The sequence below is a fragment of the Dromaius novaehollandiae genome, chromosome 5, assembly GCF_036370855.1.
Source record: "Dromaius novaehollandiae isolate bDroNov1 chromosome 5, bDroNov1.hap1, whole genome shotgun sequence".
NCBI lineage: Eukaryota > Metazoa > Chordata > Aves > Casuariiformes > Dromaiidae > Dromaius > Dromaius novaehollandiae.
In genome coordinates this window covers 6,920,253-7,042,148 of record NC_088102.1, presented here as the reverse complement: position 1 = coordinate 7,042,148, position 121,896 = coordinate 6,920,253, and the positions used below count along the sequence as shown (strand labels likewise).

Here is a 121,896-nt window from a genome sequence, read left to right as displayed (position 1 = left end):
TATAAAATTTAACATTTTGACTGCCCCACAGTTGGAAAAGCCCTGTAGCTGTCAGAAAACAGTAGGAACTTGCCAGAAGGAAGCAGATTTTCTGCTAGGGACAGCTCTACAAGTGCAAAGTCCAGAAAGTGCCACCAGATGGTGATGCTGCTTTTTCCAAGGTTCCCCGTGTCGGGCAAGCGCCTTCCTCTCCGGCTCACGCGCACACACCTGCATCAGAGCCCGCTTAAGGCTAAAATGTATAAAGCACCCAAAGGGGTCGGGTGGGAGTGGTGGCACCTCCGATTCGCATGGAGGAATGGCCTTTTCCCGCACGCGTGTTGCCGTGCCCCGCGGCGGGGAGGCCTGCAGCCTTCGGGGCAGGCGAGGGAAGGGGCCGGGGGTCCTTCGGCAGCACCCGCTCTTTGCACCCTGGGTGTGATTTATCGGGGAGATACAGCAATGCCAAGCTGGCCCCGGCGGTGGGACACCGAAGCCCTGAGTGTTGCATTTTCTGCAATAAAGGGGCAGCAAGAGCCTAACTGAGAGCTGCATGCAGATGCCCCGACCAGCCCAGTGCCTTCCCCACTGCGCCTGGCCGCGCTGACTGCTGCAAAGGGCGTTTTTATGCAAAGAGCGCTGGAGAAAAGCTGACCAAAAGCCCTGGAGTCCCGATGCAAAGATGCATGGAAAAGGGGACATCGTGATGGGGTGGGAGAGTGTGGACAGGCCGAGAGGGTTTGTGCAGCCGCCAAGAAGATGCCGCGGGTGCGTCGAGAGGGACGCGCGAGGATCCACCAATGATGAGTTCAAGTGGCCCAGAAGCCCACAAGGAGCTCCAGCATGGTGGGAAGCCATCCCCATCCCCGGGAAGCCCCCAGCCCCCGGGAGCTGCAACAACCCCAAATCCCCGAGCCCCAGCCCCAAAATGAGTCTTCTTCAGCATCCACCTCCAAAAAAACAACAAAAAACCCCAAACATCCATTTTTCCCCCCCCGGTGCCACTCGGAGAGGCTGCTCCGCGTGCTGCCTTGGAAAATAAGCGTTGGGCTCGGCGACGTGCGCGCACTGCAATGCCGGTCCTTTATTGCATATTGCCGTCTTCGAAAATGTACAGTCGCATGACATTACACAGCATTTCCCGCCAGCTACCACTAACAACATTCTTGCACCTAACAGACTAACTCGGTCACTACGAAGCTAATAAGGTCCAAGACATATACTTCAGTTTACAAATTATTATGGATTTTTTTTTTCCTTTTTGGCATTATTAAAAAAAAGAAAAAAAAAAGAATCGTCCCGAAAATACACACCCAAGAGAAAAGAGTGGCTACTTACACCAGCACCGATCTAAAAGTAGTTTTCAACAATGGCACATGGAATTACCTGCACACAGCCTCTGCGTTTAGTTCTTTATATATATATACTTTTTTTTTCTTTTTTCTTTTTTTTTGGAAAGGAAACAGAGAAATGGCAAACTCGGCCCCGCGACGAGGCTGCTGCGAAACACAAAAAGGTCTGGAAGGGCACGAGGACGTTTGTCAGGGAAGGCCCCAACGTGGCACCGGCGTCTCGCGGCAGGGCCCGGGGGGGTCGGGGCCCCGCGCGCCGAAACGCGTGAGCAACCATTCCTTAAACCATCAGACGCCAGGCTTTTTTTTCTTTTTTTCCTTTTTTCCCTCTTTTTTTTTTTATTCCCCCCCAAAAGTCCGTTCCCTCAATCGTATCATCAGCCCCATTTTTCAGCATAAATAAAAAATATAAATAGAGGCACTTTAGTTAAGGAATAGTATTATCATTACCTTTTTGTCTTTATTTCCCTCTCCTCCTTAAAGCAAAGTGCTTAACTCCACCTTTGAAAATAATCTGCAGGTTTTGCAGCTGCTTTGACAGGAGGTGCTGGGCTCTTTTTTTGCGCTTACCTGCTGTATTTGTTACTGCTTTAAATGCTACTCGGAAAGTCTTTTTTTTTTTTTCTTTTCTTTTCTTTTTCTTTAATCTACAGTGCGTCAAAAGTTGCAATGAAGAAAAGAACAAAAATGGTAAAACCACAGCTCTTGACAACTCTGTTCAGAGTGATATTTCACAGCTTTCACACAGCACACAGACCCCACGGCCTTGCGGTGCTTAAAAACCATATTCTTTTTTTCTATACAAATTAAACAGCACTTTTGCTATACAGTACATATAGGAAACTGGCAACCCATACCCCACCAGCAATACCGATTTTCCGACCAAAAAAAAAAACCAAAAAACCTTATTTCAAATAGTGTCAATACCTAGTGCAACAGGGACAAACTCATCTCTCCACAGGAAAAAGAACAAACGAACGAAAAAAAGAAAAAAAAAAGATCACAAAAGTATTGATGGTATAAAAAGGTTTTGTTTTGTTTTCTTAAAAAAACACACCACAAATAAATAAAAGCAAAAAAGTAACAGTCCTCTATATATTCAGCATAATTTAAGAATAGAAATGTTAATATGTTAATGGCGTTTACTTTTTCTTCTCCAATTCTTAATTTTCTAAACCTTTAAATTATTACTCCCTGAGAGCTTTGAATTATTATTATTATTATTATTATTTCTTTTTTTTTGGACTAACATTTTACAGGTAGTTCTGCTCACAGATCCGCGACGACGACGAAGAGCAAACCATCCGGGAAAATAAAAAAAGGACGCTGCGAAGAGGCAGAAGTTTCTTGGCGGTGCTGCTCCTGTGTGTCTGCTAAAAAAAAAAAAGACAAAAAAGACCAAAAAAAAAAAAAGGGAAAAAAAAAGGCGGGCCGGGAATGAGCGGCCGGGAAGAGAGGGGATCGCCCAGCGCCCTCGGTGGGGTTTGCAGCAGCCCCTCGCGTGCCGAGCGCCCGTCGGAGGATGCTGCTGGTCCCCGCGCGCCCGGAGCGAGGAGCTCTTCCTTTAGCGGGATCATGGGTTGCGGTAAGGGGAAAAAACCCGAGCGTTTCCCAAAAAAAAACAGCTCAAAGAGAATTATCAAGAGAGTTTACGGTCCAAAACTCAGGAATCAGCACAACAAGCACAGATGGACAAGTTTTTGGAATAAAAACAGGAAAAAAAAAAAAAAAAAAACGGGTTGCGTTCACTCGATTTTTTCTTTTTTTTTGCCTCCACGGGAGCGGGCGGGAGGCGTTCGCCGGGCGAGGAAGGGGGCTCGGACGGGCTCCTTCCCCCGGCCCCGACGTTGTGCTTGTGCGTCGGAGTAACGCGCTTTCCGGATCGGGGCGAAGGGAAGGGGAGAAGCTTCCCACGCGTGTGCACACACGCACACACATACACACACACACACAACACACACACCGACGCCTGTCTCCAACCACGCAACCACCCCGGCTCTATATATACAGTACGTATGTACACACACACTCATCCACGCGGAGAAAGAGCGTGCCACTGTTTCAGTTCAAATTACAAGGCAGTATAATAATAATAATTAAAAAAAAAAAAAAACTAGCCACTTGGAAAAGACTGCTAATCGGGTTTTTTTTTAACTTTTTTTTGTTTTGTTTTTGCGTGTGTGCGCGCGTCCCCCCGGGAGGGCTCAGAAGTTGAGCTTGGTGACGGGTCTCTCGCGGCTGCCGTCCGCCAGCTGGTTGGCGATGCGCTTGCGGTTGCGCTTCAGCTTGGAGAGGTCCTTGTCGAAGACTTCGCCCGAGCGCAGCGCCGAGACGAGGTCGTCGAACTCGCCGCCCTCCTCGCCGCTCTCCTTCGCCTTCCTGGCCTTGCGCTCCCGCTCGCGCTGCTCCTTGAGCTGAGAGAGAGGAGAGCTCAGCGCCGGCCCTGCGCCGCGTTTTAAAGCCTTTTTGGGCCCTCCTCCCCTTCCCAAGCGGCTCTGAAGTACCAAAAAAATCTTAAAAAGAATCAAAAATGGGTTTCTTTGCTTAGAAGTAGGCGTTACGCCGTTCTGCAGACGCTCGCTCCAGCAGTGGTGGAGACAGCATGTCCTATGGCCACCACCCAAATCCCGACCCATGGCCTGGAGCAGCCCCGGGCTGGACGGCCGAGCTGCCCTGCGGCACTGCCTCCCGCGCCTCCCCGCTGGGAGCCCGGCCGAGACAGGCTCTGAGGTCCCCTGCCCTAAAACAAGGGTGCCAGCAGATGAGGCCAACCTCTGGCTTGGACATGGAGAAGACATGGTTGCTTCTGCACAGAAGTCCAAGACCGCAGAGCAACGCGTTTCCAGCTCTGTGCTCTCTCTCGCCCTTCCACACAAGACACCCGTGGAAGAAACACCTCGGGGCAGGGCACGGGGTAAGTGCTGTCACCCTGTCACAGCTGGGTGTAAGATGCCAAAGAGCCTCCTGAGGAGATCCATGGACATACCAAGGGAGCACTAGAAGCCTGATGAAGAGCTGGAAAAGGGGAACCCAGCTCTTCTTCAGCACAGTCCAGCATTTTAGCGACAAGATCACACCACCTCCCAAGCCATCAGTTCATTAAGCAAGCAATCCAAGAGGGAAAGGCAGTGGGTATATGGGCGCAGAAGCGCTTTGTCCAGCCTTCACCGCTCCCTGACCACCCAGGGCAACGGGAGCTATGGGGGACAGCAGGGCACAGTTGCCTTCTCCAGGCCTCCCCAGCCGGTCTCACCCATTGGGCACCCCCAGGACAGCCGGGCCAGGGGCCGTCTGAGACCACAACCTCACCGGTGTCCCGGTCCCTCTCACCTGTGCCTCCATGCGTGCCCGGCGCTCCTCCTCCTCCTTCCTCCTCCTCATGTTTTCGTTCTCCTGCTTGGCCTCCGTCACAGCTTGAAGGAACTGATCGAAGATGCCGAAGAACTCGTCCGGCTGCATTTTGTCTGTGTCTTCTCCAAAGTGCTTCACGGCCTTGGAAAACTGGGAGAGAACAGGTAGGAGTCTGTTAGTCTAAGGAGACATCCATGGTACCGGTAAAATCCTTCATGGAAAGCATTTGACCTCACAAAGAGAGAAACACTTCAAGTGATAAGGTGGGGAGCAGCATTAAAAACAGGGTATGATTAATCAAACCTTGACTTAAACTTGAAATAAAATCATCTCACATTTTACCTTCTGCACGTTAGACAGCTCCCCTGTCACAGCCTACCTGGAGAGCTCCCAGAACCCACTCTTTTAAAACATCCTCCTTCAAAATGACATGCAAAGCTTCACACCTCTGGTTCTGCTTAGTGTCCCATAGTCCCTAACTCAATTTTATTAACTAAGCGGTAGTAAAAACAAGGAAGCAAAATATTGTGGGACCGAAGACTGAAGACATAAAACTAATAGTAAACACCGCAGGGGAAGGGAAACTCGCACTTTTAACTTCTCTTTGAAGTATTTTTGGGGTATTATTTATCATTGCCACATGCTCTGATATTGAAACCAAATGTGTTGGTGAAACTTCTAAAAGACGTTTCTGCCCGGGCGCAGAAACTGGGTAGGGAAGTAGGAAGCTTTCCGGCCTTCCATGCTGTTTGCAAACTATTAACGTAAGTGATTTGAATAAAGCTGTAGCAAAGGTCAGGACAGGACATCTACTATCTGCCAATGCATCAATGTCCCCAAGGAGCCCACAAGTTGTCCTTTGGGCTTAAATCCTTTGATCTCATTTACAGCCTGAAGGATACTCTTTGTGCATAGAAAGTTTGTTAAAATTCTGAGGGCGTGTTCTTGAGATACACAAGCTTAAAAAAAAGGAAAAACAAAATCAAAGCACAAATTTATTAGTTGCTTTGATTTTGCTCTGTTGACTGAGGAGAACATTTTTAAAGCCTGCCTGTACGATTTAGCTTTATTTTCAGAGGTGTCTTAGGCTCTTTAAAAGACATTTAGGCCATTTTTTTCTTTGATTGTTTTAAGAGATTTAGCACTTCAAGATGCAGAGAGGAACTTGAAAGGTGACACAATATCAACCATAATCAATGAGGGTCATTCTCATTGATTTTCATTAAGATATTGACTTCTCTGCCATGTTTCTGGTGTGGGGAAAGGTTGAGAATTTTATTCTCACAAAATATAAAATTTACAAGATAACGATGTTTCTGTTTTCCTAAGAAATAACGATAAAGCCATTGGAAACCGGACCTGTTTTAAAAGCCAAGAGCAAATGACTCACATCCACAGCCCATCCTATCTGCTAACCACTGGAACAGCTGTGCATTTGCTTTAAAGTAGGCTTTGATGGGCTCTGGGGACCACAACCAGACCTCCTCCTCCAGATCTGCCAAGTCAGCCGAAGACGGTATGGTTTGCAGGCACTTGTCACCGTCTCCAGCAATCCTAACTCACTGCAGATCTGCCAGGTTGGCATCAACAGTTCAAAATGGTAGCCTGGTTTAGCCATGGCCTCAGGAGAGCAATGGTCACTTATAATGCTCAAAAACTGGAGGATGGTCAGAAGAACAGTGCTATTTGGACATTGATGCAGCTAGGGAGGAGGAGGGGCTACTACTTGGTAACTTCTGTCTTTGGAGAGGTGGATCATTCAGTGGCACAAGGACAGGACCTCTAAAAGGCCCTTCGTTAGACTATCTCCCTGCCATTTCATTCAAGAGTAAAAACTATGTTGGGGAGAAGATACTGGAGGACAGTTTGGAGGACATGGAAACCAGCTGTGTGAACGTTTGCTGAAGGAAGGGAAGCAAAGGGTACTTGAGAATCACAGGAGGTGTTAGCCAGCGGCCTCCCCTTGGCCAAGATTTAAGCCAACCTGTTGACGACAGAGAGGGAGACATGGCAAGAGTCCTCACACATGTTCCTTGGTGACTGCAAAGCCCTTGCCAAGGTGCAAGCCAACCCACAGCTCTGGGGAAGGTGAACCTTTTGAGTAGGTTTTCCTAGCAGGTCTGAAGTTGGCCTCAATTCATGTCACTAAGTTGCTCTCCTTCTCTAGAGAGAAGAGCCAGGTACGTCTCAGATGTGCTGGTTACGTGTCAGTTGCTATTTTGCTCTATAGAAGTGAGGTAGTTCAGGTGGCCCGGGTTGTCTCTCTTTGATGTAGACCTCTGTGTAACAACATGCCCTTCCTGAAGACCAAGGTGCATTTTTAGCTCCTCTTCCATGAACACTAGACAGGGCAGCCCGCTTTCTTGCCGCCTTCAGCCTTCGTTGGCTCAGATGCCCACCTACCGCATTTCTAACTCTAAAGCTATCAAAATTAGGATATTTCCATTTTACAATACAGAGGGCAAAGTCCACCCTCTAGTTTTGAGTGAAAGCTCTTCACCAAAACTCAGATCCTCATAAATTAGCTACTGTCTCCTCCCCTGACTAACACGACTCTCCCAAGGCTAGCCTAGCCCCTGCCTTGCAGTTCCTTACAGAGGATCTTGTGTCCCAGAAGCAGTTTGCTGGCCTTAACTGTGATCCCCTGGCATGCTGGACTGTGGAGCAGAAAAAAGCCCCTGGGTGCAGACAGGGCTGTACTGCCCATCCACCACCCACATGCTCAGAAGAAACCGTGAAGAGCATCCCAGAGCTTTTCTCTTGTCGGGGTCTCAGCAGGATGCCCACCATGCCTCACACACATGCGTGATCTCATGGGGGAGAGACATCTGAGATGTTAACACACAACACATGCTCTGTGAATGGCAGGACGGCTCCTTCCCTATCACTTGAAGGAAAGGCTGAAATGCTACCAGGATCTCAGTGGCACCAGTGACCTTACCAGCTCTTTTGCTTCCATCAGAAGATCTTCAACATCTGAGAAGCTGAAGCTGGCTAATGTGATGAACTGGCTGACGACAGACACAAACTTGTCTCCTGCTTGCTGAACCTGAGACTTCTGGAAGTCCAGCTCCTGCAGGAAAAAAAAATGTGCATCTGGTGAGGCTCTGGGACACAAACATGCAGAACCAGGAAAAACCCCTGAAGCTCTTCAGTTACAAACTAAGATTTTTTGATTATAAGGCACTATTCCCCAGTCACACCAAATGGCACGGTGAAACTCCAGGACTACGGGACTGTTGCTCTCTCCCCGTCATTTCTGTAGCATCCTCCCTGCAGCCTCCAGTTGTGTTCCTGTGTTAGTGCCATGGGTACTGGCTGCATCTTACCACTGCTCCCTCCTGACACACGAGACCATAGATTACCCCATTTCAGGTTATCATGGCTACACTATGCTTTTGAGGCCAAATCCTGAAGGAGAGATCAAGGAAGCAGGCACTACTTAGCCAAACAGGGAGGCCTTCAGGATACCTTCACCATTTCTTCAGCACTCCAGCCAAGCTCGAGAAGTGCTCCCCAGCCCCAGCACCCGGCAGCATGCAGGTTTGGAGTCAAAGAGGGACCTCGCTGCATTCAAAGGTCCTGCTGCACAGCACAATCACCAGGCTGAAGGATTGTGCCCTGCACGGCACAATCACCAGGCTTACTCAGCCTCCCCTGGTGAACCAGATACAAATCATGCACATGCCTAAGCAACTTCCATCCCAAAACAGCCCTAGGAGGACAGGCACACGTGCAGGGCAGGAAGGAAGGACAAAGAGAGCTCCAGGAAATGCGATAAAAGCAGCTTTGCTAGGAGCTCCCTGTCCTGCCTCCCTAAGGAGGGAGGCTACGGTGCTCAGAGTCCGAGTGGACTAGCAAAGGAGTAAATAATACTTACAGTCTCCACGGCTCTCAGCCCGCTCCGCAGAGTGTTTATTTCTTTCTCCAGCTCGGTCATGCTGTTAGAAATGGCAGGATATTAATTTTCAGCCTTTCCTAGCAAATTTTACAGCTCTCTAATCAATTTGACCATGTTCTTCCACTAAAAAGACCCAAGCGCTCCACACATTGCTTCCCGTTCACAGATTAGCGTCTCTCAAGCAGCAAATTGTGCTGACGGTCTCCGAGCTAGGACACCAGCTTATCAGATAGTGGTTACAGTTGCTTGTTTTAAAGCACTTTCCTTTATTTTTAATCCGAGGGACTGTGTTAAAAAAACCCAGACCAGATACTGAGCATGTAGCAAGGCACGCGCTGATGGGCCTGGGGAGAAGGGGTCCTCCTCATTTCTCCCCTTGGCAAACGGCAAGGCAGCAAGGGCAGCAGACCAAAGGCAGCTGCACGGCTGCAATCACAGGAACGGCGTGGGAACACGAAGGCTTCGTTGGCTCATCAGCCTCAAGACCTCTCCAAACAAAATGAGAGCTCAGGAGAAGGCTTTGCAGGGCACAGTTTTTCTTCCCCTCTCAAGTGCGGGCAGACGATAGGCTTTCTGCCCCATTGCACAGCAGACGATCTTTCAGGGACGCCGTATAAAGCATCCTTCCTACTCTACGGACTGCAGCAGCAGTCCCCAACAGCAGGGCTTTCGTAAAGGGAGACAAATCAAACACAGATAAATAAAAATAAATCGCAATGGCAGGCAATGACTTTCTCTACGTGGGGCCTCAGCCCCCAGCCAGCTCTGAGTGCAGGAGCTTTTGGGTCCTTGTCACTAGAACTGACAGGAGCTTTCTGACAAAGACTTGACGACAACGGGCTTGACGCGCTTCCAGGAGTATCTACCCTAGGGCTGGGGTCCCTGGAAACGGCGATGTCCGGTCATGGGGCAAGCGCTCCTGGCACGTCTAGCCTGGGAAAAGGAAGTGTTGGGAGCCTCTGCTCCAGCGCAGTGAGAGCTGCAGTTCATTACTAGCGGTGGGACTGAGACAAGGAGCAATCTCGCTTAACAGCTGCAGGGCTGGGACAATTTAAGGTTTTCCAGTGATTTAGAAACTTTTTGGTTTCGCCTTAGACTGGGCCAAGCCCAGCCATTACACACAGTGCCCAATTTAGAGGAAAATGACACAGTTTAGGAAAAAACCTCTACTCAGACATTTTGCCTTATGTGTATTTGCACGGCAGCTGCAGGTACACGTATAGAAGTGAGCAAGCGTGCACAGTTTCCTCAGTGGATGCCTAAGGACACAGTAGCCATACGTTCCTCCTTGCAGGCGAAGCTCTGTCCACATATTTTGTATAATTCCTGTGATACTAACACAAGCTGCAAATTACTCTACGCCTTAAACAACACGACATTTGCCACCCAAAATGCTTTGTATATTACAGGTCTTCAGCAGGGAATCTACCCTTTGGTACAAACAGACGTTGAAACGTGAAAGACCCACAAGCCATCATAAATTCCACGCATATTTGTTATCCCGTCTCTAAAAAGCTACAGTTTAAGGCCCTTTTCATGTTCACGGGTTGCACGAACACAAGCAGATATGCCCTCAGCCGCATGCCTACTGATTTCAGAAGCGGATAATCTTTGACTCACTGTCACATGCTCAGACCCCCAAAGCAACAAAGCACGTAAGCACATGCCGAACTTTCAAACCCAAATAGAGCCTCATTGATTTCAGAGGGACTTAAGCGCATACTTGAGGGCTTTGCAGAGCGACAGCAGATTCCTCGTGCACTTAAAGCTAAGCATGTGTTCAAGGGCTTTGCTGAACCAGGGCCTCAGCCTGCAAAGGGAGTGCATCAGCCCACTCTAGCAGGTTAGAGCGAAGCAGGCAGGATTTAATAAGAAACGGAGCAGGTTTTCACAGGGGAAACCAAGTGGTTCAGGTTGGTGGCTAAGCAAGTGCCAGGCAGGACACCCAGGTGAGTCACGGTGCCGGTGTCCCCGGGCTGCCCGCGCTCCTGAAAAGCTGCGGGCGCAGCAGGACAGAGCCTCCCCCTCGCACTCACAGATGCACAGCTGACCTGTTTCTGCAACCACGCCGCAACCACTTCCCACCAGATTACTTAACGTTTCATTAGAAATTAATTAAATGCTTTTGTGGTGAGACAGCAACAGGAAATGGCTGCTCCAGGCAGCTCTCCTCCCTCGCAGCTGGATGCTTACAACTCTGCTGCAACGGCTGAGATCTGAAGCCACCAGATGATGCTTGCTGCACCACCAACTTTTGGCTTCTGCCTGAACTGGTTTCTGGCCAGCGTGGCCTGCAGCTGGGCCGGCAGCACCCAATCCGGCTGGGCACCGCATCCTCCCGGATAGGAGTGCGAGCACGGGAGTGAAACGCAGGAAAGGAAGAGCGAAGCAAGGCGAGCTCCTTGCACACACGCGAGCTCTTTCTGTATAAACCCTTACTCACTTGACTTTGGCCGCTTGCGGGATGTCTCGCAGCTCTTCGTGAAGGCGGAGAACTTTGGGATATTTCTTTTCAACGATAGTGATGAGATAGTGCAAAAGAGTAATGTTCCTAGGAGAGAGGCGGGGTGAGGTTAGGACGGCAGGGTCACCGGCTCCCCAGCCCAGCGACAGCCCCAGTTCAGGGAGCTGGGAGTGAGTCGAGCCTCCTGGTTAAATCCCAGCACCGGTAAATAAGCACCCTCTGGGATTTCTGCAGGAGATATCTAGATAACCCTCCAGGCAGAGCTGCACATCCTCAGCCTTCTGGTAGCCCTCTCCCCCTCCGTGGGCTGCAAACCGAGACAGGGACCCAGGGAGGTGATCTGAACATCGCCGTCCCTTCCTCCATCATCTCTGCTGAGAGCTGAGGCCTTACCAGCTCCAGCTCAGCTGGTGGCTGTACACAGGGGTCCCCATGGAGAGGAGCCCCAGGAACCCTCCGGCAGCACAGCCCCTCTGCCAGCTCGTAGGTCACAGCACGAGGCTCTTTGCTCCTCAAAGAGGGACAATGCATCCGGAGCACGATTCTGGCCTGGCCTTGTGCTTGCCCCCGTGGTGTAGGTACCGGGAGACATGTTTAATAAATCAACCCAAAAATTCTACACTGCAAATTCAGACTTTACTCCAGGTGCACTTCCACAGCCCAAATCCTGCCAATGGCCTGGGCAGTCCATGAGGCAGGGAGCCAAGGCCAGCAAAACGGCTCCTGCCACTGCAGGACCAGCTGATGCCCCCCCTCTCAGCCGCTGCGAGCACGGGGGTGTTTCGTGTTCATCACAGCTGATGGGAAACACATTCTGCTTGCCCCAGCATCAAAATGTCCACAAGCCTCCCGAGGGGGTGCCGTGCTGTCCAAGCACCACCTCCACTAACCACTGAGGTCCCTCAGGCTCCAAACTTCCTTCCCCAACACTAACGGGAAACACGTGTTGAGTGTGCAGGGAGGGAGGCCCCAGAAGGGACAGTCCCACCTCGATCTCCCAAACACACTTCCCACCCCAACCTGAAACAGCCTTTGAGGGGGTACAAGTCTCGACTGCTATTTAGCAGGCCCGGAAAGGAAAGCCCCTAACAGTCCCCATGTTAATCTACAGCTCTGGTTCCTTTTAAATCTGTCCTGCTCCAAAAACATACGCTCGCTTAACCAGAAGTCCCAGACGGGACAGAGGGAGGGAGGGGAAGGCTCTCGCGTACCCACATCCCAAAGGCAGGGACTCCCCATCCTTCCCCCCAGTGAAAGCAGAACCTGCAGAAGCCTCAGGGAACGAGGGCAGGGGAGGGCTCACTTGTCGATGCTGGACTTGGTGTCCGCGATCTTGTTCAGGCTGGAGATTTTAAACCCGAAGGCGTTTCCCCTCTGCCCTTTGTTCATGTAGTTCCCGAAGGCCAGAACCACCTCCAGCAGCTGCTGCAGGCTGCTGCTCTGAAGCACTGCCCTGGAGCCGGCGCGGATCGCTGCGAGGACACAGAGGGACGTTACCACCCACGCACCACGAGCCCCGGCCCCAAGGGCGCATCGCTCCCTTTCCCTTGCGGCAACCCTCTCAGCGCCCGCACGGCCAAGGCTGGCTGCCAGCTCCCTCCCTCCTGGGAAGCCTTTGCCATTTCCACGCGGGCCAGGCTTGCCCGTGCATGGAGAGCGAGCACTGCTTACGAGCAACAGGAGGTTGCAGAACGCTTTCTGTGCTGGCACAAAGCCCCTTAGCAGGGGAAGAAAACCAGCAGGAGATCTGGTCACTTGCCTTCAACCTTGGGTTTGACTTCTGCAACTCTCTCTGCAAACTTCTTCTTGAAGTAGAGGGACTGCAGCCTTTGCTGGTAATGGTTTATCCTGCCAGGACAAAGAGAGGTGCAGGCTGAGCGTTGCTGGCTCCAGGCAGAGGGAAGTTGCTCTGCTGTTCACAGCTGTGCTTACAAAGGACACTTGAGCCACACTGATTCGAAAATAATGACCACCTTTCTCTCTGAGACTACGCTGGGGTGGAAAAAAACCCAACAACTTAAACCGCAACCTTTCAGGGGCTCATCCAGGTGGGCTCTTAAGCATATGCTTAAGTCTATCCTTAACTCAGAAGGTTTAAAAAGTGCATATTTATGCCCTACTGCAATCAACAAACAGTCCATTTAAGACCACTCCTGAGTAGAGATGCTGATCAGATCTGGGCTCCCAACGGTTTTACAATGGGCTATGGCTGGACGTAGACACACCAGCTCCCAGCATGGATGAAACTGGACCTTCAGATGCTCAGAATGATCACCTGCACCCACCTGAGTGGAAGAACCAGCAACACATCCCAGTCCAACCCTTTACTGGGCAAGTTAGGGACTGCTTTGTTCACACTGGTCATATTTAGGCTAAGCAAGATCTGTTACGAGCAAATGGCAGTCTGATGTGAGTTATTTGGACCAGGACCCACCGGAGACATGCTCACAGACAACAAGGCCACAGGCTGCACTCATGTTGTATTAATCAGAGATGACAAACACATCACACTCAGTTACAGGCCACAATTACAGGGCAGTTACAGGGCAAATTAAAAAGCTAGGCCTGAAATCAGGGGAAATATTTGCATCAGCATGTTGTGCTTTCCAAAAGATGAAGGCACAAGAGCAACATTTGGGCAAGAGACTGTAAAGAAGAAAGATGACCTGAAATAGGAAAGCTAATTCTGAACGCCTTCCAGCCCTGAGGGCTCAGGTATGAACTTCGCAGCTCCATCCTGCCTGCCTTTGACATTCAGCAACTACACCGTGCACATTATTGATCAGTGCGTTTCTCAGGGAGAACAGGAGCATTTCTATTTTTGACCTTCTGGAATGATCTTGGATTGTAAAACTCACTGACTTTACAACTAAGTAACTTGCTCAAAGTTCAGCTAAGAAACTCCTCAGAGCAAAATTCAGAGAGTTCAATATTCAGTTGGATTTAAATAAGAAGCTTCAAGATATTAAACCAGCACCTCTGGAGGATGTGCACGCAGAAGATAAGGCTAGCCATCCCTCAAGACCTCTAAGCCTTAAATGATTGCTACCAGGATCAGGAAGAAACAACATTTTCTTTCCATCTTGTATATTCGTGGGAGCCTTAGGGACAAGTCATTGCTGGAGGTGAGGAGTTGGAGTCTCACATGAGCCGGCTTACCTGCTCATTTCAAAGAGGAACCGGTCAGCCTTGGCCATGCGGTCCAGCTCGTGCTTATGCTCTTCCAGGAGGTCAATGTCACCTTTTTCAGGAACAAATTTCAGGAGCTATAACAAGGGAAAGCACATTTGTAGACATGAGATCCATGCACAGTTTCACAGTTCCTCATGAGCAAACCAGTGACCTAGCCACCTGAATGCGTTACCTTCTCAATATGTACAGAAAATGATTCCAAATCTCCTACCAAAAACAAGTGTGTTATCCTTGTCCCATCCCCCTTCCCCCATTTCCCCATCACATTAGTGTCTCTTGTTTCTGCCCTGCCCTGCCATCACTCCAGTTTTACAACAGATGTACTATGTCTACTCCAAGGAGGTTTCAACATCAACCCTGTTAAAGGAGATGAGAGGAACTCTCATTTGCTGCAACTCTACATATTTGCAGATGGCAGTTTTGTGCAATGCATCCTTCCGCTTTTCTGCTGAAACAAGCTGGAATGGCCTGCCTTAATTTTATGGACAGGCAAGTAAACAGGCAGATAAAATGCTCCTAAAGGGATTGAAGGGGCTCAAAAATCAGATTCCCCTCTTGAGGACTGCCCAAGCACTGAACAAGCTTTGAAAAATGCAATTAAAAAATAAAACCCCACCAAGCGTGAACTGCAAGCTTCAATCAGGAAACCCGTAACCAGCACAGCTGAACTGATGAGCCTCGAGGTCCCAGATCCAGCTGCTCTGCTGCTTCTCTAACCAGGCACCCAGGCGTGCTTTGGACTCTAAAGGGACTGCTCATCCCAAACCCCAGCGCTGCAGAGGCCACAGGGTTTTACGATCCGAGGGTTTGCGACTGGAGGTGGAAATGGGCTTTAGAGGTCATTTTGCGCCTTTGCCAGCAGGCTTGGCATGCTTTTGATCCCAAAGGCGTTGCAGGGTCTGTGGATGCAGCCACGGCTCTGCAAAACCCCAGTGCTTGGAGGAGCGGCACAAGCCGACGGGGCGTTCCCACCTCGCGTGGCGTGGCCGGATTTAAAAGGTGCTATGAAAACAAGGAGCAGAGTGGCAAAGCATCACCCACTTGTTCCAGCATGTCTTTTGGGAGGTCCTCCTGCTCATCCATCGTCAAAATCGCGCGTTTGATTTCCTCATTCGACAGCTTCAGCCTGGGAGGTGGAAGGAGAGAAGGAGAGTCATTTGCACATGAAGCCCAGCCCCAGCGATCATTTCCAGGACGGGAAATTTCCATTTCCCACGCTGTCGGCCTCACCGGTCCGGGAGAGCCACTTGCCAAAATCGCCCCGTGCCCCAGGCCCTGGCTGTCTGCTGAGCCTGCAAATCCCTCCTGCAGCCCGGAGCGTCCCTGGGAGCCTCGGGGAGATGCAGCCACCAGCTTGGGGGAACCGGTCCCCCGCCGCCCGCTCGCCCAAGGCAACTGCCCGTCTCACCCGCTGGGGATGGGCCCAAGCACTGCATAGACCACAGCTTAGTTTCACCCAAACAGCACCCAAGACCTCGGGCTCGCTTGTGCTTTGCACAGGGCTCAAACGGAGCCTGGGCGGGAGCAGCACGTCCTGCTCCTAAAGCCCCAGCAGATCTGGGCAGCAGGGAAACTAGTGTCTGACCTACCGAAATAAGACAAAGTGACAGATTTTTCTTTTGAAGCTAGCCCACGGCCATGACCTAAATCAGTTCTTCCATGGCTTTTGATGGGATTAATCTTCTTGGTAATGAAGCAGGCAACTAGAGTGAGAAGCCCGAAGACGGTTCGGTTCAGGAGCATTTGCTTAGCCAAGTACGGACGCAGCCAAGAGACAGAAACAGCTTAATTTCTGGTCAGCAGCAGAATCACAAATAGCAGTCACAAATAACAGCATAAAGCATGGTTTTGAGACACAAGTGTGAGAAATGTGGTCGGTCCCCTGCTCCTCCCAGCCGCGTTTGGCTGCAGTCTCCCTTTAGGAAGAACGAAACAAATCCAAAATTTGGGGGAGCGAATGTTTTTTAAGGGGGGAAACGTCAACGTGCTTCAAAGTGTGACAGGCTGGAAACCAGCCCCCCTCCACCTTTTTCTTCCTCCACTTCACGTAACAGAAATTGGAGACAGAGCCCAAAATTTGACATTTCTTAAAACGTAGGCCGCTGTATCACAGCAAGCAAAAATTTGCTATTTTTCTCCTGGTAGCTATTTGTCCAACAGCAGTCTACACCAGGATTAGGCAACGGATAGCTAGAGAGACGCCCTCGGCTCCTCCTGCGTTAGGGCAGCCATTAATTACAGGTTAATCAGTCCGCAGCACTTCCCCGTCACTGCTCCCCACAAGGACTTTTGATTGCAAAACCACAAACATTTTTCTTCGCGTTTTGCATCGCGGGCGATAGAGCAACGCAAGCGCAAAGGAGGCAGACACCCTTCTGCCCCTGGTCCTCCCCTGCGAGAGAAGCGGCACGCGGGGGAAGCGTCCCAGCCCTCGCCATCCGCCGAGGCTTCGCGCGCCTGCACGACAAAGCGACGCTTTCTGCAGCCCCACCAGAAATGATGACACCCCTGTGACTTCTTTTACCCATATACTGTCTCTCGCCCGGCTTGCTGGGATGCTTGAGGCCACCAGGACAGATGCAGCTGGAAAAAAAAAATCCCCTGTGCTTGCATACACGGAATATACATATATATACGTAGGAATACCCAGTGCTGCCTGCAGGCGGGCTCGGCAGGCAGGCCACGCTGCGCCCTGAGTGGATAAACACCACGTTCAGCCGCACGCGGAACGAGCTCCCGACCAGAGCAAGGCAGCGGTTAGCCGCACGACGGTTGCAGGAAATCGTTTGGGCAACGTAATCGTTTGGGTGTTCCTGAGCAGGGATAGCTATGCCTGCGTTTTCAGAAATAGCACTTGCTTTGGCCGAAGGGGCGGGGAAGAGAGAGAGATGGGAGCGGAGGGGGAAGAGGAGAAGTAAGAAAGAAATGCGGACACCCAGGATCCAAACCCCCTGCAACTGAAGTGAGGGCCAGCGTCAGCCAAGCCGCACAGGCCAGGAGAGCCGCTCGCGGCGGGTACCGTGACCACCTACGGCAGCAACGAGGGCTCGGAAGAGCCCCTCGGCCCCAGTTTCGGCGACTGACGTTGCCAAAGGAGGCTGAAGCACTGGCTGGGGCTCGAAGGGATGAGCTGAAACCGGGAACACGTCCTGCGGCGGGATGCGAGAACTTGGAGCTCGGCCCGTTTAGTTTGCCAAAAAGAAGATCCGGAGGTGACTTGATCGCTGCAAGTATCTAAACGACAAGGGTAGTTTTTATATTAGCTTCTGTTAGGATAACAGACTGAGACGTAACAGCTAGCTTTCGGAAAATGAAGCTAAAAGAGGAAGGGTGCTGGACTCAGAACAGCCTAGCGACGGATGCACAGGGGTGGGTTTAGCTGGAAATCTTTTGTTCAAGATTGGAGATGAAATACCGGCTTTATTGCGGTAGGTGGAAATCAGAGCGGGAACAGAAGCGGCAGGTGAGTATTTGTCCCACAGGAGCTCGTGTTTCTCATCTGTCACTCAGTTCTCCTCCACCTCCTCCTCCCCTATCTCATATTCGAGGGACAGTTTGTTAAAAGAGGAGCAAGGAAAAAACAGGCCCTGAACCAGGGAAGAAGTTGAGACTTCTCAGTGGCCAAGATGGACGCGATACTGCCGGGGACATGAAGAACACGGCCCGGCTTTTCGAAATGGCAACCCAGGCTTCTTGGGAGACCGTGAACCAATTCTCTGATGCAGGGGAAGCTGCAGAGATGCTGGTGGCTGGAGAGCTGAGCTGGTCCAGCCGGGACGGCTGGAGGTGCCCGTCCTTCACCGTGGTGCTGGCACGGCCACCTCCAGCGGCGACACGTGCGGGACGGGCGAGCCCCGCCGTGAGTGATCGCCCGCGACAAGCCCCGTCTCCTCTGAGGGACGCGGGGCGATGCTGCCGCGTTCGCTCAGCTCTAGCGGGATGACGGACACGGCTCGTGACAGGTACACGCGTCGCTGCAGGTAACGCGGTCACTGCTGGCAAGCTGCAGGAGGACTGGTTTTACACCCGGGCAGGGCTGAGCCACCAGCAAAGGTCACACCAGTCCCTACGCTGGGGAAAAGCAGACGTCTGCTGGGGCAGAGGTATGTTGGTGTCCTGGTGGGAGGCTGCTCCCATTTAGGGGATCCCTGGGAGGAAAAAAAGCTCCTGGAAGAACCAGGCTTGTCCGCAGTTTCGTCTCATCCAAAGCCTTACAGCAAATGAACATCTCACATACCCGCTTTCCACCACGATCACGTCTGGGTGGGTGGTGAGGGACAACGGTGACTTTTGTAAGCCCTGCTCATTAAAAGCAAAGTCAATAAATAATAAAAAAAAAGGCCAAAAAACCCTTTTCTCAGAAGTCATCAAAAACGAGTGCCAAGAACAAGAGCCTGCCTCGGTATCGGCAGAGAGCAATCGCAGGGCGCCAGAAGAAAACAGCTTCTCAGACAATTTGATGGGAAAGGGGCCAGTGAAAGCTAGAAGCTTATCTATAACCACAATAATTATCATTGTTGGCAGCAGCTGCCGAACGCGAGCCGTCTGAGAGGAACGGGGTCACAGTATTTGCTGTCACAGGGATTTAAACCCAGCAGCCTGGAGATGCAAAGTGACAGCTCGCCAGCCTGACAAGCGCAGGGGTATTCTGCGTGGCTTTTGTAGAGCCCGGCGAGGGCCATAATAAGTGTGAAGGGGAAAAACAAATTCCGCCGGGGAAGGGACGCGCCCTCTTGAAAAGGCACATTCATTCGAGAAAAATGCTCAACACGGCCTCACCGAAGAGAGAAATCAAATAAGCCTTTCACCTCCACCACACTTGGAGCGAGATGGACTACAGTCTTGATCTGCATCTTGCACAACGCAGCACAAGTCTCCCGCACTAAAAATACACACACACAGCAAAAGCAAGGGCATGGTGGTTTCATTGAGAAAGACTCTATATTGCATTGACATCGGCATACTTGGAGCATTCCTAAAAAAAAAGCGAATGTTAAAAATATTCTTGTGTTGCATTACTAGCTGAAGGAAAATCCAGTGATCTCACTACGCAGTAATTTCTCCCAAAGCAAGGGAAGCAGGCAAAAAAATAAATCTACAGAGAGAGATAAAGTATCTTGCTGGCCATAATCTTTCCACGCTGCAAGCCAGACAATGGCTGTTTAGCTTACAAATGTCTGGGCTAGAAAAGGGGCCAACCTCGCAGGTCCTTTCACATGTGAAAACGCGCTCTCCTTTCCCCAGCGCGTGCAGCGAGGCAGCGGCCCAGCTGCTCAGAGCAACCCTGGGAGACCACGGCAAGCCAAGCTCTCCCACGGCACCACGCAGAGGCCTCGGCAACGCCGGAGATAGCGACTTGCTGCTCTCCCCAGCGTAGGGATGTGCAGCTGAGGCAGGCAGGGATTAAAGGATCTGCCCAGCATCCCATGGAAGGTCTGCTGAAGAAGCAGCGCCCAAGCCGGAGTCTACAACAGCCCATGGGAGCATGCTGAAGGATGCCGAGGCAGGGACTTCATCCCAAGATTGTCCTGCCTTTACGCCATTTGGTGTTAAGAGTAAATCGGCAAACGGGATTTGGGGGAGAGAGACCTGACTGTGCTCTTGTGCAGAAATGATGAAGGGGCAGAACTGGATGCTGCTGCAATGCCAGAGAAATACCTTGGCTTGCTGGGTCCCTCAGCGAGGTGTCTCACCACGCTGACCGAAGTCCCGAGGAGCGCGAGGCTCAGCAGGCTCAGCCCTCGGAAAAGCAGCAAGGTGCAAATCCCAAAGCACCTCCGGAGGAGCAGGTAGCAGACGCCACTGCTCTGCCAGAGCCACTCATCCTCCCGGGGCACAACCCCGCGGGAGGTGCCGGGAAGCAGCCCGTCCTCCCCGCGCCTGGAGTTCACGCCAGGTCGCATTGCCCCTCTCCTCCAGCTACCCAGCATGGAGAGCACGAGGTGCACTCAGACTGCCGGGGATGGTCCAGGGAAAGCGCAAACAGCCCGTTTCAGCAAAGGGAGTCCATTTGGAAGTGCTGAGAGCCTGGGCTCACTCTTTTTTGGCTTTTTATGTATTTGGCTTAATATATTGTTGCTAAAGAACTCCCACAGACTTGGGGAGGAGAGACCTCAGGGCTTGTGTGCTACCACTTGGGAAATGTTTCCAGCCAAAGCAGCACACTAACCCTCCCGGGGGCTGAGGGCCTGGATGCTCTTACCCCCAACCTCGCGGGAGAGGAGAGCCACGCAGGGTGCTGCGGGCCTCGCCTGGACACCAGAGCAAAAACAGGATGAAAGCAGCCAGGGGACAACCTCACAACACAAGTCTGAGCCCTCCCCAAGCAAATGACCCAAAGAGAAGGGTGGAAAGGTCATGGCTTATGTCTCACCCTTTTTGCTAGTCCCCTTGGCTCAATATCAGCAAGCTGTTTCCAGCCATCGATTTACTGGATGAGAAAGATTGAGTACAGTAAGATGAAATGGAGACCTTTATTCAGCAAGGCACCTTTGAAGTTCAGCACACGAGTAGCTCCCGTTCACACCAAAGGTGTCTGTGTGCTTAACTTCCAGCTGCATCCTTAACCACTTTGCTGAAGTCCACCTGAACGCACTGATTGCACACGCTCTAAGTCCACCGGGGAGCAACACAACCAGTGCCCTGAACTGAGTTATTTTACTCTCAGGTGGCTGGCTGAGGTAAATATATTCAATTATATGGTGCTTCAAACTCCACTTACATCATCATCTTTATTTTTATTACTGTATTCTAGGAAGTAAGAAAACCTCCAGAAGCAACCTGGAGCAGAAGCAGCCATAACACAGCAACTGTGCCACTGAACCCTGCAACGCGCAGCTCACTGCACTCATCGTTAACATTGCCTGCAGGGCTTTGCACGACCTCCACGAGAGGAAAGCTATCTACACGGACGCTTTGCTTGCAGGTGTCAGCGTTGGTAGGTTTTCCACTGAAGAAAGCCCCCGGGTTCCTCACACGAGGCACCGGCCGCTCTGACCCGCAGTCATGCAAACGCAGACTGGGGCGACGCAGCTGCAAGCCCGGCTGACCAACTCCACGTGCTCATTCCAGGGCGGTTCTTGGTTGCACAAAAGCTTGTGCACTTCCAGGCAGCAGAGGGAATGCTTCTGAGTGAAGCAGTATTTTACTTCTGTTGGATTTGTTTTCTCAGGGAGAATCAGAAGCGGGTAGCACTTCTTGCTGTTTGTTTTCTCAAGTGCCTATACCGATCGTTCAATTGCCCACCGCAACCTGCCTTCAGCTTTCTCCAAAGTCGATCCTACTGGTTTGTTTTACCTTGTGAAAACCACTCCTTTTATCATCTTGGCAGAAATCAGATTTGGGATCAGACTGAATCGCTTGCCCAGGGCTGATCCTGCCTTCAAAGCTGGCCTGAGGCTCCATCAGGAGTGCCCAACGCATAGGCTGGCTACTTATACACTTCAAATACATAGTGTTTTCCCCAGTGTAACAGAGGGCCCCTTCAACGGTTGCCAAAAAGTAAACACAATCCAGTCTGAAGAAGATAAAAGATGAAATCAAACACCCTCCAAATCCCTCTGAGGATTCACTGGATAACGCAGCTCCTCTGAGGCTCTACAGGGATGCTGTGAATTGCCACGCATCCTCTTAAGTGTATTTCCCTGCCCCAAACCATGCAGCAATGAAAGGTGTAACTCTATAGCTGGGTTCAGGTGTCCCTGGCTCTCCTCCCAAGGCTCCTGTCATTAAAATCCCCCCCGGGAACGAAGAGCACATCTCCAGCTCAGGGCGCGCTGCTCCTCATCGGCTCTAAACTAACCAGCACCTGATACCATCGGAAAGAGCCACTGCCTACGCGAGCGGCAGGACAACGGCATCAGCTAACCGGTTCCCCCGAAGGGCAAAAAGATATTAACCATACCTTGAGAGAAGAATATTGCAGTTCTGAGCTCTCCGGCCGTCTATTACCGAAAGCTCCTTGACTTTATGCCTGGAACTCAACGTGTCATCGATAGCATCTTCCTTCTACAAAAAAGGCATGGAGAAAAGCCATGAAGAAGCGAAGACATTTAGTACTCTCAGCACATACCAGCGCTGTACACAGTGGGCCCCCATTAATCAGGAGTGTCACCAAGGGTTACAAGCAAAACCCATAGGCTGTAACTGAAATATAGTCAGTCATTTCATAAACCAGAACTGGCTTTGAAGCCACTGGTTAGAAATGTAAATATTTTCTCAGACAGGGGAAGATTTAAGAATCTGCAAACACACAGGCACTGCTCAATAAATAAAGCAGGGCTTTCTTTGCATACATATTTGTGATACTTCATTAAATCCTCGCTTGAAATATTTCATTATGGACTGCTGCACACACTCAGGATCACCCTTGTTCTTTACCACCACTCAAAACATCTGCAGTCGCCCTTCACGCATCAGTCCTCGATAGGAAGTTAACCAGTAACACCTACCACGCTTGCAAATACAACCTGCAGCATTTGCTGTTCATTCAGGGAAATGCTTCCAAAAACATTAAGGGGTGTGAAAGCACAAATCACTGCGACATGAGCACCTAAGTCTCCTAAGTAGCTTAAATATGTTCCTTCCAAATGCAATAGGCAAAACTACAGCTGCAAACGAATGGGCAGATCTCCTTAACAGCAAATCTAATGTATGTTTGCAGAGTTTTGCCCAGTGAGTTCATGTTGCCCCGGTTTTAATTTACCATATTGGTTGCTTTTACTAAGGTTAATAAATTAACACCCAGCTATTCAATCCTTCTGTAAGGAACGTAACCTGGAGAAGCAAGGTCCTGCATGCTACAGATATGCGCTAAATGCTGCAGAGCCCAGACAACCTGGCAGACCACCACTTTGTAAGTTTAGAGAGAACAAAGACAAGGTCCCATTTTTTAATTCTTTATCTCGTATTAAAAAGAAAACTGCGGCAAGGTGGGAAATTGCAAGGACAGGCGGGCGAGGGGGAGCCCCATCACGGGAGGTCCATGGTTGCCTTCGGCCAGCGGGTCTGCAGTACCTCTCCCCGTGCCTTGCCTGTCCCGACTATGGCAAAATAGAGAGAGCTGAAGCCAAAATGCTGCCCACCCTCTCTGCCAAGTCCCTCCCAAATTTATTTATTTCGATCCTTTGAAAAGCCCCATGTGCACGACAAGCTGGAAAGCACAGGGACGAGGAAAGCGGGCAGCTTCTTACTTACCGGGTCCCCTGACACTAACCCGCCAGCTGCTCCTCTTGGCGCGTGTCTGCACCATCCTGATTCGCACCCTATTTCACTGTGCAACACGCAGCAGCCCTGCACGTCCCCCGTGCCCACGCCTGTGCGCTCGCCCTGCCCTCGCAGCCCAAAGCCTCCCCGTTCGTTAAGACATGAGGCGTCTGCAGATGCGCACTTACCTGTCTGGAGTTATTGTTCACAAAGAAGTCCTACAGCCATAGCAGAAGCATGGAAAAAGGCAGTAAAAACACATGCAATTCAGTGATCACAGCAAAACCAAAAAGACTCAAAGCACAGTCAAGAAGAGAGTATAACACACAGGTCTCGGCAGCAAGAGGAAGCCCTCGGGGTCTACCGGCTCCGAAAAACGGAGGAGGCAAATGAAAATGCAATGGAGATGAAGGGATGCAAATGAAGAGGCGCAGGGCGGGGAAGGCGGGCAGGCGAGGGAGAGGCAGGGAGGCTGCTTTACGGAGGGACCGTGTCAAGGTGGCTCTGCGCTAGGCTGCTAGCAGGGCAACGCGGAGGCGAGCTGGAAGGATGCACGGGGAATCTCCTGCCAAGCTCTGCCATCGCTTTGAGCGAGAGTCAGCGAGCGCTGGCCCAAAGGAGCTCCGCTCAGCCTGCAAATGCCGGGGAAGAAAATTGCTAGTTTTTGTGAATCTGAGAGAATGAAATGTCAACACGACTGCCAGGAAAAACAGGGCTTTCAAGTGGAAATAACGAGATTCTCATCCCAGAGACAATTTTGCCGCAGCAAAACTTTACCATTTGCCATGGCAACACATTTCTCCTTGACTTCTCCTCCTACAGGGAAAATAACCCTTCTTCAGGGCTTGGCAGCCTGGAGAAACACTACCCCGATACCCAGCTTGCGTTTAGTCCTTCTGATGCTCTCGTTCATCTGCTGGATTCCCACACGCCCTACAGCATCAGTCGGCAGACTTGAAGCACGTGCAGCAAAGCCAATATCATGAAACCACACGCACACACACGCAAAAGAGTTTTCCCTCCTCATTTGCTGGGCTGTGACTTTTTTTTTGCTCGGCTCAAGAGACCATCGAACAGCTCTGTGATGGGGAGGGAGATACACAAGGTGCATAAATAGAGGTTTTTTTGGAAAAAAAGCAAAGGCACGCCATGTCTGCAGATGCTTCAGCGTTAGGCTCCAAATCCAGCTCACGTAGGGCCGCGCTGCCTCCCAGGCCCCTCCGTGAGGAGGTGACCGACAGCCCGCGTGTCCGGTTTGAGTGAGTCATCTCGAAACACGGTTCCATCATTGCGAGGGTTTTAAAGGAAACCTTGTTTACGCAGGTTTTCCCCTGACCGGCTGCCAAGGCTTTATCGGCTCCGGAATGGCGTGTGGGCTCGGCAGGGAGGAGGGGAAGCGGCTTTGCTAAACGACACGAAACATCCTGCGCTGGGCTGCGGACTCCTCGCGGGGGAGGCTGGACGCGGACCGCTCGACCCCGCAGCCGTCTCGCTCCCCATGGCTTTGGATGCGAACGGTTTCTCGTGTCAGCCAAGGCTAAAAACGAACGCAAAAAGCTTTCCCCGAGCGTCGAGAAATGCTGAGACCAAGCAGCAGAACAAAACGTGCCAGAAGACAACGAAATACCAGCCAAAGAAACAACGAACCAACCCTTTCCTGAGTGTCCCTGCACGCTCAGCTGATGGGCCAGGGCTTTCTTCTGCGGGGGAACACAACGAGGGTGCGTCTACGAGGTGCCGCGCGGACACCCGGCCGTCGCGCCACGCAGCGCAGCTCCACCGCCGCGGTCCCCCGGAGCAGCGACACGTCTACGCGGCTGCGAGCTGCCAAGACCCTCCCAAGCCTTCATCTCGGCAGCCCCGGAGCAGAGCTCCAACGCGCCGGCATCCTGCCGGCATCCTGCGCCTGCTGCCCCCGGGGACCAGACCTTTTATTTCCTGCCGCTCCCCAGTGCCTGGGGAGGGAGCCCGTTTTTGCAGACTGCAAACGAGCCGCAGCAAAAGCAATGCCTTGAGTTCCCCCGGGAGGGCAAGGAGCTAGATTTTTCCTCCCAGATGTGGCTTGCATTTCAGAGAAGGGGCTATGCTTGCACAAATAACTAGAGAGACCTGAGAGCTAAAGCTGCAAAGGTCTATCTTCATGTCCAGTGGCACTGTGAAATACCTGGCTGACAGGTGTAAATCTCGCCAAATTGGGGTCTTTGCAACAAAAGAGGACACTACAGGCCCCAAATGAAGAGACACGAGCTGCTATTGCTGTACTTTGGAGAGATTAGTTGAAAAATGCAACTGTGCAATTTAGCTGGACATGAGGCTGCTGCAAAGGCAGCATTTAACTCCTTGGATCAGTTAAGGTTTTAAAGGACCAGTGTCTCACAAAGCAGCCTCTTCTGAGCAGCTTCCTTCCCGAGACACACCAAGCAGATCCACGAGCAGGAAGAGGTATAATGTCGTTCGTCTAACTAATCCTTAATTAGGAAACCCTTCTTTCATCCAGATGCTTAGACCTACCGCCCTGGAGAGGAGAAGGATGTTGCTCTCCTTCTGCAATCTGGTATCTTCAGGAAATGGAGAACTCACAACACCCTTAAGGTATAGAAAAGACCCGACGTGAAAAAACTCACCCTCTGCCTCAAACAAGCCTCAGCTCTGCCCATTTCTTGCATTAACTGTGATCCAATCCCTACTGAATGGGAAGGATGGCAGTGAAAGAACAAGTGTTTTTTTTTAAATCTGCTATCGCTGTCCCCACAAACGTTACCAATCCTTACTGCCCGCTGGCTTGGGTGCAGGTCACCCTGCCTTACAGACAGGAGATGGAGGCTTTTCTTCTTGCATCCTTTTTTGGAAGATAAATTCTTTCCGAGCTCGCTGCTAAGTCCCTGATTCAACAACACACATATTTTTTCCACTTGGCCCCAGCTCTTTTACCACACTCACCACTGCTGGATCCGGGACCTCCCAGCACTGCACCCAGCCGCATCGCTACCACTTATCGGCATCGTTTCCAATCTTTTCCAGTTTGCAGGCGCTCAAAACATTTCCGATGGAGGAAGATGCAGAGCCCTGAGCAGCAGGTCTAAGCCCGGATGGCGCTAGATTTGCATTTCTCTGCCGCTGCATGCACGTCCAAGCCCTGAGCTGCCCCCAAGCCCTGCTGGGACCTCGCGCCACAGCCCAAACGACAGAGCTCCTGCGTGTTCCCCTACTACATCCAGCACGATTGCTAAGTGCTGCTGTCCCAGAAAGGAAGGTCCTCTCGGCTACAGAGTGGAACCGGGTAAAGTCAGTTCTTGGTTTCAATCCTCCATAGCCTTGGACCAGCCCTTGAGAAGGCTTCGCCCTATCAATTTCGGTGACTCCAGCCCAGTGATTAAAGTTAATTTCATTAAAATCGCAGTGATTTCAGTGATGGAAGCCAAGCAGAGGCTGTGCAGGATCAGAGCCCAGGTGCGTGCAGTACTGGTTCAGCTGGGCTGAACCATCTCCCTCACCAGCCATGGGAACATCAGCAGAGCTCTGGCATGGAGGACGGGGATGATATGGGTTCATGGACACCAGGAGCACCCAGACCTCTGAGGGATCTGCTTTCCTGAAAGCTTAGACATTGCTGCCCTGGGTTACATGTCACAGCGGTGTCTTGTGTGCCCAGGCTCCCGACAGGGAAGCAGCAGCTCAGGGCAAGAGACCATGTCTTGCCCAGCACGGCGTGGAGATGCTCCCAGACTGAGTCTCACAAATCCCTAGAGCGCTCCTGTCCTGGCTGCATGGAAAGGGCCTTTCCCTAGAGCTGCACAGTTCATTTTATAGCCTGCATTTACTACCTAGCTGGTGACTTGGGAAAAGCACTTAAAGAGATGCTTAAAATTAAGTACATAATTAATCTCAGGCCTGTGCATGACCTAGTCAGAGGTTCGCAGGTCCTATCATAACGCAAATAACCAAGTACCATCAATAACAGACCCACAACAGCCACTTCCAGAGGGGTTCGGAGATCTCTGCAGCACAAATCCTTTCTCAAGCTGCACCCTAACGCTGATCGGGTGCTGGGCACTGCGGTGCATTCACATGGCTGCGTGATTTCTGAGCACCGACCTGCTCAGAGCACAGGCAGAAAGGCAGCCACTGATGCCCAGGCCCTAGGGACATCGTGTCTCAGGATAACTCTAAGCCGTTTTCTGAAAAGGGCTGAGGATGGGCAACAAGGAGGAGAAATCCCTGCTCCTTCCCTATTTGCTCAGGAGAGGAACATATTTTCAAATGCCACCGCTAGGGAAACGCCACCGAGTCACTAGCGCTTGGCTGGTTTGTGATTTTGGGTGGGCTGGAGGCAGAACGTCGCACATCCACCCAGCCGAGCAGGACTCAGGGGAAGGCGACCACAGAGCAGGTTCAGAGAAAAGGAAGAGCTAGGAAACGCTGCGAGTTAATAAGACATTGGCTTATCGTCCTTCTCTGCAGAGACAGGCCGTTCACACGGAGCTCCCCCAGCCCTGTGCCCTCTCCCAGCTCGGTGCGAGGTGGCCTGCCGTGTGTGTGTGTTATTCCAAGGAGCACAGTCTAAACCCACGCGGTGCTGCGTGCACGGCAGTCATTTAAAGCGCTGCATTGCAGCAGCACCGCGGCACGCTGCCAAGCACCTCCTTCCCCACGCAGGGACCGCAGACAGGGGAGGTGGTCATGAGGGGGGTGCTTTTAGCTCCCTGTCACTTGGTTTGCTGGCAGGAATCTCCTCAACGCGACCGCCCAAGTCATGAAACAGGTCCAAAGCTTCCCTGCCCTCGGGCCAGGCTTGCCCTCAAAGTACCAAATCTCCCTTCCACACGCTATTGCAGCATCTTCTGCCAGTCCCATCCCAGCCTCTGGCTCCGCGGTGACAAATCCCAGCTTCATCCCAGGTTTTGCTGACACCAGGCCCTACCTGCTCTCCTAAGACCCCTTCCACATTTCACCCACTGTCTCGGTTAAGCTGAGCTACGACTCCACGAGGCACATTTCAACGCCAGGGACTTGGCAGCAATTGCCCTCCTGAAGGTCTACGGGATGCGGTTTGCTGCACCTGGGCCTCCTGCCATGCCCGAGGCATGTTTCTGCTCTTCAAAGCGCCTTTGCTCCATTGAGCTGCTCCACAACCCTCTTTGGGTGCTCTCCCCAGCCGAGGCGCAGGCGGGTGCCCCAGCTCTGCCTGCAGCGTGCAGGATCTGCCCCTTCTTGCTGGCCGTGCATCTAACCAGATGCTTCGCCCAGCAGGACCGAGGCCAAGCCGAATTATTTTTAAATTTAAATTTCTGCCTCGCAATAATCTAGTCTACCAGGCGATTAACTGACTCACGTTGACAAGCCAGACAGCAAAACCTCCAGCTAGCACACCAGCTTTCTATTTTTGCTTCATTTCCATCTCCTGCGCCTGCTAATCTATTCAGTAAGCATTAGTCAAGATCCAAAAATGCCGAGGGAAAGAGTCAGCACCTTAGTGACCTAATCCCAAAATACGCCCAGACAGCACACATTTCTGGTAGGTTACTTTTGATAGTTGCCCTCTTCTAATCCACTTTGATCTTTCCCTAGATTAGCCTCTGGAAGAGATTAAATTCTCAGGTCCTCTAAGGAGCTTATGTGGCAGGTCCCTGCCTTCCCCGTACCACCGCCCAACCTGTGAGGAGCAGGACAACCTGCCCTCCTCTCCCCCCGGCAGCGAGGCCGAGATGTGCCAGGTGAACACAACTTCTACAGCATCTCTCCTTGCTTTTTCTCTTACGTTCCTGAAAACCTCATGGCTTTTGCCCACTAATGATCCTGCCTGGGGTAAAACAAGTGTCTAATTTTCTTCATGTGCTTTGATGCTTTCCAAACTGGGGCCATGTTGCTCGAAAATGAGATTAAAAAGCAGAGACTTTTGTCTGTTGTGTCATTATTTTGGTTTGGGATTTGTTTTGTGTTCAAAGCTCACATTTTGCTCTGGGCTCACTACAAAAATAAAAGAAGAGATCCGCCCATGGTAGATGTGGGTAAAACTTAAGTCCTTTTTGGCCAGAGAGGGATATAAATTTTCCACCCAATACAGAGACACCAAGCAGTTGCTGTTAAGAGCGATCCAAAAATATTACCCAACTGTGGCCACATCTGGGGGCTATTTTCATACATTCCCTGTCATTTCTTTCGAGATTCATCTCCAAGACACGGGTGTGTTCACACTGCAACACATGCGGCCAGGTACGTGGGCAGGGGAGAAGTCGAACACGTCTAGCTGTTAACTGCCGTTTCAACGCAAGGGCACAGGCATGCAAACGAGGGTATAAACCAGACCGAGTCCATCTGGCAAACACAGCGTTAGAGCGAGGTAATGGCAGGAGATGGGCTTCAAGACCACACGTGGAGACCGAGCGCTTGCAGAACGGCTACGCGCTTCCCAAGCCGCCCGCGCGCCCCGGCCCCACCGCTACCTGCTGTCTTTGGTAGGCGGAGAAGGTTCTCTCCAGGTCTTCCAGGTCGAGGATTTTAAACACTTTCGCGTCATCGATCTCGGTCCACACGGTGCCTGCCAGCTTGTTCTGAAACACAGCGAGAGCGTGGCAGGCTGCGCGTCCCGGCATCGCGCCGGCGCAGCCGTCCCGGCGCCCACCCGTCCCCCGCGCCGCCGTGGGCACGGGGTGCGAACGGGCTGGCTCTCGGCAGCGACGGCCCCGCCGGGCGAAGCTCTGCGAGGGCGACGGGGGCACCCGCGGCTCCGCCTACCTCCGGCAGCTTGGACCAGTTGAAGGACTTGAGGGCGTTGGTCGGCTGCGGGATGGTCTTCCTCTTGAGGGCCAAGCCCAGCGGTGCCCCGGGGGGAGGCAGCACCCCGTCCAGGGGCGGGGGGCCGGGGGGCGGCGGGGGGCCGCCCGGAGGGGGTGGCGGTGGCGGCGGTGGGGGACACCCCCCCGGGGGCGGTGGTGGCGGCGGCGGCGGAGGCAGGAGGGATCCCGGAGCCGGGGAAGGCAGAGGCCCGCCGGGAGCTCCCGGGGGCAAGGGAGGCCCTCCAGGGACTGCAGCACAGGTGGCCCTCTGGGAGAGGAGGAGAGGAGGGACCGGTCACACGGAGGGGGACGCTCCACCGTCTGAACCCCCCAGACTACCCCGGTGCACCCCTGGGCAGCACACCCGTCTGGTGGCCACCGTCCCAACCCACAGCAGAGCCCGAAGCGGCCGCTTCCCCGAGAGGGGATGGCTTCAAGGGACAGGCTGGGACACACCGCGAGGATGGCAGGCTCTTATGGGGAAAAAAGCCGAATTTAACCTGCATGGGAGGCACTCAAAGGCTGGGCGCTCTCCACAGAGGCACAATGCACCTGGAGAGGCAGCGGCTTGGATGCCCTCCCAGCCAGAGCCTTTCTCAGCCCCCAGACAGCTCGGCCTCCAGAATCCACCCTTGGGCATTTGCAGTTTGCTGCGACAAGAGGCGATTCAGGATTTGACCATAAACGGGAAGGGGGCTGGGGCCCTCACCCGGCTCATCTCGTGGAGCTGCGCCGTGAGATCGGCCACCTGCTGCTTGACCTGCTTGTGCTCGGTGGATTCCTTCTCCAGCTTCTCTTTCATCTTGTTCAGCGTCTGCATCATTTCTTCCTTCTCCTGGGCCTTGGCATCGCACTCCCGCTCCTTCTTTTCCAGCTTCTGCTGAAGTTCACTGTGCTCTGAAACAGCCCCGCAAAACAGCCCCATGAAATCTCTTCTGGATTGCAAATACGCCCTTACTGCAAATAGCAGCGTGCAGGGGAATAAACCCTACACTGCCCCAGAGAAAAGGAGCACGGTTAAGAAAAGGGAGTGTGCATCGTGTACTCAATACCCTGGCCAGGGTTTTCCACTGCACTGCGGACTTTGAGACATGATGCTCAACAAGGGATCCAGCAAAAGTGTCTCCAAACCGCAGATGGAGAAGTCCTGACCCTGCTGGCAGCGCTGCTGAAACGTCCTGGGACGTCCGCAGTCATTACTTCACCCACTGCACCTTCGAGAGCTGCAGCGTTTCGAGAGGCAAGAAATCAGGTGTCTTGAGCCGCGGCGTACGCCCGACCCTGGGTATTTTGGGGCTACACACTGATCCTGGCTCTCTTACCTGACTTCAGTGCTTCCCTGAATCAAAGCCTGAGCAATGAAGGTCAAACAAGTTGTATGGAAAAGGAGGGACATCAGGACTTAAATCCGTGCTCAGAGGCTTTGTTAGATGAAGACAATTTCCCTGCCAAGCCCAGATACGTCATTCCTGACCTCCTCATTTATTCTAATAGATACAAATTAACCTAGAAAACAGCATTTGTCTTCTGATCATGAGAAAGGAGGATGAATGTAATTTTAAAAATCAAACCCTTGTTTTCTCATAGTTTCTGTTTTTTTAAAATCTAACAACAGCATATTTTTGTGGAAAAACAGATCTCCTTCTCCCCTAAAGACCCCAAGAAAGAATTAACCTCTACTTCAGCCATTTCCACTGTAAGCCCTATGGCATGGTATAATCTCAGCCAGTGAATAAAGTCTGCAGAGAGTCCATCCAGTTAAAGTGTGTATATACATTATCAGTTTAGCTTACTGTGCATGCTAAGTTTAAAGCTAATGCCTTATATCTTTTTTATCATTCACCTTTTCGCATTTTTTCTGCTTGCTCTTTCCACTGCTTAACTTCATTTTCATTGACTAACCTAAAAGACAAAAACAAGTAGTGTTATGAAACTACCTTAACACTGTGAGCACGCAAACATCAGCAGCAGCAAGCGGGACTGAGCGAGGCGGTAAAGTGAGATCTGTGGCTGTCTGTCCAGGTGCAGATCCCAAACTGGTATTTCTGACACCTCCCCTCTGCCCCCCACCATCCCCCCAGCCAGTCGAAGCCACGTCGGACCATCTCGACACCGCTCAGCAGCGGGCGACAGGGAGGGAGGACGAGCGCTTACATTCGGACGACGTTTTTAATGTTGAAGTTCTCCAGGGGGGTGGCGTCGGGGTCCTGCCCCTTGTCACTCTGTATGACGATCTGCTGCACAATCCTGTCGAGCAGCAGCCAGTACTGCACAGTGTTGCCGCTCCTTTTATCTAAACGGGAAGAGGGAGAGAGACGGAGAGCCTGAGCAGTCCCCCGGCACGTGCCACCCCGCGGTAGGTGCATAGAGAAAAAATCGACGTGGGAACAGAGAAGAGGGACAGAGAGGTCACAGCCTGCTCAGGTGCCCTTTGGGAAGGTCATGGGAGATTTGGGCTGCCCGTTGTCTGGACGGACTGGGAGAGCCCCCGGGAGGGACTGGCAGGACCATGCAGACCCATGAAGCCTGCAGAGATCCCGTCCAGTTGAAGCGCAGCCTCCCTCCAGCTCCCGGCGCGGAGGGCAGAGGACCTCCCCGTCGCCCTCGGGGAACGGATCCGGGCTACAAAGCCCCAGGCGGCCGCAGGTTTCTTCTGCCCACCCCGGCAGAGCGATGCGCCTCTACTCACAAGGCATTTGGAGGCAGTGGTGGAGGATAGACATAAAGTGCGGGTACGCTTCCGTGTGAGTCAGCCTCTTCCTCGTCAGCTCAAACATCTGAGTTGCACTTTTGGTGTCTATGTGAACCTGTGGAAAAGAGCGCGGAGAGGTCAAGCCACCAAAGCGATGGCTTCTGGGGGGTTTCAGCAGCCTCCCCAAACCAGGGCCATGAGCCCAAGGAAAACGAGTTGAGCCCAGTCCGGCTCAGAGCCAGAGCAAAACAGGGAACACGAGACATCGGCAGTAACAGGAACCTTTAGAGAAGGGTCTGCCCTGGGGCCTCCCTCTCTGGGCACTTTCTGCGTTGATGAGGACTCTCCTCTAGTGAAGCACCCCTGCGCAGCAAAGCGGTGTTGTCACAGCCTGTCCCCAGGACGAGGCAGCCAGGGCAGAGGGAGGACAGACACCTTGAACGTCTGCTCTAGCGTCCAAAGCGACGCAGACCCTGCCTAGACCATCCGTGGTGCGAGGAAGAAACACCAGGTTAGGAAGCTGTTACAGGCGCCAAAACCAGCTCTAGCTCCTTCCCTCTGCCGCCTGAACACGGCCGGGTCAGGCAGCCCTGCAGAGACAACCTGACGGCTCGTAGCCCTTCTACGGAGATGCCACAGTAGATCATCTGAATATGGTCCCTGAGTTTCTCAAGGCTCAACTCCAAATCCTGCGAGCCATCCCCTCCGCCTGAGAGCACCTTGCTGACAGGCAAATAACCCCAAACGCAATCAGGAGAGCTATACAGCCCGGAGAATAGCAAACAGCACTGATCCACAGCCAGGGGAAAAGAGGGATGAACTGCCTGGATGGCTGTTGGATGGTGGCTGGGACAGAGCAGGTGAACAGGAGACAGACTTCCAACTGCCAAATTTTATCCGAGCAACCGTACTTTGTCCCTGTCAACACGGGTGCTTCTAAAAGAAAACCTGACATCCTGTACCAGTATCTACATCAGTAACGTTCATACTCACTAGTTCAAATCTTTTGGCAAATTCCAGTTCATCTTCATTTCTAAGCATTTCAAAAAAATCTAAATGCCTGAGGAAAAAGAAAAAAGACTGTTTAAGCAGATAGGAATACTACAATGAATAAACTGCAGGCAGCCAATCTAGAGCAACTTCCAAAGCAGTCGGCTAGCAGACAACAGTCTAGAGAAAAACAGGACTTGAAACAGCAGCAGCATCTACAGTCTAGAGCTCCAGGAGCTCCACATGTTCATCTTCACCCTAGCAGGCTTGAGAAACCACCTCAGAAGCACGGACGGCATAGTAATTACAGCCTCTCCAAAGAGTCTTTTAGGAAAAGGATAGCACTAGGAGGAGGAGCGTTGACAAAAGTCTTCCGGGCCTGTGATGGACATCCTTCCTGGTCCAGCCATGCGTTAGACTGCAGTAAATGGAGCTGGTGGGTCAATGTGCACGCTGGCCCTTGGCAATGAGCAAGGTGCCCCCGGGATATCTAATAAGGGCAGGTGTCAAAGCAAGTCGATTGCTCCTTTTCCCATTGCGTTTGGTGGTGATTTGGCAGGTCTCTCCCCTCCCTCTTTGGCTACAGAAAGGAATCTCCTCAAGAGGGGCCAGATCTTCAGCCTAGACCCACCAAGTCCAAAAAACAGAAAGCAAGGACGTAAGGAAAGGGCAAGTAACCAGGGGGCTCTCGGTCACTACTCACCGGTCTAGGGTTGAATTTTCATGCTCTCTTAGTTTATCAATGACGGGCTGGATTCCCAGCATGAGAAACTCGTATCTCAGATGGAGTCTGAAATCCAGGCTTTCCTGGAAGGGATAGTTGTGGGGTCAACACAGCAAGATGCCTTTCCTCCAAAACCGTATTAAAAAAAAAGCAACAACAACCGGCAAAACAGCACCCTCTCCAAAGAGCCCCGCAGCTCACCACGCCTGCCCCTTGGCTCAGCACGGCGTTAATGAAGGACATGATTGCTGTCTTGAGGTTCACCTCGTCCCGATACCGCCCCGTGCTCTTGTCCAGGTCATTGATCAGCGTCTGCCAAATACATGACGTAAGTTAATAGGTTCAGACTCCCAGCACACACTCCCAACAACAGCCCCCCCACACTGCACAGACCACCAGCTTCCACGGACATTAACAGCTCCTCGTAGTGCCCCTGCAGCCCCCAGAGCAACCCACTTGTGAGGTTTTGTGGCTGGACAAACTGCGGCAAGCTGTAACACCGCCCACGTCAACACCTCCATCTGCTAACATCACGCCGCTACACAAGCCCATCCGGACGTACTGCAGCCTTGCAGACCTGCAGTCCTAGGGATCCTGCAAAACCGAGCCGTGCTTTGGGGATGGGGGGCTTAAGGAACTGTTTCCTTGTTTTTTTCTCAACCATGGCTCACATCAGATACGGTATCAGAGTATCAAAACTGCAAACGTCCGAAACGAGTCATTCACAAGCTGCATTTAAATATCTAGGGAGAGGAAGGCATAAAAATAGCAACTCGAGCTTTCCAGGGAGGCCCCAAGTGGAGGACCAGCCCCTCTCCACCCAGCCCGGGGGACAACTCGCCCAGAAGCAGAGCGAGGGGACAGTTGTGACCCACCTACCTGAAACCGAGTCCGCTCGCTGGCGTATTTCTGGTAGTGCAGCATAGCCTCCAGTACCTTTTTGTGACCCCCGGGAACCAGGCACACAGCGCCCATGATTTCCAGCACTGCCACCTTCGTCTTAATATTCTCTGTGCTCAGACTCTGAGCAATTACATTAATACTCTCCGAGTGGGCCAGGACGTGAGCCCGGCCCAGGGAGTTGTTCATTAGTGCTTTTATACATCCAATGAGCGAGGTATGTATTCGAGACTCTGCCGTCTCATAGTCCATGCTTTTGAGGAAGTTCAGAATACACGACAAGCCATCCAGGTCGATGAACCGGGTTACAAACCTGCCGGAAAGAGGGGTGCTTTAAAACCAAATGCGAAGGACCCTGCCACCCGCAAACGGGGCTGATGTAAATGTTCTGGCAGACCTAGAACTGTTTTATGTACTTTTTCCTGCCGTGGACTTTGGGTAGCAAGAAGCCTGCAGGGCTCCCAGGGCTCAGAGCACATGGACAGGAGAGTGGGAAAATCTACCTGTCATTCAGGGCCCGTTTCTGCAGCACAGGCATCCACGCACCATCTGCACACAGGCTGTCTAGAGCGAGGACACTTGCAAGAGATGCAGCTAACTCAGCTAACTCATCCCATCAGCAAAGCCGAGGATGGAGTTTGCCACGATGCAGCAACGCTGCTGCAAAACCTTCCCAGTCCCCAGCCTGAGTCTCAAATCACACTCATTCCGGACCAGTTCTGCATGAGACTGCCTGCTAGCCTTTCCGCCTCCCGTTCCCTTCCCCTGCCTCACCACCCACATCTTTCTTCTCTTCTGTTATGCACATCTTGCAGTTTTTAAGCAGGAATTTCAGATTTTTATGATGACTTATAATGCTGCTTAATAGAAAGCAGAGCGCCAGTGCATGACGGTGCCCATTGCAGATTCAACAGACCATGCAGGTGTAACGCACGCTCCTTCGCTGCATGCTGCTCATGCATTTCAGGATCTCCCTGCCTGACACCTCTCGAGCTGGGTGTGCTCTCTTCTAGCAAAAGGCACCGGCTCAGAAAGCCAAGGAGCCAAGAATATCCCAGCACTGGGATGATTTCAATTTGCAACAACCAGGGCTGATACAGCAACAGAAAGGGTAACTGCAGTCTTAGTAAAAACTGGTTTATGTAATTCTTAAAGGTTTTGCAGACAGGCACATGCAGACTCCAAAGAAACGCTAGGAAAAAATAAAGGCACTTAGAAAGAGTCCCACCCTTTCTTTGTCCTCCCCATCAAAACCTCCGAGCAATACTTTTTGCATTTCACAATAGCCTGAAGATTCATATGATTTTATTCCATTAAAAATGCAAAAGAAGTTGAAGTGAAAACAAAGGGTTTGGTTGACCAACAAAGACTGAATTTTTTGGAAAAATTCGATGTGGAAGGAATTTTTACATTTTGTTCCAATTAGAACAAAGGCAAATTTGGGGGGAAAAAAAAAAGTTGCCTGATTTCCCTGAACAGATGTGAAGCTCCTGATGGTTCTCATCTACTAAAAAGACAGAGGAAAAGGAAAAAAAAACAAGAAGAGACAATAGTTGAATCAAAGCGGCGAGTGCCGTTCCAGGGTCCTCGCCTCCTAACTTCCCTCCTCATCCTTAGTAGGCCTCATCCTCCTCATTCATATTTCTATTTTAAAAACCCCTCTGTCAGAGAGCACAAATCGAAAGCCTTGACAACAGCAATAAAGCAAGGAAATGGAAGAGAATTGCCTCATTGGTTTCGTCCTCAGTGCAGTCTTCAAACTTTCTATTGTTTTATTTCTCTCCTCCTCATCTTCTTTTTCCAAAGCAATCAACGATTTCCTCTGCAAATGGAGAAAGGCAAATTAGAGACAAGGTTTCCCTGCAAAGCAAATGCACAGATGGGAGAGGAAAGGCAACGCTGGGTTTGCTGCTGGGAAGCAAAGAGTATATTCAGTAGGTACCACCACAGGCAGGATGGGGCTGAGGCAAAAAAACACAGGAGGTTATTGGAAACTGAAAGAAAAACGCTATTTGCTGTGTGATGCATGAATGGGGATTTTGAGCTTCCCTCGGCAACTGGGACCTTAAACCAACTCTTAGAGATGGAAAGCTGAGATCTTTATTCAAATTGCAGGATGCCAGGAAATGGGGCACTAAGGAAAAACACCCAATCTGCACGGAGACCACCTGAACTGACAGCAGGGATGAATGCCCCAGTGTAACCAGGCACGCAGAACACCCCAGCACATGTGAAATTAAGCCTCTCCCTCTCTTTCACACATTACCGTCAGCTGCAAGCGTTAGGGACTTTATACGGCAGCGACAGCCGAGACCACATCAGCTCCGGGCTGCTTGTCCCTTCCCCAGACACCTAGATTTGGTTTCAAAACAGCAGGAAACGCACATCGGCGAGATCCCAAGCAGCAGCAAACAACAAAACCAGGTGGCGTGTCTTTTCTGCAGGTCCTGTCCATGATCATTACTGCTTCTGCCTAAGCAGCGTGCCGGCCGGCGATGCAGGCAGCGGCCGCTGCAGCGGCACTCTGCAGGATGCTGCCCTGCAGACACGTCTCACGAACGACATCCCTCCCTGCCTTCAAGCCACGCGCTGCAAAAATCACTCCAAATTTAGGAGAGGAGTGGGAAACGCATGGCTGGGGCGCTGGGCACACGCACCAGGGAAGACTTGCTGCAAGATTTCCTACTGCAGCTACAGGGGCCCAAATAGCTGGGGGTGCTGGGGACAGATTCCCCCTCAATTTCACCCGCAAAATGATGAATGTGCTAAATAACTGTGCAATACCAACCCAGCAGGGAATGCTTGTATCGCACACCGGGAGACAGAGCTCAAATCACTAGATGGAAATTTGAGCCTGGGCCGTGACCCTGCGATGCAGGAGCTTGTGCCAGTGGACTCGCGGACGCGCTCCAAGGGCGAACATGCCCATGCCACGTCCCCGCTGCATGATGGAAATGCTGGGGGCTTGAATGATAAAACAGGATGGACGGGGCAATGGATGCCACTGGTGTTTGCCAGTGGAGAAGGGATATGGCTTGCTCCCTTCTCCCCAGGAACAGGTGAGGCCAACTCATCACTTCAGCAAGCCCTGACAACCAGCAGTGGCTCCAAAAACAAACGCGAGAGCTGGATCACCACCTCGAGAGGACACACTTAGCATTGTCACGAAAGTGATTAGTAGGCTCCAGAGTTAACACCCCACAGGCAGGAATGGAGTCATCCCAGACTGCCGATCTGCAGCTCACCCGGAGAAGCCTGGGATGGAGGATGCTCACGACTATCCTCCCCCAGAGGGACGAGAGGGAAAGCCTGCAACGCAGCAGGGGAACGGCAGAGCTCGTGGGGGGCAGGACGCAAATCCTGGCACAGCCCCTAGAACCCGCAACGCTGCAGGAAACACGCTACGTAAGAAGAAGAGGTAAATAAACACATCGCAGTATCCCACAACAGGGATTCGTCGGCAGCACCTGGAGGTGGCCGGAGCAAGCCCCGCCGACACCAGCGCCCCGAGGGCAGCTCGCCGAGGGCAGAGGTGAAGCCAAAAAAGGGAAAAAAAGGCCAGGTCTGGCACTTCAGGGTCCCAGCGTATGCAAAGAGCTGCACTGACCCCGGCATTTAACTGCGCTGCTCTTTGGCAGCGTGTCAGGGCGGCCACGAGATCAAAGCCGACCTCCGGGCGCTCGACGAGCTTTGATCACGGCCTCCGCTGCGGCTCTCGGCTTCCTCCGTCCCGGCTTTCCAGGGACTCACTCGCAGCCCCCGTCTCCTCCTCCTCCTCGCCTCGATCCCAGGCTCCCGTCCCCTGCCTACGGCCGTCCCGGGCCCCGCGACAGCTCCTACCGACCTCGACCTCGTGGCCAAAAGGTATGACTCCAAAAAAGCCAAGCAACCCGCAGCTCAAAAAGCACCTGTGAAACCAAAGCAGCGGGCGACAAGAAAGGCCCACGTGTCTTCAAGCATTTTTTTTCCTTTCCCCAGCTGCATCTGTCGGCCTAATGCAAGATTATTAATTACCTCTCCCTACATTTCACCTCGCTTAAATCAGTGGTTGCTGAATTGCTGGGACAAACTGCGAAGCATTGCAGGCACCTTCAGTGCGGAAATCGTTTAGCGGGCCGCAAATTGGAAAGACTGCAAACGACTGAGTGACGCTATTGTGGCTGCAGCGTGACGGTTTTCACGAGTGCCATGCCGTGCTGGAAATACTTACAGCAGCCATTGAATTCAGCTGATCAATATAAAACTCTGGCCAGCTGGTGGCTCCTTTATTTTCTTCCTGGTCCTGGAGAGGGAGGAAAAAAAAGCAAAACAAAGACAGCAGATTAGAAGAAATAGCATTAACATCCCCTGCTGCTCACAAACAACCGCCTAGGAAGACCCCACTTGCTGTTGCATTTATATCAACGTAAGCTCGATTTTCTACATTCTGCACTTGCCACCGGCCACTCCAGATACGGGAACATGGTCTGATTTATTGAACTAATATATTTTATATACAATATACCTTCTACCATCTGCTTGCAGCTAAACTCTGTCCCAATTATTCTGCATCAGTCTTGTAGTTAGTGGTTTTGGAGAAACAACACTGACATTTTACATAGATTTTTCTTGCACTGACTTTGCAGTGCCCTGCAGTATTTGGCTGCACAGCCTTGAAGAATGTGCTTCGGGAGAAAAAATGTCTGCTACAAGCAAAGACGACTCAATAAACGTGACATGAACTAGGCTCTGCTCTTGGGGCAGGCCCATGACTTAACAACATCCGTAGAAAGTCCCTAGGCATAAGAGGCAAATCCTCTGGGGTTTTCATTAATATTATACTTAGCAGGAAGGAATATGCACATGGTAACATCCTGCATTAAAGGATGTCTCCCTTTGGGCTCATTCTCTATGGGACCAAAGGATGCAGAGCCTCATTTGGTCATCCTGGGTCTGCAATACTCTGCTGCTGGTGGGACCCACAACGGGTTTCAGGTTCTACCACATTCTTGCAGGACACGACCAAAGACCATTGAGGACCTTGAAAAGGAAGTAAGCTCCTGTCGGTGCCTTGCACTGGAAATGCGTGAGGAAGGATGCAAGAGCTGCACACACGTTTGGAAACACCGTCCTTGTACAACCTCCTTGTCACCTCTATTAGAGAAAACCTCAACCCATGGCTGAAAGCTCACTGGGCCTCTCCTCTGAGGACACGAACGAGGATACTCCTCAAAGGAAGGAAGGTCTCTCTGTCCTGGAAATGGGGAGGGTGCAGCTATTCCCTCCAAGCCCTGGTTTCAGCAGACGAGGTGCTGCCCCTGGGGCACCCTCCCCTCCTCGCTCGGGGCTGGGCTGCCAGACTGAGCCCCGCTCGGATAAATAACACTGCATGTCCCCACGGACTGCTTAGAGCAAGCGGGCAGATCTTGGGGGAATACAACTAACTTATTCACTCTCAAGCTCAAACCTATGTCTGTGCTTCAAGACCAACCCTTCTCCCCCACTGTATTTTCCCTCTCCGGCTGAGCTATTTATACCCAAGAGAGAAAATGGATTCACACTGGAAATGTCAACCCAAAGGTCTAGGCTGGAGAATCAGCTGATTTTACACAAAATAGGCATTGAATAGTAACGTTCATTTGGAGGGAGGCTTTTCAGAGGATCCAGGCTGCACCACGATTTTCCGGAGCAGGCATCTAGGCCCATATGGTGACAGTATAAATGGATTTGACTCTGCTGTCCAGAAGCCTGTGACCTAGGGGCAGCTGAAGTGGCCACAAGCTTTTTGTAGGAATAACTCATCTTCTCTCATCAACCATCTTCAAAATTCACAGCACAGTTTGCTGCACAGCACTGCCCTGATTCCCCGTAGCCTCAGGACAGGAGGCTTGGCACTTCCCAGACACTTATCTTGCCAGGCACAGATCTTAAGAGACCAGGAAAACCAGCAGCACGAGGGCAGCCTGGACTGCAGACTTTACTTAGATCTGGATGGAAGATCATCACCACTTCCACCCGAAAAAGGCTGAGCTCACTAGGTACAGAGGGACGTCAGGGTTTAGAGCAGAGATGCCAACCTCCCCTAGCCCTCCAAACCAGCACGGGGCTGGCAAAGAGAAAACAAATCTGGTTCAATTTGAACCACTAGAAGCAACACCTCCCTAGCTTTAAGGTAGAGCTTGAGATGTTTGAAAATGTTATTCTACTTTGCAATTGCCTGCACAGGCAGGAGATGGACAACGTACTCTTCTGCTCCCACATCCATATGTACGGACGACTACCAACAGTCCAGCTGACTCCAGCAATTCAAAGGACTAGAGCCCAAAACACTGGTTGTGGTTCAGGAGGAACAAATGGGACGCGTTCGTGCATCCAAACTCCATAGTCTACAGCTTACAGAGAAGAGAAAATGGAGCCAGTCATAACAGTAAATGCATTTTCCTCCCATCAATGTGCACAAACCTTTTAAGAGCAGCTAATCCTAGATGGCCAAACACCATTCTCCATCTCACAGCAATGGAAACGCCCTTCAGGCTATGCCTTCCGGAGCATCCCAGAACTCACTCCGGGTTTTTTTCTGTTTTTTTTTTTTTTTTTTTTTTTTTAGGTAATTTGGCTCTCATCATGCACAAAGCCCTTGGCTAGTGTTGCTTCTACCCCGCAGTGCTGAACTGCCACATCATCTTCTCTGCAAAGGCTTCCCGGGCAAATTTCTGTTAGGGTCATGCACTCTTCCAGCACCCCAACCTCTACAGGTTGGTGCTTATTAACCAACAGGCCAAACGCCATTGCCATATCACCCCCGCGCCACTGACGTGTGATATATTTGCTCTAGCTGCCTCTGCAAGACTGTAATGTCACCCCCTCCGAGGTTTTTCCGGTAGGACGCCTACACCATTTCCCCCGTGAGCAGCACAGCCCTTCCCCGCGGACCGAATCCTCCCCTCCGCGCGACTCTGGGATGAGGAGAAGGGAAGTTCACGAGGAGCAAGGGATCCGGCGCCCCGTCAGGCATCTCCTGCCCGTGCAATGGGCCAAGATAAGCTATCTGTCCATCCTCGCAGCTATCCGCAGCCACGCAGAGCCGCTTTCCGCTCTTCCTGACGGCTGTGATCTGGCCGGGCAGTAACTAGATCGCGCCAGGCGAGCTCTTCGTGCTGGTTGCACATGCTGGCGGTAAGGAAATTCTCCCCTCGGAAAGGCTGCCCACTGATAGACACACATCCGCAAGCCTCAGATTCTTCTTTTCTTTTTATCTTCCCTAAATCTGGTCAAGTTTAAAGCAAATGAAATAACTTTCCGGAGCAAGAACACTGTATTTAGACCTCCCTGCCCTCTGCTTTATTAGTTTGGGCTGTTCTCCCTTCCTTCTCCCGCCAAGAGCCAAAGTTTTGAATGAAACACTTGATTCACCTTCCCTCGACATTTTTTTACCCAAATGGGAATAAATAGAGCACGAGAATTTTTCGGAGATGTTAGAACAACAACAAAAAATGTGTCCTACCCATACTAGTGCCAAGCCTAATAAACCTCAAGGAGGTCCCACCGCCTGCCTCTGTACAGCTGGGAGAGCCGTTAATATTCATGCTCTACCAATAAGTTTATCCTGGCTCCAAAAGCCCAGAAATACCCCAAAACACGTGTTGCCAGTCACCACAGCTCACAGCTATTGACTCCTAGGGAGAGAAAGCAGCCGCGGTCTGCAGAAACCAGGGTAAAACCAGCACAGCGCAGCATCCTGCCCATCTCCGTGGAAGAGAGAACCGGCCTCACCTTGTCCAAACGCTGCTTAAAAAAGGAGAAACGCTCATCTGCCAGATGGGTTTGTAGCACCGCGTTTGAAGGGAAGAGAGAAGTATGCAGAGCACAGCTTTGGATGTGGTCTTGCAGAGCAGCGATGGTAGAGGACCCACTTTCTGGGAGATTATAAAGGCTGGAGGGACCACAGGGTGAGGAAGGGGTGTCACGGGGCACCAAAAACACTTGCAAGTCCACGGGGAGAGCTACTTGCCCAGCGACCAATGCCTCTGGAGTCCTGGTCCAACTACCATGTTGCCTCTGACCTTTTTCCAGGCAGGAAAAACAGGTTGCGCTGGCTTCCCTCCGCTTTCCCCTCTTCCAAAACTCCCCTCGAGTGAAGGCGAGAAGATGGAGGGGCAGAGGTGGGGACCCAAGACCTCTCGTGGGAGACAACCGGCCTTGGCAAACAGCCTCAATGAAGTAATCATCTCCAAATAATCTCCGGGTCCTTCAGGCGGCCAATCCCCGCCACATTTTTGGCCACGTTCGTGACTACGCAGCTAGGACGGTCATCTGCCAAAATCCAGTTTGGCTGCCTGAAATGATCTCCGCAGGAAAGCAGAGGTTCCCACAGCAGTCAGGGAAACCCAACACCTTTCAGGGCAGCCCGGGAGCTTTGCTCGTTGCCACGGGGTGCCGGGAACAGCCGTGCCGCCGCGGGGAGAGGGGCTGCCAGGCCCCACGGTGCAAGCACAGCAACCCACCAAGGAAAAGGTACAGCCTGCTACGAAACAAAATCACTGTGCAACCACTAAGAAAACACCTTGCAATCCCAGGGAGCCAGCGTTGGTCGCTCAGAGCTTCCCACCACGGGATTTTGCAGAGAAGCACCTGCTATGCCAGCAGTAATCCCGGTGATAAGCGTGTCCGCTCTCACACGCAGCCTGCAGAAAGACATGCAGGTTGTCGGAAAGACGCTGTAATCCTGCCTCACACCCCGCAGCTGCTCGGAGGCACAGAGAAAGTGTTTGGGGGCTGAGGAGCTCAAAAACCAGGGGTGTAATTTATATTTATGGGTCTAATGGAAAGGCACAAATTATAGAGCAACCACCCCCAGGGCTGCAGGAATGCCTCTCCGCTGGTCCTGAAAAAGCTAGGAAACGTGAACCGTAATATTTTGCAAATTATTTGTTATCCCGGGAAACACAAATGATTTCTGCAACTGTCACACCGAAGGGCACTTTGTGTGTGTTGCCCTGTGCCACCCCTCGCACGTGCCACCCCCCCGCCGTGCCGGGTGACCCCGCAGTGGCTCGCAGAGCCGCACGGCTCCTTGCGTACGCCCCGAATGACCGAGCCCTCAATGCCAAGTGTCCAGGCGGTGCAGCAGGACACTCAAACCCGGCAGCATGTGCAAAAGCAATTCAACTTACTATTCCAAAAGAGAGGCAAAATCTGGTGTAAGAACGCGGCTGCCAGGCTGTAGTGGGCCAAAATCCCCCCCCAGCTTAGCAGCCCTGACGCAGCTGCTACCAGATGCTGGGGGTGAGTGTGCACCCCCACCCCCGGCTGGTACGTATCACCAGATACCGCATACCATGTATATGCACCATAAACGCGAGATGGCACGGACGGACGGCAAAGGCAATTAAAAAGAAGGAAGTGGAGGCTGCAAGCCCCCAGGGTGCCATCTGCCAACCCACCCCGTCGGAGGGGTCCTGGGCTCTGCCACAACGCAGATTTCCAGCGTGGGAAAGCGCCGGAGAAAGCCTACAAAGGCTATGGACAAAGATTTTGAGAGTGCCATGAGACCCCCCAGCTGTGATCCCCTGCTAGAGGCCGCCCTATGCACGTGACCCTCACCTCGTGCCATGGTCCCGTTGTCCCGGGCCCCTGCCACCTCCCCCGTGCCCGTTCCGCGTTCACAGGTCCCCTCTGCCACCCGACGGCAGTGAGTCGTCACCCTCCGCTTGACCCATCTGGCAGCATCGCTGAGGAAATGGAAGGCATTAAAGAAGGGCAGTTCTTGGGGCCGGGAGCATCCAGCCTCCTTGGGCCGGGTAACCCCGTGGCAGTGCCCGGAGAGGCTCTCCTCGCCTGCTGGAGACATCACTGGAGGTCTTCCCACCACCCCGGTATCAGAACCACCCCTTACAGGGAGCGTCCTTCTCCAGCCAAGGCTCCCAGCAGTGATACCGGGTCCTGGGAAGGGTGGTGAGACCCCCCAGCTGCTCCCCACCACGGGGCTCAGCACCAAGAGGTGAGCGGCCACGACCAGCAGCGAACATCTCTGCATCCCTCCCCTGTCACCCGTTCCTGGCCCGAGACCTACAGCGGGCTCGTGAGAAATGGGGTGGAAATGAGGTCGGGCAGGGTGGTCACTACAGCCGGGACGGCTCGCCCCGCCGCACCTGGGGCCGGGCTCCCGCCGGGGCCGGAGCAGCGTCTGCCCCGCGTCGGAGAGCCTTCCGGTGCGGACACGCGGACACGAACACCTGCATCCCGGCGCGAGGTGGGGTGCTGCCGGGAGAGAGGGAACCGCTGTTTGTTTAGGCCTGAAAGGAAGCAGTGGAGCAAAAAAGATCTCCGGAGGCGGTGGGGCGGGGGGCGAGGCTGAACAACAAAATTGGCTAAACTGCTCATTTATAATTAACGTGCTGCATTATAAATATTTCCCTTTGCTCAGCTCCCTCGGGCTCTTGCATTTCCTCCCCCAACCCCCCCAATTTAAAGAGCAGCCTCAATTAAGCGCGGCAGAACCTCATTAATTCACACAAGCGGCCGGGCAGCCCCGCTGGAAAGCGACTTCCCACATGAAGGAGGGAGGCACAAAAAAGCAGCCAAAGATCAGGGCACCGGCTTCCTCGGTCCTTGGCCTCACTGGAGGTCGTTGCTTAGCAGTCATCACCGAGCCTAGCGCTCTACAGCACACTGAAGTGTCCTTCGGTGGGTTTGGTGGCAATAGAGAAGTCCTGTACAAAGAGCAGAGCCTGGAGGGAAGCGACTCAGGAGCCTCCTCCGTGGACCAGGATGAGGGAGGAACCTCTCCGTGCATCACTTAACGGCAGGGAGAGCCATCGGGAAGCCTTCCCGGTGCTCCCCGCAACCCGCTCCTGCCCTGGATCCTCCTCCCCAAGCAATCGAGGGGGGCTGGGTTCTCCACGAGCGCTTCGAAGAGGGATGGAGCAAGGAGGTTTGCAGGGCGCCCCGACTTCATCAGCAAAGAGAAAATGATGATTTTGGTCTTTGCTTTGTCTGGTCTTTTTTTCTTAAAAAACGCAGAAGCGAGGGCTGATCTGGACCCAAGACTGACAGCCCGATGTCATGCCGCGGTTTACTACGAGCTACTATTTTAGAGGCAGTCACTAGCAGTGGATTACTGTAATTATACGCTGCAAAGACCGATATCCCTTTTCATTTTGTAACATTTGCATCAAAATCACTCTCTGCGTTCCGGGAAACGGCCCCGATGAGCTGTCACACGCCGGCTTTGTTGCAAAAATCAGCAAACGCCAAAGCTACGCAGCCAACATATGATGATTTACGTCTTTAGGTCCCTTCTCATCCCCTTCGCCCCCTCCGTTGCCCACCCGCTCCCTCCACACCTGCTTTTTGCTTCCAGTGACCTGGCAAAAATAAAAATCGCATCAGCTCGGACCTGAGTGAGCCCCGGCGCCGCCGGGCCCTCCGTCCCCCCCTCGCACCCGCTGCCCTCCGGCTGTCCCCTCGCCGCGCGCGCGGTATTGATGGATGCTGCGGAGGTCACGGGGAAGCGCCGCGGCGGCACAAGCCTGATTAACAAGCTCAGTCCCCTCCGTCGGCGTTGGGTGCCTCGGGGAAAGCAGCGCCGAGGCAAGATGCCTCATTAACACCGGCTTTTTCAAGCGAAGGTCACCACTCCGCCAGCCCCGGCAGCTCCGCACCCCGGTTTGGTAGGCAGCTACGTAGCAGAGCAGACACAAATTGGAGCTATCGCTTTGCTGGAGCAATCCAGCCGTGACCCTGCCCTTCATGCCCATCACCACCCGGTAATTTGCTCATGTCTCCCCTAATCCACCCTTCGATACCCTAACAAACTCCGATCCCCTCGCAGCCGACGGAAGAGAAGGACAGTTCTCCAGTGAGTCCTGCAGAAGAGCTGCGCGTCCTTCCCGCGGGACATCCCTGGGCTGCTCCCCATCACTGCCATGCCTTGGTGACAAACCTGACACTTCTGCCTGCCTACCCATCTCGCGTGTCACCCACCGCGAAATCTGGGGGATTCTGGTTGACGCCGCCAGCACTGCTCCTGCCGTGGGTGCTCCCTCCCGCAGCTCTTCCCAGGGAGCCTCCTGCACGCACGGGATGGCTGCACACAAGAGGTGCCAGCTCAGCTAGCAGCAACACGAAAGCAATTTGCAGGCCAGCCTCAGCTGAGTTTACGTACAGTTAAGGTACCTGAACTAGCAACAGTTCATCTACATGAGCTCCAGCCTCGCTGATCACCAGAAATGCATCCAGAGGGAGCAATACACCCTCCTCCTCCCAGCAAGCTCCCACCACGGCGGGGAGAAAGATGTCCATTAAGTTCCTCTGTGTTTTGTTACAGCCACTTTGCTTCCAAATCAAACTCCTGGCAATGCTTTTCAGACACGCAGCCCCAACTTGACACAGAGCATTGCTTTCAGATGATGTCTCCGTCTGATCCAGCGACCTCCTTCTCGCAAGCGCAGCGCCTGCAGCCCGTGGTGGCGGTGATGGATCTGGAGTTGCTTTGGGATAATTGCGCCCTGGAGTACGGTTGGCCTGGTTACCCAAACATTTGATGTCTGAACAGACTGGGTTAAGTCCACAGAGGTCTCTTTTGCAGGGCGAAACCAAGTTAGAAGGCCAGAAAGAAAAGACTAGCTTGCAATAGCCAACTCCATGCAAACACATGAGAGCCATTAAGCGACAACGCCAGAGCTCTTAACTTTGATGATTTACCTTCCTCTTGGGACAACCTGCAAGGCTGATTTGGACCAGGAGAACTTCAAACCCAAAGCAAGAGAGTCATAACAAAGGTTTAAAAAGAAACTCTCTCGAGAGGAGGCAGGAACCAGACAGGCATCAGCACTTGCTGGGGTGTCTGGGATAACCAGGCCAGCCTTTGCTCTCCATAGAGAGCCACGCACGAGCTACACCTAACACCATTAAATCCTCTTTCTTCGAGAAACTGTACTCCTGCTGCAAAAATAGAAACCAAACCCAACAGGCACCCACCCCTGCACTCCTTCATGATGATATCCCAAAGCCTGGCAGCAACCGAGGCGAATTATCCTCCAAGGTTGCCCCGAAGCTCAAAGGGCCAACGGCAAGAGATGCCCCCAAGCACACAAACACAAGCAAACTGATGGGATTAAACAGTTCAAAGTCATCTTAATTTTCTTGCCACTGAGCTCCTAGCCTGGTTTTTTTTTTTTTTGGTGGCTTCCTGATCACATTTTAACGTTGCACAGTATTCCCCGCCTCTCCCTCTCGCTCTGCAAAAGCACAGCAAGGCAAAACCCACAGAACCTCGCAGTCCACTGCGTTTCGGCAAACTCGAAGCTCCCAAAGAGCGCTATTTTCTCCCACTCCCCCTGCCCCCAGGCTTTCAGGGATAACTGACTTGGATGTTGTTTATAAGGTTAAAAAACGCAGCAGACAGCAGCATGGATGATTTGTAAAACCGACAGCTTTGCAGTCTCCGCAGGAGGTTGAAGAGCAGCGCAGCTCCACGGGCACGGATGAGTTTTTGCCAGGTGAACGCTGGCAGAGATTGTGGCCCACCACAGCCCTTGAGATCTCGCTCTTCCCTGCAGCCACTCGGCTTGCAGAGGTATCCACAGAACAAAAAATAAATAATGCAAGCAACGACAGCTCCCTGCGCTCTGCCAAGCCCTTGTGAAGCGATCCTGCTAGCGCTACAGCTGCTGAGGAGGGCTGTAATTTAATAGGATTCTCCCTCAGTTGATAGTTCAGGGTCCAAACCATCCCCTTACAGCACAGACTAGTCCATTTTTTCTTATGCTCACACTTCCTATACCCTCGCCTCTACAAATACACACATGCACTCATACACTTTTCCCAGGGTTTAAAAATTATGCTAACAATAAGCAACTATAGCATGACCAGATGCCTTTCAGAGTCAGATGGCTCATTGTTTAAAAAGCTCCAGTTTAAAATCCAAAAAGATTGCGAACAGATGCAGTTTTTGGCTGGAGCCTGAGAAAAACCTCGCTGAAACAAAAGTGTGTTGTGATTGGAACTAAAAAGGGAATTACCTTTAAAGATAAAAACTAAAAACATTTCCTATCGAAAACTACCCCCAGCCATGTAAACAGCCTGTTTTCTTTCCTATTCAGTGAGAAGAGTAAAAATGTCAGCCAGAGAAAATTACATCTGACATGATATTTCAACCTGCTGTTGCAACAACTGCAGGTACATTTGGGATGCAAACGGGCCGTGAAACACTCCTCATTCAACCCAGATGACTGCAAAGGGCAAACTGCCAGACTGTTTTTCCCTCTTCCCCTTGTATGTCATCCTTGTCAGGTTTTGATCTTAGTTCTGGTACGGCAGCAAAAAAAAAAAAAAATGTTTTTAAGTGAAGGAAATAGATATCAACACAAGCCCCATGAACGAGCCACAGGACAAAGGTACGAGCAGAGCAGGGAGCTGGAAAGCAAAGATCTCTGGAGAGAGAGGGTGGAAGGCACAGTTAGACAGGAAAGAGGCCATCTGGCTGGGAAAAATAATATCATTTGAGAGTCATCACTCACTCCCCTATTTATCACTTTATTATTTTCTCCATTCGCCCTGCAAACACACCATTGCTGCCTTCTCATAACACAAAGGAGCCCTGATTTTATATCCCATGCCTGAGAAAATTTTAGACGGAAAGCTAAGTTTTGCTTGCGCCGGGATATAATACGGAAAAGAATTATGCACCCAGCATTAGCTATGCTAACAGGTTTCCAGCGTGATCTTAAAGAATACAACATCATCTGTCATCTCTGCAGGTCGTTTCTCATCCCTGCACCGCTTCTGCTCCGATTTTACAGATGTTCTATGCGAGCAGAGAGCTCGGCTTAATAAAAAAAGGCGGGGGGGAAGAGTCAGACTCTGTATTTGCTTAAGCTGATTTTAGCTACCGATTCATTCCTCAGGGTTATTTATGAGGAGCGTCTGCCTGAGCACCACTATATCCCCCTATATTTTGAGGATCGTAAAAATTATCCAGGGAATTCCATCTCTAACTTAAAGCTACGTACGTCAGCTGGCAAGGGCCAAACCTCCTGCAATTAGGAGGTGCTGCTGAATAAGCAGAACGTGTTATTTATTAACTCACTGTGGAACTTGGACTCAGAGAAAGGCCATCCTGAGTCACCCTCTTTTCCACGGAAGAAAGCCCATTCCCTCCAGCCTGACCTCCCAGCCAAGGAAACGTTAAACTGGGAATCCTCCTGCTTCCTCCCCGCACTTCATAGTAATATCCTTCCCTGAGGAGTGAGACCAGCAGAGAATAAAGTACTTTTGGATGAGGTATAAAACAAGTCATCATCCTTCTCATTTCCTTGTTTTATTACAGCCATAGAGGGGGCTGACAACTTCAAAGAAGGTCTCTCCAATAATCTTTAAATCTCTCCCCTGATCAGAGTGTTGCACAGCTGCTGTATTTAATGAGGACTTCAGTTCCTGCTTGGGTCACTGTCTACGGATGTGCAAGGCTCCATCGCAAGATGCGTTTTATGTTTCTGGCCCCCGCAGCATCACAAGATAATTGAGGTGGGAAGGGAGCGCAGGAGGTCCCCATCCAACCTCCTGCTCCAGGCAGGGTCAGCTCTGAGATCCCGCCACGTTGCTCAGGGCTTTGGCCAGCCAGGTCTTGAGAACTTCCATGGAGAGAGAGTCAAGGATAACATTTTCAGGATGGGAAAACTTCACCTAGCAGTTGCACAGTGTTTCTAAGTGCAACGCTGTTTCTGCAGGCCAGGATAAAAGCAGGCTCTCGCAGAGTAAAGAAACGAGGACGTGGGGCTGCAGGGCAAAGCAATGCCTTCCAGAAAAGGAAATACGCTTTCAGAATAGTTGGTTTTATGTTATTTCCTCTTGACAAGCATGATGGAGGCCAGGTGCTGCCAGGTCTGGCTGAGAACATGGTCCCTTGCCAGGACAACCCAGCATAACAATGACTCATTTTGGTAATCTCCTAGCAAATCTTGCCTCTCATGAAAATATACTTGGTAAAATATATAGCAGTTGGAATGCACTCTGTAAAGCAGACTCAAGAAAGTCTGGCAATGCCAGCGATGAAGGAGAAGTGCCAGACATGACACGCAGCAGCTGATGGGGGAGGACCACAGGAACAGGCATCTCCTCCCAAAGCAAGGCATCGATGCCAGCTCATGCCAGCACTTGGCAGGACTTCCTGCGACATCATGTCCGGTCTCCTCTGTCACAGACAGATGTGCCACACAATCCCTTTCAAAACCTGACAAGTTTTTTTAAATGGGAACAAGCAGGCTGCTCCCAGGACTAAATCTCCTCTTCACTTTAGGATGAAGGGGACAAAGGTTTCATAGAATGAGAGTGGAGAAAAAACGTTGGCATTAGGTCCTGGACTGCAGCCTTGCTGGTCTCCTAAAAGAAGGCAACTGCTGTTCACTCTAGGCCCCGGTGAGCACGTCCCCATCCTGCCAAACACGCCAGCCTCTCCAGGGCTCCAACATGCTCTGCTGTCAGCTGCAACACGGTTTAAAAAGATATTCAGGTGCTTTCTGTTTTGCATGCCTTTGCCTTTGATGAAGGCACCCCAAACCTCAGAACAGCAAAGGGAGAGGGTAGTCTCTGCTCGCGCCCAGAGAAAGGATCCCAAGGCCTGGAAATCCTGGGTCACGATGGTGACTAACAGGGAAACTGCTCCCCAGTACAACCAAGGAGATGGGGCGGGAGGACAGCGTTCAGAAGTGCTAGTTGGCCCCCAGCGGGGTGGTAAAACTTGGTTGAGGGCATTTAATTTGAAGTGTCCATGGAGGAAACACTGAGAACGATTAAATCTGTTAGAATAACTGCAAATCTGGGAATGCCACAAAACCCACCGCTATCAGGCATGGGATCCCTGGCTGTGCATGCTGTGGCAACAGCATTAGATATCCTGGAACCTGGCAAAGCCGGTTTTCTGGGAAGAAGGCCGGGCAGTGAGTGTGTGTGCAGAGCCGTGCTGCAGTCCTGCCTCTCACTGCTCTTGCAGGCAGCTCCCGGCCACGGGTCCCCCCGACTGCCACCGGGAGCACCTGGGGACACCGCAGCCAGCAGGACGAGAGGGAAAGGGGAAGATGGGAAAAAGCTAAACACTGGGAATGCCCCAAATTGGGACTTTCTGACTGCAAGTCAGAATGAAGTATTCCTACTTTAACAGCTTGTTTCCAGAGACAAAATTGGCAGCAGAGGAAAGAGCAAGAACTGCTCAGGGGACAATTCTGGACCACTGGCAAGCCACGCAACTGCCTGAAGCTGATGTCAGCCTTCTCCAACCCCCGGGGGACCCAGCAGGCTAAACTAGGCGTTAAGAGCTCACATACATTTCAAGCAACGACTTGCTTTAAATACAGACAGGCCAAAGTGTCTTGGTGTATCCTGAACTTATTGAATCACACAACAGCCACAGCCCCTCCGGTTGTAGCGGAGGCATCGAGGTAGGACCCCAACCTTATCTCCAGCTCTACTGCCATTGCCAAAAGTCAGCAATTACTCTCAGCTAGAGAAGTCCAGCCCCTCACTTTGGTGCCAAACGTTACAGGCTATACTGTGGGTGGTTTGTGCTCATTAAAACAAAGAGGTACACAAGCGAGATTTCCCAGAAGCTGCTGATAGCCTCACATGTTTCTTTTGTGTGCTGGTTCTTAAACCATGTTCATCACGTGGCAGCGTGACTGCCTAGAGCCTGCCCATATAGAGAAGCGTCTTCCAGTGCACATGACTTCTGGTTTCCTAGATACGCTACCTGCTAAAGCATCTGTTGATACGGTTTCACTCGATTTTAGCTGAAAAGCAGGACAAGAGCATTTGTCTCCCCTGCAAAACCCCTACCAGCAAACCTCCTTCAAAGCAGACTGCAGTGCAAAAGCTCTGCAGCTTGTGGAGATGGTTTCACAAGCAGGGCAGGAGGGGCTGAAAGCAACCAGAGTAACGAGGACCGTGGGGTAGGAAAGCAGTACCCAGGATTCGGCCTTGGATGCGCACGTGATCCAAATACTTCGGAGAACGACATGTGAGAGGAGCAGGGAGCTCCTGCAGCTCCTTCCTTTAAAAACACCAAAAATCATCCTGATTTTTAGAAAGAATTGCAATGCCTGTGTGAGTAAGTCCTGAAAAAGAGAAAAGTGGGAACACTGGTCCCATCTAAACTCTACCCCGGGAGATTAGATAGCACATAATCTCCATGCACAATAATAATTACATGGCTCTGCTTGATTTCAGTCTCTGTTGTCTCTGCTTGTCCAGACACACTGGAGTACGGCTACACTTATCCTAGAGGCAGTGACAAACCAGCATCTTCTGCCCATTTTCTTCTTGATTAAGAACAGTGTCTGTAATTTGTTAATGTCTCTTCTCCCCTCCAATTTAAATCTCGGGCATGCCAGGCCTCGGGATAACAATAATACATGGATTTCAGGGGTATTTATGAGAGGCTTAAAACTTAATCCTACATGAGCAAGGTAAGCCTGCTCTTGGCCTAAAACAAGGCTGGAAAATCTGGTGCCATTGCTACAGCAGAAAAAAACAGGGATTAATAACAGTGAATGCACTTTGAGCAGGGCCAGGCAACCACGAGCATTTTGGAGCCAATTTCTGCAGCGAGATTACAAGGTTACAGGCCACAGCAGTGAATTAGGGAACCGTGGGCATTTCCCCCCCTGCAGTGACCGAGAAGAAGCTCCCAGCTTCAGCTCCTGGTGCTCCCCAGCCCTCACACACCTTGGCTTGCTTTGATCCGCTTGCTAGGTTCAGCACTTTTCCCCCTCTCCCCCCGTTGCAGTAATTCCTGCAGGACCTCTGTGTTGCCCAACACGGGAGGGAAAATGAATCCCAGCACAGTTCGCAGTGGGTTAAAAGCAGCTCTGCAGCTCCCCAGGGCATGGACTCCTTGGCAAACACCCGGGGGGAAAAATCTTCACTCTCCTGAAAAATAAAGCTATTAGGGGTGGGCAAACACGAGCTAAATACAGACCTTGTTCTCCACTCCGCTAGCGACCTGCACTTGGAGATAAGAAGGTCTGAGCTTTGATTTCAGGACAAAGGAGAGTGAAGCTGCTGCTGAAAGGGCTGAGCAAGGGGCCCCGCGAGCGGCAGAGGGAGGTGATGCCTCTCCCGCACCCAGGGCTGCCGTTCTGGCGGCCGCCCGGCCGACGTCCTGTGCCCAAACCGAGGGAGGGGAGAGAGGAATTGCCTGCAAACCCTCGGCGATGAGTCCAGCGCTCCCGGGCTCAGCCCAGCCCGAGACGTGACCGCGCCGGCACCTTAACGAGCGAGCGCTGTGCACCCACGGACGTCGGAGGTGCCTGGGGACCGGGCTGGGAAGCGAGAGGGAGAGTCCACCACGTGCACTTGTGGGTCAGCGTGAGGAGCCAGTTCACGTGCTGGTTAAGTTCATGCTCCCAGAAGCAAAACCGCATGACCTGAGGCGGGGAGAAACAGGCGTTCGACCGCTCTTAGCTGACTGTAAAATTTTAGCAGGCTGCTCTGTGCAGTGAAAAACAACGGCTCGGGTTCGAGAGAAGCGCTTTCGGCTGATGGCACCGTCTTCTGATCACTGAACAGCCGGACTCCTCCTTCCCAGATGAACCGGCTACGAGACAGCGAGAGCCAGCACCAACGCTGCTGAGCACCGTAATGACAAACCCATCCAGAGCCACACAGACCTTGGGATATCGGTCACCTGGGCTTTTATCTACCAGCAGAAATACAAAGGTACCTCAATTCTCACTTTTTCTAAAGGGCAATGCAACCGTGCTCAGACATCAGTGTCCACACACAGTTTTAGGAAAGTGCCCATGTGTTTTTTCAGCTTGAGAAACGCAGCGAGTAAGGGCAATGTGACACCCATTCACCTGTTCCAGAAAGTACAGGTCAATAGCTTTACGAGCAGATCAGTGACTCACATCAACCTCGGTCTTTTATCAGTGTAATTTCAATTACGTCCGTGAACCTGGGAATCCTTCAGCACCGTAAGGGAGATACAATGCCATCCTAAAAGCAGCCCAGCTCACAATATAGGTTCAGGCTTGCTTGGTCCATGCTCTCCTATCTCGCCCTCTGCAACCTTTGCATCGCCGCGCTGCGGGAGCAGGTCCTGCTGGCTGGGCTGCAGACAGCACGCCTTCACCAGCCGTTTTTTCTTTTATGTCATGCTCAGAGAAAAGCAGACTGCAGCAGGGGAACAAAAAGGATGCCCAATTATATTTAAAAACAGCAAATTGGAAACCCGACCGAGAGCCACGCTTTCGCGCAGCCTGTAATTAGGCCGTGGAGCTCACTGCCACAGGACGCTGCTGCAGAGCAAGCGGCGTTGCTCACGCAGATAACAACGCGCGCCGAAGCAAAACAGCAACTGCAACAGGAATTTGGACGGGACGTCAAGCCTCTGGTTTCACTCAATCGCTAACTAATATAGAGTTGGACGGAGCCCAGCGCAGAAATGGATTGCTCTATCTCTCCCGAAAGAATTGGTGTTAACCACTGTTAACCATGGGGCTACGCAGCCCCTAGGAACCGCGACCGGACGAGCCCCGCGTTTTTGCAACGCTAACCTCAGCGTCGGGTTCAAGCCAGCGAGCTTTGTCACAAGACACAAAAGCTCTTTCAAGGGAGCCTGCCCTTGCGGAAGACCTGGACCGGGGCCCTGAACCACTCCCAGAGGTTTGGTAGAGCGACAGATCTCCATGCGGCCCCGCTCGCGCCAGCCAGGCCAGGCAGGCAGAGGACCGGGCGCGCGGCGCGTGCGTAACGCCATGGAAACGCCCAGGCCGACGGCGGTGCGGAGGCATCGCTGCCCGCTGCCGCCGGGCTGGAGGCTGGCCGCGACCGCAACGCGCCAGCGTGGCACTGGCGGTGGGAACAGCACGGACGTTGCTGACCAAGGGCGTCCACGCGCCTGGGGCACCCTGATAGCCCGATGCGGGCGTCTCCTGCAACTTAAAACCAAGGGGCTCAACAGGAATGGATCTGGGTTTTGTAGATGTGATTCTGAAGATGCGGGATGGGCAGGGAGATCTTCCTGATCACCCTCCTTTCCCCAAGACCTCCTGCACTCCAGGGAATCGATGCCCTTCTGTGAAGCCCCATGTATCATTTGACAAGCCCAACGGAAAGTCATGTCCCATCCTATTTCCTTCCTCTCCTCGATCTGGAAGGAACAAGCAAGGCAAACCCACGGCCTTCGAAACCAACACAGAGAAATCTCTTACTTTCTTCTTGCTGCAGTAGATCTGCCATTTCTTCTCTGCCGGCAGTGCAAACATAGCTTCTCTGTGCTTGTCTGTGAGGTCAAGTTCATCCTGAGGAGGGAAAAAAACACAACACATGAACCATGAGTGCAGCCAACAGCAGTTGTGCAGGCACACATCCCCACCCCTGATAAGTGATATAAATCAATGTGGGGCCCCAATAGAGCAAGATGACGGGCACAAAGCATCGCCTCTCACCCTATGGCTATTGATTTGTCCAGGTCAATAACACTAATTATCATCCTGTTATTAGTGACCTCTCTCTGACTCTTGGGCTACAGCTGGCTGCCAGGAGCAAACGGGCTGCAAACCCTTCTGCACAGTTCCTCCCAGAGAACGCCCTAATTACATTTAAAAAAGGCAAGTATTTTAAAAGGACACCCATGAAGTCAAGCTCCCCATACATTACAGCTACATTATGGAGAGAGTTAAGAGCTCCAGATGATATATCACATCGAAGATCAGTAAAGGGAAGAACAATTCAGTTAGGACCTATCTTTTTCAGCACCCTGAATAACTGCTCCATCACTGAGTACCCTGAGTAAACTGGGCCATTTCCATCACCGATGCTCTTGTCATCAAACCCCCCCGGGCACGGATGCGCACCCGCTGCTGCCGGAGCTGCACCTACCGCAGCGTGAATCAGCTCCGACCCCAAACCTCGGACCGAAGACACAAGGCAAGATCCCTGTTGTCTCTCAGACCCATTTTGCAGGCAGAGCAGGCAGCAGAGACACCAAGAGACCTGCCCAAGCTCGCACAGGAAGCCTATGGTAGACCTAAAACCTGAGCTCCTATTTCCTAAATCTCAGTCCACTGCTCCAGCAGAAGCCCTGGTGCAGCTGCAGTGAGGATGGGAGAAGCCACCGCCCTGGACTCCCTGTCCACCCCTGGGACAGAGCCACACCGGCACCTCCTCACCCTCTTTCCTCCCTCTGGCAGGCGGGTGGGTGACCGGAGTCAGGCTACCGCTGCTTTGCTCCTCGCCACCTCACCACGTAACTCATACCAGAATTCACCTAACCACAGCAAATTGTTTTGGGGTAGAGGAGCTTTTTGGCTTTTAGTTTGTTTTCCAATAGTTTAGAATACAAAGTGCTTTTCTTAATACCCGCAGTTCAAAAGGAGACATGCCCTCTCTGCTAAAACTGAACTACATGTTACCTGGCAGAGATAAAGCCGTTTCCTGATTAAGACCTTGATTGGTTTATGTGATTTCTCTCTAAAGGACACATCCATTTTTGACTTTCATGTCTCGGTTAGAAGCGTGCCCTCCGCTGGGATGCCCAGGTGTTATCAAAGCATCACTGCTTCCTGTTGCTGGATGTAGGTCAAAGCTTTTATATGGGAATGTACTAAATAAAACATTCAGGCAGGGCTGGGAGGCTTTTCAAAAACCAGCATTGATCCTGCACCCATGGATGTCTCTTAAAACAGCCACCATTGATGACAACCCTTCCGCTGGAGGGAGGTGTTGACACAGCAGTGGGAGCGCTGGAGAGACCTGCTGCGGCCTCCAGCCAACTCATCACACCCAGCCAGTGGATTTAATTAAGAGGATCCCCTTTAAAAATTACCCAATTAATTCCACCAACTAAAGAAAAAACCACACACACAGAGACCCATTACAGTTTTCTGGTGTGAATGACATCAGCTAAAGTGGTTATGGCTCTGCAAGCTGGTGGCCACCGGTACCCAGTCAAAGAGACGGGCCCCATCTGGCCAAGGCTGAGCGAGATGCCTATGGGAAAGACGGGTCCCTGCATCAGCAAGCCCACAGGCCGTGAAGAAATTCAGCTGCTCTAATTAAAGCTCATATTGCATCCAGTACAGATCAGTATCCAAGCAGAGGAGCCGTCAGCTGTCTTGTAAACCGCTCCAGCACAGCACACAGCAGCCAGGGGCTGCAGGGGCCTGAACATCTCGGGGAGGGAGCTGGCTGCAAGCTCCCCTGTACAGCCATTTCAAACACTGGCTTCATTTCCCAATGAAATTACCCCTCCAAAGAAAGGTGTCATGGAGCTTTTTCAATTACGCATGCTTCGAGGAGCTTTGCCTGTTTCTTGACATTTTTCCCCCGTACCGACTGACTTTTCACATTGATGTGCAAACAGACTTTCCATGCCCGCAGAATACAACTGACATTTGTGGAGCTCTGGAAGCAGACTTCCAGGGCAGCCACCACAACCGAAACACTTTTGCTGCCATAATACAGACTTAGAAAAAAGTGAGGCACGAGAAAGCTCATCCTTTCTCCCTTTGTGCCCGCTGCATCTGTTCAGGCGACGAGCTGCCCAGACACCCAAGCCCTCCTTCAGCCCTAACTTTGCATTTTCTGTGGGCCTAAAGCTACCCAACAAGAAGGTACCTTACACAGCACCTAGCTAAAATTTAGGCTGTTTAAACATGGCTCTTTGGAAAAGGGCATTCAGGCATGTGAGGGAGGATGAGGGTCCCATGCTAAATATTTACCACCGCAATAAGTGTTAGGCCAGTCTGGCCGAATGCAGGAAAATGCTGCCACTGTGACCCAACTTCCCTGGCACGCGAATCTTAGATCCAGACATGAAAGCAACAGTGACACACATCTGTAGTTAGACTCTTAGAAAAATATTTATTGAAGCTTTCAAAAAACCCACCCCTAAAAAACCTGAAGATTTATTAACCAAGGAGAAATATAAACTGAGTTGAAGCCTAAGTAGGAGTAAGAACGAATAAAGTAGAAGAACATGTTAGATGTGGGTATATGACAATGTGCAAATATATCCTAAAAGGGTGCAGAAATACTTTGCAGCCTCACACAGTGAGTTTCATTGTGCCCAAGTTTGAACATGTTCGGTCATCGCAGCCCTGCATTACTCAGAAACACCTACCTAATGATATCTTGCAGGATGCTTGGGAGAGGTGTTTAAATAAATACTGTGTGGCAACCAGTGAATATGAAAATCCTCATAATCAAACAGTGACTAACGACTGTTATTTCAAGCAGTAACAGCAGCTTAACTGCAAAGAATCAGGTTTTTGCTGTTACTTAGGCGCAAGGAAATTCCTGCACCCACCCACAGCCTTGCTAGGCTTGAGGAATCCCTTACAGTCACCGACGAGTACCTCAGCACGCAGCAGCCCCGAGCAGGCAGCTCGGACACTGTCCTTCAAACGTCAGAAGATCAGCAGAGGACAGGAAGATCAGCCGTTTTCCAGTCATTCGCACACAACAGTACAAACCCTGGCCTGCCAAAGCCTTTTGCAATCGCCCCGTGGAGTCACAACTCTGCGGAGAAGCTGTGCACAACCTCTAACCCATACGCGCCTCCAATTAATAATCACGAACTCAATTAGGTGATTCTAACTGGCAATTAATTTTATAGTCCATTTGCAAGCCAGGCACTCATGCTACAGCGCGCGGTGGCGGTGGCTGTCCAAGGGGAAGAGGGAGAAGATGACCACGCAGGTCGGGTTCCTCCCTCCCCGACGGGCACCCATGGCCCCCACGGCTCTGCCCTCTGCACCTGGCTGACTCCCACAGCAAGATCTGCCAACTCTGCCGTTTTATACGGCATTTTTGGAACCAGGTCAAAGGCACAGAAAATAACAGCTTCATTTTGCTACTAAAAGGAAGTCTCTGCCCAGAGTGTTTTTACTGGAAAGAGATATGCTACTCTTAAATATTTATCCCGTATAGTTAAACTATTAACCTTTAGATCAGGAAACATGTTTCCACACTAAATCTCCATTTGAATATGCTTTAAAAAACGCATAGTGGGGATCTCATTCTAACAGTTTACACGCTATTTCTAGGAGGTAAAATATATCCACGATTTGCTTTGCTGATGGCTCACAGCTCTCTACCCAAGCCAAGCAAACTTCCTCTTCCTTCCGAGCATAATACGAGCCTCTAGCGAATGCAATCACACATCGTTCTCCTAAAGCTACCTTAGAAACATGTGGTTTAGCTCAGCATGGTGTAAGTAAGATCCCAAGGGCCAAACCTGCTTTTCATCCTGCCCTACGCTTTTCCCTTGGAGGACACAGAATGGCTCTTCTGGCGGAGAGGTTCACGCTGTCCCTACCTCCCCCCGAGCCAGCAACCAGACCGGTCTGTGGAGCCCAAGCCGTGATGGCACGACTGCAGAGGCCGGGGTGACTCCTCCAGGGCAGGCTTGTGCAGGGCACCAGCACCTGGGGACACTGGCTCAGCACGGCCCGAAAGCTGGGATGTCACCCACAGCCGACCGGATTCCTCCAGGAATCCAGGGAGGGCGATTCAAAGCGCTGAACCCCATCCCTGGATGAGGCCAGGAGCCGCAGGCATTGCTCCTTCCCTTCCCGGATGGAGCAGCACCGCCTGTGACTTGTGTGAAGAAGCTTTGGAGACAGCACGGGAGGAGGATCACTAAGAGGAAACCAGGGCAAAGTCTGGCGAGTAAAAGCCATGTCAAGGAGCCCTGCTCTTCAGCGGCGCAGGGACAGGACTGCGGGACAGCTGAGCCCGAGCTGGAGAGCTCCTCCGAGCAGGTGGTTACTTGGACGCCGCGCTGAAGCGCGCTTGCCAAAAACATCAGATCGCAGCCCATTCCAGCAGTGACGGCATCGGCCAGGCACCAAGGCAGAACACAGCCCTGCATTGAGAGGAGCCTGGAAAGCAGGAGGCAGAAAGACGAGGGGGGAGAGGAACGGAGCCTGACCTCACCGCAAGGAGAACTGTAAAGTTTGCAGTCAACGCAGTCCGTAACAGCCTTTTAACGGCAAACCGGGATCAAACAGGAAAGTTAGGCTGCTGAGAGAAACGCTTGCCTCTCCCAGCAGAAAGGGCACGAAAGCGCAGCCCCGGCCGGCCGCGGACACGCGCTCCCAGCCCTGCGCTTTAAGCTGTCCACGGGCGTCAGGCACAGCGCGGTGGAGACTTTAATGAGCGTCTTCCGCGTGCTGAAAGCCACCAAACTTTAATCAGGGAAACGGCAGGAAGCTATGGAGTGGCTGGACTCTGCTAACTTGATAACGGCATTCAACCAGCACGGGGTCACTCGAAGGAAAGAGCTGTAGAGCGAAACCGCAGTAGGAGCAGGTCACTTTGGAGCAGAGACTGTAAAGATGCAGTTTGAATCCTAAGGTTATTCAGGACAATTCAGGTCCGCAATTGCTGACACAAGACAAGCAGAGCTGGAGACTAAAGTCCCCGAAACTCTCCCCTTTGCTATCTCCATCCGTGATGGGGTGGCAGAGCCAGGAGGGGACAAGCCAGCAGCCACCAGCATGACCACCACTGCCTTCTTCATGCTTTTGTCCAGGTCATTGGTTTTCCCACCGACAACCCACAGATCCCATGCTCCACAAAAAACTCTGCAAAAAGTAGCTAGGGACTAAACTTTAATGAAATGGTAATTCACTGTACAGGCGTCTGCACCCCCAGAATATTTTCAGAGGTTGATATGTAGGAAAAAAGACAAAAAAAACATCAGCCCAATGTACCTTCCTAGCTGATAACTTGAATAACCATAATACACGGAGGAGACAGAGAAGGGGGGGGAAATTAGGTCATTAATTTCCATAATTGAAATAAAACTTCATGAAAAGGTTGCTGGTTGGGTTTTGGGCTTATATTTAAATGTATAAATGTGCACTTTTTGGCAACATTTGGCATTAACCAGCATAGCATGGGAACTAACAAAAAAATTGCCTGCTGAAGTTTGTATCGACTTCCTTTCCAGGGGTCATATCGCTTTTTCACTCTCTTCCAGGCATTCTTCTCCAAGTTCATCAATTTGATTTATCCAAGAATGTTGCAGTGTCAAGGGAAACAGCAATCAGCGTTTTTCCCTCTGTACCTCATCTAATCTTCTTCCGCTAAGGGAACACGCTCCCTCGCACGGCCGCCTGGGAGGGCGGGTGGACTCACGCTGCCAGTCTCGGTTGGGATTTATACCAGCACACGACAAGGCTCAACTTAATAATCAATCGCATTTAACTTGTTATTTTCTTTTTAGGTTGTTTTCTTAAATAAGCGTACTTATTAATCAGTAACCAGTATTGCATGATTATATGCAAACAAATACGGCCTTCAGATGCAGTCTGCTAAACCATTTTGCAAAGCAGGAGGAGCTGCGCTATCTGTAATGTATATTTAGGTGACTGCAGTTCTCAAGATATGTAGATTTAGTTTTACCTTTTTTTTCAATAGGAAGCTAGTGAATCAAGTCTTTTATTTTTAGCACTAGTAATAAAAACACCTCCTCTCCAGCACACATCTTCTCATCCATAGTACGCAGGGAACAACAAAAAAACCCTGCAAACAAACCAACCCCAGCCAGTAGTATTATAGATTCTTTTTCTTCATTCACAACAACCTCCAGCTGGAATTATAGAGGATGAACAAAAATCAACTATTTATTAATGAATAGGCATACTGGATACATATGCTTTTATTAATTTTGCCTTTATCGATGAATGTTTTTTTCGCGTAAAGGAAACATTGCCTACAGCAAGGGAATGAGCTAACAGCAATGAGGAATTGTGACCTCAGACTGTTCAGAACTAGTAAATCTCTGCATCCCACATTTAATTTTTAGTCATTGATTGGAAGAGGAGAGACCCCCATCTATCCTGCTTTGCAGCTTTCAGCTATTGACCTGAACTCACTGCAGAGATGTAAATAAAATATGTATTCCTTTCTTCTCCTGCAGAAAAGATTACAGCCATCAATATCTGATTTACCTCTGCAATAAAGTCTCGCTCCAGCTGTTCAATGTTCCCATCAGTTCACACACCTAACTTCGGCAGACAGCGGGTACTGCTTTAAAATTACTTCATTGAATTAATTATTTCAATAGGCTAAAGTAAGTTTAGGTTTTAAAGGTGCTCATATTCCAATACTAATGTATTTTAAGAGAGAAATATCTACTTACGTTTTTCAGTCTTTTTGGTTGTAATATATATATCTATCACTGCACACATACACACTTCTTTCCTTTATTGAGCTTTGCCTTTTACGACCTTTTCATCAACATCATCTGGAAAACTGTTCTCTCATTTTAATTAAACACAGAGTACTTTTACAGCCTGTGTTATCATACAAAGCGCCCTAAAGCGAGAATTGTGTTGATCTAAGCTATTTTACCCACAAGCGCACTTGCAGACCTAGAAGCCCTGCAGGTGGGCTGCCAGAGCGGTTTTTGCACACAGTCATATGTAAAGCAATGACAAAAAGACCTATTGGCTGATTGTCTATCGCTGTGATCGCTAAAATGGATTAAATTGGAGCCAAGCTGGCCATGACCGCCCTTCAGCAGGTGCATCTCATACCACGATAAAGCACAGAGCTGCCAAATAAATACCAAAAAGGTTGCAGATGGGGATTTCACGTACATACATATATATATATATATATATACCCAAAGAAGCAGCTGCCTTTTCAATCAGTTTTTAGGTACCACTGCTGCTGAAATCAGTGAACGCTACTGAAGTCACAAATCAAGCCCCCGTGTAAAGTGTGGTTTTAAACATTCACTGCCCCATAGCGATGCCCAAGAAGTCTCGCGCTTATGAATACTGTGCTTTGCTGGTCTGGAGCAAAACCGCTCCAAGGCTTCCTGCGGCTCGAGGCAGGGCACCTCTAACGGCAACTAGAGGCAAAAAGCCCCACGCTGACTTGTTCCCACTATCAGGATGATTTCTATTTTAAGGACAGTTTTACTGGGTTTGGGCACTCCCAATATCTTAGGGTCATTTTTAAGAACTTGAGCAAGCGCAAAGCAGAGAGTCGCTGCAGGAGGGTGCAATTCCTGATCGAGATTTAGCTTCCAGCAAGATGCTGAACACGAGCAGGCACCAGATGGGGTTATAAACATACTAGTTTTTCTCTTGTTTAACCAAGATCTTTTGTAAGTTGAGCTCCAAGCCAAGCCCGGGATGCTTTTCATATGAAAGAAACGTAGCCACTCCGCTCCATATTGCTGATTTGCTTTTCATCCTCTCTGCAAAACTTTGCCTTTAAAGCAACCAGATAGGAAAATATCTGTTAAGGCCTCTTGGTTTGGGGTGTTGCCAGAGAAGAGAAGCTAATCCCCTTAAATAAGGTATTGATTCAAGCGCTCGAATCGATGAGAATTAGGACTGCGTGATGTTCGGGAAGGATACTGTGTGCACGGAGACGCAGCTGAGGAGAGCTGACCTTGGGCACGTTCACACGCCGTAGAGCGTACAGACTCCGCTTTTAACAGATACTAAAGCGGTACAAAAAGTTTTCAGATGAGTCTGCAACCAGACATGAGGCGGGCACAGCCCATTTCCAGCAAGAACGCTTCCTGCTGAGGTCAGCAGTAAAGCAAAACCCACACGCTGTTCCCCCTTGCCTGTGTCTCCAGCAACACCGTCCAACGATAAGGCAACCAGGAAAGAGTAAAACACTGCTAGGGCAGGTGCCCCATCCAATTAGACCAGGACCCTCGGCAGTGACTTGTACCAAAACCCTTGGTGCTGGCATAACGCTGAAGCCCAGCTGCCCCAGCTAACATCACTGGCACGTTACCAGACGAGCTACCCAGGCATCTCCCAGCGATGTGGCCTCCTCTTTTACGAAGTGCAAAGCGGAAAGCACTTAGCAGGTAGACCATCTAATTTTTCCACTTTAGCTATACTTTTCACTGAAACAAAGGGTTTTCTTATTTGCTGCCTTTGGCTGGGGCTCACATTGTGCCATAACACAGTTCCTTCATAAAATTACTAGTCGGGAACAGTAAGGCCTTTAAACCGAGGCAAGCCCACATGCTGGTTTGTAGTCGTAACAGATACTGCAATTACACGAGTGCTTCAGCTGGAATATACTGTTCCTCGGTGGGTTATATCATCCGAGCCCGCAGAACACGTGTGGGCAGAAAATTCCTATTTGCTTGCTGAGTAGGTGTGCGACTCTGCTATCAGCTGCTTACCGATCAAAACATATGTTTAAGAGATTATCCGCGAAGGTGTAAAAGCAGGAGGTGCCGAACACAAGCGCGGTGACTGACAGGCGAGAGGTGCGAGACAAGCGAGCGCACACCCCGCGCCTGCACATCTCTGCCCTGTGCAGACCCACAGCCCGGGCCGCGAGCCTCTAACGCGCAGAAACCCGCACCACGCTCAAAGTGTCCTCTGAGCGGCACAAGGTTCCCTATAGGGTGAATTAAAAAACAGACGTTGCTGAATCACTTCGTTTCCCTCATTAAAAATGATTCGTAAGGGAGGACGGTCTTGGGAGAAGGTGGTGGGACGGGGCTCAGAGCCTGGTGCTGCAAGAGTCCAGCCCTGGACAGGTCCCGTGGCAGAAATGGGGCACAAGGGCTATCAAAACTGTATTTTGTCTAGGTGCACACTTTTTTTCTATGGATACAGTAGAAGCTGGCTTAGGCCACTGTTCAGTAGTTTCCAAAATCATGAAGAAGTCCCTAATAGAGCAAAGACCAGCAAAAAAAAAAAAAAAAAAAAAAAAAGCTCCCCCAAAAAGGAGCTGACCTGTAAGCATAAAATGCAAAGCTTTGCTTTGCAGTTGATCCTTCAGCTGTTACATAAAAGCCGTGTTGTTTTGCAAGGCGAGAAGCCTCACGCTTTCTTCCCATTGGATCAGAAACCAACAGGGGGAAAAGAAAGCACATTACTTACGTTCCTGAGGAAAACTGGATACGGCCGGTAACGAATTCCCTGCTTGACACCGCTGTTAACGCAGAGCAGTGCTCACGCTAACCGCGCCGCCTCCTCCTAATTGCCACCTCACTTCTGCCGACCACCTTGAGCTCCCAACACAAGCCCGAGCGCTGGGAGAAGTTAAGCGACTGCTCCTACGACCTGCTCTTCACCACCAGCGTTAGCAGGCACCACCGCCCAACGGGCCTCAGCACCACCAGGATAAACCCCAAAGAGCTACGGAGACGAAAGCGGTCTGGAGCTCAGCCGCCGAGAGGAAAGGCTGTCATTCCCCAGGCCCCCGGGAGGAAACGCGTGAGTCAGGGATGCGGTCAAGTTCGGAGTATCGCTTCCAAGCAAAGGGCCAGGGTTGCTCTCCCGTCTTTCTTTGAGGCCACCCTCCCTGGGAACAGCGTGTGAAATAATAATAATTCAAGCACGCAAGCAGGGGTGGAGGCCAACGCTCCGCTCTTCTCGCCGGGTTCTCGTGCTGCCCTCGTTGCTTAGTCTCAAAATGTTTTGCAGCCGCGCGCTACGAGAGTCGAGATGTGCCAGATGAAATCTGTCCTCTCCCCACCGCTCCTGAAGAGTTATCTTCCCGGGCCGAACGGGAAGCCCGGGACCACGCATCTGCTTCCTGATGCCTTCAGAACAGATCAGTCCTACGAAGCGCTCGGAGGAGCTGTTACCCCCCCCCCCCAAAATTTCGTTTTGCAAAAGCACAGACTACAGGAAGGCCCCACACTATCTGCTTGCAAAGCATTTCACCTCCACGCTGTTACCGCTCAGAGGTGCTCACAGGCTCATATGGGTGCTGTCGTAAAGCTGTGTGAAAGCCCAGGTTCAGAGACATCGCACGCCTGATCCATAGAAAAGAAATAAAATTGCATTACGTCTTATCGCAGCACCCTACGTCATTTCAGCCATAGACACCCGACATGGATCATTTCAAAGCTAATGCAGAGTTAATCTTGGTGATTTGGGATGCGATCTCCTACAAATGGTCCTCATCCAAAGAGCAGCTCTCTTGCCTCTGATAAAATACCTTCGTTGCCACAGGGACAGCGAAAACAAATGCCTGAGTAATATAAACTACCAGTAACTTTTTTCTCCCCAGTCTCCCAAGGTCCAGCTACTTCATAAATCTGAACAGAGCGATGGAGCAGACTTCCATGTCATGGGAGGGGAAGGCATAAATCACCGCACTTGAGAGAACATGTGCGAGTATCTCCCCTCCAGCAGATCCCCACTTAATGCAGTCACAAATAATGTGCAACGTCAGCCGTTTGACATCCTCCGCACACGAGCGCCGGCGTTCCTCCGGAGCCCGTGGCGGCTGGGGACACTGCCAAACTGCCCTCCTCGCGGCTTCATCTCCGCAAATCTCCAAAAGCTGATGGCTACTAGGAACTGGGAGGAGAGACCGGAGGAAGATCATCTCTGTACTGCTCTGGCTTTATAGCCTGCTACTAAAAACCTGCTATGGTACATCACAGGCAGGATACGGGGCTAGATGCATGGCTGCACTCATTTCTTCTGCATTCCTCAAGAAAAGCAGGAGGTGAAAAGAGATACCCTGCTCTCACCAAAGCACTGAGAAGCCCCACAGGGACCAGCAAGTGGAATTTCCTACAAAGCCTAGGTATTTCAGATCACCTCCCAAACCGCTTCCGAGAGCACTCAGCTCTCATCAGCTGGAAAAAAAGGAGTCAGGGCCAGTCTGCGGTCCTCTACACTATCTGCCACCGGCTGCTCTCAGTAAGCGGTCACAGCAACATCTCCGGGGCGCTGGACACCCGGGTAGCATCTGGCACTTGGTTTCAACAACCAAGCAGTCATTTGTAAGGTCCTGCTTCACCTGAGGCTCCCAGGTGCAAGGGCGAAGGTAGGTGGGACCCTTCTCCTTCACACCTGCAAAGAGCTGAATTGAGCAGAGTAATGCCATCGCATCCTCCGTGTGAAGCAGGGACACATGGCCTCGTGTTCAATACCTGTAACTCGTTTCCCAAAACCAATTTCAAATCTGATTCAAATGACGGTGTTCAAAGAAGGCAGGAACGCAAAGGGAAACGGTCCCTAGCTCAGCTCGTAGCTGAATTCAGCTGTAACTGGGGGCTGTGACCGCAGTCGCTGCTGCAGCAGCTGCAGATCTCAGCTGGAGAAACCAGCAGGGACCAAAGCTCCAGCACACGCAGCGGTGGCCCATGCCTACTTAGGTGGATCAAGCCTGGAAGGGGTCAAGCAGACGCAGGCTGGGCTTGATACGCCAAGAAGCTGGTCGCGGTGGTCCTCCAAGTGCTCCCCCGAAGCACGGGGCCAATGCGGGTGCTAAGCACCAGGATTACAAACCTGTTCTGTCCATCTAACGGGAGAGATGGAAAACACGTGTACAAAGGTGCCCTGCTCTTCACCCTGCCTTCAACCAAACCCTAGGACTCCTGGGTCTGACCCAGGGAACGCCTAGACTCACTTTGACCTTTCCCGATCAGCCCATTTAATCCCTCTGTGCTTCCACCCCCCCATTAAGCGCACGTCCCGCAGGGCTGATACACACTGCCACACACAGAGCGTTTCATTAAAAACCTTAAAGTGACAAGGAGTGTTAAGCAGATATAAAGGACATCAGTCATTTACCCATCTGGTGGAAAGTCTAGTTGCTGGCAGAAAACAGGGAGGATTGTTCTGGCAAGATCTACCATATGGCCCCATTATGTGTCTCTTTGCAAGTGCTTTCTCTTAGCATGTGAGCAAGATCTTAGCCTTTGAAGAAACGCCGTATTGTTAGGCTGGATACGCAGGAACCTCTTGAAAGAAGCCGTAGCAGATGGCACAGCTTTGTTCTCCGTGTTTGGAGGCAGCTCTTGAAGAGGCGGATACCCCCCTCCTTCACGTAGGGGCTGAGCCGCCCCAGTGCTGCACGGGGCAGTCTCCGCTGTAGGGCTGGTGCCCGCGTAGCTCCGACGATGTAGTCCGGGCCCGTGCCATGGGTGTTTCCCTCAGCAGCAAGCCACAGCGAGCACAAATGCTCCTAACACATCCTGCGGGAACACCTGCGGCTCTTGGAGAAGGGGAACAGCTTCAATCCGAGCGACGTTGCCTGGCGGTGGCACAGCACTGGTGAGCCGAGGACAGCAAACGCGTCCCGGCCCGAGCCCGCGGGATGCGCCGGCAGCAGTGCCGGAGCGTTGCAGGGGAGGCACAGCCCAGCGCCGCGCTCCTGGGAAGGGCACTTGTCCCAGCAGCCTGAGCATTTCCCAGGGAGCTGCAAACGCGCCGTCACTAAACCCTGCCGAAAAACTGTGCTTTTGTGAGTGCCTCCCTGCGAGCACCTGCCCCTCCTTGGGTGGCTAGCGCTGGCCGGAGCCCTGATGGGACACGAGACAAAGAAAAGCCTTTCAAACGGGGCCAGCGCCCACTTGAGCGACATCCCAACAATGCTCAGACGAAAGAAAGCCCATTCAACCTCGGGGCGAAAGGACGGGAAGGGAAAAGGTTTCTCTGGGAGGAACCGGTGATCAGTCATTGACCAAGGCAACGAGATTTGCATGTTCTCTGAGGCAGGGAAAAGCTGCAGCCCGCTAGATATTCTTGGCTAGGACAGGATGTATTGTCCCTGCAACCCGGGCTGCAAGTTGGGCATTTCTTACTGACTAATCTGCTCATGTCTGGGACCAGACGAGAAACCAATCCCCTGTTTCCCCATTGTTCCTCCGCAGAAGCACTTGGACAGCAACAGAATAAAAACAAAACTATTTTACAGAAGCTGAAAGTCAAGTAGTTACAATCCAAAGTATCCACATAATACAGGGCAGGCCATATAATATAGGCCAGGAAAGTGAATTGAGCTTTTAGCTACCAGGCCTTGGAGAGACAAGCGCTGCTCTGAAACCATCCACACTCTCTCATCCTCTGCCCTTAGTCTACAGCAATCACTGATTACTTATGCTAAGGATGTTTTCAGACTCATATTAACAAGCACATTTCAAAACACCCCAAGCCCAGGGAATTTTTTGCAGGATGGATCCAAAAAAGAAAGAGACTTTGCTTTCTGGAGTGCCCAACAGCGTAAGAGGTGCAGAGCAGAGAGCTTGCTGCACTCAAGTCTATTGGTATCTGTGGGAGGACTGAGTCTCCACGCACTGACCGAATCCACTGCTGCCCTGTCCCAGCACAGCTCCGAGCGAGCACCGCCAGGCCCAGGACTGACGTCTCCAGCACGGGTCACTTGGGGTCCAGGGCTGAAGGGAAGGAGAGGAGCAAAAAAGTCACTGTGAGACTGTAACGTGGTGAATGGACAAAGGCTGAAATACATACGGTGTGCGTGGGTGTGTGCACCTGCGTGAGTGTGCGTGCATGTTTGTGTAAGCCCAGAAACCCCAAGGATCCCAAGGATCCCGGGAAAGCAGGCTGCCTTGTGGGTAAGGCACGGGACAGGAATTCAGGAGATCTGGATTTGCCAACTTTCTGCACGACTTTGGGTTCATCCTTTCACCTCCCTGCCTCAGCCCCCCCTCTGAGCAGGGCACACGCCATCACCCCATCTCGGGCCTGTTGTCTTGCGTAGTGAGGCTGCAAGGTCTCCGGAGGCAGGAGCTCTGCCTTAGCGCGTGGATAAGACTGCATCAGCCAAGCCAAAGACTGCACTGGGGAACAGGGATACGACGGCACTTTGAGGAGTCTGACAGCTCCCCCGGGCAAGTCTCACAGCTGGCCAACATTTTCATGCTGATTTCAAGGCACAAGAATATTTTCTAAGCTGAGAAGCACCGTCCTTCCTCTGCTGCTTTGGCACCACAGGCTGCACGCGCTATCTCGGGTTTTGCTACCTCGTCTAGGTCTAGCACTAGGTACAAAAAGCAGCCCGGAGGTGACCTTCTGTGTCACCTGCTGCAGTCTTTTGTTATTGTAATATATAATCATAAATTGCCAAGTTCCACTTCCAGTCCAGCGAGATGCTTTACCCCTTACAGTCCCTTCACACCCCCATTGCTGATGGGGGCCGTTCCCAAAGGTCGCTCCATCCGCAGCCCGTTTCTCTCCCCACGTCTGCAGCTCAGCGGGGCTCCAGACCTGGCCGAGGACCAACCTCAGCTGGCAAAGCCTGCGGACCCTCTCCAACTACTTTGACTTCCCTCAACCCAATTCACCGAGACAACTGGGGACTTTGAAGAGAGCTCTGATCCGACAAAGCGGGCACAAGCCGCTGCCGAGCGTGAAGGGCCTGGCAGCGTCAGGACTGCCGCGTTTTTAAGCGACATCTTTCAGCCCCTGGTCAGGCTCCAGCAGGCGTAAAAATCAGCCCAGCACCTCTGAGTGCGTCCTCTGTCTCTGATCCAAGCCTTACACAGTGGGTTTATACAGAAACAGCAGGACACTTTCCAAGCCATTTGACTAACGCTGAAATTTAACACCCGACACCAACAGGTTACTGAGAGCAAGAAGGAGCTAGCTATAATGAGGTGGGTCAGGGTATCTGCATCTTCATTCCCCATTCGGGGGAATCTGCCATCTCGCACGCTTGGGCAAGAGCTCAGCTTCTGTCTCCTTCCCACCCAGCGCTGCGTCAGGGGTGGGAGCCTGGGTGCAGATTTGCCCGCGGGGTTTTCCTGGGAGCCAGCGGGATGCAGCTGTTTACAGGGGAGCGTGGCGGGGACCTGCTCCCCTTTGCTCCTTGAGTGACTTCACCTGCCCTGGGGACCAAGCCGCGTTCACATTTGACTCCACTCCCCGGTGGAGCAGCTGCGCCGAAGGCTTAGTCTCACCACCAGCTGGGAGAAACAGGGAAAGCCTGGCAGCACGGAGCAAGGGGAAGGCAGCCCGAGAACCACACCGCAGCCTGCCCTGGACGAGCAGCACAAGCGCCTTTGGACACCCTCCTGCAGAGGCTGGTCCCTAAGCACCTTTGGACACCCTCCTGCAGAGGCTGGTCCCTAAGCACCTTTGGACACCCTCCTGCAGAGGCTGGTCCCTAAGCACCTTTGGACACCCTCCTGCAGAGGCTGGTCCCCACAGGTGCTGCCTCACTCCTGCCTTGCCGGACACATGGCTTTCCCCAGCAGTATATTCTTTGCTTAAGGTATACAGCTGAATTTGGAGGAGACTCTATGAGATTCCTGGGCTGACCTGTGATGCTGTCGGCATGCAGGCCTGGTTGGGCTCCAGCAAGCATCCAGCACGTGAGCCTCGGCAGGCGTTTCCTTCAGCCTGTCCAGTAATGCCAAGCCTGCATCACAGCAAGCGCTTATCCTGTGTTCGGCTGGGGCAAGGCAGGAATTTTCCACTGGAAAGAGTTTCCACAGGAAAATTTGATTTTGCTAAGTTATCAGTCAAGAAAGAAGTGGAACAAAGCAGTTTTTCTCAGCCTGAACAAATCGTATCTGATTGACAGTGGTTTGCCAGATGGCTATAGGAACACATCCTTCTGAAGGGACTTCGTTTCCCCGCTGCGGTGTCCCATCCTACAGGAATCCCAGTCTGGGAACCTCCTGCCATCTAACCTCTCCCGTGGAGCAGGTCAGCTGGACGAATGCCACTCTCATAATGCAACCCGGAGCCCTCTTCAACCAAGCGACATGGGTCACTGATGCTACACGGCCAGATGTCCAGAGGGAAATGCTATACCCGGGTGTGACTGACCAGGGTCATGATTTCCAGCTCCCTCTTTGCAACAAAACAGGTTTTCCTGCAAGACCAACAAGAGCACTTCGCACATGCCGGGGACAACCTGCTCTATCAGCTTTGACATTGCTGCATCCGTCCCCAGCTTGCTGCTCCTGCTGCCCAGGGCCAAAGCATAAAGACAACGCTGGGGAGTTACGGAGGAGCCCTAACAGGACCAGCAGCAACCAGCCCAAGGACACCCTCCAGGGCCTGGAGCTGACCTGGCTACGGCTACTCCTCCCGTCACTGGGAGCCTGCACTTTTCCAGTGCCTGCTCGCTGCAGGAGAGAGCAGCCAAGGGAAAGCACTCCAACTTGCGCCCCATCTCTTCCTACGGGTGGTCCTGAAGCAGATATCCTCTCCTCCCCAGAGCCCATCAGCCCACGGGGAAACCGGCGGGATGGGGCAACCGGCCAACACAGAGATGGGACCAGTTGAAACAAGCCAAGTCTCGGCAGCCTCCTTCCAGAAAGGGCCCAGCACCCAAACAGCCTCTGATGTTGGTCCAGGCATCCGAGGAACATCACACCCAAAACCCACATCACACAAAAACAACCTTGCTGCTCCAGGGCTGTCAGTCTCCCTCCTCAAGGGGGGCTGAAGCCACTTAGGGCATCATCTGTGCTAGCAGAGCCTGCAACCAACCCCCTGGGACCAATTGCACCCACCTGGTCAGATGCATACATGCTATCAGCTCTAAGAAACCAATACTTTATAACCGAAAGGAGAAACCGCCACAAAAGAAAGTGAGGGGAAGAGGCTGGCTGCAAGAGTTGGGCTAGTTCCACGATTGACAGCTGTCTAGCCCTGAGCCTTAAAGCATGGCAGGTACTTCAGGGACAAGCAGAGCCCGTAGGAGTTCAAGGTTCAGCACAAAACCGCTCCTAACAGCAAGTCCCGATCTTCCCTTTGCATCAAAGCTTGCCTGAAAACTCATAACCAGCTCTGTCTTCACTGGGGAGAATAGATAGGGGGAAAAAAAGGGAGGAACAAGAAAAGCACCCTACTTACCACCAGCTCAGTGAACATGACGTCCAGTTCTTCCACCGGCGGCATGGGCAGCGCAGGCTCCATGGTCTGCAGGGCGAAGCTGCTATCATTGCGCAGCCGGTACGTGATCTCTGGGTGGTCGCTGCTCCGAAAGCAGCAGAAGATGAACGAGATCCCTCGGCCACTTCTTTTCCGTGGGGCCATGGCCAAAATCCTCTGCGTCCCTCCCTTCTAAGTACTAGATCCTGGGGAAAAGAGAAAAGAGGAGGCTTGAGTACTCGCTCCGTAGCGCTGCACTTTCCGTTACTTGGAGAGGAGAATGAATCAAAGCCACCCACACGCACAACGTGGCGGGGAAAAAAGGAGACAGTTTACATGCCAAATATTTCCGTTCAGATTTGACATTTACGGTTCTGGCAGTCTTGACTACTGTGTTAATTAAAACGATGCATTTGCTCTCCTCGCTCTGCAGCGAGACGGCAGAGCGGGCAGAGGCGGGCGGACACACCGGCGTCCCCGGCGCTCGCAGCCCCAAGGGGAGACGGGCCCCGGCCCCTCGGCTGCCCTCCCGGCTGCCGCCGCCCCCGGAGCAAATCACAGCAAATCACTGCAGCGCCAACCTCCCCGCGCCGTGCCGTGCCGTGCCGTGCCGCTCCTCCAGGTCCGGCAGCCGGAACGAAACCCTCCGCGAGCTGGCCACGGGGGATGGCGGATTGGGAAGGCGGCTGCCAGAACAGCTGTATCTGCTCGACGCCACCAGGTAAACAAAGCCCGGAGCCGGCCCGGAGAGCTTCGAGGGCCACTGAACACGGAAAGGCTTCACGCGGCTCAGGAAGCCCAGAGCCGCAAATGGCTGCGGACGGCGGGGGAAAATATCATGTAGTCTCATCCCACCCTTAAGTGCGTCCCTAAGCACCCACTTCCAGCCGCCGGTTGGGTGGCTCTTTTTCAAGTCAGGTTTTATTTGGATTTAATTAGATAAACCCGAGCTGAAATTCCAGTAAATATTTATGAGACCTGATTTCAGCTGACAAAACCGCCCGGTGCCGGTACCTCAGACTTCCCCACGCAGTGCTGACGCCGTGCCTAACTGAAGCGGTGGGTTTGCTCAGCTCTCCTGACTTCCCGAACCTCACGGTGGGAGAGGAAACGCGCAGCAGCGAGCCCGCCGGAAAGCACCGCGCGCACGCCAAGGACCAGCCGAACAACAAACTACTGCACCAAAAGCGTTATCGTCCGCGATGGAAGTCCACGCTAAAACAGGAGGACCACCTGTGAGGAACGAACACAGCAAAGACATACCCTCGCAAGCAAATCGACCAGCAAAATAAGATTTTTAAGGAGCTGAAACACTGATTTACAAATCCGCAGTGGTAGTACACCTGCACCTGACCCAGCACCGCCATCCGCACGGCATCTGCAGCAGCAAACTTCAGCTTCCTGCAATAAGGTCCTTGCAGAAAATTCAGGCTTCACCTCCTGAACTGAGGATCTGACCCTTGAAATCATTTTCAGCTGAATATTTTTAACACACAGCAAAACTGGCATTGAAACTAAGAGTGATGGGAAACAATTCTTCTGCCTTTACACAGGATAATCCCGGGCTGTGCAACTACTCTGCGCCCAGCCCAGAAGGTTCCCTCTTCTCAGAGAGCCCCAAATCTCATTTCACATCCAGCATCTTGCATTTATAAAAATGCAGCCATTTGAGGAATTTCAGCTGCCATGAAATCTCTCTCATCATAACTCCCAGGCAGCCAGCACCAGAGCAAATCCATTAAGCGTCTGCTGGCATCCATCAGTTTTCAGGAGGGGTTGAGACCTGATGGGAAGCTTCTTTCCCAAGGTTAACGGGGAGGAAGGGTAACAAAAACCAAAGACATGCAGACCCCGTCCCTGCCGGCGCAGAAGAACGCCTACGCACTGAGAGCTTTGTTTTTGCAAAGCCACGAGGACCACGTCACAGGGGGGAATTACGGCAGGGAGAGCAAAATCAGGTCATGGGACCTCACCATGCCGCCTGCACGCCGGCTCGGGGCCGCGTTTCGGCATCGCCCCAGCAGGAGTTTGCATCCCTCTGCGTCCAGGCAGCCTTGGAAACGGGTCCTGCACGGACCCGACCAAAACGGCCCCTTCTCATCTTCCGCGGGGCATCTTCTAACCGCTTCCGACACCTCCTCAACCTTATTTGCGAAAGCTACTGATAGGTACAAGCTACAATATGGGCCTACAAAAATGTAAGGAAAGCTTTTATCAAAAGAACACCTGCTCTTCAGAGATACACGCTTCTGTTGATGTTTTATGTGAAGTTTGAATGACAGACCAAAAGGCAAGATTTTATTTTAGGCTTTAAAGCAGACAGTCACGTCGTAACCAAGACAAGGTATTTTTGAGCTGGTTCCAGCTCTGCAGCTATTGAAATTCCTAATGTTCATCTATAAACGATTAAAAAAAAACCCTATAGTGCAGGCTGAGTGATCTGTAGGTTATTAGCAACAAAGACTAAAAATGGGAAGAGAAAGAATATGCTAGCTACCAGGCAAATAGCAAAAACCTTAAGAATATTGATGAATATTCATTAACGTGAGGGATAAAAATCAAAACACTGCTTCCTGGCAGGTCCTTAAGAGAGTTTCAGATGGTGCAGATTGCATCCCCGGAACAAAGTACAGGTACACAGCCTTCTCTTTTCCCTGTAAATTCTATAAAAATCAGTTATACTCGAAGAAAAAATGACAGCTATTTACAGCCTAGACACTTCCATTAAGCAAAGAAATGGGATCAGTTCTATGCAGTGTCATATGTTAAATGTCCTGCTCCCACCTCCTATTTATACATCTGAGCTTTAATTAGATCAATGTATTTAAGTCAGACTACGATCTAACAGTGCCTTCTGGCTTCTGCTATTGAGCAGGCCAGAATAAATTAAATTTAATTACCTCTGCATATACAGAGCACGAGAAGATAGCATGAGAAGGGTCTTTGAGGGAACTTCTAGTCAAACCCCAAATCACAAGGCAGGATCAGCTAGACTGAATCATTCCCAGACTGGTTCACTTTTACTGAAACGAGAGTGGAAACATGCCTGCAATGAGCTCAGCCAGGACAGCACAGAGATCAGGATGAAAGAGGGAGATTAGGATGAAGGAGGGAGTCCAGTCGCAGTTGAGAGGCTGTTTGAACTAGTTCTCACGCAGTAAATCTGATCAAGGTCATCATGACTAACCCACATCAGTTGTGCACTTGCAAAAATTTATAAAGGATGAGCATTATTTCATATGTAATTAAGCAAATGGTGGTGTTCACCTCGGTTCACCAAGGCCTCCAGAAGACTTCTCCTACAGTAACACGAAGCAGCAGTCACAGCTATGGCCCTAGAGGACAACTCTCTCTTTCTCTCCCTTGGGCACATGCAGAATTATCCCAGCTTGACCCTTTCATGACTGTTGGGCATGTGGATAAAAAAAACATCTTTTGCCCAAGAGCTCACACGACAGATGGCAATGGTTACACCTTGCAGCTGAAGCTGATTTGCTATGAGGTGCTAGCATGCACGTGTACTCCGAGGCACGAGTTGAATTTGTTTCGGCTGTCTGCCTGCTCCATCCTGCATCCACGTCTGGTTTTATTCCCCAGGAGGAGCCAGATGAGGTTTGGGAACTAGAAGGATAGAACCTAATTAATTACAGAGATTTTTGGCAAGCTGGAGGAGATAAAGGGAATTTGAGATAACGAATCATTCAAGCAACTAGACAAGGGAATTGTGTCGCTATCCCTCAGTAATAAGCGCTGAGGGCAGATAACGCGATACCTGTGGCAACACCAGTGTCTGGCACCCACAAGATACTGCTCATTTCCAAGAAGCCTTGACTAAGTTTCCGCACCGTCCTCTAAGGGGAGAAACAGAGGCAGAGCTACAAAGGTCTGCAAAGCTACTTTCTTGTCAACTTCTGCTTGCGAATCTGGCAAGAGATGCTCCAGGACATTGTGTCTGGAAGCCAGGAGCACCCCAAGCCCAGTGATGCCCCACCACTCCCCGGTGCCAGCTCTGGTGCTCACCAGCCCTTGCCAAGCCAACTCCACCCACCCAAACGTGAACAGTTTTTCTGCTGGGTTAGTGAGCAGAGAGCCAGGACAGCCCGGAGTGGGGGACGAGGGAGGAAGCGGTGGAAGAGAGCCGAGAGATCAGTCCACGCTGTAATGGGCAGCTGCACCCCCATCAAGGGGGCAGGAGTGGGCCCCTCGAGCACCCCAAGGAGAAAAGGATAAGTAGCCAGAAGAAAAGAAAAGAACGACGTTGTGCAAAGCCCCAAATCCTTTACATTCAGCTTCAGTTGCTCCAATTACAGGCAGAGCAGGAGCTGGGTTTTTTAAGATGGAGACACTACAACAAATGTAATTGCTGTATCTTTGCCCATAGCTGGAAGTTGAGAACAGCAGAGATGCCTGCAAGATCAGCTCATATAAATTATGGGCCTGGGGAGCAGAAGGCAGAAAGCGCCAAAAACAAGAACAAGATGAAGAGAAAGCAGCTGGGAGGTGTGTGATCCTTCAGCAGAAGATCTTGGAGAAGCAACTCCTTGGGGCACTACCTGGGTGAAATCCTAACTGCCTGCTGGGGCAATGGCTGCAAAAGCAGTGCTCTGAATTTGCTAAATTCGGGACTCATACTGGACCAAAGGAGAAGCTGTGCTGTGACACAGCGAAGGGTACACAGTGGAGATGTCTTGGATGGCTGCAACCTCTTGGAACGAGGACAGCTTCTTGCCGTGGGGTTGTGCAGCACTGATTACGACAGGGGCCTGGTCCATGGGGTCTATACAACCACGAGCTCCGGCACTGAGCATCTGCTCGGCGGCATGGGGAAGCCTGTCCGATGTCCCCAAACGTGGGAGACCTGGACTTAGCACCGGAGGGAGCAAGGCAGCGGCTCACTGTGCAAGCTGCACACCTGAGTGGGACTTTGCAAGTCTGAATTTTCTGTGGGACCACATATTTCCCCTGCTCCTGGCTATCTGCTAGTTTTCTGCTTGTACAAGTACCTCAAGAACCCAAAAGATCAGGTAAATCCTGGCAGGGCTCATCCAGAGGCTGGTACCAGCGAGGGGCGGAGGGAGCACGGGCAACACGAACCCCCCGTCCTGGCAAACCGTGCCCAAACTTCACAGCAGAATCCGAACTGCGCAAGCAGAGCCCAGGGGAGAAGCGAGGCAGGAGGAAAACGTCCTTGGCTCCATCTGAAGTAGCGACAAGCAATTTGCCAGGGGATTTAATTTGAGCAGGTGACCACAGCAGAGAAAATCTTGAGGAAAAGGCTAATCAAAAAGAGATTAAAAGGAGGGGAGGGGGAAGGACGGGGAGGCAGGGACTTCAGAGGCCCACGTGCTCCTGGGCCCTCGGTAGAGGCCAGGCTCCCCTGTCACACCCCTGCAATTTTTTTCCTCCTTGCTCAACAGCATCCAATTTGCTCGGTCCCCTTCTGCGGTGACCTTGCGCGCGGCTCTGCAGAGCGGCCGTGCGATGCCTCCTGACTCCCCCTGCAACGCCGCGCCGAGCTGCTGCCGCTCCGGCGATGCAAAGCAGCAGGGAGCTGTTTTAATCAAGCCGCCTTCCCCTCCCTTTCAGGGTATCTAGCTGGCTTTTACGCAGTCTTCTTTTAATAAAGCCACAAAGGATAAAAACGAAGCTTTAGCTCGGAGTCAGTCGGAGCACTCCTTTCAACCGCTCCCTGCTTCGCCAAGCAGTCATAAAATAGAGATTAGGGTGTCCCCGCCACCCTCGGAGGATGAGCCACCGGGCCACGGGCGGCAGCGATGTGGTGCGAGAAGTGGTTTGGTTGTTTTTCCCACACGGAAAAAAAGGAGGGAAAAAAAAAAAAAAAGCCTGCATCGCCCTGAGCACTGCTTAAATGAAATCAGTCATTAGGAGAAAATTGGACCCTGGTGTCACTTCCTCCTTTGCTTTAAGGAAACCAGAGCAGCAATTACCGCTTGAATATTCAATAGCTTCTGCAGCAGCCTAAATTAGCCTGCGCGGAGCAACGTGCCGCCGAAGCCTGTCTGCGACCGATGCCCCAGCAAGCTGGTTTGGAGCTAATGCTGGTACCGCAGCATGAAGAACCTGGCGCGGGCACAAACGCACGCAAAGGAGCATGCACGCTCCTCTTCGCACCGCCTCCGAATCCACACGGCCGCGAGGAGCTAAACTGTGAAATACGAATATCAGCTCGCTTTTCTGGCTCCTCTCCCATCCCCTCCTGAAAGAAGGATACGAGATCCCGGGCGAGTGCTTTCCCGACAGCGAGCTTCATTTCGGCGCGCATAAGGGGCAGCCGCGCTCCCTGACCTGCTCCGCTGAGCTCGGACGGATTTCGGCATCTCCCCCCACAGCAAACTTTTCCCCCCCCGCACGGAGAGTTTCATCACAGCCCGGGTCGCTCCCGACCGATGGAAATTTTCTGACAGCTCCCTGTCACCGCAAAGCGACCTCATTTGCTGACTCTGGCTGCAATTTTGCAAGATGCTGCCACCACGCCGGAGCCGCGGTGCCCCGGACCGGGCAGCGCTTGGACAGCTGTCACCTTGCTCGGCCTCACGAGCCGTCACAGACCTCCACCGGCCCCGGTTTCACCACCCTCGTGGCACGCGTTCGAGGCAGTAACGGGGCATTGAGCATGTCGCCCCAGTGGCTTCTCAGCTCCCACCACGGAGGGCTGGAGGTGGGCAGCAGCACAGACCTTCCCCTTCCTCCCCAGATGCTTTCCCCTACACGTACGACACCTAGCACGGAGCAGATACTACTGCGATACAAGCCAACCCCATCAATGAGCTTGCGTCATTTTTCCAAACAAACGGTTCTGGATGTTTTTTTCCCACAATAATTCTCATCCAGACATCCACAGCAGCAAGAGTTACGTGTTCCCACCATGTTTGCCACACCAGCTGCAAGTCTGAGGTATTTTCTGCAAACATCAACGCCTTCTCCAGGCATGGTTTGATTTTTCACGTGACAGACTCAAGGCACCCGGTACCTCCTTGGTGCTGCAGATAACCCGGCCCCTTCTCGGCCTCGGCCTTGAGAACAAGCCCTCCGAAATGCGTGCACGGTGCATTGCCCATCGGACCAGACCGCAGCATGGAGGCTGATCTACCGCCGAAGAGCAAGAATTGCCGTTTGCACCAAAGCGGGTGCCAAGAAGCCCTTTTTACTGAGTGGGACACGAGTGTTATTGATTTATTTTTTCCAAAACTTGGAAATAGACCCCTTGTTTGGGTGAGAAACTAAGAAACAGGGCTGGATTCACCTAACTGAAAATCTAACTAAAAGCCAACTTTACTCAAACGCCAAAGCCCAGAAAATGCCAAGCAGTCACCACCACCTCCAAGAACCGATCCAGTCCTGAACAGGGAGCTCTCAGTCACAGCTGTACGGCAGCTTCTATTAAAAGCAACCAAACGGATTTTCTGGCCACAAACTCCCACACAGATTTCCAAAAAATCCTTTCTCAGGCACAAAAATGTTTTCCGAGCAGAGCCCGCGCGCGAGAGGAATGTTTGCCTTTGGTTGCAATACGTGCGCGTCGGCGGGAGACGGTTTTGCTCCCGGAGAAGGAAGGAAAACCGCTCAGCCAAAACACCCCAGGCTGCTTGACAGACTTGCCTTTTCCCCCAAGACCCCCCCGCGAAGCAGCATCTCCGCACGGAAAGCGCGGGGTCTCGAGTGCCACCGGTGGGAGCGACCGTGGGAAAGCGCCGGCACCACCGCCGTCAAGGGGGACGAGATGCTCCGGCGGGCAGAGCTAAGGATGCCCCCGGCCGCGGGAGGTTTGCCTTACTGCCTTCAGTACCCAGGAGTTTCACAAGTTTGCAGTGCTCCCCCAGAGCCTTCCCTTCTCCGTCTAAACAAAACCGAGACCTACTTCAAGCCCTAATGCACCGGGATGGCTATTTTGCGTGCGCCTGCGTGCAGCTCTCCTCTCGGGAAGCGTTCCTGATGCTACCCGGAGGAAAGAGCAACAATTTTCACCACGCAGGAAGAAAGCACCCGCCTGTACCGCTGCACAGCTTTCGGGACAGCTTTCCAGAGCGCGCGAGCGGCGAGCCAAGGGGATCGCACGCGTTGTTGCCTCTGCAATCCGGTTTTCTGGGGGAAAAGCGTGGCACACAGCAGGGCGAGACGGCATCTCTCTTAAAACCCTCCAACTGGAAGCAGCTCTTGGAGCAGAGTCACAGGCTTTGGCAACAGAAATCCGGAGGAGGGGACTGTCGCCTTCGGGTTGCTGCAATACCTCTGTCCCAGAGCCCAGGCGACGACCCAGCCGTCAAGCAGAAGATGCCTCTGGCTACTGTGGGAAAAGAGTGTTTTCTTCATTTTCGGGATAAAAATCAATCTTGCTCTAAGTGTCCCAGTCAGCCAGACTGCGGGTGGCACGGCGCTGCCAAAAGAGGCCACAGGTTCTCGATTAAAACTTTAATTGGTGATGAGCTCAGTGACGGCGCCAGATCCTCTACGTCGCTGCAGACTGTTTCTTACTTGAACTCCATGAGATCAACTCGGGCAAACGCCATTTATTTCAGGAACAAGGACAACAAATGTGTAACCATGGATAAGTCCCAATTTGGGAACCTATATAAATATATATATATTTCTTAATGCTCACTAGGGTGCTAAGTGACCCAATTCTAGAAATGGTGCATTTTTCCAACCGACAGGCAGATCTGTGGTTCTTCTTTTGCAGAAGAAAACCAAAAGCTGGGTGGGGAGGGGAAGAAATGCTTTCCACCTCATATACTCCTCCCTGACCCAGCACGGCTGGTGAGGGCAGCGTGCTGCTAAAATATTTACTGGTGTCTCAGGGCAAGAGGAGATACCCTGGTCCTCCCCCGCCTTGGCTCCATCCTCAGCAACGAGGGTTTTCACAAGCCGAGATCTAGCCTTGCTCCATTTTTATTGCTGGTTTTGCCCAAACTGACAGAAAATGTTCGCACAAAGCAAAAAAATGCCCCAAGCAGGCTGATAATATCGGACTATTAAACCCACCCCAGCATGTCACGCATTACATATAATTAGCAGCGATTCTCTCTCTCTCAGATAACTAGAAAGCTCCCGACACTGCAAACACAGGGACCACCCTCCAGCCCGGACCAAGGCTTGCCGGAAGGAGAGCTCCCATCCCAATATTTTGCTATTCATCCCAAAGGATGTGGATGCAAGTTGCTTCCTCTCTGAGATCACTCCGGGCTTCGCGTCCTTTCTTTGAGGATGCAAAGCTGTGGTCAACAGCTCAATGGACTGGCAAGCAGAGAGGGAACAACACCGTACTTACCATTGCTGGAGGATATTTGTTTGCCAATTAGCTTTTTCCTGGAGAACAACAGTTCAATAAAAGTCCTGCTTTATTTTAATTCCCCTCTTTTTTCTTTCCTCCTCCAGCCCTGCTCCTCCAACGATTATTTGGACTCTGACTTTGATTTATTGTATGCAAAGCCTCCCGGCTGAACTTTCCATTTCACTGCTCCCCATTTCCCTGGTAATCCCCAGGGTGAGACGGGCTCTCCGGCTGTAAAACGGGTGGAAGGCAGGCAGGTTTTTCCTCTGTTAAGCCTCTTAATTAATTTGGCATCAGAATCTGGATTTTTGAAGTGGTGCAGCAGCAGACACTTACTGTACATCAGCAGTGCAGTGTCCAGGGCCAGCACCACGGCAACAAAACGAGGAGCTACCGGCTTAGTCCCAACTGGCTAATTCTGGGTCATGTTTGGAGATTTTAGGATTATCCGTGTTTCAGGTGAGGCTAACAGAGCCATCGGTGTTTATGCAATTTCTGTATCTGAAACAAATCTTTTTAACCTCCAGCTGATCGCGGTGTTTTCTTCTCTTTCGGAATGAAAACTCCGTTGAGGCTGCTTTAAACAGGAACCGTTAAGAAAAGAGACCCTTACGGCTAGATGTCTGAGCATATCATTAAACTTCCAGTCCCAAAAGTACCCCAACCGAACACGTGTTAGAGCAATCAGCTGGCCTACAGGCCACAGGGGATCTGCACCGCTGATTCTGCTTTACGGGTTTGAAAATTCTGAGGTTAATCTAGAGCGATTTTTTTCCCCTTAAAGTAAGAATTTAGGGTGAAGAATTCCTTGATAAAAATGTCTGATAGCAGAAATTGCCCGCTGGCAACTTTCCTTCCAGTCTGAAGGACTGACACCAATACCTCCCAGGGCTTCGGCAGATGAGCACAGCAAAACAGCACACACGAGCTTGCTTCACTCACAATCTGATTTTGCACAATTCTACGGAAATAGCACAGAGAAATGAGAATAGCGCCAATGCTAATTCTGCCATTAACGGGGCTGCTAAAAGCAGCAGTTTTTATCGTGTTACACTAAAAGACGTCTGTTCACATTTAAACATAAAAAGCAAAGCAGGCAACCAGGGCAGGCAAGTCTAATTGGAAGGCTTAATTATATTTTTTATGTGGCTGCAACATTATCTAGATTATGGCAAAAAAACTGCTCTGAAGAGCACGGATTCTGCTTAGCAAAGTCACTGGCATAGGGCCACTAACTTGTACGAGAATTTAATCCTCAAGATAAAAAACTGTGGGGTGGGAAGTAAAATTCAAGGAATTGATGTTGTTACACATCCCAAAGGCAAAGCGTTACACTGCCTGGGAGGCATTTTGCCCTTTAAAGGGAAATGCAAAGTCCCTGCTGCATTGGGCCAGAAGATCTTACCTTGCCTGTCACCACAGGACACAGGCAAGAGGGTACCTCATTGCGTTGGGGATGGTTTAAATTCACAACTGGCACATCTGTCCACAGCCTCACCCCAAACCGGGGGAATCCCAAGGGGATGCATTTAAAAATCAATAGAGGCCATTTTATAGTGGCATTTAGCCTAATCTAGGAAAGTATCCGCATCAGCAACATCAATATAAACCAAATAGAAATATGTCAAGTACATGCACAGGATTTTTTTTATTTTTGCATTGGTTTAACCAAATCTGTTTTTTTTCCAAACACTTTAGAGTGCAAACAGTGTAGCTGCAGCACTGTTAAAGCTTTAGGCATCCTGCCTGCTCCCATCTCTACAGCCTCTGTGCTATAAAGTTTGCTATTTAAAAAACAAGACTCTGCACTCAACGAGCAAATGCTTCCAGTAACAAAATCTCCCCTCGGAAGGGGCAATATCACAGCGACAGCAGCCGCCTTCCCCACCGGTGCTACACGGAGAAGCCTCTCTGGATGTCTTTCCTGCCGGTAAGTCTGCAGGCTTTCACAGAGCACTCCCCTCGAATTGCAATACAAAGTTCCCATCCCTGTAGATATTTGCACAACGATCTCCATTTTCATTAAAAGAAGAAAAAACAGCCTCTCAACTGCAAAGATATGCTCAAAAAGTGACCCAAGGGTATTGTAAGAGGCTCAAACACCCCCAGAGAAGATAACTGCTTTGGAAGACTTTTTAATCTCATCTTTTGGAGGGCCAGACTCGGGGTCTAGATATCTGGGGCTAGCCCCACCACGGATGTAGCTGCTAGCACAGACGCACCTTCCTAGCAGCCATCGCAGGCGTGAGCCCTGGCCCGCGCGGCTGAGGCACCCCTCGCCTCCGATGCCGGTCGAAGGAGAAGAAGCCCCCTTGGCCCGTGCCTGCAGCACCACCAGCTCCAGCCTGCCGTCGGGCCTCCCCAAACCTCGCCGTGTGCCAAAAACTACTGGGGAAATTCTGCGTGCTTCTGACCCTTTGCAAGCTCACACCTCCCTGCCGATGACTTCTTGCTCAGGACCGGAGTCTACCACTTGCCAGGGATCAAGGGGATTTATTTGACTGACGTCAGGTCAACCCAGCTCTCCAGTGGAAAAACTCCTCGCAGATGTACCAAAACACCCCCAGATTTCTCCAAAGGCTTTTGAAGCCAAAACAGCCCTAGCTGGTGAAGGTCATGACTGAGCTTCTGGCTCACAGGAGCTATTCAAGGCTGCAGCCTTTCCATTAACCGGCTCGCCAGATCTTTCAATACAGCCAAGGCAACACAGTTAATAATCAAGCAGGGCCCAGCAGGTCTAGCTGAGCTTGAGATCCAGTGAATTGAGCCTTATTCCTCACTTTGTCCTGTATCATGCCATGTTATGAGAGTCAGAAGTAGGCCAAGCAAATACATCAAGTGGAGAGGGCTGCATTTATTCTGTTCACAAGCGGTTAAGCATTGCCATGAAAAAAAAGAAAAGAGAAGAAACAGGCAAGCAGAGACAGTGCTTTCTGGCTAAGGGGCTGCAACAAAGTCAGAGCATCTCTGCTCAAAATACCCAAAGGTAATGTTTTCGTAAACATAGACACGACATGGATGTCGCCAGAAGAAGGCAGGAAACGGCTGGATAAGGCTAATTATGTCTGTCTTCAAACTGAATTGCCGATAACAACCACAGCAAATGTTTACTTTCAGCTCTGCAGTACCTCAGGCTTTTCCAGCTGAAAACACCAGCGCCTGCATTGCTTGAGGTTGAGAGCTGGGACCCAAGGAAGACCTGGAGATCCTCTAAGTCCATCCCTCTGCTGCAAAACGGACTTTGGTTTATCTTCATCTTCCTTGCAATGGAGAGCCTGCAGTCGTGCTGCCTAACCACGATCCTTACCTTGGAAAACATCTTCCTCCACATCTAACCCGCGTAACCCCGTGCTCCAAATTAACATCACAGTTTGGATGCCCTAAAGATAAGCTAATGAAATACATCCAAGACTGAGCTATCCTGACATCACCCAAGATCTCAAGACTGTCTACATGGGAAAGAAATTAAATTGTTTTTGGATTCCAAGTCTTCACAACACCTTGCAGCACAAGACTTATAACACTGCAACAGAAGCTTGAAGAAGCTGTGCATATTGGACGTAGGCACCCAGAAACTCCAGATTCACTCCACTACAGACAGAGACTGCCACAGCAGGACAAAACGCCCTCAAATAAATGCCTCTAGAGAGATACGTAAGACAAAAACCTTCAGAACTCCATTACCACCAATTTTTAGAGCTGGCCAGTGTTACCTGTCCCCATCAACTCGAACCTGAGCTCTAAGAGCAGGAGGAGGGGAGAAGAAGCATCTCCCTGAAAATCGCAGGCATTTTTTGCACGGCTGAGTGCCTTGCGGGGGGAGTAACCCATACATCAACAGCAGTACTTGAAGCACACGAACGCTTTATATATTAGATTTCAGTAGTTTCACCAACACATCAGAAGGAAAGGGAATGCATGCTATGCAAATCCATCCCGAGACTGCTCCCTGGCTAATCCAGGTTTAGATTCAGACGCTTATTACCATGGTGTCTAATCAGGTAATGCGTAATAGACAGTTTTATTTTGGGCTCCCAGTCCTTTGGTGTGTTCTGATTAAGGAAAACATGTCACCAAATGAAAAAAAAAATCCAAAAACCACAACACTCAAAAGTATTCAAGCTCTGGCAGAAAGCGGAGAACAAACTCCAGGCATGGAAAAACGTATTGATACCTATCACTGAAAAAACAGGCAGATACGGAAAAATCTGGTGGCTCACCAGGAACACAGTGAAAAATGATTCCTACTCACGCTCCATCTTATGTCCACAGGGAGGAGGAGGCTGCTGGTCTTTATGGGTCCCTTCCCTTCCCCCTTGAGATGTAAGTGATGCACAGATCTCAGCCCTCCCTGGCAGGACCCATCTACCAGCAGATAGCTCCCAGCAGCAGTTAGCACAGCTGGAGACACCATAACTTCCACGATACCGAAGTACCGTATGGGTGCGAAGTACTGGGTGTTCGCTTCGTGACTCTGGGTGACACGTGGTGGGGCAGATGGCCTGCCAAGGCCACCAACAAACACCAGGCCGGACGCAGACTCGCCGCTTTGAGACACACTGGTGGCAGAATTGGTTGCCGGACAAATGCCAATCGTTGGTTGAACTCCAATTCTCACCTCCACCACATGGCCACCACTGTGATGTTACATGTCAGAGAGACCTGGGGCAGGGGACGCCACTCGGACTTGGCAGGTCCTCCTCTCCATCTCCTGATCACCCGCTAAGCTTTCCAGTGATGGAAGATGATGAGGTTTTCAATGCTGCTGTACAACTTCCCCCTTCAGTACTCGCAGTTACCAGCAGCTTTTCCTCCCCAGCCTCCACAATATCACAGAAAACTGGAGTGAAGCAACCACAGCACCCTTTTTGCATTTGCCCAACACGGCTCGTATAAGGATGCTCTCCCACCAGCAGCTGCTCAGCCCACTGATGAAGAACAGGATGGAGGCTTGCAACCAGCTCCAGCAAAGCACCAAGAAATGTAAATACTGTTATCAGCCTCTAAAATCACTGGAGTATTGGATCCACCCCGCTATACTAAAGAAACTGCACTTGGAAAAAAAATGGGGGGCGGAGGGAAGTAGCACTATGAACACCAAAACTGAAAGGAAGTTTCCGCATTTGTACCTGTGAGCCTAAGCAATATAAATGAAATTTATATTAAGGCTGAAGGACAAACTTACATTTATTAGACATCAGAGAATCCACATATGCGAACATTTCCCTCCCCACAACACACACATGTATGTGCGGACTCCTGCAGCAAGGGCTCTCTGGTGTCTCATAAGATGGTAAATCCAACTGAAGCACTTTCCATGGCTTGGATATCATAACATTTATGTATATCCCCTGATGTCTAGTACAGACGGAGTTTTCATTGCATCTTTTCCTTCAGTAAAAAACCTCCATAACATCCGGATGCCTGTTTTCACAAAACTTGCAGCAGTTTGACATATTTGAAATGAAAAAATTTGGAAGAGAGGACAAAATCAGCCAAGGACTCAATGAATTGCTGGTGATAGAGAAGGAGGAGCAGATGGACCGACCAACTTTATAAGCTTTCTTCCAGTAGGGAACTAAATAAAAAAGTAGATTAACTTTTAACAATGCACTTTATTACTGCGGAATGTGAAGCAGCTGATATTTGCCTCTCAGGCACATGTGCTCTATGCTTCATAATCTGCTGAATGAATATTCAAATGCTTTAAAAGGAGAAGAAAAACAAGCCCCCAAAAAACAGAGCCTATTCAGAAGCCTATTCAGAGACCAAGCTAAATTTACCAGCTCCCGCTCAGCTCCCCAGCAGCGCAGGTGGCCAGGCTCTCCCCTCCAGCTCTGCACGTCCCCACCCTCTCCAGCTCACGGCAGGGCCTGGAGCAAATTTGGGGTCTTTCTTCCACATTCCGGCAGTCGAAGTGACAGCATGGAAGGACAAACGAGGTCGAGAGACCCGCGCAGCCCAGCCCACGCTGCAGAGGGAAGGAAGCCTTTGCAAGGCTCGCCAGCCACGGACATGGATGGAGGAATCCTTCCCCGACACCGAAAGAACCGCACAAATGCTACTTATCTGCCCATAGGACTAAATGCCCCAACAAAGTCACACTCATTTGTGTGGCCAATATTACAGTGGGCCTCACTGCAGAGCGTGACTGATCAATCAGCAGGATTTGTGTGACCAGTGTAGGCACACACTGAAAAAAAAAAAAGCGAGTTCATTTTCCCATGTTTGGAGGTGCTACCATTTCTGAACCTCGGTCTACAACGGTGTTTGGAACAGGTTAACTCCCACCGGACAACTGTCTAAAACTGGGGTCCTTTGTCCCACTGGAGCAGGCAGGGACCCATGGACAGCTTACACACATCTACGTCCAAGGGAAAAAGTCCTTCAAAGTCTCAAAAGCTGTGTTTTTGATAGTTTATTTTGGGGCTGTGGATAACACGCCTGCGAAGAGCATGGTTCACTCATGATAAGCCATGATGGCAAGCCACTTGAGATATAAAAATAACTTAATGAATACACATATTTAGCGTTATAATTCCACAGCAGCTTTATTGATAGAGATGTCAATCACTTTTACACAGATATAAAATTGGCTGGCAAAATGCCTTAGACTATATCCAGAAACCCATCTGCAACAAATCTAAGCCACGATCTCTTTGCATACATTTGGCCCAAGAATAATGCTGCCAGCCATCTTGACTTTCAACGTACAGATGGGCCAGGAGAGCTCTCCAAGCCAGCCACACGGTCAAAGATCAATGAATTTTGATATTACCTATAATGCTGGTTGGCGAAAGTACCAGACGAAAGAAAACGAGTCACCATCGGGGCTGCGTGAATGCTAATACCAATGCAATGCCAGCTAGAGAGCAAGCCAGCATCCAGCTGGCTACATGCGAACTTCCTTCAGAACCCCTCATCACTGAAGTAGGGAGCTAAAAGCAGGGGAAAAAGACCCACAGCAGCTCTGCAGTACCTTTGAAAGGCAATGAGATTAAGCCAGGGCTCTTGTGTATGGTTTTCTTGATCCACCCCTCAAGACACAAAGCTAGGACAGAGGAACATGTGAAGGAAATTAATCGAAAGTCATCACTTGGCTTTCAATCTCAGAGCAGACAGGGATTTCTAGTGCTACTTATCCTCTTCTGCCCTTGCCCAGGATCTCACAGCTTTATCTAAAGCCTCCAATGTCACTGCCATTGATTTCAGGGGCTTCGGTGTTGTTGCTGTCTGGGGAAGCACAGAACAAATAACCCCAGTGTTGGGAGATGAGTTGTTGGGGGCTCTTTTTGGGAAGGGTTCCTCCAACTCAAGATGGGGCCATCTGGAGAACTGTTTTCACTCTAAAAATTCACATCTACTTCACAAGAAGCAATGAACACCAGAGACTTCTTTTTATCTTGGTGGAGCTTCTGGGGTCTGGCCATCTCAGAAATCAAGCAAAACAGAGATTGCTCCACATCAGATAAAGACTATGGGTAAATGCATCTCATTCATGAAAGCCACAGCATTTTGGGAAAGACCCAGGCGGAAGAGAGAAGGCTACTCTGGAGTATTACTTTGAATCGCTCTGGAGCAAACCCAGCATTAATTTTCAACACCTAGGCAGCAAACAATTTGAATTTCATAAGCCTATTCAGAGGGAGGTTTGCACACACATATTGGCAGCATTATTTGATAGATTTTTTGCCTCTGCTTCATGCATAATTTACGGGAAAACAGCTCCCAACAAACATGATCGCATTCCAGCTCGATGAGTGGATTTAACTGATCCTGCCTTGGGGACAAGGTGACCTCCTAAGATCCCTTCCAGCCCTATTTTAATATGATTTTTACACTTGAAACCATTTGTGGGCTGGCATTTGCATGGATTCATACTTGGAAATAAAGGCATCTAAAAGAGTAATTGATGGGAAGAGAAAACAGAAAGGCAACAACAGTTTTCCCCCTCTCTCTAACAAAAAGCATAGAAAAATGACCAGAGGCAGAAGTACAACACCCTCAACTCAAATGTTTTCCAAACACGTTCGTTTTCCAGGTTTTCCATTTGCTCTCCGAGAGCCGCGCAGAAAGGAGGCTTTTTGCAGGAGAGGCAGCAAAGAGCAAGCGCTCTGCCTTCTCAACGGGTATCTCCAGACACGACAGAGTCTGACTGCTCCACGCACACTCAGGAAGAGAGAATCAACAAATGCACACGGCCAGCATCTCCTCGCCTTCAGGGCAGGCTTTCAAGGTTATTTGGAGCACCTTAAGAAACTGCACCTCCGTGTCTGATCTCCTTCAGCACGCTTACAAAAAATATAGAAAAAAAACATATTTTCTACATTTCAGCCAGAGAAGCTGAAGTTATTTCTGAACATCAGTGGACATGGACATCTACAGTTACTACGCAGCCAAAACTCTGACAGGCAACCACGTGTTAAGCGAGATCGAGGGAGATGCTGCCTGGGAGCAGCCTCGGTGGTGACCGGTGGCTATGGGCAGAGCTGCTCCTAATTGCCGCAGCCAGATGAGCGACGTGAGCAGCGAGTTTTTGGAAGGGCCCTGTGCCGCCTCGCTCCGTAGCTGCCCGGCACAGCTGGCCGCACAGCCGGCAGCTTCGCACGGATAACCAGTGCTCCCGCGTGCCGCAGAGCTGCAGGATCAAGTGTTTGGGGACCACGCGGCTGTCGCGAGGCCGGTCCCTGCCTGCGGCCTCCCTGCCGCTGACACTAAAGCTTCCACCCATGCCAAGCGCCTAATCAGAAACGGCAGACCCATAAACCAGAGGCTCAGAAGTCCTTCAAAGTCCAAAGTTGATTTCCACCTCTTTCAACTTGCTTCTGGACACGATCAAAACCGAAACCAGGCTCCTTTCCGAAGGAGCCTTTCTATCAGCTTTACACGGGCTTTGGATTAGGCCTTTTGCAGAAGAGAAAAAACCTTGCTTGAGGATGATAAAGTCTAGACGCTACAATATATTTTCCATCTGATGTAGCAAAACCTAAAAAGCCCTCCCTTGATCTCTCACTGCCATGATCAAAGCCATCATCCCATTCGGAGCCCTTCTGAAACTTTAGCTTCCAAATGTGCAAGTTATTTTTAAAATCTAAACCAGGCCAAGCCTCTTGTTCTTTGGAGTTTTATGAGGAAAACTGGGTGTGCTCCCAAACCTCCCCTCCGCATCTGGAACCGGCCGGCCGAGGCGCCGGAGGGCGCGAGCGGGGAAGGCGGCCCCGGCCCCGCACCTCGCCTTGAGCCGCCGGCCCGCGCGCACCAGGGGCCGTGGGGCAAGATATTCCCCAACCTTGATTTTGATCCTCCATAGGAAGGTTTCTGGAGAGCAAGCGTCCTTCGGCTTCATTTTACTGGGGGAAAAGAACCCGCTCCCTCGCCTTCTCAACCATTTCAGCTCTTCAGCTGTATCTTTGCAGGCTGAATTTTTCAGGCATATCCCCCTTACATGAATTATAACGTAGCAGAAAAAAATTAACAGCACTAGGCCTATGCATCTCTGTCTGTCTTTTGTGTCCTCTGTCATAGGGGTGCATTATTCTGGTGCCAAAGAAGAGGAAACAGTCCGAAATACCTTCATTATCTACCTGAATTAAGTAAAGCCAAGCGATATGAGTTTCCTCCATCAGGTAGCAGGAAGCAAAAGGGCAGAAGGAACATTAATTTACGCACCAAGGGACAACTGAGGAAATAAGACATTCCTGGAAAAAATTATCTTCCAGTTTCTTGAAGGAGCATTTCGGATAACTGAAAGAAAAAAATGCACAGCCCTGGAGACTATGAGAACGTGAGGAGCGAGGTTTTCTCTGCTTTAGACGTCATGGCAAAACATCCACGTCTCGCCGTCCCCCCACCCTTGCTCACCCCTGCCAAAGCACCCGACTCCTGGAGCCCCTGCGTGGGGTTACGAGCCACCGAGGTGGAAGAAGACCTGCGTGGCCCGGGCGGGCGCTCCCCGGCACAGCTCCTGCCAAAGGAGCATCACCGGTCCCCGACGAGGCTGCTCAACGAGAGGCAGCAGAAGCCCAAGCAGCTCATCCGAGCCCAGATGCAGGCACAGGGTGCCAACAAGCCACGCGGTCTCCTTTGGGCCACGGCAGCCACCTCAAAGCTCTGGCCACCTCCGTTCCCATCGCAAGCTTCTGTATTTTTACCCTTTCACAGTTGCCAGCAGCAACTGCTCCTCCTTCTCCTCCCCTTCCCTTAGCCCAAGCCCTTCCCAAATTTAACCAGCGATAGCCGCAGATCTGCAAAAGCCTTGCCGAGCCAGCAGCATGTGCCGAGAGGCCGGGGATTAGAGAGGCTCCTTTGCCGTCGCTCCCGTCGGGCGAGGGAGGCTCCGCTCACCGTCGGAGCCGCGAGAGCCTCACGCGTGTCCCCCGCGAAGCGCTCCGGGAGACGTTACCGCAAAGAGGCCCTATCTCCACAAGAGCCCCCGGCTTTCAAGCTCGGTGAGCACCACGGAAAAATTGGAGTCGACAGCCTTCCTTAAGAATAACTCCCGTCAGATCTGGGCCAAAACAGTGAGGGCAAATTTACAGCCCGTGTCAGAGCGGAGAGCGGGCGTAACGGCTCCTCCGGGATGCAAAAGCCGGCAGGTCGGCATCCATCACCCGCGACGGCGTGCGCTTCGAGCGCCCGGCCCCCAAGTCTACACGCAGGGTATCTGACCCTCTAAATCAGAGCCGGCAAGGGGAGCCCGGCAGCACCTGTGGGGCTCAGCAAGGCGCCCAGCCGCGCTCCGAGCACGGGAAGAGCCGCCGAAGGAAAAACGTCGCGTTATCCACTCATTTCAGCGCGCCGCGTGGCTCGAGGGTGGGTTCAGCACCGCAATCAAAACATGCAGTCTTCTGATCATCCCATGACGGGCTGGAAACCAAACACGGCTCTCCTTTAAACCAGCAGCAATCGGGAATAATCTTTCCAAAACCCCTCAAGCACAATCCACCCCTCCCACTGGGGTTTTTTGGGTTTTTTTTTTTTTTGTACTTACATAAGCAGCATGACAGATAACTCGGAGGAAATCGGATGCTTAATGATTAAGCGACACTTAGGCAGCACCGCTCCAAAAGATAAATACGCCCTTTGGAAACTCTGCAACAAAAACAGAAGGTATAAAGAGACAGTAACTAATTATTCTGATTAAATCTTGGAAGACCTGAAATACCCGACCGGGCCAGGCTGCCGGGGAACAAAGCCGGTGTGTGCCTGCAAAATAAGTCACACCCTTTCCAAAAGAATTTGCAAAAATAAACCCAACTGCTTCTGCCTCGCTTGTGTTTGCACGCGGGTTTCTTAAGGTCTGCGCCGATAGGAAACCTCCGCTGCACCCTCGAGGGATCCCGTCCCCATCAGCTAAAATTAGACTTCAGTGAAGTATTCGAGGAGCGGGTAAACACGGGTTGCTCCAGCGCGCGCGCGCTGAGACTCCCCAAACCCGCCCGGGAGCGGCACGCTGGCGCCTTCCTCCCGCCTGCAAAGGGCCGGCTGAAAATGGATTGGGAGAAATCAAGAAAAATAAGTAAATAAGGCGAGCTCCCGTGGGACGGCAGCTCTGCCCCTGTGGCCGGGCTCGGCGGTACCCGAGCGGGGACCGGCTCGGAGTGGAGCAGCCCCCCGGCAGCATCCGATTTATTGGCGCAGCGCCCGGACCACGCGCGGAGTAAGTCGTGGGGATGCGCTCGGTCGACGTTACCCTGCTCTCCTCGCCTTGGAGGAAAATCATCGTTTTCCTTCTCTCCGCCCTCCCCCACCCCATTAAATACCAGCAGAGCTCGGGGGAATATTTAATCTCAAACCTCAGTAATCAATCAGTTCAACCTCGCGCATGAGAAAGAGTCGCAGCAATAAGTACCAAATCCCATTTCTACCCAGCAATGCCACGTTTTAATTACATGCATAAAAATTCCCTTTTAACATAAATCCTGAACAGATCCAGCCAGCCCCTGGGTGGTGGGCGGAGAAGGACACGGTGCCAGAGGAAGAGCATGGGGATGGGGGGAGGAAAGGGAGGAGAAATCACCGGGGCAATTATTTAAAATGACCACTTTGTACGGCTGCTCCCATCTCTTTTCGGCACGACGGTGCTTTGACCTTGCCTTCAGCTCTAACGGGCCGACCCAGATGATGGGCAGCAGTGTGGTGAGCAGCCGGACAGCCAGAAGCTGCATCTTTTTTATTGCTACATGTCAACATGCGTGCAGGGAAACGGGGACAGAGAACACAAGGTGGACATGCACATTAAAAGGCTTGGGCCAGGCTGTGATTCAAATAATAGCAACCAGGTCCCTCCACTAGCGCCAAGAGACTTATTCTGAAGCCTCTTCACATCAGAGGGAGCCTTTCTAAACAGCTTTCAACAGGTTTTGGATCACTCCCCGACAAGCCTTTTCTTTTGACTTGGTCCAAGCAGAGCTGGACCGGCAGAACCACCATGGTGTTGCCAGTCCAAGAGGTAGGCGACTGCCAGCAGCGTCCCTCCTCTGCCAAGCTGCCCCGTGCTCCAAACGCAATAGCTCACAAACAGCTCTGTTAAAAGTACACATATGTATTTTTTTATATACACACACAGACTTTTCCAATATACAGGAACAAAGGAAAGGACATCACGCTGAAACATCGTGTGCAACTCAACGGTTCTCTGCAGCGACAAAGGAAATCAGAACCAGAGACCACGTGTGCACACACTCTTCGTGGCGTATTTTGGCGCTGGGAACATTTCTGGATTGCCTAGTGCAAGCTCTGATCTCGAAGAGCTGCAAAATGATCTTGAAGCCACTCTAAATGAGAAGCAGAGGGTTCCCTTGGTGCACAGGCCGAGCAGGCACAGCAAGATGGAAAGCAAGGCCAGACGTGCCCTCAGGGATCCCTGACTCCAGTCCACGTCAGATCCGTTCAGATGTCCCCAGGACATCCCAGGTCCTTGCAGGGAGCCCATCCATGACCACCGCTCCAGCCCTGCTAGACCACCTCTATGGTGCTCCAACGGACAAAGCAATGGGAACAAGTTCAGGACTGGGGATCTTAGCGGTATCTTTGACTTCTTTATGTGTAGCAGAGCTGTGTTTTGAACCCTCTTTTTTCAGGCAGATCCTGTGGTAGGCTTCTTAAATAAACATGCATATATCACTTTCAAAAGATGCATACTCTTTGGCTTGCAAGAGCAGTTTTTGGAAGGGGATGTGGTGCAGTGCAACAGGAATTTTTCAATTCCTCTTGACAGGAAATGCCACACTGAAATATGAAAGGGAAATGTACCTGTAACTGAGATTTCCTAGCAGTGGTATCCTTCAAAAGGCAAACTTTCCCTCCCCCCCTTTATTTTTGGCTTCGGTTTCCCCAAGACTTGTAACATCAGGAATTGCTTGGCACATGTACAAATTCCTCAAGCTCCACAGACATACCTAGAGAAACTATTTCACTTACACCCTCCCTAATCTCTTTAGCCCATGTTGGGAGATGCAAATTTAAGAGGGGCTGAGAAATATCAGATCTCCACAGCATGTTCTCAGAAACTCCAGCCCTTTCTCTTTCCTGCCTCTGCAAAGCAGGACTCCGCAGAGCAGTCCAGGACAAAGAAATATTTGGTGCAGTATCTAGAGCAAATTAAACCTCCAAGGCGCGATACAAGGACAGATTTACTGATTCATGGAAAACGTCCTTATAAATTACTTCATTCAGATAAACAGGATAAGACAAAATGAGGGCTATCCCGTTGACCCAGCAATAAGTGGCTACAGCGCCATGGGAGTTTCAGGCTAGATTTCAGTCCCATACTCCAGGAGAAATTATTCTTTCCGAGCAGACATTTTGAACAGGACTCCATGGAGTTGGGGGAAGATGGTGCAGAGGAGACTATCCCCTTTAAACCTCCATGCCCCACATCTGGCAGACCCAATGGATGTCTTTGCAGGCACCAGGAATGGCACTAACAAGCTTAACGGACTCTTCGCACACCTACTTTCTGGCTTATGTAGGACTGCTGCTGCCTGGATGGGTGAGATGTGGGGTCCATGTGTGGAGCTTGCACCGGACCATGGAAAGGGAGAACATTTCAACCTGGAGGAGGAACGGTCTTCGGTTAGAAGCCCTTAGCTTCTCGTTCACAACCCTGAGCGGCTGCTGGAGCTACCAGTCCCCGGGAAGGTAGCGACGGCAGGGTGGGAATGAACGCTGGCAGAGCCCATCCAGCTGTGTCACATCTGAGTGCACTGAGTGCAAGAAGCCCCATGGTCTTCCCCAGCAACCAGGTTCATCATCGTAGGAGAGCTCCCATCTTGGGGCAAGACAGACGGAGCAGGATGGCCACGTGTGAGTGCCTACATCTCCACCAGCACAACGCTCTCCAAACAAGCTGCCCACTCAGCTGCAGAAACCAGATGAAAAACTGGTCCAATTACCCCTCTGCCAGCCCAGAAAAAGGGAACTTCAAATACAGCATCAACCCTTGCAGCAACAGCCAGGGAACATGACCCACGGCTGCCAAAATGCCGGAGCTCACAGCCACCGCCTCTCCATGATGGGATCCAACACAGCTGCCAGGTTCAACCTTTCCAACGAAGGTGTGAAGAGAGATAACAGCATCCAGGCAGTTTGCCACGTACCCCCAGACGTCTCGACTCCTCTGAAGCCAAATGAACCAGTGACACCAGCACTAGATAAAAAGCCAGCGCAGGCTCTGCTGCAGCCGCATTTGCCTCTCAAATACCTCGCAGGGAAGGTGGAGAATGAAAACAGCCCAGTCTTACCCCAGGCAACAAGGAGACGGCTGCACAGGTCAGGTGATGCTCACACTGGGGATCTGTTCTGGCTGTGGCTCTGGTGAGCAGACCCAGCTTTTATTCAAAGCCCGGTTAATGCCATCACATGCTGTCTCCTTGCTACAGCAGCATAAAGTTGCTCCACCCGATTGCAGCCCACAGCCTCATCTCCACCGCCCCCAAGCAAAGCGAGAGGTAATGGGAGCTCATCACCTCCACCCTGCGGGCTCAGTTTCGCGGTGCAGACGAAAGGCAATAATCGTTGCGGGCCAGCGTCAAGGCTGGGAGATGAAACGCTGTCACCTGCTAAGTCACCTAACGCAACCCCAACAAGGAAGCAGCCGAGACCACCGTGGGGGGGAGAAACTCCACCAGCAAGCCGTGGTGCCACCACGGGGAAAACGATGAGCCGGGAGCAGGCTGGGAGCAGGTTCAGGTGTTTCCTTATCGCTGCCGCACGAGAGCAGGTCGCTGGCTTCCCACGCGGGAGGCAATCGGAGGGCGACTGGGCGGGAGCTGCAGGTGCCCAAACACAAGCAGCCTCCCCGCGAGATGCTAAAGCAAACTGATCCACCCGGGCTGCTGTCGGCCCCCCAGTCCCACGGGTGGGATCGTTTCTGGGCAGCAGCCAGCACCACTTTTTAAAGCTTGCTAGCAGTTATATTTTATCCACCATTGCAAGTTATATTTTATCCACCATTGCAAGTTAGGATTACAGCATTCACTGTCCTTTTGCAGCTGCACCCAGGTCTCACCTTACACCTTCTGCCACCCATCCCGCTCCCCAGTTATTTATTTTGGCGGCACGAAGCTGGCACAGATGCACGGCAACCAGGAGCCGGATGGCCGAGCGGGGCACTGTGCCCAGTGCTGTGCCCAGCCGCGCTCCCTCACTCACTGAGCATCAAACGCAGGGAGAAGACAGGGTGGACGAGCGAGCCGGGCACAGAACAAGACATCTGGAAACCAAGAGCCCATCCCACTACACCACACGTTGCTACGCACCTTGCAATTTCCAATCAGTACAGGCTGAGCTCCCTAAAAAGCCTTTGAAGCCTAGCATGTGTATTAAGTGCTGGAAGCCACCTGTTCCTAGTGTTTTCTCACAGATGGGAAGAGAGGGGGGCTTACGCAGTCCTTACCACAACAAGGTCCCACTTGACAGCTAGGACATCTAGATGATACCACAGCTCTGAGACCACAGATCTTGGTCCAAACGTACAGCCTCTCTCTAAATTTCAAGCATGCAATGCAGTCAGAAGTGGTACGTGGTGACCTCTCAGCAGCAGCAGCCGCCTTTGCACATCACCCTGCCTCCTATTTCCAGGCAGGTCAAGCTCACGGGGCACTTAGGTGAAGACCAGCAGCGACCTGCCCCATAGGTCTCACTTTGCCCCTGCCTCTGCCACACACCGTGTCCTTGTGATGCTACAGGCCGCAAGAGGCCACAAGACCATCTCCACTGACCTCCCGGGTGTCACGGCCCATTAATCTTATCCAGTTCTCTCAGTACTGAGCTTAAGGCGCTTTCGTCAAGCTCAAGCCTCCTTCCAGGGCAGCCGGCAGTCTCGACCCAGGATGTCGAGACAAGGACGAGGCCGCTTTCTTCAAGTGGTTGTTCTAATGATTAAATGCAGCTCATAAAATAAATATATACATATATCCGCGCCTTGTTCTAGAATGAACTCATCTGGCTTCAGCTTCCAGACTTGGGCTGTTCGCTAGACTGAGGAGCTGTTGGATACCCACCATTTCCTCCCCGATAAAGAGACACACACTTAAACTTTTTAGTAAAGAGACACACACTTAAACTTTTTAGTAAAGAGACACACACTTAAACTTTTTAGCTTTTGATGAACAGGCGAGATGAGTGCTCCTATTCCCTAAGGACGAAGCATTTTCCCCACCTTTTATCCATTTGTAGCATTCTTCTCCACTCTCTCTCATAAGTTGAACTAGTCCTTTAAAATGCAGACACCGAGAGTATATACTGCCTTTTCATAACGGGATGAGCCCGGACCCGGCTCTGCGATAGCCACGGCAGTGCTGCACTGTCCAGGCCTGGTCACACTGCGCACGTCCGAGCTGCTGCTTCCCAGGACAGGGTCTCCTCTCCTGTAGATAGGGCCACGTTAAAGTGCCCTTTGTAGGAACGAGTCCAGCTTATCAAGACTCAAATCGCTTTCTGCAGCTGCTTTCTGCTGATCCAAATCATCTTCTGAAATCATTTACCAATCCCCCAATTTTCAGATCATCTGCTAGTTTTTAAATCAGCATCAATTTGAGATCTGCTTTTAAAACCATCAGTGAAGACACTGGATAACTTCGGATGTCATCCTGCGGGATCATACCTGCAGAGGTCTTTGAGGAACGCCTCTGGCTTTACAAGAATTCCCCAGTTGGTAATATTAAAACTACAATTATCAATGTAGATTAATAAAGGGCGCTGAATCTCTGGAAGCAATCCGAAGCGGGGACTCCCAGAAGTGATTAGTTCAAATTAACAGGGCACACACACACACGCAGCTGTGTCTGCAGCCACCATCGCTCTCGGCTATTGAAGCCATGCTATTTTGCCTTGCCTGTTCCCCAGAACACACCCAATCCCTCTGGCACGGATTAGGAGTTTGATAAACAAACATGTCTTGTCCTATCTATTCACTTAACTCACGATCAAGGGGTTGCTATTCCCACGTGCATTCACTTCACAGAAAAAAATGTTAATGAATTTCAAGCCGTTGGTAAGAGGATCCAACATTTCCTTCCTGGGGACTCAACCACCCGGACCAGTCCCGGGATGTCTGCACCGCGCCGCGGCAGCGCAGACGTGCCAAACCACCCTCGGCACTGCTAACTCAGCACGGCCACGGCGAGACGGCTCGCCGCGAGCGGGGCGGCCGACGACACGAGTGAGAAACGCACACGATCCAACAGAGCGTGGCCTCCTGTGGAGGTATCATACGTGCCTCCTTCACCTTCTCTGCTCCTGCCATCACCCCGCTCCCTGCCATGGAGCTCACCAGCAACAGCCATGGTGTAACCCTGCCCTGGACGGGCACGCTTCTCTGGTTAGAGCCCCACAGGCTGGTCTGTACTGGTGATGATGCTATAGGGACCAGGCTAGGAGGAAGCCACCCCAGGAAATTTTGGGAAGTTTAGCTTAGACCCAAACTCAGAAGCAACACAGACAGCTCAGGTGGAAGATGTACGCAACACAGACAGCTCAGGTGGAAGATGTACCTGGGGACTGCAAGACAGGATGGATGTATTTTTATTTTTGTTCAAATCAAGATGCTTAGAACTGGGCTCCTGAGTCCTCCTTCAAAAGCCTAGGATGAAGGCAAAGACCCGGATGGCTACGCAGCACCTAACAATGTGCCAGACAGCTCAATTTGCAAACCGAGATGCTCAATATCTAAACAACTCATCCTTTCGGAGGCAAACGAGCCCTGTTACAACCACAGGGAGGATCAATTAAGTGGACTGCAGGGCAGCAGCCGTGATGTTGTCCCCTTCCTGTCTCCCAGCCCGGGGCACAGACACCAGGCTGTCCCCACCCAGAGCCAGGACTCTGGAGGTCCCTTATGCCTCCTGGGCTAGAAACCGTTGCCCTGGACAGATCACCTTCCGTCACCATGCTATTTGGGGGCGGTGGGGAGAAGACGGCTCCTTTAAAAGCGAAGAATTAAAAAGTAAATTGATTTACATCACCACAGTAGCCCAGGATGTTTGAAACGCAGAACTGCAGAGCGCAGGCTGCACACAGCGCAGGGGAGCATCTGAAACGAATCTGGTCTCACAAAGACCCTAGTGCCTCTCATTTAAACGGAGGACTCTGGTCACAGCTCATAGCTTTTGAGGGCACAATAAATAACATTGCAAAGTCCACAGCTAAGAGCTGGAAAGGATGCAAGCGCAATAAAGTCTTTATCAGCTTATGCAACAGGAAGAGACAACTCATGTTTGTTTTATGCAGGTTCTTATATTCCTGACTGTCCGGTCCAAGTGCTTTCTAACTGTGCTGTCTCAGAAATCACTCTGATCGTAAATATTCCTGGGACAAGGGACGACAGCTTACGGGGCCACGCCTGGCCCTGGCAGCAGTGCATTCACATGACGGGAAGACAAGGCTGAAAAAAAGCAGTGAAATGAATTAAAGACAGAGAGAAAAGCAGACAGAGAGAAAAGCAGACATCAAGGGAGATAAACGCTGAATTCCTGTCTTGCTCGGAGAGGGCCCTCCATCACCGACGAGGGACAATCGCTCTCCGTTGCATTTCTAAAATTAGCTCTGTGCTCTTGACATTTCTGGGCAGGTACCCAGGGGAGGCACAGAAGCCTATATTCGTTTCTAAGCACCATGCACTTCACTGTAGCTGCTACTCGTGCACATCCAAAGCGATACAGAACTGCCTCAAATGTAGCTTTAAATCTGAAGTCACATGACGATCGAACCACAAAGGTGTCATTTAGGAATATGCAATCAGCAAATACAGACTCCTTCACGCCCTGGAAAGCATCTAACGTGCCAAAGAGGAGAGGCAGAGAGAAGGGCTAGAGCCAGCCCCGGCAAACGCTGCTCTTAAGCAAGGATGAAGGGGCAGAGGACACTCCTCTGTGTGGCTCTGACCCTCTCAAGGGGACATTTTTCTGACTGTACTTGTTTAAATAACACGGCTTTCAGAGCAGCCCAAGGGAAGGGCACGGAGATGAGATCTCACAGCACCCTTCAGGGCTGAAGTTAGGTGTCACGGTCAAGTGCTGCTCTGAGACACATGCAAAGCACAAACCAAGGTGCTCTTGGAAAGCAGTTTCCTTAACTAATGAACTGAGTTACAAAAGAAGCCAGTGAGTTGATCTTTCAAGGGTAAAGACCGCCAACTTTTATCTACAAAATCGCCTCCTCCCCCCATATGTAAGCCAAATCAAGTTTAACACCACACCATCCACCCAGGTTACTGGATTTCTTTTTTTAAAAAAGAAAGGGGAAACTCCTCCACCTAAACAGTTCAATCAGCCTAACTCTTCCCCTCCAATAGGTTATCCAAAACCAATCGATCATGTCCTGGGGGCAAACACCCTCTTCCCCTGGAAGCTCCCACTTCCAGCCGTCGCTGCAGTTATCAGGGCTCCTCCCGGCAGGGCTCCGACCGGAACGGAGGGAAGAGCGAGGCTTGGCCGGGGAGCCAGCACACCGCATGGCATGGAAAACACACACCCGCAGATAAGGGATTTAATTCCAGTTGCTCAAGGATAAGTGTGGTCATATATTACAGATAAGCAAACAGCGAAGAGCAATTACGAAGCTCAGCACTTGCATACAGTGAACACTGTTGCAAATCACTTAAAATACTATCACTGACTACTTAACTCAGAAGTTGCTTACATCAGAGACCCTTAAACTGCATTTCTTTAAAGCAGTCCTGATGAACAGCATTCTTGGCTATTTCGAAGCCTGCAATAAAGAAAGCTGAAAAAAAAAAGCAACTCTCCGGTTTGAAGCTGGCACCATGCATCGAAGAGAAGATGCAGCAGCACTTTTGACCTGTTGCCATGACTTTATGGTCCTTCCAGGATTCCCGCAGTGCCAAACCCAGAAGAAGAATCTCAGCTGCTACTGCACAAGTCAAACTTTGGGAGATAAAGCAACCAGATACCCATCTCACCAGCTACTGGAGTGCATCAGCAAAGGCAGACAGAAGCACCAGCAGGGCCACAGCTTCTGCTCACTGCTGCTGGACTTCATCAGAGGCTCACAGATTCTCAGGTGGCACTGCTAGACTACCCTATTAAATGCCCTCACTAACATTTAATTTCCCCTTTACCTTTCAGGACTGAAACTTCTTCCAGTCACTGCTTGAGCAGGGATGTTGGACTAGATGATCCCCAGAGGTCCCTTCCAACCTCAACCATTCTGTGAGTCTGTAAAGCAGACCAATGGCTTTTTATTCTTTTGCATCCAAAAATAGTATACTGCTACTTCTCGGATATCTGCAAAGGTGGAGAAGGCCCTTTTTTCTGTCTTGAAGTCTCCAGCTATGCCCAGGTCATTGCAGCATGGCCACCAAACTTTAAAACACGCAGGATAATCAAAGGCTTATGGTTACACTGGAGTGCTTCTAAAATCTGCTTCCCCAAAATCCCGGAGCTAGAGACCTCCAAGCAGTTACAGACCATCTCGGCTGCCATGTGTGGTGCAAACACGGTTTAGCATATTTGGACCGCACAAACATGCTAAACGTGGTTTAGCAGGAGACAAACACTGGTCTCGGCCATGAGATGCCCTGTCTCCCATCCGCCCTGGTGTGGGACTCGCTCCTTCTGGGTCTGTATGGAGCCAGCCAACTGTTTTGCGTTAGCCCATTTTGCATAATCAGAACTGGAGCTGGCCTCAGTAACCACAATTTAAAGGGCATATTTAACTCAAACAGAAGACAAAGGAGTTTGCATCCACCGCAGACTAAATTAGCTTAGTGCTCAGCCTGTTTACGTCAGGAATTCACGTCTACCATTGACCGGGCCTCACGCAAGTTTATTCCTTGTATCTCCGCTATTCAGCGGCCCGCGGAGAAGAAACAGATCTGCTCCTGCAAAGCTTTAAAAGGGAAAATACAAAACGAAGAGGCGGCTGAGTAGGTCCAACATGTCCTTAAAGCCTTGGCCACGGCACAGTCTCGCAAGGGTTTGTATCATCCATCCAGACCTCGCACACCCCACGGAGCCACGGTGCAGGGTCCCGGAGAGGGGCTGCAGTGGGAGCTGCACCTCCTCCAGCCGAAGGGAGGAAGAGGAGGAACCAAGGCAGCTGGGGACCACCGTGGGCTGCAAAGCTGCCCCGGCACCGAGCTCCAACCTGCCCCTCGTGGCTACCACACTCCCAGGCTCGTCCCACGTCGCGGCAGGACCACGACTGCCAGGCTGCATGCGCTCTGCTGTAGAGGCAGCAACAAGGTTAGGACATTTCCCTTATCGTCTTGAAGGCCTTTGCTTCAGAGCTGCCTCCAGGGAAACGTTTGCTTTTCCTGCCTAATTTCCATCGATAACATTTCACATCCCGGCTCCTTCGCTTTGGTCTCAGGCAACTCAAAAACGCAGCCAAAGTCGTGGTTATTTTTACATTTTTCCCAGGAAACACTGGGCACAACCACCACGTCGCATCAAATCTAGCTCTAGCTCAGACCCATGACAGCAGGATGGAGCCCGGGAGAGATGCATGTTAGCTAAACACAGGCACAGCCATGGCCAGCTATGGGTGTTTTTCTGTCTCACCAGCATTGAGTTACTGAGCTTTTCAGTCAAGAACATTGCAAAAAACAAAACAGTAATAGAGCCACAGGTAGGACAGTGGGGTCCCATCATCTCCATAAGCCCCCACCCAAGCACCAAAACCATCTCACGGTCTAGTCTGGACAGTCTGAATTTTTCAAGAATAGCGCATTCATATTGCATCCAGCAAGACATTTATAGCACCGGAGTCTCAGCCTCAGCCTGGATCTAGGTCTGTCGGACTTCTGAGCTGACCTAAATTTTCCCCTCGGGGGAGCGACTGGATTTTGCTGCACAGACGAGGCAGACTGAGGTCAGTGGGACGGCCGCGCTCGCGGAGGCGACGGGCAGGCTTCGGCACGCGGGGAGCAGAGCTCGCTGCAGCCCGACGCGGCTGGAGGCTCTTCAAAGCCTTATCTCCGGGGCGCTTATCTGGCACTTTTATGCCCAGAGGAAAATCCCAGCGCTTCCACAAGCAATTCAGGAGCTTTCAGACTTTAAAGAAGGGAGTGATGGAGAGCGAACCATGGGGAACACGGGGCAGCGACAGACTGGTTTGCAAATCTCGGAGAAGGGATTTGAGCAAAGCACGAGCGAGGTTCCTCCTCTGCGCTAACGAGGTACCTGTGGCAAGCACACGCCGCTGTCTTGCCCCGGATCCAGCTAATTAAGCGGCATCTCCAACACAAACCACACCCTTCCACTAACGAGACACCACCATCCCACCAGCAACACCCAGTAACCCACTGGCTGACGCAGCAATACAAGCCCTTGGCATTGCAATGTGGGTGACGCAGCAGCAGTCAGGAGGGCTGCGATGGGGAAAACCGGGCCCTTTTAAAGAGCGGGAGCACGCTTCGCCTCGGGTTTTCTTCCTCTCCTCCCTTTTTGATCATTCTCCCCGGCGTTTGGGTACGCAAGAGGCACCAGGCTCTCACAAAAGATGACGTTAGGTTCTGTACTGTTTCTGCGCAGTTAATTTACAAATAAAGGTGAATATAACTAACGCTTGCATCCTTAAAAACCCACCACTCTTCCCCCACCTCCGCCTTCCAAAATGGTGAGAGCACAAATCCAGCTGCCTGGCAATCTTATCTCGATGCAGAAGCACTCTGAGATGAGATATAAAGGTTCCCTGAAGGCACAGTTTATTAAAGGCGTCTATATCAAGTTGGTTTTCTCCAAAACCGTTGTACTAAAGTGCAGTTCCTGGACTGCTTTTCACCGGAGGGGCAGAGCAATCCATCAGCCTTAGCAAACATCACCTTGGCACCAGCACGGCTGGGAGGGTCTCTGCTCCCAGCTGCTGTTACACACAACATTTGGTGTTGCGGGCACTGAAGGACACCCCAGTGCAGCCTGCCTGCAAAGCTGCAGCGACTTCCCAGTCGGAAAAGCAGCCGGGAAATCAGAGGAATACGTATGTTCAGTCTGAGACACCTCCAGGGAGTCAAAGCCAGCCATCGAGCCCAGGAAGCCACCCCCTCCTCCCAGCCCAAAGCCACCAGGAGCTCCCGAAAGGACCTTGCCGCTGTGGGATTACATTTCAAGGAGTGTTGGACTGGCACACTAATGAAGTCCACTGCAAGCTTCCTGTTTAATCAGTAGGCTTTGCAGCTGACTTTAAGCTGTTTGCACCATCATTAGGGCTTGCACATTACTAGCCAAAGATACTTAATCCCAGGTTTCAAGAAAGGGAGGTACAAAACAACTGAACAAAGAGACACCAGTTTACACGCATCTCCGGGAACCTCCCTCCAACCAACGCTTCTATATTTACCCAACAGACGATCTTTACGCATTCAGCTATTTTAATCCCACTCACTATTAATGGATGTAAACGGCAGTTGGTTAAAACATTCAACAAAAATCTCATTTAGAGATCAAGACAAGCTTAATTGGTTTCTAGCCAGACCTGCACAAAGATGGGTTATTCCACAAATACAGTTGCTAATCTGCCCATTATACTCCATAAGCTCCTACTGACAAAGGGGGGGGGCGAAAAAAAAAGATGCACAAAGGAATGCAGTATTTTGAGAACGTTACTTATAACGAGCAACAAATTAGACACTAGGAGTTCTGCGAGAACAATGAGCTTGATTTTGTTTGAAGAAAAAGATTAATCAAGTAGTAAACAAAAAGAAAAGATCAAATCTACGTTTTTCTTCTTGCTCTACAGACAATTGCCATCCATTTTGGTTTCTTGAAGAGCATTTCCAGCAGTTACTGTTTCTGCGAGTCAGGAGTAGCAGGGAAAAAGCTTATCTGGCCGAGGAAACATCATTTAACAAGTGATGGAGTGGAAAGGATGGTGAATCTTGTGATTAAAAGGCACAGACCTGAAACCCCAGAGATCTGAATTCACTTCCTAACTCGGCTGCAAAAAAAAGCAAGTTTCCTGTGCAATCACATCCTACATGATTTATTCAAAAAACTGGTGTTGAAAACTGAGGGGAGGGAGGGAGGAAGCAGAAGGAGGAAGAGGAAGACACAATCCTGTGGGTTTTTAATAGGCTTTGGGTTAGATCAGCACTGGCAAGCAGTTAACATCCGAGCTTGGCACCATGCGATTTGGAGCCTGCCCCCGAGAAGCAGGGAGCCGCCGGCATCTCCGGAGCTCAGCACCGGAGGGGAAGACCTGGCACGGTGCAAGGCAGCCGGGAAGCGGCCGTACCGCGGCTCTTCCACACCCGGCCGGGCAGGCGGGGGATCCTGCTCCTGCTCATCACCGTGGGGCTCTTTGCTGGGTGCTGCCAGCCCCAGCCCTCGCCCAGTTGGGACAGGCAAATACTCAGCTGCTCCACTTAGACTGCTGGGAAATACTTAGATGTGGCTCCTCTTAAGCGCAGCTTGGGCACAGAAGCCCACGGCAGGGTATGGGATGACTCCATCCACTCGCCCTCGAGCCTGTTCTTCGCTGCAAGGTGTGGACACGAGCGATGGAGTTGGGAAAGGGGAGAGCACCCCATGAGCAGAGCTAAAATGGCATCCTGCCTTTCTGCTCCTCCGCCCCGTGAGTGAACAGCTCCAGATGTGCAGCGCCGGCTCACTTAATGGCATTTGCCCAACAGCAGCTTTATGCAAGTTTTAATAATACGGAACTCCACATAAAAAGAAAACCATGTGCAAAATGGAAAGGTTAGTGATAACTTCCCTCTAAGCATTATGTAAGAGCCAAAAAACAAGAAAATAAAGCTGTCCTCCAAACACAGCTTATTATGAATTATGCGGCAGACTAATTACAGTGCTGCAGAGCCAGCTGCAGCAGCAATGCAGGTAGAGGAGTGATGAAAGAGCTGTTCGGTTACAACCCTCTCGCCTTGTGAAACAGCCTGAGACACCCTGCTCCAGGGTAGGCGGCACTGGAGGCCTGTTTAGTTTTTCCAAATCTGAGGCAATTTCACTCGACCAGAAGAGCTGCACCCAAGGGAGAGCAGGGGTTTGAATCCTCCGATGGGTTCGGGCTGAACACAGCGTGAGCACTGGAAAGGAAGGTGGCCTCGGGCTTTGACGGGCACTGCCAGCTCAGCTAACATCCCGAGCCACCACCGGCGAGCAGGGACCTTCATGGCAGCGTCTCCCAGATCTCTGGAGGACGTTTGCAAGAGCTTTCTGGAAGGGAAGAGACCCATCTGAGGGTCCCCATGTCCTCACCAGGCCCATGAGCACGAACAGCGAACCTGGCCCCGTTTAGCAGAGACCAGCAGCCCCAAATGGTTGGATTCGCTATGGGGCAGAGAACAAGGCTGGTATTTTCCAAGGTCCCTTTGAGGCTTTCCCGGACCATGATGAGGACGCACAAACCCAAGGCTTGGTGTGCTACACAAGCACAGCAGTGATGGGAAGTGCGTCCCATCTGGGAGAAGGGCTGCCAGACTGGGAGCTACTGGGCTGGTGTCACCCTGGAGAGCCATTGGGGAAGGACCAGCCCCCTCCTCCCGCTGCCGATGGCGGCTGCGCCAGGCAGAGCCAGCCGTGGGAACGCCGGCATGGACAAATTCAAACTTTCACTTCCAGCAGCGAGAAAACTCATAATTACCAGCACTAAGTACAGCCCAGGGCCTGGGCACAAACATCGCCTTGAAATTATGTGACACGAAGACTGCTGAACACGTTTTGTTTGGGGGGTTTTCTTCCTGCAAAAACGAGCACCCATTTTCCATGGATCCTTCTCCTTGGTGCCTGAAGAGACAAGTTTCCAGAACAAGAATATTGTCAGACACACCATGACCACCCATTGCAGGAGCTGAAGCTTGGCCATCTGGGTCCCTCTGAGATGAAAGGTGCAGCCCAAAACAGCAGTGTGAGGAGAAGAGAAGAAAAAAGGGGAGGCGAGGCTGCTTGTGAGATGCTGTAGGACAAAACAGCACCACTTCTCATTCAAACTGCTTTGGTTTTAGGTCAAAATATTTTAGGTTTTCATTGAAGAGTCAAATGTGTGTGTGCATGTGTGTATAATTTTCCAACCAACAGCGTGGCAGATACACACCAACCTTGGCACATCACTTCGCTGGGGAAATACACTGGCTCCCTGTTAGTACACTATGATAACACAGCCATTCCTTCATGCGTCTATAACTTACTTCAGCCTCATCCCAAATGCAAAAGCCAAACAGAGTTTCATGTGATGCAATTACTAGGGAGTCTCTGCAAATCAACCCAGCAAGTACTTGGGCAAATCAACCCAGCAAGTACTTGGAGTCAAAGTCCCTTTTTACTCTCCTTTTCTCATTCACCATATTGAAACCTGTCAGGCTACAGGATGGCTTGAAGAAGCAGAGGTGCTGTGCTCTGCGGACCCTTGTAAGAAAGTCCTAGCGTGCTCACTGACAAAACTACCCAATTTTGTGACAACATGACCTGAATCGCAGTCCATTACATGCCATCACAGTTTAAAGGCAGCTGTGATCCCTGCTGAATCCCGCACGACTAAGGAACGGCAAACTTGAACTCAGTAAATGGAAGAGCAGCCTTTAATACGAAAGTAAATTTGAGAAAACTATGAACATAAAAAGAGTCATTTCCAACCATAGATCCAAAAGTAAACTGACTGTAGGGATTACAATATTTAGCACGAACCAAAAACTTTTCTTGCCAACCTTTTGTTCTGTGTAATTGGGATTTCTCTGGTGGCTCCGGAGCCACCAGGTTTCTCGTACGCACTTTGCCAGACAACAGTTTCCATAGAAGATAAAAGTAGCTGAAGTTTAAAAATGGAAGTAAGTCGTCCCCAAAGAGTCTTCAATCTCCTGCTGAAGGTCTCCTTAATGTCAGCATGAGGAAGAGGCACGTGGACTCAGGGGCAGATTAAACAGAGAGCACTGCGGCAGGTCTTAAAACCAAACTCTTGTATCCAGTGAGTTTCAGTAAGCAAATGACTTACGTAAAATATCTGACAGGATACGTGTTTGAAATACCGCCTCTTGTAAACAAGGCTGTTCTGGAGGCGCAAGGGATTAGAGCAGTTCAAACAGTTCTTAGCGTGATTTAGCAGAGTGCCCAGGAACGGATTTGCAAGATCAGCTTTTCTCCTGCCGAACTCTCACTTGGCACCGAGCAAAACCCGAGATCCCCAGAGCTTTAACCCTACCGATTCCCAAGACACGCTAAGTAGGGGCTGAGAAATAGGGATACTGGTGGGGAGAAAACAGGCGTCTCATTGCAAACTTGCAGAATGTAATTCCACAAGAAAATCCAAGCAGGCATCTCAGCAAGGTTGCTCTTTTCCCTTCAAAGTATAAGGGCTCAAATGTCAGGGTGCCTGCAAGCAAGCTGGGTTACCATCCCTCGGCTGAGACTCAGCAGCTGAGTATCACGCTTGCAATATGCTAGGAGCACAACGCCAAGCAAAACAAGGCAGCTGAAATCACCATGCATCCAAAAGGCTTAACCTGATATTAAAGCAGGAAGCATCCTCCTCTTGCCCGTACATCGCGTTGGCTAACAACCGCGCCACGACACGCCTAGAGCAGAGGGAAGACAGCCTCAACAAATGGAGTGTCCTACGAAATGCTGCCTTTGCGTGTGATTTCTGTGAAAGCCAGGCATAGCAAGGGCACCCATCCTCCCCGGCACATCTCCTCTTCCACAGCCCTACGCTCAGCCTGCCTCAGCCAAGAAGGTGCTGCGAATTCCAGGAGCTGCAACGTGCAGGAATGCGAGCACGAAGGTCCCTGGCAGTCATGGGAGAGAAATCTTTAAACAAACAGATTTACAGGCACTTACATCCACGCAAGCATCCTTGAAGGAAACAGCTGCACCGGACCTCAGCTACAGCAGAGACTCTCCAGGATGGCACGCAAGAGTTCATAGCTCCTCTAAGCACCTTTCAGTCAGTAAAAGATGCCAAGGCCAAGCAAGGAACATGCATCTACAAAAATCTTATGATTAGGTGAAAGTTGGACAGACATGCAACTCCAGGGAGCTACTGCCCACCTTCTCAGAAAGCTCTGCAGGAAGGAAACAGTCAAGAGCAGCATGAAGGCAGATCCACCACAGCCTAAACTAAATGTCATGCAACGCATCTGAGCCAGAAAACATCCAGGCTGTGCTGCCTCCATGGCTGTGCCATAGCTAAAGCTTAATTCACCTTGTTTGTGTGGGGAGAAACTGGACTACAAACTGTTCTTCCATCCTTCTCCTCCCTGCAGGAGCTGGGCTGGGAGCAAGAGCTGTTACTAGCAGAGGTTGCTCATAACCAACACAGAGATGCTAGGACACCACACGAACAGCATGAAGTGCCTTGGTCTTTCCTTCACCCTGACCTGCTACGCTCTCCCTCTTACACCACAGACCTGAGCAACTGCTGGTCCAGTCCCTCAACTATGTCTCCTCGCATCCCCCATCCTCACACCTCACAGATTGCTGTGATTTTTAGGACAGGTACGACCCTGTCTTCCCAGCCCAAGTGGTGCAAAGGCACACCGCGGGTCCCCAGGCACCAAACGGCTTGAGCTGAGCTCCTGCCAGCACGAGCTCTCCTGCCCGGCAGTTTGCAGTCTCTCCATGTTTGCCACTTTGTTGCTGTCCTGAAAGGGTGCGTGCACCTTCCTCCTTGTTGACATCCTACACTCAAAAGCTCAACCCCAAAACTTCTGAGGATGTCCCCCTTGCCAGCAGCATCTCCCCGGGAAAGGCAAGCTGACACGCACTCCCGTGAAGTGCTGAAGGAACCAGCACCCCACAGGGAGCTCCCGAAACAGCCAAACTCTGTAACTAAGTTTTGCATACTGCTACAAAGCCCGGCTGCTGATGCTTGCTGCAAAACCCCCAGAAGCCAGCCTCTGAATGACACTATTTTCAACCGCCTTTCTCCGGCTATAGTGCCCCGGGGCAGGACCTGCCAGCAGCCCAGCCCACTGCTATGGAGATGAGGGAGGAAAGCTGCAGGTGAAAGACAGGCAGCAGGGAGCAACCAGCACCTGGAGATCCCGCTGTGCCTTGCGCTTAACTCTGCTCTGCTGAGGATGGGGACAGGTCAGATGAATCCACTGAGTCTTTCCCTTCCCTTTATCTCACCGGTGATTTGCTGTCGGTGGGTTGTTTTGAGCTTTTGCAGAACTGCTTTCCAGCTGGGGATCTCTCATGGAAGGAGGGATGAGGAGCCTTTGTGACAAACCAGTGGTAACAGCCCAAATCCAGGCTGGGCCACTTGGTTCAGCTCCTGAGCATCACTCATCGGGGCAATGTGGGGTATTAACAGGGGCAACAGGGCATCACCTCCCCCAGACTGCAGATCTCTCCGTTTTGCCTCTGCAGAAGGAGACGGAGTCTTTTGCCCTGTCTCCCAGGCTGCTGTGGCAAAACCCAAGAGAGAAGCCAGGGTGTCCGGCTCCCGAGATGTCGGGTGTGCCCTGCTCCCAGACACAGCGGAGAAGTAGCTCAGGTGCCGGAAAGAGCCCTGCTGCTCGCTCGCCCTCAACACCAGCACGATTTTTGAAAGCACGCTGCAGTCGCGCTGTAAACACCTTCTCAATCCCGTAGAAAGCTTCCCATTTCCAGGACACGTTCCGATTTGTCACCTCCAGCTTGCGGTCCCCCCAACAACTCTCCCCCCCGGCAACCCGAGTACAGCCACACAGACCTTGCTTTGCAGAAATACTGCCGGGGCGCAGACGCTGAAGACTGCCAGATCAGCAAGAAGTCATGGGGTCAGTATCTTTCCGTGTGCAACCAGTGAACATCTGGCTATTTACTCCAGCTGGGTTTGAAGGTGAGACGTCAATCAGAGACCCCACAGGCACACGTGGCTACAGGACCAGATGTCCCAGCAGACAGCACGCAATGAGGTGACGGCATTCCTTGGATACATATCCATCCCCTCCATTCTCCACACAAAACAGGGATGACTGAAGAAAAGCCACTGAATCCAGAGCCAGACACTGCAGCTACTCTTCCACCGCGTCCTTTGCGCATTATTTCATTTACCTTCTTGTAAAAATACTTGAACTTTGACTGAGCAGCCCAAACAGGGACAGCCCTGACTTTAAGGCAGTTAAGCTACGCACACATGGAAGACATGATGCAGGTAAGCAAGACGTAGCTCAAAGTGCATAGCTAAGTAATGCTTATCCGAAGGAATGCAGACGGCAAAACATGAAGCCACTTGTCTGGCAAGGCGAATAACCCTTAAATAATCCGTAAGGCCCTGCATGCACAGTGGAGCCCAACTCTTTCTGGAGGAAGGCACTCTGCTCCGGCGCTCCCTGCACAAGGAAATAGGTCCCAGCCAGCCCAAGGACGGAAGCACCTCGTTCCCAAGGGGACGCTTTGGAAGTGAGCAGGTTCAACAAGACAAGGGTGCCTCCAAACAACAAGGGATCACCTCTTGCTACGCATTTGATAGATTCACTGGTGTACTTCCTCAGTGCCAGAAGTCCAGAAGACATCAGAAAAACAGCTCCAAAATGGCTTAAAGAAAAGCAAAACAACCATCCTACCAACTTGTCTTGCAGGAAGGTCTGAGGTATGAACAGACGAGTGCCGGTAACTGAGCGCCCATGGTTTAAGAAGCTACCAGCAGTCTGCGGCAGTGCAATAACTGACCTGCACGTGCCATCGTGGGAGGAAACACGTTAGTCCACCACAACTGCTCCTCCAGTCATTTGAGGTAATATTTTGTGTACACAGACTGCTAAGGCAACTCAGTCAACGACTAGTAATTTATTGAGTAATTTATTGAGTCACAATTAAATGACTCATGAATGACTGTCACTAGTTTGGGCGAATCCATCCATTTGGAATAGGCCAGGAGTGGCTTTTTTGTCTAGATGTAGGAATACTCCTAACGGTAGGAAGCTCCCGCATTTACCAAACTCATAACAAGAGCCAGAGGGCTGGAAACCAAAAGCAGGATGAAGTATTAACAAAATGCAATGATTGATGATTCACATGGAGGGCAACAGAGCTCCGATGGGTCCGGAGCTCAGTGCAGAGCGGGATGTTTCTCAGAATGACCCCACCTAACTTCACTAAAAAGCAAACGTGGCCAGATGTTCAGACAATTTCACCCATAATCTGGTTTGCTATAATTCAGGTGGCTGGTGCTCAGGCCACACCAATCATGAAGCAAAGCATTGCCAGATCAAATCATGAAACTCTTCCATTAAGTAACCACGTTTTTATGGTGTGCCAGGCCACTTCTCTCATCTCTGCCTTCTTCGTTTTTTCTCAGTAGCCACAAAGATTAGAGAGTTTCATGGCTCATTGAACAGAGATTTTCTATGATGCCCCAGAACTCCACAACCTGGTGCTTTGACATATTCCAAAATGTTAGGACACTCCAAAAGAACAGGAGATACCAAGTGCAAAAGTCCTCCTGAGAGGGCAGGTGGGTAAGAAGGGAGACAGCACTTGTATGACTTTCTTTGCCACTTGACTGAGGTTAAGAAAACCGTGGAGGGGAGGAAGCATCAAAGACAACCAGCAAATCACGCTCAGTGTTTCAAAAGGGCCAAGGACCCTCTATTCTTTGCATTAAATGGGAAGTGGGATATATGGCATTTGGGGCTGTGTAGAAAGAAAAGGAACTAATGCAATATGCAGAAGAGCCGCCATTGGCATACTGAACTCCTTTCTAAACATTTACTAATTGCTTCTCACATGCTGTAGTATAGTAAGCAAATACTAAGCCATACATAGAAGAAATCAGGATCAGACTTCAACATTTAGGCATTTCTTCCTTGACCTTCAGCACTTTGTTCAGATCATCTCTTTCTTCAGCATAGCACTGACATTTTTCATGGTGCAGAAGTGAAAAGTGCACATATGATTATTTCAAAGGAAAAAAAAAATCAATATGGACATGATTTGAATTTTACAGCATTAGACTACCACAACTTGCAAATAAACAGCTGTCCAAGCTGGTCCATGCAAGCTTTACAGCACAGCAATAAAATGCAAGCTTTTTCTCCCCCTCTTGAAAGAGTCTTGCTTACATAAAGTGCACTTTTTAAAATAATTGCAGGCTTAGGAACTCGGGTTAAGTCACACTCAATTGCAGCAGAACGAGCACGCTCTGCTTTACACGGCCTCAACAGCCAATCCACGGCGGCGGCAGCTTTTCGAAGACAAGCTACAATATTTAATTGCCAGCATCAAGACAGAAACCAAAGCATCCGACAGAATCCGCATTTGCGAGAGAAGCCTGCAATCTCGCTGAGCAGGCTTTGGCAGTCGCCGAAGATGACAGCTGGATGCCCTTGCTTATCTGCTGCTAGAGCATGCACAAAAAAGCCCTGAATGCTTGCAGTGCCTAGCAAGCCTGCAAGTCGGCCCCGCAGGCCTCTTAAAAGACTCATATAAATAGGCGAGCTTCATTTATTAATACTTCAGAAATAAAAGCACCCCGGTACTAAGAGCTCAGTGCACATCTGAGCAGCAGGACGGGCAGAAGACCACCACCCGTCCTGCACGGCACAGCTACCACTGCCATTAGCCAGCTCCGTTAAGGCTGTAAGTGCAGCAGATACGTGTGTCGTCTGTGCACGTGCACGTGCTGGGTTGCCACACGCACATCAGCCAAAGGCCTCCTGGTTGCTACAAACAAGAAGCGACGGACCACTGACTTCAGCAAGTGCAATCAACAGATACGTTAACAGAACTTATCATCTGAGTTTAAGCAGGATCCCTCCAAACTGCCCTTTCAAGCCTTAAATCTAAGGTGTTTGGGGTGATTTGGTGGCCGCCGACTACATTTGGTTAGCAAAAAGCCTTTTCACCCCTGTAAAAACCAGCGTTAGCTCTGACGCTCCACCGCTTTCCCTCACGCTGGTGTTGAGCAGCTTCGAACCAGGGAGCAGTCGGGGGCTGACGGACGGAGCGTGCAAACGGCAAAGCGAGCTGAGGGAGCGGGAGAAGCCCGGCCTGGAGGAGCTCCGCTCCTCACTGGCAGGTAAACAACATTTGCAAGGCGCTCAGCCTCCGAGAAGCTCTGTACCTCCCCTGCATTTTTTCCGAAGGAGGAATTACTCAGCTGCGAAGCAAATAGTAACAATGACAGCTCCGCAGAAGAGGGGGAAGAAACGAAAACAAAGAACAGAAGCAAAAAGAGATAAACGTGACCCAGTTAGACTGGCTGTCCCCAGCCCCTTCCCATCCTCGGCGGGAGGGACCGTCTGGGGCCGCAGGAGCCGCCCGCCGCGCGAACCCTTTCCTGCTCCCCTCCGCGTTACTGCTGAACACGCAGGGTCAGCCAAGGAGCCAGCTCGGGTCAGCACCGGTGTGACTCCGTTTCGAGCCCAGGGGAGCAGATTCGGCACCGCTTTTACACCTCACCCATCCTGTTTGCCTCCGCGCGGCGGGGGGCCGGGATGCGGAGCTGCACACACGCCTCGCTCGCCGGCGAGACCCAAAAACCCAGGGGCTCCCAGCCACACGCGAGGCGGACAGCGAGCGCTGGCCGGAGCCAGGAAGCGTCAACGTTTCCTGCTGTCACCGCGCAACACTCGGGGAGATCAGAGGTCCTGGACTTTGGCTTTTGCTTCCTGATCGTGCAGCAGGCAGGCGGCTGCAGCCAGGGCGCAGATATGCCGAGGCACTCGCGGACAGCCAAATAAGAGAGCAGCCCAAGTAATTCAGTAGTGCGGAGACACCGGGGTGGGTATCTGATGTGCAGGGCTCCAGGGGCAGTGCAGACTGTCGGCTGGGGGGATAAATCTGGTCTCGCACCGAAAAGAGATCCTCGCACTAAGGGACCGATTTAGTCCTCGTGGGGCTGAATTTGGGGAAGGGAGCGCACCGATCTCTTCGAGACCTATTGCTATGACAAAGTCGTACTAAGAGAGGAAAATAAGGCTGCATCGTGCTTCACCGAGACGGCTCTAATAGACAGCGCTACACGATTTCGTGTGCAGTATCAGAATCAGCCTCTAGAGAAAAAAGAGAGCGACCCACTGCAAAGCCCCGGCCGCTCTGGGGCTCTCCGGAGAAGCCAGCCAGCAGCACCGTCCCCAGCACCCGAAGCCTCCAGGCCAGGCCACCGCCACCTGGGCCGCCCCGGCCCCCAGCTGCCCCCGCCCTGGCTAAGGGGAGGCGAAGGGAGGCTGCCGAGCCGCACGACCGCCCGCCCCGCTTCCCACCGCCCCCGCCTGGGCAGCCGAGCCGCTCGGCCGCGGACACATTTACCGTGCGTTTTGCCTCAATTCAGCCTTTCTCGCCCAAAGCGGGGGCGCGGGGCGTTGCCATGGGGAGCGCGGCATCCTCCGCGGCCGCGCACCGGCCCCCGGCGCAGCCCCGCCGGCTGCAAGGCGGCACCGGGGCGGCCGTGCAACCCCCCCCCACACACACACACACCGCCTCCCGTCCGAAAAAAAAATAAAATAAATAAAATAAATTACAACGGGCCCCGCGGAGGGGCCCCTCGCCGCGCTGCCACTCACCGTGCGGGGCGCGGAGCCGCCGTACCTGCCGGCGCTGCGCTGCGCTGCGCGGCGCGGAGCCCGCCCGGCCCCTGCCCACAATGGGCCGCGGCCGCCGCGCTCCGCCCCGCCCCGCCCCGCCCCGCCCCGCCCCGCCCCGCGCAGCCCGGCCCGGCCCGGCCCGGCCCGGCCCCGCGCGCTGACGTCATCCCCCGCCGCGCTGATAGGGCGGGCGGCGAGCGCGGGCCGCCCCGTCGGGCCGCCGGGACTTGTAGTGCGCGGCCGCCCCGCGCCGGGAGCGGTGCCCGTGCAGCGCCGTGCGCAGGGAGCGCGGTCCCGGCCGCCGCAGGCAAAACGCGCCCCGCGTCCTCCGCCCTTCTCCTTCCCCGCAAATGCGGGCCGGGACCCTCTTAAAAACAGCGGAAAGATCAGAATTTGGGAGAACCACGCGCCTTGGGGAAAGACCGCACCTGCCTCTGGAGAGACGCCATTTAAGCATGGGCAACGCAGCGAGGACGGTGGTCCCGAGGTCGGAGTCAGGCGACAGTTTTGCGATAGCACGAGGAGCAGCGTCCGTGTCCCGCGCCGTTGTCCGTGCTGCAGGCGGCCCCCACGCCACCCGCTGCAGTGGGGATGGGAGTAAGGTGGGAAGGGGAGGAAGAACGCGGTGAAAATCGCTGCTCCAAACACTTCAGCAGCCCAGGGAGCCCACAGACCATCCTGAAGACCCTGCAGTGGCTTTGTGAGCCTTCCCACAGAGTTTGCTGTTTGGTTGGTTTTTACTACGGGACACCAGACACGAGGGGGGCAACCTTCAGCCATCTAAATTAACCTCATCGTCATCAAATTAACCCGAGAACCAGAGAGCGATATTCCCTTTCAAAGAGCACCACTGGATGATCGAAGAAGATAAAGCTTCATCGGACTGGTGACATGGGCGACCATGGCCAAGCAAGATCAGTGTCCCAGCTGCTTTTAAAATGCCCGGCAAAGTTCTCCCAAGCGATACCCTTCTCTGCTTGTCATCCTGGATTTAATGAATCACTTTTTCAGGGGTTCCCATTTCACGTAAATCAGCGTAGCGATCTGAACTGCTGATATATGACTGGCATTCCACATGCACTGAAAAAACCTCTCTGCATAAGATAAGGCTATGGACTTTCACTCAGTTCATGCAGAAGGACTAGTTATTCCTTTTGGTGCAAATCAAAACTCAAGATCAGATTAATAGCTTGTAACATTTTGGCCTAAGTAAACATTCTTCTCTGGATTAGAGGTCAAGCTATTTATATCTCATATGAATTTTTTCTCAGCAGCAACAGTATGGGAAGGTCTGCAAGGCAAGAGGTTTACAGCGATTGTTTTACATACGCGCACAGCACAGATAGATACACAGATGCAAGGAAGGGCCAACGATGGGAAAGTAAAGCACGAGCATCCTTAGGGGAGTTGATACCAAAGCACGAAAAAAAAGGTAATATGAGAATGACTGTCTGAAATAGGTTATGCACTTTCTACCCAGATTTCTATGTGGCTTTCTGTACAAGAGAGAGATACAAAATAAATACAGGTACAGAATCCATACAAGTGCTACACAGATTAACCACCCAGATGGCCTGACACTGGCTTTCTGTGTCCGTCTAAGTTGCATCATGGTACCCTATCTGCAAAATAAAACCATGGTGAGAGTTTCAACCCATCCACTGCACCTAGCAATTAGTTTAAGTACCAAACCCCAAAGTGGGTCATATTTGTGATTCCTTAATCCCAGACTCCTGCTTCCAAACAAGTGCTCCATACCCTCGCTGGAGGGAAGTTCAGGAGAGTCTCAGGAACTGTATGCCCACTAAGGAAATTCATTAAGGTGTTGGCTGCACTATTTTGTCTTAAAGCAGGGAAAATAATTTCTCTCAAAATATCCACATTTCCATAAATGTGGATTTTGTCATTCTTCTCACCATGCCCAGTCCTTCTTCTACCCTCTTCTGGTCTCTGGTAACAACAAGCTCCAAAGGGTAAGGCTGAGTTGCCAGCGAAAAAACTGTTTTACTTTATTGGTTCTGAATTTCAAATCAGTGCAGTTCCCTGTCACCATTACTCGGCTGGCTTCACCTCTAAGCTCTTTAAAATCACCCTTCGCAGCCGAGCCTTTGGCAAACAAGGACCAGTCCACGAGTCGCCGTCCCTGAGAGCAACGGCAAATCTCTCAGCCGGGAATCCATCCAGCACCTTCCTGGAAACTGTGACTAGCGGAACTCCCTAATCTGAAATAATCCATTTTGAAACCATCAACAGCCTTTCTATAACTATTCTTGTCTTTCCAAAGACTTACCATTCACCAGAAGCATGCGAAGATGCCAGCTGCTTGAGGCACCCTAGAACCTGTCTCTGTGTCTTTCTCAGGCCACAGCAAAGGAACCTCAAGCGTTAGTTGTCCCATATGGATCACGGTGGCGTTTGAGAGGTGTCCAGCACTGGAAGCCTTTGCAGAGGGAGACGTCAGCGGAGGCATCTCGGGCTGAAGCATCTGAAGCGTCAGAAGGGCTCACAGAACACAGTGACCAAAGGAACGATAACAAATTGCCACGACCAGCTGGAGTTCGGACAGGAGTCCTTCAGGAACCCAAGGTGCAAACAGCGACGTGCTCGTTGTACCTTGCTGTTGGAGCAACGGGAGGCAGCAACTGTGGAGGCATTTTTGGAGAAAGGTCTCCAGGACAGGCCACTGGGACTGCAGACCAGTAAGCCTGATGGCTGTACTGTGAAACTTGGTGGGACATATAGATAAGAATGTCTCCAAGCGTATTGGGGAAGAGCCAGCACAGCTTTTACAGAGAAAAGTAACGACTCTCAAAATCTATTACAGACCTTTGAAGGAGCCAACAAGCTGGTAGACGACAGAGATCTAATGGATATAATATATACAGCTTTCCAAAAGGCTCTGACAAAATCCTTCATCAAAGACTCTTAGGGAGAGCAAGGAGCCATGAAAAAATAAGTGGTTTAAAGGCAGAAAACACAGTGGACAGATATTGATGGTCAGTCTCCGCAACAGAGAGAGGTCCCCAGAGGCATCCTGTGGAGATCCGTGCAGAGGCCTGCGCTGTTCAGCGTCTTCATGACGATCTGCAAGTGGGGAAGGATAGTGAGGTGGTGACATCTGCTAGCAACGCTGGGCTGCTCAGAGGAGGAGAAAGGCCAACAGCAGCAAACCACAGAAGGACCTCAGGAAACCCAGTGATAAAATGACAGATGAAATGCTCTGGAGAGAAATCTAAGTGATGAGCATCAGAGGAAACGATCTTAACTTCACGCACGCAGTGATGGGCTCTGAACTCCGCTCAGGAAGAAGATCCTGGGGTTATAACAGGAAATTTGATCAAAGCCTTTACTCACTGCTCAGCAGCAGTCAGGAAAGCAAATAGATGGGTAGGAGATAATGAGAAAAGAGAAAACACCACTGTAGAAATTCCTGCTTTGCTCTCATTTTGAATACCATAAGCAGTTCTGGTCCCCATTTTCACAAAAGAACTAATGGTCAAAGCTGTGGAGCAGTTTTCACCTAGGTAGCAACTGGCTAGGCTGGGACTACTCAAGCTGAAAAAGGGACAGCTGAGGTGAGGCACACTCAGT

The 121,896-nt window shown here is 51.4% G+C and overlaps 1 protein-coding gene across 3 annotated transcripts; it reads right to left on the bottom strand.

The window, feature by feature from the left end:
- Positions 1–1,043: 1,043 nt before the first annotated feature.
- DAAM1 (dishevelled associated activator of morphogenesis 1) lies at positions 1,044–118,399 on the bottom strand. 3 transcript variants are annotated; one of them, XM_064511910.1, is made up of 27 exons: positions 118,285–118,399; positions 94,375–94,475; positions 74,078–74,301; positions 56,714–56,803; positions 39,736–39,807; positions 37,253–37,347; positions 35,505–35,838; positions 34,827–34,937; positions 34,605–34,708; positions 33,905–33,971; positions 32,909–33,026; positions 32,374–32,512; positions 32,063–32,121; positions 30,929–31,116; positions 30,179–30,487; positions 29,887–29,994; positions 23,632–23,661; positions 22,143–22,246; positions 15,281–15,365; positions 14,207–14,313; positions 12,807–12,895; positions 12,351–12,519; positions 11,027–11,134; positions 8,563–8,623; positions 7,624–7,755; positions 4,662–4,832; positions 1,044–3,745 (listed from the first exon to the last, which is right to left on the bottom strand). In XM_064511910.1, exons 3-27 carry the CDS (start codon positions 74,258–74,260, stop codon positions 3,536–3,538), a joined length of 3,243 nt encoding a protein of 1,080 aa, XP_064367980.1. In that variant the 5' UTR covers positions 74,261–74,301; positions 94,375–94,475; positions 118,285–118,399; the 3' UTR covers positions 1,044–3,535. The 3 variants fall into 3 exon arrangements, with proteins under 3 accessions (XP_064367980.1, XP_064367982.1, XP_064367981.1); XM_064511912.1 differs by lacking the exon at positions 23,632–23,661; XM_064511911.1 differs by lacking the exon at positions 94,375–94,475.
- Positions 118,400–121,896: the final 3,497 nt, after the last annotated feature.

Excerpts from the sequence above, each read along its gene's own strand:
- DAAM1 (XM_064511910.1), bottom strand. The coding sequence starts at position 74,260 with ATGGCCCCACGGAAAAGAAGTGGCCGAGGGATCTCGTTCATCTTCTGC. Across the intron at positions 7,756-8,562 it reads GGCTGAGAGCCGTGGAGACT|GAGCTGGACTTCCAGAAGTC; the intron begins GTAAGTATTATT and ends TTTTTCCTGCAG. Across the intron at positions 4,833-7,623 it reads TGATGGAAGCAAAAGAGCTG|TTTTCCAAGGCCGTGAAGCA; the intron begins GTAAGGTCACTG and ends GTTCTCTCCCAG.